Below are 115,324 nucleotides of genomic sequence, written 5' to 3'. Positions count from 1 at the left end.
TTATTATGTATACAGTGGTCTACCTCTATGAATGATGAATGCCTACAGGACAGAAGAGGGCACCAGATCGCATTACAGATGGTTGTGAGCCACCATGTGAATGCTTGGAATTGAACTCAGGACCTCTGGAAGAGCAGTCAGTGTTCTTAACCTCTGAGCCATCTCTCCAGACCCCCATATCTTTAATTTTTTGATTTTTTTCATTACGTTTATTTACTTATTTATTTAGTGTGGTGCTTCTCCAGCAAGTCAGAGGACAACTTGTAGGAGTTAGTTCTTTTCTTCCACCCGGCGGGTTTCTGGACTCGAACTCAGATAATCAGACTTAGCGGCAAGCTCTCTTTCTCACTTAGTCATTCCGACAGTTCAACATATGGATTCAACTTAGAGGTGACAACAAACACCCACACATTTACCCAAAGCCTGGCAAAGGAAGCACAGTGAACAGCTGAACATGTGGAATGTGCTTATCGAAGTTATTATTCATAATTCGTGTCCTTTTAGTTGACAAAGAACCCTCCTGGCCCTCCAAGCCACCTAGTCCTTCAGGGAGCCCACCCAGCTTGCACTGCCTCCTTTTCCGGCAGCCCTCCATCTGCCAGACTGGAGGATTCCCTGGCTTGATGTAGGGCCGTGGTGGAGTTCCCTAGCTCTAGGGTGCCAGGGCACTGTGCCAGGAGTGCAGACGCTCAAGCTGGCACGGGCCCCACACTCAGGGAGAGCAGATGGCGTCTGGGAGTGCGCTTGGCTCAGCCCAAGCTTCTGGCAGGGAGACCCACGGGAGGGGTAATGCCAGGAGCAGGGGCAGAATGGTGTTCACCAGAGGGGATTTACTAGTACCTCTCTCTTGTTCTAGCTGTTGTTTGCACCATGTAAGAACTGCCACCGTGTTCTGCTTGTGTGCTGCTCCTGACTGCACTCATTAGCATCAGCTCAGCCCTGGGGGCTAGGATTTGTTCTCTTTTGCTATGGCAGGGCCTCGGGCCTGAAACAGTGCTTGGCACAAAGGAAGTCTTACTTTGAGGCTCATAGGATGAGGGTATGAATTCCAACCAGTCTCAGTTTTTCATCAGATCACTGAGCTCAGGAACACCCCATCCTCCGCTTACCGTCCAGAGATGAATTCCAGTCAAGTTAGAACCATGACTACCATCCTCCTTGTAGAGTCTACCGGGCCCACCTCTTCCCAAAAACGAGGAAATGCCCTGGGTCTCATATCTTATTTTTGTGATAGGCCTAAAATGTGAAGTGTGTGTGTTTTGATAGAGAATCTAGGAACTCCTGCATACTAATAGGCAACTGTGTCCTAGCCATATCCTCAGTCCCTCACTGGGGGATCCTAGGCAGGGTTTCCATCACTGAGCTAGGCCCCAGCCCCTCATTGGGGGATCCTAGGCAGGGATTCTACCACTGAGCCAACCCCAGCCCCTCACTGGGGGATTCTAGGCAGGGTCTCTACCACTGAGCCACACCCCAGCCCCTCACTGGGGGATTCTAGGCAGGGGCTCTACCACTGAACCACACCCCGGCCCCTCACTGGGGGATTCTAGGCAGGGTCTCTACCACTGAGCCACACCCCAGCCCCTCACTGGGGGATTCTAGGCAGGGGCTCTACCACTGAACCACACCCCGGCCCCTCACTGGGGGATTCTAGGGGGCAGGGGCTCTACCACTGAACCACACCCCGGCCCCTCACTGGGGGATTCTAGGGGGCAGGGGCTCTACCACTGAACCACAACCCAGCCCCTCACTGTGTATTATGGTCCTTAACATGATGTGCAAAAAAAAAAATGCAAGCTAGGCGGTGGTGGCGCATGCCTTTAATCCCAGCACTTGCGAGGCAGAGGCAGGCAGATCTCTGTGAGTTCTAGACCGACCAGCCTGGTCTACAGAGTGAGTTTCGGGATAGCCAGGGCTATATAGACAGACCCTGTCTCAATACATACATTTGAACATAAACATACATATACAAAAATATGTGTATATATTTTTATTTTATTTTAAGTTTATTGAGACAGGGTTTCACTGTAGCTTTGGAGCCTGTCCTGGCACTAGCTCTTGTAGACCAGGCTGGCCTCGAACTCACAGAGATCCGCCTGCCTCTGCCTCCTGAGTGCTGGGATTAAAGGCGTGCGCCACCACCACCCGGCTATATTTTTATTTTATGTGTATGTGTCTGAGTGTAAGTTACAGAGGCCAGGACAGGGTGCTGTGCCAGTTCTCCTGGATCTGAATTACAGGTATAAGTCACTGGACATGGGTGCTGGGAACTGAACTCAGGTCATCTGGAAGAGCAGCAAGGACTCTTAACTGAGCCCTCTTTCAGTTTGCTTCCTGGTTCCTATGCATCTTTGTCCTGCATAGAATGTTTCCATTCTGAGGAAACAGTTATACAACTATCCACAGTCCCCAGGACCACCACACCTTGTTGTTTTTTTTTTCATATTAGGTATATTCAAGTTTGTGAAATTCATCAAGATGTTCATCTATTACTTGTATGCTTTTCTGCACAGAACGTTTAGAAAACGTTCCTTTTGAAAAGGGTAACTGAAATTTATTTTCAAGATGAGTCCCAGAGTGAAAAAAAGCAAGGTGTGAAACCATGTTGCAGTTGCCATGGAAAACAACATGACTGTTTCTCTAAAATGCTAAAACAGGATTTATAGTTCTGAAATCCCGCTTCCAGGGAAACGGCCAGAAGGACCCAAAGGAAGGTTCCAAAGAGGCTGCATGTCCAAAGCGGTAGCCAAAAGACTGGGGCCACATCAATGTTATCCATCTGAATAAAATGCAGTGTCTAGTCACCATGATGCCCTGTGGCATTCTGAAGGAGGGAAATTCTGACACTAGCTTTACAATATGGGTAACACTATGTGACAGTATTACTGAATGAATGAAATAAGTCAACACAAGAAATACTGTACGGCTAAACTGGAGAGATGGCTCAGTTGCTAAGAGCACATACAGACAGTTCTTGCATAGGACTCAAGTTCAGTTCTCAGCACCCATATTGGGTGCTCACTACTGCCTGTAACTCCATCGCCAGGAAACCAGATGCCCTCTGCCAGCCTTGGCAGGCACCTTTACAAATTTAAAAAAAAAAGCAAGCAAGCAAACAAACAAAAAAGGTGGTATTAGTATTGGCAGCACATACCCTGAAAACTGGAAAGGAAAAACTGTGCATAGCTTCTGAGGGACAGACAGACTTGGAAGCTGTTGGTTTCTGGAACTTCTGGTCTCTACATATGCAACATACACCTGAACATACACAAACACACACACAAAGTTGTTCTTGTCTAGTGGTTTTTGTTTTTTCCTTTTTAAAGAGGATCTGGACTGGAACTCACTCGATAGCCCAGACTGGCTTTGAACTTGCAGCAATCTTCCTGTCTCAGTCTCTCAAGTGCCATCATTCTCATTATAAAATGTTTTCAATTTTAAACTTTGTATCCTAGTGAAAAAAAATAAGAAAAAACCGACGGAGCATTTTTTGCAAAGGGGTTTCTTCCTTTCTTTTTGTAGGATTTATTTTTATTATTTGTGTATGCCACATATGTGGTGGTCCTCAGAGAAACCAGAAGAGGGCCGCCCTCTCGCTGGAGTCGGAGTTACAGAATACCAGGACCCGAATTCCTCAGCAAGCACTCTTCGAACCATCTCTCCTGTCCCGTCTTCCTCCTTTATCCTTACCCCACCCTCTTAGTTCAAAACCTGCTGTTAAAAATGAACTTAGCAGTAGCTCTGGGAAAGAAGTTGAACTTAGTTCTTGAGAATACTGGGGGTGCCCTGAAAACGGAAAAGAAAACTTACTTCTCAGTTTCTCTAGTATCAGAACACGGAGATCCTTTTATTGCCTCCAGTTATAACGCAGAGAGGGGCCAATGTTGGGAGTCCTAAATTTAGGTGCCCATTAGGTGCTGGCTGGCTCCATTCTGACTTATGGTCCTGAACAGGAAAAGTCTTTTATTGTTGTTGTTTTTGTTTTTTTGAGACAGGGTCTCTCTGTCCTGGCTGTCCTGGAACTCTCTTTATAGACCGGGCTAGCCTCCAACTCACAGAGATCTACCAGCCTCTGCCTCCAGAGTGCTGGGATTAAAGGCTTGCGACCCCACCGCCTTTTTTTTTTAAAGAAAGCAAACAGTTTATGATACGACGAAGATATGGGGAGGAAACAGTTGGCGCTTAAACTTCCTCAACTGCTATCTAGAAGAAATTGCCTAGCCACAACCGCAACTGGTCGCGGGAGCGAGGGTCGCGGGAGCGAGCGAGACCTACGCAGTTTTCCCAAAACGAACCGAGAAAAGGTGTCCATCACAACTACGCCCGCCCCCAGAGGGCAGCTATAGCGCCAATCATCAGACGCAGGGCGGGCACCAAGGGGAGGAGCCTGCTGTTGCCCCAGCAACAGCGGGGCACCCGAGGAGAGCGCAGCTGCGGAGGTATCCACCACAGATTATCCTCCTCCCAGAAGGACCCGGGCGAGGCGCGAGACTAGCCTCGACGGCGCCCGCAAAGAGAAGGAGAACAGACCTGTGAACTACCATCCCCGTGGTAGCTTTCGCTCCTCACAGTCAAGTACGCGAAGGTAGGAATAACGCATGCGCCGCTCCTAGCGGTGGGACTAAAGTGGCGCTGCACCCGAGACGCATGCGCCTTTTGAAGCTGGGCTCCTCTGCCGCGAAGAGGCGGGGCCTTGCGCGTGTGGGAGGGGCCACACATATGGGGGCGGGGCTTCCTAGGGTCTGAGACTTGGCTTATTTGTGCAGACTCCCCGCACCTCTGAGTGTCTTCCCCGTTTTTCTTGGGCTTTTCAGGGAAGGTGGCTTGTGCCGGTGGTGAAGACCGACCGCATTGTCAGTGGGTTGATGGAATTAGCTTAGAATCACAGTACCGCTCTTTCCTTCGTTTTTCCAGCTGTCCAATGTAAATAATAATACACTTAGCTCACAGGGTTGTGACTGAATTTTTCCCCTCCTAGAACCATGGCTGAAGTGCACGTGATCGGACAGATCATAGGGGCCACCGGTTTCTCTGAAAACACCCTCTTCTGCAAGTGGGGCATCCACACAGGTACCTTCCCAGGCTTGGTTCATCTCCTAACCAATACCCGGTACCCTCCCCCAGCCTAAGTCTCTGTCTTCTTTCCTCTACCCTCCAATGAACTCCTGACTCAGTCCATACTGTCTGCTTTTTTTTTTTATCCTTTTCTCTCGGGGTTATACCACCCTCTGAAAGCCCCATGATTGGGGGCTGTGAGATAAAACACACGCACTCACTTCCAGTCCTCAGGCCAGTAGACAGGCTGGGTGTGATGATGCACATCTGTAATTCCAGTACCCAGGAAGCCTTACATTCCAAGTAATGGGGCCAGCCTGGGCTATGTGACAAGAGACCCTGCCTCGAAGAACAGAGCACAGAATAATTATGAGATCACTGTAAATGCTAGGAAGAAAGAACCTGAGTGATGTAATAGGGGCTGATTTGGGATAGTGGGGTCAGGGATCAGAGAAACAGCATTTAAATTGGGCCCAGGATAAAGAAGGCCAGGAATAGGGCCATCCAGTAGCAGGCCTTTCCAGGCAGAACAACCCCTGCCAAGGCCCTGAGGCAAGCGAGCAGGAATGGGACCAGTGAGGCTAGAGGGTGGTGAGAGAGAGGAAGGTGAGTTCAGTGAGATGATGGGAGCCATGGCATCCCTGGGGCTTCGTTGGTGATGCTGAGGAATCTGAAAGCTGAGGTGGGGTGGATGGGATTAAGGATCCCAGAGAGCTGATGATATGAACCATTTTCCTAGCAACTGGCATTTAGCGCTCAGTGTGTGGACACTATTCTTTTTCCTATTCCTCACTGGAGTTGAGATGTGCTCTTGGATGGTGCCTAGCCTCTTCTTAGTCTTTGAACTAGGCCTCTAAATGTGGGGTGTGACTAGTAAGGAAATGATGTTGGGAATCTCATCACTTTGGGGGACATAGGCAAGAGGATCAGAAGAAGTTCAAGGTCATTCTCAGCTACATAGGAAATTTGAGATTAGTCTTAGCTATATGAGACCTTGTCTCAAAAAAGGAAGCACTCGATGCTTTGACTTACAGCTCATCAGTAGGACATGCGCCTAGTATGTACAAGGCTCTGGGTTGCATCCCCAGTGGCATACATAAAGATTAATAAGTGAATGATACTTAAAAAATCAATACTCCATACTTGCTATGAGTCTTCTAAAATTATGAAATTGTATTATTTGTCACTTATTTTGTAGATAGGGAATTTTTTTTCAAAGACAAGGTTTACTCTATCAGTCCTGGCTGTCCTAGAATTTGCTCTATAGGCCAGGCTGGCCTCGAACTCACAGAGATCCGCCTGCCTCTGCCTCCCGAGTGCTGGGATTAAAGGCGTGCACCACCACCGCCCGGCCCAGGCTCAGGTGGTCACAGAGATCCACCTGCCTCTGTCTCCCAAGTGCTGCGATTAAAGGCGTGTGCTACCACTGCTCAGTGAAATAGTATCAGGATTTATTCTCTTTCACACACTCTCCATCTTCCTCCAGTTTTCCTTTAGAGATTGGGACCCACACTTTAGCCTGTGCTGACCTCAAACCCCCAAGTGCCAAGATTGCAAGTGTGTACTTCTGGTGCCTAGATCTGAATCCAGATATTTGGCTCTAGAGTTCACACTGTGTAACTCCCACCCCCAGGGAAAGACACTCTTGTAGCCACAGTGGGGTTCCCTTTCTGCAGGCTGCTACTCACTGCCAACCCTATCTGTCATGGTTCTCATTACAGGGGCTGCGTGGAAGCTCTTGTCAGGTGTACGGGAGGGCCAAACACAGGTAGACACACCTCAGATAGGGGATATGGCCTACTGGTCCCACCCCATCGACCTGCACTTTGCCACCAAAGGTCTCCAAGGTAGGTATAGGATGAGAGGAGTGGGGCCGGTCAAACTTGGAGGAGCTGTGCTCAGAACACCATGGTTGTCCCTGCTCCCCATACTTTGCGAATCCCTTTCCTCTCACAGCTTCCTCTAGAGAGGTAAATCTGAGGCCTGACCTGAGCTCTAGAAAATCCAAGGCCCATGGAAGGTGACAGAGGTTGGAGCAGAGGAGATATCAGGAAGTGGGAGGTCAAGTGGGAGGGGGGCTGCCTTCCAGTAAAGGGCAATGAGGAGGCTGGAAGGGGTAAAGAGAGCTGGATGAGGAGAGGGGTGGGAAGTGGGCCAGTTGCCTTTGCTCACAAAAGCAGAGGCCCCACTCAAAGGGGAAGTGAGTGTGCGAGGGAGGAGGGGATCACATGGACACAGCTTTTCTCGGTAAAACACGCAGATGCTGGGAAATGGTCTGGGCCGTTCAGCTATCAGGGCTGTTTGTTGACTGAGCCTGTGCCTGTCCAGCTTGAGGAGGGACTCCCCAATCAAGACAGGACTCCAAGTAGAAGATAGACCAGTTTTCAGATGGGGCTAGCACGGAGGCCATAGGGAACCCAGAAGTCTCTGGGTGGTTACATGACCTGCTAGGACAGAGAACCTTTGGAGCTTTGCTATACAGGGCCAAGAAGAGCTAACTGGACCCAAGGACAAAAACAGAAGAGGCATCAACAAGGCAGAGAGCTGGGGTGCATAGAAGGCCCTGGGTGATGAGCAAGCCAGGCACTGGATGGCTCTGGGGGAGGGGGCAAGGGGCAGGGAGCCGCTGTGTGGGAGCAGAATGCAGGGCCCTGGTTGCCAAGGCACTGAGACCATCTCTTGAGGGCTCTGGGGACCTGATTTTGCTTGTGCACAATATCACTGGCTTCTGGCTGGGGGACATATTAGAGGGTGAGGTGGAGAAATAAACCTTCATCTCTTCAGGCCTGGCCTTAAGCTGGCTTCCCCCTTGATTTCTTTCTTCTTATTCCCCCATTCTGCCCACCACCAAATCCTATTGGTTCTAACATCCCACTTGAAATGTACCCCAACCTCCATTCCTCACCCCCTTCCTCCATCTTCTCCTAGCTGGACCCTTCTTTCAGGCTTTATTCACTGAGCTCCCAGACCCAGGCCTAGGGTTTGCACCCCACATGCAGCTACCAGGGGCATGTGAGGACCTAAGTCTGACCGTTGCCTTTGTGTGTATAGAACCTTCTAGCAGTTCTCCTTTTACTGAGGATAAAAGCGGGTGTCTTCCCTGCCATCACATGACCCTGTGTAACCTGGCTGTTGCCTCTTTCTTCCCACTCCCCCCCCTCCATTCTAGCTGCACTGGTCCCAGCAGGCTAACTCCTGCTTGAGGACTTCTGCATTGGCTGGGATCTCCCATCCCCTAGGTGCCTAGATGGCCTGCTCCCTTTAAGCATTTGTGTACGTATTGCCTCCTGGTTGATTTGTCTGTTTTTCAGATAGAGCCTCTGAACATAGTCCAGGCTAGCCTGGAACCTCAGCATCCCAAGTGTGCACAAAAAGGTCACCCTTCCAGTTAAAGCCTTCCTTCCTGTATAGCCCTGGTTATCCTAGAACTCATTATGCAGACCAGGCTAGCCTTAAACTTTCAGGAATCCTTTTGCCTCTACCTCCCAAGTGCTTCATGACAGCCATACACCGTGGTGCTCAGCCCCAAATGTCACCTTCATAGCAAAGCTTCCTTTACTCTCCCCCCACTTCCCCAAACTCCATCTCCACCCCTCCCTCCCTGGCGTTATTTTCCTCCATAGCAGTTATCACCATCTGACATACCCTGTAATTTTCTTATTTACTATGTTGGTTGTCTAGAATGTCAGCTGCACGGGGCAGGAATTTTTGTCTGCTGTGTTCATCGCCATGTCCCCAGCTTCTAGAATAGGACCCAACAGGAAGAGCCCAGGGTAGAGGGGGAGATGGGCTCACTCCAAGAGCTCTGACTAGTTCAGCTGTGCTTTGAGGATACTAGAAACCTAATGAAGGGGAGAGGTGGGTTGCTCTGGGGAAGAACAAAGCAGGTCCATGAGGACAGAGGGGGCTGGGAGTGCAGTGGGCTCTGTCACAGGGAGACAGAGGAGACCACAAAGCCAAGTCAGCAGAGGCTTTTCACGCTCAAGAGGTTGGACTTTGTACTGTGGCACAGGGTAGCCATGGAAGGGTTTGGAACAGGATGGTAATGTGAATTTATATAGATCCCTGTGGTGTATGAGGCATGGATGGGAGATGGGAACCCAGAGAGGAAATTTAGGCAATAATCAAAGGCAAAAGGACTGGGCCAAGGTCTCTAGTGGTTTCAGGGAGATGGGAACCCAGGAGCATGTGGCTGCCTCCCTTCATCTTTCCTTTATCTAACTGCACTTGTCCTGCAGGTTGGCCTCGACTCCATCTCCAGGTGTGGTCCCAGGACAGCTTTGGCCGCTGCCAGCTTGCTGGCTATGGCTTTTGCCACGTGCCTAGTAGCCCTGGCACCCACCAGCTGGATTGCCCCACATGGAGGCCCCTGGGCAGTTGGCAAGAACAGCTGGCACGTGCCTTCGTGGGTGGTGGGCCACAGCTGCTGCACGCAGACACCATCTACAGTGGGGCTGACCGCTATCGTCTGCACACAGCCGCAGGTGGCACGGTGCATCTTGGTATTGGCCTGCTGTTGCGCCATTTTGATCGCTATGGTGTGGAGTGTTGAGGGACTTCATCGCTACTATAGTCACCATCATCTACAGCCCTGGGAACTCTTGAGCACAAGATGGCACAGCCGTCAAGAACATGGACTCTGGAGACTGTCAGTCTTGACCTTACCCAAGTCATGGCCCCGCTATCCTACCTAGGACTACAAGGTCCTGCTCCATCGGACTGTCCGGTAGTAAGACTGTGGGTTACAGGGACTTGAGAACTGGCTGTTGGGCTTATGAGAGGCACTTAATAAAAGCTCTCGGTTTTCATGTGTATGGTGCCTCCTTTTCCCACTGCATCTCTCAGATGTCCAACGTCTTCTTACCTCATCCTCCTTGGTACCTTTCTCGGTAGACCCAAAGTCTGTCCAGCCTTTCAGTCTCTACATACTAGGTCCCCACCTCTAATATCTCCTCTGGGACCCTATTTTCTCACGAAGTCCCCATTTTTCTCATTGACCCTTCATCAACCCCCAAAGCCACGGGGCGCTTTCGTAGAGCTCAGCCGCCAGGAGGCAGCACCCTGGAGGTGGGGCGGGGCCGGGGTGCCCGCCTCCTCCCGCAGGGCTGAAGGGACCCCCCTCGGAGCCCGCCCACGCTAGATGAAGACGGTGCCCCCCCCATGCTCTCCTCCTGGGGCTGCCCCCGCCCCGCGCGCGCTTCCTGGGTGGGGCCGGGGCGGCTTCAAAACCCCCCGCCGCCCCAGCCGGTCCCCGCCGCCGCCGCCCTTCGTGCCCCAGGCCGTCCCCCTCCTCCTCCCGCCGCGGATCCTCCAGACAGCGAGGCCCCCGGCCGGGGCAGGGGGGACGCCCCTTCGGGGCACCCCCGGCTCTGAGCCGTCCGCGAAGCCACCTCCGCCCGAGCCGGCAAAAGAGCAGGCGAGGAGCCGTCCGAGGCCCCAGAATCTGAGTCTAGCCGCCGCCGCCACCGCGGGGAGGAGGGGGAGGAGGAGGGGGAGGAGGGACGAGCTGGTTGGGAGAAGAGGAAAAAAGTTTTGAGACTTTTCCGCTGCTACTGCGAGCCGGAGACGCGGGGACCGCTTGGCGCTGCGCTGTCCTACAGAGGCAGAACCTAGGAACTCCAGACCGCCCTGCTCACCGTCGTGGACGTTTGCTCGCTACTCGTCGTTCCTCAGACGCCCCTATCCCGGACCAGCCCTCGAGAGCCGCAAGCCCCGCCTCCCGCGAAGACTTCACCCCAAAACCGGGGCGCACCCCTTGCACGCCGCCCTCCCCCCCAGCCTGCCTCCTGAGTCCCCCGCATCCCAGGACCCTCTCTCCCCAAGGAGGCTGATCTCCCTCAGATCTGCTGGCAGTAGCTCCCCTATTTAAGAACACTCACTTTTTGGTCCCAGAGAGAGCGTTCATCTCTTTTTTTTTCCCCCGGTGGCATACTGAGACACCCTGTGTCAGAGCCTCACCGTGACTCCTGCTGCTTTCTCCCTCAACCTCAAATTACTCAGGACTCTCTGCTACCTTTACTTGGGAGACCCCCCCCCCAAACCCTGAAGGGGCGGGGCCTCCGCATCCCACCTTTGCCCGGGGTTCGCGCTCTTCGCATTGCCGCGGGGCGCCGCCTCTCCCATGCCGCCCTCGGGGCTGCGGCTACTGCCGCTTCTCCTCCCGCTCCCGTGGCTTCTAGTGCTGACGCCCGGGAGGCCAGCCGCGGGACTCTCCACCTGCAAGACCATCGACATGGAGCTGGTGAAGCGGAAGCGCATCGAAGCCATCCGTGGTCAGATCCTGTCCAAACTACGGCTCGCCAGTCCCCCGAGCCAGGGGGAGGTGCCGCCCGGCCCGCTGCCCGAGGCCGTGCTTGCTTTGTACAACAGCACCCGCGACCGGGTAGCTGGCGAGAGCGCCGACCCGGAGCCGGAGCCCGAGGCAGACTACTACGCCAAAGAGGTCACCCGCGTGCTAATGGTGGATCGCGCCAACCGTGAGCTCGGAGGGGGCCAGGGAGCCGGGAGGGAGCCCGCAGGGGGCGCCGGAGTGCAGGGGTCACTGGGAGGAAATTACCGGTAGAGGAAATTGGCTGGAGGAAGGGGACTCCTGGGGGCTCCGGGAACGAATGCATGGGTACCCCAAAGAGGATTGCGCTTAGTCTCTACCCCAGGTGCCTGGTCTCGGAGAGGAAGGGACAGTAAGCGAAAGTGGACCTCTTCTAGAGGGGAGCAAGATCGTGGGGACAGTCTTTTTTAGAAGGAACATTTGGCAGATTTTGTTGTTTTAAGTTTCTTCTTACAGTGCTTAAAAACGCAGGGCTCATTGGGTTCCCTTTTCAGAAAGGTAGAGCCCGGCTCAGGAGAATGGAAGGCGCCCAACATTTGGGAAAGGAGAGGCAGCGTGAACAGCTGACGCTAGATCGGGTCACTAGATGGAGAGAAGAGATTCAAGGACAAAAACTAGGGGATGAGGACCCTACAATTGCCAGATAAACTCTCAAATAGACTCATCTCCAGAAGGGGCCACGCGCACGCTGGATAGGGGGAATTCGTGGAGTCACCGTGGGGTTCCAAGTGATAAGTTAACTAAAAAAGGGAAGCGAAGTTGTTGAGAGGAATCTAAAGGGAGAGGAGCAGAGAGGGTGCGGAAAATGAGCCCGGAGGTGTCACGGGTGTTTTGCTTAGGGACGTAAAAGAGCGCGCCAGCGGGCAGGCGGAGCCCAGTAGAGGAAGCGAGCGAGTCCCCAAGAAATCTAGAATACCGGGTCATTGGAAAAGAGTTATAAAAGAGGGGAAACTGGCGTGGGAAGATGGCCCCGCGAGGTGGGCGGGCGGGTGGAGCAGGGACACCATGCCATCCAGGCGTGAGTGGTGAGCGCCCCTCGCCTGGGCGTGGAAGGGAGTGGCTGAGCCCTAGGAGTCGAGCCCTAGGGGAGCGGCTAAAAGTTGGGGGAGAGCCTGTCTACAAAACCCAAAAGAGAAAACCGAGTCAGTCAGGGTGAGAAAGCTCCACGTGGGTGCCACGCGTGTGGGGAGGAGCCTGCGCTTCCTGAGAGAGTAAGAGGACCCCATAGAGCTGAATCTTGGTCGGCTGTACCCCCAGAGTCCCAGTTCCTCTTGGGGAGGCTGGGGAAAACCCAGCGTCCGGCCTCCTAGCCCTCCTCCCTTCCCTTTCCTTCCCGTGCCCGGGAGGGGGGAGGCGGGGGATCGCGCGCGGAGCACGGAGCCTAGGGCGAGATGAGGCAGGTCCCGATCCCGCCCTCCGCCCTCTGTAGGCTGTTAGTCTCCCGCTCTCCTCACCCCAGCAGTGGGCGGGGATACTCACGGCCCCGCCCTGTCGGCACCCACGCGGGACCCAGGCACCTTGCATGACCCTGCAGCTTTAGGGGGCAGTAGTCCCTCCGGGTTGCACATTGCTGTACCCAGTTGTGGCTCCAGCCTAATGACACCCTTCTCTGACCACTACTTAATGTGACCCTTTAAGTGGAGAAGTCCTCTCTCTCCTGAGTCTGTCCGTATTTCTTCTCATAGGCATATAGCTCTTCGGGCGTTTGCCTCCCCATTTCTCTCCCACGTAACCTACTCATCTCTATGTCAGTCCACCTCCCTCTGTGACACCCATAGTCCTTCCTGCCCCCCCTCCCCTATCTGTTTCCCCCAGCTAAGATGCTACCCTTCCTTTGAGGTTTGCTGAGTAACAGCTGAACCAAGAATTGGGCCACAAGGAAGAGGTGTCTTCTGCACTTAATAGCTGTCTGGGACGTCAACCCATCCTCGCTGCAGGAAGCCAAATGCAGTTGCCCTAGTTGATGCAGGAATTCAGGATCTTACCCCCTCGCGCCCCCAACCCAAACATCCTCTAGCCTAGGACGCCCTCTGGTGAATGGGGCTCCCATCATTCGGTCATTCTTACCTAGAAATGCCCTTCACTGCGAACTGTGCAGGAACTGGGCTAAAGCAGGAAGTAACTTTTGACCGATGATACATGGATAATAGTAACATCACACTGGCCAAAAAGTAACAAGAGTTTAGGGATTCAGATCACAGTCGGCCAGGCATAGTGGTCCATGACTGTAATCCCAGCACAAGGGAGGTGATTATTTCAAGATCATCCTTGGAGCCTGGCGGTGGTGGTGAGAGGCAGGCAGATTTATGTGAGTTCGTGGCCAGCCTGGTCTACAAGAGCTAGTTCCAGGATAGGCACCAAAGCTACAGAGAAACCCTGTCTTGAAAAAAGAAAAAGTTCTTAGATACATAATGACTTTGAGGATAGCCTAAGCTATGAGATCCTGTCTTCAGAAACAAAGTAAACAAAAAATCAATCCCTGGAGCCAGGTGGTTTGCATCTTGCCATGTTGTGAAGTATCAATGTCTTTGTCTTTGTAAAGTGCTTTAAGTGATATCCTTACCATTTGCTGTATTTCCCTCACCCCTTTAGAAAAAAAAAAACAACAGAAAATATGGTCTCAGTAAATACTTCCTCAAAATACTCCTGCCTCAGCTTCCTCCGTGCTGGTTGCAGACTTGCACAGGCTAACATCCATGTTATTGATGTGTGTGTCAGATCTTTAGCTTTTGTCTCACATCTGTCTCATCTGCTCCTGTAATCCTGGAACTGGATGGTGTTTTACAGTTAAAGAGGAATTTGATCACCACAGGTTACACAGTGCTTCAGTTAGGACCGTCTGGGTTTGGGCGTCAGAACTTAATGGTACCACTGTTCCTCCAAAGACTAAGGGGACACTGGCCCAGCGCTAGGGCACGTCCCTAGGGCCCACCACAAAGGGGCTGGAGGTGTGGTTCAGCAGCTGAGCTGGTAACCTAGAACCTGCCAGGGGAGGAGCTGTGGGTGTGGCTCAGTGCAGGAGCACCTGAGGCCAGCAGCTGAGAAGTGGCGGGGAGACTCTCTGATCCCCCAAACTATACCTGTGTCCCTTACACCACAACTTGGTTTTGTTTGGTTTGAGACATTAGCTCTCCTGCAGCCTGGGTGGGCCAGCCTTGGCAGCTGTATGCTTGAAGGGAACTTGACAGGTGATGTTCATGGAACGGGCGGGACTTAGCAGAGAGGAAGCAAACCCAGACAAGGAGAAACCCTTCCCCACCCCAGGTCAGCCAGCTAAAATGATCAGTGGGGGCGGGAAGGGTGGCTCAGCGGAGAAGAGCATTGGTTGCTCTTCCAGAGGGTTGCCAGAACCCACATGGCAGCTCACAGCCAGTGAGCTTCAGTTCTAGGGGATTTTACATCCTCTTCCGGCCTCCACAGGCACCAAGCATGCACATTGTACACAGACACACACACACACACACACAGCCAAAACACCCAGGTACACAGCATACAATGAAAAGTTGAAAATTAAAGTTATCAGGTGGACCGCCGACCTGGGACTCTCCGAGTCAGGGTTCATGGCTCAGAAGCCCTGTTCCTCCCATCCTTGTCATGCACCTGATGTCTTCTCCTTCTTCTCATCTAGCAATCTATGAAAAAACCAAAGACATCCCACACAGTGTATATATGTTCTTCAATACGTCAGACATTCGTGAAGCAGTGCCTGAACCCCCACTGCTGTCCCGGGCAGAGCTGCGTCTGCAGAGATTGAAGTCAAGAGTGGAACAACACGTGGAACTCTACCAGGTGAGGCTTCGAGCCTGAGAGGTGGGGCACAGGCCATCAGTGTAGAGGACAGAGGACAGAATGTTGAATCCTAGGGTATTTTTAAAAAACTCTTAGACTGCATGCTATTAGCTGAATTTTGGGGACTGAACTCCAAAAATGCAGAAAGAGCCAGGAGATTGATATCTGTGCTTGTATGTCTAGGATCCATCAGTGAGGGGTTGGGGTGTGGCTCAGTGGTAGAGCCCCTGCCTAGAATCCCCCAGTGAGGGGCTGAGGTATGGCTCAGTGGTAGAGCCCCTGCCTAGAATCCCCCAGTGAGGGATTGGGGTGTGGCTCAGTGGTAGACTGATTGCTTATCATGACTAAAGAAAACATTAGGCTCCACCCTCAGCACAGAAAAAAAAAATGAAGAGTGAGGAAGGAAAGGAAAAAGGAAGGAAAGGAAGTTGGAGTCTTTAGAAGCACACATTTGGAATCCCAGCTCTTGGAAGATGGAGGCAGGAGATCAGGAGTCCGAGGCTGGGCTGGACTACATGAGACCCTATCTCAAGGGAAAAGTTTAGTTAAGTGAAAAGTAATTTCACTTAACTAAACTTGAAGTCGAAGGGCTGGAGAGATGGCTCAGCAGCTGGGAGCACCTAATGCTTTTGCAGAGGATTCTGGCTCAGTTCGCGGCACCCATGCGGTGACTCAAAAGCATTAACTCCAGTTCTCGGAGTCACACGCAAGGTATGCATACACACAAGGAGACAAAACCCTTATAACACATAAAATAAAAAAAATTGAAAACTTTAAGCTGAGGGGCTGGGGTGTAAGTTGAATGGTAGAGTGTCTGCACAGCAAGCGGGAAGCCCCGGCTCAATCCCCAGCACTACGTAAATCAAGTGAGATGCTGCACAGCTGCTGTCCCAGCACAGGGGAGATGGAAATGAGATCAAAAATTCAGGTCTAGGGACTGGAGAGATGGCTCAGCAGTTAGGAGCACTGACTGCTCTTCTAGGGAACTTGGGTTCAATTCCCAGCACCTACATGACCACTCTCAACCATCTGTAACTCTAAGATCTGACACCCTCACACCAGTGAGGCGAAACACCAGTGCAGCTAAAGATATATGTAGTCATACCTGGTGTCCCAGCTTCTAGGGACACAGAGGCAGGAGGATGTCCTGAACCCAAGCATTCAAGTTCAGACCAAGAAATTAAGTGTTTCAAATGCTCTTCTGGTCTCTTAGGAGTCGCTATTCCGGAGACAGGGTTTCTCTGTGTAGCCCTGGCTGTCCTGGAACTCATTCTGTAGACTAGGCTGGCCTTGAACTCAGAGCTCTGCCTGCCTCCGCTTCCCAAGTGCTGGGATTAAGGGCGCGTGCCACCACTGTCAGGCCAAAAGTAATATTTTTAAGCCTGGTTGTGGTGGTGCACACCTTTTATCTCAGCACACAGGAGGATCTCTGTTGAGTTCAAGGCCAGCCTGGTCTACAGTAGTTAACTCTAGAACAGCTAGGGCTACACAGAGAGACCAGGTCTTTAAAAGAAAAAAAAAATCCACTATTGGGAAGACCATTTTGGACATACACACAATAGTAATTATAGTAAAGTAATAAATAAACACATTAATGAGAAAATTACTGCTCTCAGAGGCAGTGTGCAAACTGCCGAACCATCTTGCATTGTGGGCCATCCCAGCTGCCATGGCTGAGCATTCTAATCACCATGAAAGAAACTGAGGCCCAGAAAGGGAAAGACATGCCAATGATGAGGTGCCTCATGGTGCCTTGACCACAGCTTGGACTGTTGTCTTTTCCCCACCTGCTTTCTGCTCTTGGGGGCTATTATGAGTGTGGAACCTGCAGGGCCCATAGTGTGATGTGACCAAAGCCAGTGTCTGGGGATTGTCTAGAAGCCACCTCATGGGGACAGGCAGGATAGGGTTACTATCAGGGTCTCTGAGGGCATGGTGACACCTACCCATTCCTCTTTCTTTGTTTCCATTCAGAAATACAGCAACAATTCCTGGCGTTACCTTAGTAACCGACTGCTGCCCCCCACCGATACATCCGAGTGGTTGTCTTTTGACGTTACCACAGTCGTCCGACAGTGGCTGAACCAAGGAGGTGAGGTTGCTTGTCTGTGCCCACCTTCGGCAGGGTCACCCATTGTTTGTCTTGGCATCACCGAGCCTAACATCCGTCACCACCACACACACCTGATACTGATGTCACAAAGTACCCTAGTTAAAAAGTACCCCACAGTTCTCACCACTCGCTCGAAGAATCGGTGATTGGTTGTGATGACCTAGACTCTGCCAGTGAAGCTAGGGACACAGCAGCTACCCAAACAGCTCACCCGAACTCCTGGTCCTTTGGGTAGTTGAAGAAGAAACGATTTCAGCTAAGTGGTGGTGACTCGGGAGAGAGCTGGAGATGAGCACTCAGGAGGTGTCCTGACTGTCTGTGTTCAAGGAGGGCTTCCAGGAGGAGAGGGCATGTGAGGTAATGTCCGTGAGATGAGCAGAAACAGTCAGGAAATGGAGATACAAGAGTAGCCTGTACCAAGGCTCTTTGGCCAGGAGAGCCTGACATGTCGATCTGTCCAGGAGGGAATCGTCTTGTCCCGTCTATCCAGAGTACTTTCATCTGTCTTCCTCTCTCATCTTTAGATCCAATCAGTGCCACAGGTTTCTGTTGTGAGTGATCTGTGCTGGACGCTGTAGGGGGCATAGTCATAACCTGGGTCCTGTCATCACAAGGCCCACAGGGTCCTGGTCTGTGATGAGGAAGGCCAGAGCAGAGCCCTCCACAGAGGGGGCAGGACTGAGATGAGGGAAGCTCAGATTCAGAGAAACCCAAGGAAGTTTAGGACCTGGTAGGGCTTCCTGGATGAGAGTGCCTGTGGGGAGACTCATGGGATGTGTCCTTTAGCCAGATGCATGATGGGATTGAGCAGGCTGGCACCAGGAAGGGCTTTGAAACCGGTTGGACCGAAGTTGAGAAGTATGTCTTCTCTCTCCATTGATGCTGAGTCTGAAGCATCCAGCAGGGCCCAGTACATAGTAGGAGCTTAGTATCATTTACGCATCCTCTCAAGAAATGTCTCCCACAGCCGGGCTGTGGTGGCACACACCTTTAATCCCAGCGTGGGAGGCAGAGGGAGGCAGGATCTCTGAGCTCAAGGCCAGTGTACAGAGTGCATTCCAGGATAGCCAGGGCTACACAGAAAAGAAACGTCTCCCCCGGGCCAGTGAGGTGGCTCAGCAGGTAAAGGTGTCTTCTGCCAAGCTTAATGGTCTCAGTTCCATCCCCAGGACCCTACAAGCTGACCTCTGACCTCCATGCACACCCTGGCACATGCATACCCTCCACAATAAATAAATAAAATGGGGAAAAAATGGCCAAATGAGCAATTTAGTACCAAAAAACAACAACCAAAACAAAACAAAAAACCCTACCAGTGCAGGGTTGGAAAGCAGGCAGCTTAGGTTTACACTGTGCCTTTGCCTGTGGCCCCCTGTGTGGTCTTGGCCAGGTCACTTCCTTTTTGTGTGCCTTCCTTTCTGGCCTGTAAGAGTGAGGTGTTTGAAGATTCAAGGGCCTTCCGCAGAGTTTAGATTAGGACCCGGCACCTGCGTTAAATGTGAACTCTTCTGCTTTACCAAAACTGCTCCTGACCCTGGGTCACAGTGGATGTTTATGACTGAGGATCAGGTTTCGCAGAGCACAAAGAGAACGGACCCACAACAACATGCATGATGGTACACAGCCTACTAAACCCTGCACTTGGGAGCCGGAGTCAGGAGGATCCGGAGTAGAGTTCAAGGTCATTCTTAGCCATATAGTGAGTTTGAGAATTTGAGGCCAGCCTGGGCTACAAAAGAGAAAGAGGGCCAGGGAGATGGTTCAGTGGGCAAGAGTTTTCACTTGCCAAGCATGAGAGCCTGAGTTCGAATCCTCCGCACCCATGTGAAACCAGGCATAGCATATGTTCGTAACCCCAGCACTGTTGGGGGTGGAGTGTAGGTGTGGAGACAGGCAGACACAGAACTCTGGCCAGCTAGCCTAGCCAAAGGAGCAGGCCCAAGTTCAGAGATCTGCCTCAAAGCGGTAAAGGAGGGAGCGGTTGAGGAGGCCACCAAACATCCAGCTGTGGTCTCTGCACGTACCACACACACAAACATGCCACATGTTATCATTTTCTATCTCCAAATATGTGTGCTGTGTGTATCACACACACACACACTTTTTTTTCTTTTTAAATGAAAGAAATGAAGGCAGGGGATGGGTCCCTCCCTTGAGCATGTTGTTCTACTGAACAATGAAAGGCAGAAATAGTCAAGCAGAAATGTCAGAGCCTCTGCCTGCCAAGGAGAAAGTGGAGGGATGGCAGTGTGAGAGGGATGTGTCTCTTTTGGAGCCTCTGCTAGGAATTGGCGTTTGAGCTGAGCCCTGAATAGGGTGAGAAGGGGCCAGCCACTCAAAGACTAGGAGCCAGAGTGAAGTATGTGGGGTGACAACAGGAAGGAGCCCCTGGAGTTGGCAGCTTCCTGCCGGTCGGCCTCCTCCCTCAAGCTGGGTGAGTCATAACCTCAGATTCCTTCCCTCTCCCACAGACGTAATACAGGGCTTTCGCTTCAGCGCCCACTGCTCTTGTGACAGCAAAGATAACGTACTCCACGTGGAAATCAACGGTGAGCCCGATGCCTGGTGTAGTCTGTGCGAGTGTGCCTGTTGAAATCATGTATCCTTGCTCACCCACGCATCCCTCTGAGTGTGTATGTCTTTCACCCCAACATCCAAACCTAAACAGGGATCAGTCCCAAACGTCGTGGTGACCTGGGCTCTATTCAAGACATGAACCGACCCTTCCTGCTCCTCATGGCCACCCCACTGGAGAGGGCCCAACACCTACACAGCTCGAGGCACCGCAGAGCCCTGGATACCAACTACTGCTTCAGGTGAACTTCTCTGCCTTCCACTGAGGCTGTGCAGGACTGGGGCTTGGCTGTAGTCTGTGGGACTGGTATGCCACCATTGATGCCTGGCTGGTGCTCTTAGCCTGAAGGGCTTGGGGACGAATTCCTGGTTCTATAGGCAGCTGAGAGTCCTAGCATATGGTGTATTTTCCTACTGGACTGGCAGGATGAGAGAATTCAGGAAGGCTGGCACAAGAGTTAGAAGTCTGTGTTGGAAGGTTGTCTTGTTGGATTTTAAGTTCTAGCTAGGTAGATTTCTGTCCTGTTGAGATTCTAATGAAAGAAGATTTATTGTGAGCAGTTGAGTGTTGACCTCAGGCAAGCAGGAGTGTTGGGATCCTAGCTTTTGGGTTCCCAATCAAAAGTGGTCTGCTTCAGGTTCCCGTGCTCCTGCAGACTGTAGTCTTTGGTATTGGCCACTGCCGAGTGGAATGGTGGGATCTCGTATGGGGATGTTAGCGCCAAGGTTGGAAGTAGGGAAAGCCAGGATGGGAGTCTCCTGAGGGTCAGCACCCTTGATCTTGCCTGAAGAAGTTGGGAGGTTGGACTTTCTGAGATATAGGCTTAGGTGTTGGTGTGTTGGAATACGACATTGAAATACAGGACTCAGGAGACAAGATCTTCAAGAGTTGGAAAGAGGGGCTTCTGGAGTGCCCAGATTACTCTCAGGATGGCAAGCTGTTCCCCCTTTCTTTTTTCTTTTTCATTTTTTTGTTTTTGTTTTTCGAGACTCGGTTTTCTCTGAAACTTTGGTGCCTGTCCTGGAACTAGCTCTGTAGTTCAGGCTAGCCTCGAACTCACAGAGATCCACCTGCCTCTGCCACCCGAGTGCTGGGATTAAAGGCGTGCACCACTACCACCCAGCTGGCAAGCTCTTTTTATTGGTTGTTTTTAAGTTATATTGTATGTGTATGAGTGAGTGTGTGTGTAGGGGCATCCGTGTCACATGACACTTGTGTGAGGGTCAGAGGACCATCTTTGGAACTCAGTTCTCTCCTTCCACCATGTGTCCTCGAGGTAGAACTGAGGTGGTGGGGATCGGCAGCAAGCGCCTCTACCCACCCAGCCATCTTGGAGCCGTCCTTTGCTCTGTTCTGTTAGAGGCAGGGCTTCGCTGTGTGTTCCAGGCCGGCCTCGGATTCACGTCTTTATCCCAGGCAGGCTTGAATTCTCTGGCTTGGAATTACAGGTGTGTACAGCCACCTGGTTCCAGAACGATGGACCCACACGAAACTTCAATGCTGCAGATGTGAGGAAGTTGAAATGCTTGCTCCTTGAAGGTTGAAATCCAGGGTGGGAGTGTTGAGAGCAATGAGCTGACCTGGCCGTTCCCTGCTTGAGATTGCATGGTTGTGTTCCATGTCAGCCCTCGGCATCTTCAACACCTACTGCCATCAGCCTTCACATAGGAGCAGATAGAAGTTCTGACAGATTAATAATAATCTTGACAATTAATTAACAGGTAGCTCTGTGAGCTCTGTTCCCACACACTAGAGAGCAAACCTAGGAAATCATGAAAATCTCTCTCTGTCCCTCCCTCCCTCCCTCCTTCCCTCCCTCCCTCCCTCCCTCCCTCCCTCTCTCTGCTCATATATATGTATATATTTATACATATATAGATAAATATATATACAAATACATATATACATTTGTTCTGCCTATGCCCGATGTCTATGTGGACCCTGGAAAACTCAAGTTTTCATGCACAGCAACCCCTTTCTTCACCCAGCCCTGTCCCCCGCTGTGACAACCCATTGTGTGCGAAAGAACACAGTGCCATTTAGGAAGGTTTGCCAGATAGAACAACCATGATCTGATGGGTACTATAGCTGCCACTACCATGTTTCTCTGAAACAGAGGGCAGATGGACATGAAGCTGTACCACAGGTATGCACCCAGCAGAACACAGGTGGTGGAAACCTTGTCAGTCTCTTCAGCAAACACAGTACAAAGAATGGGGGGATACATCGTCAATAGCACTGGAAGAGAGAAGGAGAGGTAGAGAGAGGAGGGGGGAGAAAAAGAAAGGGAAAAGAGACGTACTGTATGGGACCTTTTGGGAACTGTGAACTTTGAGTAGTATTTGATTTTTAATAAGTTCCTTTTAAATTCTTATCTAGAATTTTATTGTTGTTGCTGCTTTTGTGTTTCTGAGGAGGGAACTCAGCACCTTATACATGATAGGGAAGTACTCTGCCACTGAGCCATGCCCCCAGCACCTCACTGGGGGATTCTAGGCAGGGGCTCTACCTGTGAGCCATACCCCAGCCCCTCACTGGGGGATTCTAGGCAGGGGCTCTACCACTGAACCACACCCCAGCCCCTCACTGGGGGATTCTAGGCAGGGGCTCTACCACTGAGCCACACCCCAGCCCCTCACTGGGGGATTCTAGGCAGAGCTAGAGCCACTGAGCATATTGATTTGTACTTTTGACTCCGGTTAACATTTTAAAATATTCTACAAAAGCCAAATAAACAAATGAAAAGAATACAGGGGCAGAATGGAAGTAGGTACAATGAAATTAGCCGTAAGTTGGCTACTATTGACACAATTGTGAGGATGGGAACTGTTAAGAATCCATAATCCAACTGGGCAGTGGTGGCACATGCCTTTAATCTCAGTATTTGGGAGGCAGAGGCAAGTAGATCTCTGTGAGTTCGAGGCCAGCCTGGTCTACAGAGTGAGTTCCTGGACAACTAGGGCTACGCAGAGAAACCCTGACTCGAAAAAACAAGAAAAAAAATCCATGATTCAGAAGTTCAAAATCTAGCTAGCTGGCCATGGTGGACACAACTGTAACAATAGCACTGGGGAAGTAGAGGCAGCAAAGTGGGGTCCCAGACATTGGTAGTGATCTAGTGTGTTTGGGGCAGCCTGGACTACGTTAGATCCTGCATCGAAAAGGGCAGGGCATCTGGAGAGCTTGAGGACCCACATTCATCTCTCAGCATCCACATGGTGACTCATAACGACCCCTAACTTCAGTCCCAGGGCATTTAATTCCTTCTTCTGGCCTCTGTGGGCACTGTACATATGGGGTGCACACACATTTGTGCAGGAAAACACTCATATGTATAAAAATGTTCTTACAGAGCCAGGTTTGGGGCCACACATCTCTAATCCCACACTCAGCAGGCAGAGATAGGGTCTTCATTTGAGTTTGAGGCCAGCCTGGTCTACATGGAAAATGTCAGGATGCCATGTGGAGAGCCTGTCTCATAAAATATGAGTAATAATAACATTAAAATAAATGGGGGTTGCAGGAGGAGGGTACTTAACTTCAATAAAGTCTGTGTAAATATCCCATATCCCAAAACGTTGTCCAATCTGAAAGGCTTCTTCTGGTCGAGTGTTCAGTTCACACTGTAACAGTCTGCAGACTGGTGAGGGATTGAGCAGCGCCTAGGACTGCCCTCCAGGAAGTCCCGGTGTGTCATGGTCACCAGGAGAGCTGTTGTCCTTCAGCCCAGCACCCGTGCTTCAGCACAGGGACCTCAGTGTTTAGTGTTGCTGTGGATTCTGTAGCTCTTGTCCTGGGGTTCGCTCGTGGTCACCTCCCTTTTAGCCACATTGACCTGTGTGTCTCTTCCCGGAATTTGTCCCTGTGCTTTATTTTTCATTGTTTGAAATAAGGTCTCCCTATGCAGCCCTGGCTGGCTGGAAACTTCCTGCATGGACCAGGCTGGCTTCAGACAGTCAGAGATCCTTGCATTTCTGCTGCTCACTACTGGGATTATGGTTGTGCACAGCCATGCCTGCCCAGGGTACATGTTCTTTTTTAGTAGGCCAAATTTTAGTGGATTTTGTTTGTTTTGTTTTCTGAGACAGGGTTTCTCTGTGTAGTCTTGGCTGTCCTTGAACTCGCTTTGTAGACCAAGTTGGCCTCGAACTCACAGAGATCTGCCTGCCTCTACCTCGTGAGTGCTGGAATTGTACACTGTCACTGCCTGGGCAAATTTTTAGTTTTTATTTACTTTATTTTTGTGACTTTATTTTACATGCATGGATGTTTTGTCTGCATGGATGTACGTTCACTGCAAGTATTCATGGTGCCCCCAGGGGCCAGAAGAGGGCGCTGCATCCTCTGGAGCTGGAGTTACAGATGGTTGTGAGCCTCCAAGTGGGAGCTGGTAATTGAACCCAGGTCCTCTGTAATAACAGTCACTGCGCTTAACCATTGAGCCATCTCCCAGTCCCTTTCCCACATTTTAGAATTAATTTTCAGGTGTCATGAAGCCTGCATTTTCCTTCTTGGAGTTATTTTATTCTGATTCTAAAAACAGTCACCAGCTCTTGCTGGGAATTTGGAAAATCCAGAAAGCCATCGCACTCCTGAGCATAAAATCCCACTGTCCGCATTTTAATACATGATCTGCTAGCAGTTTTATTTGTGATGAAATTTAAATTATACTATACCTGTATCTTTACATGATACATGCCAATACACAGATGCTAAAGTGTTCTTGCTGGTCAGCCTGGGCTACATGAAGTCTGAGCCAACCTAGGCTACATGATATGATCTTGTTTTAACTATCCTCCCTCTTTTGGGGATCATGCAGAGTGATGTGGTAATTGCCTGTAATCCAAGAATTTGGGAGGTTAAGGCAGGATTATAAGGAGTTCAAGGCTAGCCTGGTGTACATCACAAAACCCAGTCTGAAGAATGAAAGACTGCCCAGCACTCAGGAGACAAGAGACAGGTGGGTCTCTGGAGTTTGAGGCCAGCTCGGTATACATAGTGAGTTCCAGGACAGCCATAGAAAGTCTCTCTTTCAAAAAATAGTAGTAATATTTATTAGCCAACTTATGTACCCAGCATTTGCTTAACATCCATAGTTTAAGAGACACTTTCCCAGCCAGGTGGTGGTGGCACACACCATCCTGGTCTGCAGAACTAGTACTAGACAACCAAGGCTACACAGAAGAAACTTCGTCTCAGGAAAAAAAAGAAAGAGAGAGAAAGACAGTTTCCTATGATGAGAGGCAGACAGACAATCATTGTTAATAACAATGCTGAAAAAAATCTGGGAAGGAAAACAAGTCTGGTGGAGAGGCCAGGTTAGAAGCCAGGCCAGAAAGAGTGAATATCATAAGCCAAGTGCGGAGGCATGCACTTGTGATCCCAGCACTTGAGAGGCAAAGGCACGAGGATCAGGAGTTCAGGGTCAGCTTTGGCTACAAAGGGACTTGTAGTCCAGTCTTGACTACGTGAAAACCTGTCTCAGAAAAGACAAACAAAAGAAATACTGGAAATCCTGGTGGTGGTGGTGCAGACCTTTAATCCCCAGCACTCAGGAGCCAGAGGCAGGGCTTTCTAAGTTTGAGGCCGGCCTGGTCTACTGTGTGAGTTTCAGGATAGCAAGGGCTATCCAGAGAAACCCTATCTTAGAAGAGAGAGGGGGGGGAGGGAGTGGGGGAGGGAGGGAGAGAGGGAGAGAGGGAGGGAGGAGAAGGAGGAAGAGGAGGAGGAGAGGAGAGATATCAATAATTTGGGACTATTTAATTTTCCTATTCTGATTAAGATTGTTTTATGGTGGAAATTTCAGATGTAGACAGAAGCAGCAGAGGTAACATAATCTTCCAGCTTCCAACATTATCTTGATTTTTGACCCACTTCAAATCTGGACAGTTTGGGGCTGGAGAGATTGCTCAGCAGTTAAGAGCACTGGCTCTTCTTCCAGAGGACCTGGGTTCAGTTCTTGGCACCCCACACAGTCACTTACAAGGATAACATCTATATCTCCAGTTCCAGGGAACCTGGTGCCCTCTTCTGGCCTCCTTGAGAATTATACACACATGATTCACATAAACTTACATAGGCACACACATACACTAATAAAAATGAATACATAAATCTTTAAAATACAGAAAAAGTTGGATGTGGTGGCACACATGCCTTTAATCCCACCACTTGGGAGGCAGAAGCAGATGCATCCCTGAATTTGAGGCCATGCTGGTCTTCAGAGCGAATCTGGTGACAGCCAGGGCTACGCAGAGAAACCCAACTCAAAACAAACAACACCAAAGACCATACAGAAATTCATATTTTCTTGTAATAGTCATAGCATTAAATCCCCAGGATTGAATTGAACAATTGTTTCGATGGACACTCTGGATGGCGGTGAGCAAGGCCCATCAAAGAGGGCTGTATTGATTTGTGTAATTGATACTCACTGAACATCCGTTGCATGCCAGGCACTATTTCAGGATTTAAGTCTCCCTGGTGATTGACAGTTGAGCTGCGGTGGAAAAAACACGTCATTATATATTGGTTTATTTGTTTGTTTTTAGGCAGGGTCTCGCCCTATGGCTGTAGCTGGCCTAGGACTTCCAGAGATTCCCTCCTGCCTCTATGGTAGGATTAAAGGCACGCACCACCATACATGGGTTTATTTTCACGTTTTATTATTTCATTTTATGTGAGTGCACACAAGTACCATGGTGTACCTGAGGAGGGCAGAGGACCACTTTATGGAACCTATTCTCTCCTTCCATGTTCATGTGGGTTTGGGGAATCGCGCTCAGTTCATCAGGTTTTCAAGGCAGTCTTCTCTTACCTGCATCCTGTCAACACTGAGCCAAACTTAAATGAAGCAGAGGGGGAAGGCAGAGTGGGCATATCTGCAAAGCTAGGCAGACAGCATGTGCCAAGGCCCTGAGGTGGGACCGACTGTGTTTTGACTTTTTGAGACACAGTCTCACATAGCTGACGCTAACCTCAAATTTGCTATGTATCCAAAGAGGACCTTGGACTTTTCATCATCCTGCCTTGCCTCTCAAGTGCTGGGATTATAAGTGTGTGTTCCCACGCTGGCTAGGCCTGTGATTGGGAACTAGAGAGGAAGCCTGTGTGGCTGATGACGTGGGTGAGAGGAGACTGAGGGAAGCCAGTTCTGGCGCACCTGTGACTCATGGTGATAACTTGGGCCTTTGCTATAAATGGGATAGAGCCACGTCTGGGATAGAAGAGTGATGTGACAAGCTGTGGCGAGTGAAGGCCTCCAAAGGCAGCGGTCATCCGGCGTCACGGCCTCACAGAGTAGTGGTTCGGTAAACATTGGTTGTACAAATAGGACATGTCAGCACACGTGGGGCCCTGGGATTACACTTCTGTGCTCCGTGTGTGGATGTGACGTGATTTATGACGTCCTCCCATGTGCGTGCTCTTGGGGTTTCTTAGTGCCTGTTGTGAGCCCTGCGATATTTATTAAAGTTGGGAAGGGCTTCCGCAGCAGCCTGGATGGTTGCTCTCTGTGTTGCTGTCATCACCGGGATCCTGGGGAGGCTGAGCTGAGGGCAGCCTAGGGTGCAGCACATGGACAGGCTGGAGAGGCAGCGTGACTCTCCCTGCTCCTCCTCCTCCTCCTCCTCCTCCACCTCCTCCTCCTCCTCCTCCTCCTCCTCCTCCTCCTCCTCCTCCTCCTCCTCTTCTTCTTCTTCTTCTTCTTCTTCTTCTTCTTCTTCTTTTTTCTTTTTCTTTTTTGGTTTTTTGAGACAGAGTTTCTCGGTAGCTTTGGAGCCTGTCTTGGAACTAGCTCTTGTAGACCAGGTTGGCCTCGAACTCAGAGATCCGCCTGCCTCTGCCTACTGAGTACTGGGATTAAAGGCGTGCGCCACCACCGCCCAGCCTGTCCCTGCTCTTGACTTGCATTCCTCCTGCCCACAGCTCCACCGAGAAGAACTGCTGTGTGCGACAGCTGTACATTGACTTTCGGAAGGACCTGGGCTGGAAGTGGATCCATGAGCCCAAGGGCTACCATGCCAACTTCTGTCTGGGGCCCTGTCCCTACATTTGGAGCCTGGACACACAGTACAGCAAGGTGGGTCTGGCTCATGATACAGGATGGAGCAAAGGCTGGAGTGGCAGGGAGAGAAAGAGATTGGACCAGTGTGGGTCAGCAGAATAGGGTGAAAGAGAAACAAGACAGAAATAGGGAGAGGCAGGGATGGGGACCGATGACAGATAAGAGAGACAAAGAGATGAAGCAATGGGAAGAGAAAAATGGGAGAGACAGATAGAAATAGACAGATTGGGAAAGATAGGGAGACAGATGGAAGTTGGGGAGAGACACAGATGGGGAGACTCAGAGATAAGAGACACAGAAATGTAGAGATACTAATGGGGAGAATCTGTGGACCCTGATCATGACCCTGACCCGCCCGCAGGTTCTTGCCCTCTACAACCAACACAATCCGGGTGCTTCGGCGTCACCGTGCTGTGTGCCACAGGCGCTGGAGCCGCTGCCCATCGTGTACTACGTGGGTCGCAAGCCCAAGGTGGAGCAGCTGTCCAACATGATTGTGCGCTCCTGCAAGTGCAGCTGAGGTCCCGCCCCGCCACGCCCCGCCCCTCCCGGCAGGCCCGGCCCCGCTCCCCGCCCCGCCCGCAGCGCTCGGGGCCGTATTTAAGGACACCTGCACCCCTGCTAAGCCCACCATTAATGGGGGTGTCCATTAAAGGTGAGAGAGGACTGGTAGTCTCCGTGTCGTTGGGCATCCGATTGCGTTTCCCTCCTTACTGAGGCTCCTGCGCATCATCCCACCACCCTGTGCCGCTGCCTCCAATTCTTAACGAAAACCCCAGGGTTCCAAGTGGGCAATGCCGGCGCCCAGAGGGAAACTATTAAACTAGACTCTGGGATCGAGTTCGGTTGGCGCTGTTCACAGTGTCTTATACCTCGGACCATTCGCGGAGACAATCCCGGAGAACCTGAGTTCCTGCAGTTGCCTGGGATAAGGGTGAAGAAGTGTTAAAAACGCTGGTTCGATGGGTTGTGGTGGTCCACATGACGAGTCCCAGAACTCCGGAGGCAGAGGCAGGGGAATCTTTGAGTTTGAGACTAGCCAGGGCTCTATGGTGAGATCCTGTCTCTAGTGGCAAACTACTGGTTCAAAGTGGGGCGTGTGGTACCTGAAATGCCAGCACCAGGAAGGCAGGAGGACCTGGGTTCTCAGACTACATCTCAACAAAATTCAGAGGGGGTGGTGACTATGTGGCAGTGTGCAAAGACACTTTTGGGGGAGAGACAGCTCCCAGGAGGAAGTGGTATTTGAGACTTGAAGGAATTTAGGGGAGACAAGGGGGTACATTCTTGGAAGACCAGAAGTGACAACTACTTTGGGGTGTGCCACCAAGTGAGGAAAGAGACCATTGGTGACCAGAGGAGAACAAGGGAAAGGTGTTAGGTGCTGAGTTAGACGCGAGCCAGCGGGTGACAGTTCTACACCTCAGGTGTGTGGCTGTCCTCCCTGGTTCACAGGAGGCTTCCCATGGCCTAAGGGAGCAGGGGTTGGCAGACTTTGGCCCAAAGCCCACCTCAGCCTACAGCCTGTTTCTGTAAGTAAGTTCTGCTGGCCCACAGCCACACTCGCTCCTTCCTCCACAAACTGTCTGCAGCCATGTAGACGCCTCTGTATCATAGCCCAGTGTACACAGGGCCAAAAATACCACCTGGTTCCTCAGAAAAAGTTTTCTGGGATGGGTGTGGTGATACATGCCTGTAGATTTGGCAGGAGGCAGAGGCAGGAGGATCACTGCAAGTTCAAAGCCAACCAGAGTGAGATCATATGGAGAGTCTTGACTCAATATTTCCCATTCTTTCCAAAAGCTTGTCTTTTTTGGTGGGGACTGTTTGCTTTTTACAGATCGAAGTCCCAACCTGCAGGAGCCCTTATGTTTTTAAAGCCATAGAGCTAGTGAGTGGCAGAGCTGGGATTTGAACCCATGGTCTGCACATGTACCTGAGACTGCTTTCTTGATCATACCAAGAATAAAGGACCCCAAAAGAACTTGGGGGACATGGAAGCGTGAGCATTACCAGATGATCTAAGATACTGAATTCAGGGGCTCAGTTTCTGGTAAGTCATTAAGAGAAAACTTGAGGGGGGAGGCATGTGGTGTGAGCATAACCTTGGGAAAATTATCTAGGCAAGAAATAGCCGTGGCTTGCGCCCTGTGCTGTCTCGTCCCTTCCTGTCTGCTGCGGTGACCTTGTGAGCTCTCCATGCTTCCTCTCTCCCCATCTACTCTCCTCCTTTCACTGCCTCTACCCTCTGCCTTTCTCAGGCCCCCAGGACTCCTGGGCTTGCTTTTCACTCAGGGAATGTCAGGAGGGGGTGGATGGAGGGCAGAGCCTTTGCTCTGAAGCTGACAGTCCTGAGACTGGGTAAGTCGGCCCTAGGCCTCCTGGCCTCTGCCCATTCCGGGTATGAGAGCCTCAAGGACCAGGTTGGACTTGGTTTGGTGGCAGGACAGCAGGGCGAGCTCACTCTGCAAGGACATTTACCATCGCCACTAGTTCACACCACTGAGGCCTGGCCCCAGGAGGGGGAGACATAAGCAAGGACACACATTGTTGGCGCTGGAGCCCCTCAACCACTAAACACTCCCACCACCTCCAGCAGAAGCCAAAATAGGAACGGTGTCCCACAACCACACCAAACATTCACCTCTCAGGACTGGTGACACCTGGCCGTGGTCATAGACCACACATGCATAGACTGTAAACAGCCCAGCCCTGGAGCCTCACAGGGACATGGCCTAAGGAGAGAGTTTGAAAGAAAAGGCCATCACAGGGCCATGGTTCCACCACATGCCAGACAGATTCACAGAGTCACATGCACCAGACACACACCACAGCATCAGAGCCCTTTTGGGAAACAACCCCTCCCCCCCAGCAGTTACACAAACATCCTCCACGGGGTCATGGTCATTGCGTGACCCATCACAAACCCACTCATACCACACACACTGAGGTTTTTATACACGTCACAACTCCGACCAGACTACCAACAGGTCACAGCTACCGTCTGGCACCCTTCACACACACCCACTTGCCCGGGGAGTCCCAAGTGGCCTCACAGACTCAGACACAGTCACACCCAGGATCCCAGACGTAGCAGCTCCCACGCACCCGGACACACCCCCAGGCTTCCCAAGCCATTACACCAGCCCTTCACCCTGGAGCCTGCCTGCTGGCTGTGCCCCATGCCCTGCCCAACTGCCTGTTGCTCCTAGGCAGGCCTGGCTGCTGGCAGTCATGGGGGAGGGTAATTTGCAGACTCAGCACCTTTGCTGGCCCTTGCACTGCCCTGATGCCCTGGCACTTGGGCTCAACGGGTTGCCTGACCCAGCAGAGCTGGGACTACCCAGAACATGTATCTCAAGCAGGATAGGGCACAGGGTCACCGGGTAGTCCCGCCCCTTAGGCAGCTGGGGCTTGGGGGAAGCTGTGGAGGGAGCCTGGGTTCCGGCTGGATCCCCAGTTTCCTGTCCAGCTTCTAGAGCAGGAAGCAGCCAAGGAGGCCTGCACAGGCCTTCCTGCTCCCTCCTAGACCTACTGGGTCTGGATGAACGGGGGAGGGGAAGGGAGACAGGAACAGATTCCCCTTGAAGCCTAGTACCCAGGCATACGCTGTACCAATGTGTTTGTTTCTGGTGTGTCCTTATAAGTCTTCTGAGTGTGGACACACGTGCTCCCTTCCCTCCCCCCTTTGTCTGTCTGTCTGTCTGGACAGCATGGCATTGTCAGTTTGGGGTGTGTATCGCCAGCGTGTGTTCTGCTCGGCGTTTGTGGCTAGGGCCACATTTCTGCTGAGTGTCTGCTGCTGGACAAGCTGGGGTACTTTCTGTGGGTTCTCTGCTGGCACTGTTTGCAGGTGAGAGGGCATACCAGTGGGTTGCCTATCTGGAACGAGTTTCGAGTTTGATCCCCCCGCCCCAAGCAGCTTCCCAGTTCTCTGGGTGTAAATTTTTGCAGTTAGTGTCAGTTCTACTTGGAATCAGGGTGTTTTTTGCATGTTTGTGGGTCTGTGAGGATTTTTTGGAAAGGTGTTGTGTGTTTTGTTACATGCGCTGTTTCTGATGATGTACATGTATGCTCGTCACCAGTGTGTGTGCCTTGTGGGAGGGTGATTTGGGGGTTACAACTGTGTGTGTGTGTTAGTTATATATATGGGGGGGCATAAGTATATGTGAGTGCTGCTTCTGGTGGCGGTCCGAGGTGTCAGAGTCCCCTGACAGGTTAATAGTGAGCTTTACCCGACACGGGTGCTGAGGACAGAACCCAGGTTCTCTTGGAAGAACTGTAACCGCTCCTAACTGCTGAGCCGTCTGTCCGGCCCATGGCTGAGAACAGAACCCAGGTCCTCTGGAAGAACTGTGAGCCATCTCTCTGGCCCACGGTGAGTGCAGAAGTTCAGGCTTGAGGTGTGCTGGGAAATCTCTGTAGCCTCAGGGTCACGTGTAGCCTGGGCTGGCTTTGAACTTGAACTCCTAGTTCTCTGTAGAAGGCTGGCAGTGCGGGTTTTATACAGATTTGAGGATGAAGCCCCAGGCAAGCACTGTACCAAGTCACACTCCCAGCCCGGAGGGCAGCATTTTGTGATTAGAGTGTTTTGTTCATAGTCCAACACATATTTCAGTTTGTACTCGCTGAGTCTCAGACACACTGTGGCACTTGGTGTCTGTGTGAGCGGTCATAGTGGGCTCTGAGGCCTGCATGTCCGTTTTAGACTGGCATCAGCGAGGGTGCGTGTCAGCGTGCAGGCAGGGTCAGCATCAGGCTGGTGACTTCAATATGTGAGTTGTATGGGTCACTTTTGAGAGTGTTCGGGGGTGTCAACACTAGGATTGGCGGGTGTGTGTGGGCTAAACTGTGCTGGTGTTTGCAAAGGAGGGAACTTCCTATCTTGTGAGGCCATTGGCTGTTGTGTCACCAGTGCTTGTTGGTCTTTGTGCTGAGTGGAGCCTGTCTGCGGTGTCCCCTTGCTGGCGGGTGCCACGCTGGCTCGGGGCTGGCTGTGGCAGCGGGCAGGGCAGGGCAGGGGCTGTGGTGGGCACTGGCCTTACGCCCAGCCTCGATATAAATATCCCCAGGCTGCCCGCTGCTGTTTACTCGGCCCGGAGCCCTGGGGGCGGCCCCAACAGGTCCTGGAGGGGGGCGGGGTGACCCGGCTACAGCACAGACATTTCCTTCTGCTCAGACAGGCAGGCAGCCTTGCTGGCCTCTCATGGGTGGGGACAAGGTGGTGACCCCTTGTTTTAGGTTCCTAGGGGCCACCAGTGGAGCTCTGACCTGGATTTCCCAGGGTCTGGGAGACAGATGGGGTTAGGGTATGGACCAGGAGACAGCAGGGAGAGGAACAGGAAAAAGTGAGGGTGAAGGCCGGTGGGGGACAAGGGGGTAGTAAAAGAGCTAAGAGCCTGGTGAACAACAAGGGATAGAGAAGTGTGTTTGAGGGACCAAGGGCAGAAGCCCAGGATAAGCAGGAGAGGATGGGAGACATGGGAGTGCAGATGGGAGAGGAAGGAAATGGGGACAGTGTGGGTCAGACAGGGACCTTTCCAGAAAAGAGCTAAGGTTGGGGAGCAGGAGGCAGAGAGGTGTCAGTAGACAAGGGTACCGGGCAATGGCCATCTGAGCCCAGGCCAGGGCAGGACAGACAGGAGACATGGAGGTGGGGGCCGGATACCCACAGAGGGGCTCTCCCCTCCCTGACTCAGCCTCTCCGCCCACCCCATCCCCAGGAACCAGATCAGAGGCTGAGGCGCCAGCCACCAAGGGGGGGGGTTGGGGGGGCTGCTCAAGCAGGGTGTGCCTTTGCTGTCTGCCCCCTCCTCTGTCTCCACCTTTCTTCCTGTCTCCTCATCTAATCCCTGTCCTTGTGGCCAGCTCCACCTCTCATTTGCAGACTCAACCATCTGACTAAGCCCAGATCCTGACTCAATGGCTGTGTGGCTCAGCTCTCTTTAAAGTTACATAACAAACTGATGGATGGCGGCCTTTCTGTCTTCAATCAATTTAATAATCAGACAGAACACTGATCAACTGGGAAAAGACTTAAGCTAACCCAGCTCCCCAGAGAGCACTCTTTGCTCCCGCTGGGGGGACAAGGGCCACGGCACTTGCATCTTCCATGGGCTCTCCCAGATTGTCTTCTGCCCCCTCTGTTGTCCGGCCCACACACACGCTGGCAGGAGTGGCTGTAGGAGTGTGTTCTAGTCTTGGTTCTGCCTGGGAGGCCAGGTGATCTCAACAGCCTTTCTGGGCTGTTTTGTCGTTTGTGACAAGTGGCAGTTGACAGTCTGGGTCACGTTGTCAAGAGGTGTCACCACTGCCTCAGGCAGCCTGGCCCAGGTGGAACTGCTGAGGTCTTTTCCATATTTCAAGCTTTCATGCCAACACCGTCTGTCCCCAGTAGCTCTCTGGGTGAGTTTAGTTGACCCAGGGGTCAGGACTTTAGCTCGACAAAGCAGTTTTGAGGGTCCTGCAGGTATAGCCAAATAGAATGCCACAACTGTCTCAGAGTAGCTTGCCTCTTCAGGCTCAGACACGCTAGCCCCCATCCTCAGAAGGGACAGTAGCAGGTCCCTTCTATCTGCTGGGGCAGCAGGATCGGGTGTGGGGCATGGGAAGGTAGGACGTCTGGGTTCCCACAGGCCATGGCTGAGTCACAGGCAGCCATCTGGCCCTCATTAGTCGGAGGCAGCAGGGGGCTCTGTGGGGCGGGCCCTGTGGCCTGCTGGGGGCAGGGACACTAGGGCAGGCTATGTGTGTGTGTGTGTGTGAGAGAGAGAGAGAGACAGAGAGAGAGAGAGAGACAGAGAGAGAGAGAGAGAGAGAGAGATGACTCAGGACACATGATAACAGCCTATGCGTACTTGGAGAGTGTAAACAGGAGAGGGGGAGGGAGGTGGAAGAAGTGAAGAAAAGGAAAATTGTGGCTGGGAAGGGGGGCTGGTAGGGGACTGCCCCCTTCTTCAAGTGCCTCCTACACTCAAGCTGGCCCTGTGGTTCCCAGCCAAGGTCCAAAGGGAGCAGCAGAGCCTGGTGCCCTCTGGGTTCCCCTGACTCCCACCCAGAGGGAAGTCTCACTGGGTACCCAGGATTCTGCTGCCCATAGCTGCCAGGCCTGGGGGTGGGGACATAGAGGAGCAGAGCCATAAAGGCTGAGACAGGGATAGACAGCAAGGCAGAGGCCTGTAGACACAGAAGGGACGAGAAGGCCGGCCTAAAGACTGAGATACAGGAGAGAGGGGACCAGTGTAGAACACAGGCACAGAGAAATGGAAAAGCCCAGATCTGGGCGCAGCCTGATCTAAACACTAGAATCCATGGGACAGCTGCCACAATTGTTCATGGCTCTGTGTGAGCATAGCACCCAGAACACAAAGAAAGGCAGAAGGGTGGATGCACAGATGTTGGAGACCTAAGAAGCTAAAAGAGGGGAATAAGAACAAGACTGGTAGGCCAGTGCATGCACAGCGTGTGGGAGGCGGAGGCAGGAGGATAGAGTTTCAGGCCAGCCAGGGCTACAAAGCAATTAACAGGCTAGCTAGCTACACAGCGAGACCCCATCTCAAAGAGAAAGGACAGAGAGGTAGGGCCAAGGAGAGAGGGGCAATGACTTCCCAGGAGAAAAATGGGAACCCCATAAACAGAAGTGGAGGCATTGTCTGAGGTGTGCCAGGCCTGGGGGCCTGCCCTGATGGCCCCTGAGTCACTAAGCCAGCCTGTAATCAGCTGCCTGTAGGGGGGATGGGCGAGGTGTGTCACTGGCTGGAAGGGTGGGAGACATCAGTCCCCATCCAGCTCTTGGCTGGGCACATCCTCGGGCTCCTCTTCATCAAAGTATCGCTCCTCTTCATCGCGTGCCACGATGTCCAGGTTGTCAAAGTCAGGGTTGTCATCCACCGTGCTGCAGAAAAGGAGGCTGTCAGTGGTCATGGGGCCCAGGTCAGGGGAGCTGACCCCCTGGGGATGCTGGGCCTTTTGGAATTCAAAAGACATGTTTCCCAATCAGTCTACATAAAATCACTGGCTTTGAGTGTTGGAAAGATTACTCAGGGGTTAAGAGCCCTGCCTGCTCTTCCAGAGGTCCTGGGTTCAATTTCCAGCAACCACATGGTGGCTCACAACCATCTGTAATAAGATCTGGCATGCAAGCAGAACACTGTATATAACCAAAACTCTGGCTACTCTGTAGACTGGAAGATGTGAGAACACCAGGGCCTGCAGGGGGGCAATGTAGCACTCCGACTGTCCCCATGTGGATCTGAGTCACCGAGGTGTCACTCATCCAAGATGTACCCTCAGCAATCTCAAGTCTACCCTGGCACCGGTGTCCTTTTGTCCCTCACCTTCACTCTTGGCAGATCTGCTCAGATGCCTCACTAAGGCTCTGACAACACACTGCCCCCTCCCCTTCCAAGCTCCACCACTAATGAAGTCTCCCGTCAATAGAAGGGGGCCTCTTTCAGGCCGAGAATCCTTGGCTGCACTTACCCCTCGCTTTAACTCTGAATTCTGGACATAGAAGGCATACAGAGGCATAAATTGATGGTGGGACACATCTGGGTCTCTGCTGCCCTACAGCAGCCCTCCTGAAAGCACAGGGTTAGGTCCCCACTCCTGACATCCTTGGGGTTACCTAGTGTTACCAGGGCTGGCTCACAGGTGCCCTGCTTAGCAATGGATGAATCCACTGGTTCCAGATCTGTGGGATCCCAGCATGGCCTCTGGAGCAGTGGTAATCAGGCTCCCTGTTCCACTGATGCTGTTCATGGACACAGGTCACATGTCACTTGGGCTGGATGTGAATAAGTAGGATCCTGAGCTGCCAGGCCCATGATGGGATCATAAGGGAGAGACTGGCTCAGATGACAGCCATTTATCATTTACCTTTCTTTTCTTTCTTCTTGAGACAAAGTCTTATCACATCGCCCTGGCTGGAGCTCAGAGACCCAACACCTCTGCCTCCCACCTGCTGGGATGGGATGGGTGTGCACTACTGGCCTCATCTCAGTGCTTTGTCGGTGTACCTCTCTACCTATGGATGAAGGGACTAGGGCTCTGAGAGAGAGAGAGAGAGAGAGAGAGAGAGAGAGAGAGAGAGAGAGAGAGAGAGAGAGAGAGACAAGGCTAGCCCGAGACCCTAGCCATCAACTCTTGTTTATCTGACACCTCTGAGTGACTGACATCACTAGGACTCATGGTGGGGAGCTACTCCAGAGCCCTCTAGTCCCACTAAGGGAGGGCCTGTGAGGACAGACAGGGACCTGCTTGTGGCCCAGGGCCATGGGTGCTGGGCTGGGAATGGGAGGCACCTGTAGTCAAAGCCCCCATCTTTGCCATCCAGGAATCGCTGGTGCATGCGGCTGGTGAACTCCTCTCTCAGGATCAGCCTCTCCTCTGAGTCGGGCACCCAGGACTCCGAGTCCTTGTCTGATCTCTGGTCTGTAGAGATACCCAAGACAGTGACCTGAAGGCATCTGACAAGCTACCGTCCTATGTCCAGCCCCATGCCTGCCCTCCTGGGGTGTACAGTGGATAAAATGGATATGCAGTGGTCAGGAGGAAATGGCAGGGCAGAGGGTGAGGCCAGACATCGTGTCTATTCTCACAGATTAGGGCCCAGCCAGGTACCACAACATGGGGAACAGGCCTGGGGCAGGGTGCCCTGTTGTTGGCCCTCACCTTCCTCATCACTGTCCTCTTCCTCCTCAAAGCAAGCATCCTCCTCTTCTTGCTGCCGGAGCAGCTTCTGCTGCAGCTCTCGTTCCTGGTAGGACTGGAAGAGCAGGTCAGAGAGTGGGTAGGCAGGCATGCTGGGGGAGCCGGTCCTGGGGACCTGGGGGGCCGGTGTGCGGGCACTGAGCTCTTCTTGCGTGAGGTACTGTCCTATGTACTGCTCATACAGCAGCGGGGCCCGGAACCGCATCTGCTCATCGCTGAAGTACTCGCCTCCTGTGCACAAGAGGCGGGGTTAGGGGTGAGCACACATGTCCAGGCATGTGCTTAGATGTTTACATTTGTATGCGATCAAGGTACATGATAAAGTCACTCGCAGGTGACTGAGATCCAGAGGGGCCTGACTGAGCATGTTTATGTACCCAGGCCTGAGCCACTCTAGACCAGGCTGGCACCAAACTCAGAGATCCTCCTGCCTCTGCCTCCTGAGTGTTGGGGCTGAACCGCTACACCAGGCTCTTCTCCCTTCATGCTTTTCACCTGTGTTTTGTTCAAGGTGGCCGTGTATACCCAAGGCCATATGGATATCCCTCCTTGGTTTCCAACAGTGCTTTTTGTGCACAGTGTGACAATGGGAACTCCCAGTCCTTAAGGACACCTGATTACCACAGTGCTCTGTATGGTGTCCTCAGTCACAGCCATCTAAGATGCCAACTTCTGCCAACACTTGAAAGGCTGAGGCAGGAGGAATTTGGGTTCAAAGACAGCCTGGGTGAGTGAGACTTCTGTCAAACAAATGTGACCCTGTCATCTACTGAATTCTGGCCCTATCCGCTCATCTTTCTCTCCCTTACTTCATTGTGGGTCTGTGTCTCCGTTCTCTTTGTCTCAAAACTTAACTCCATGGATTTCTTGGGGTTCCTACACTTGGGCCTTGTCTTGCTCACTCAGCCTCAGTCTCCCTTTCCTCCCCACCTCTGTCCCCCCCATCCACCATCCCCCAACACCTTGGATGAGCTTTCGCAGGGCAGCATAACGTCGGTTACGCAGGCGGGTGCGCAGGGTTCGGGGTCGGGCAGTGCCTTGCCGGGCCACCTCGGCACAGTAGAAGTCAGCACGGTGGTCCCCACGCAGGTGGCTGAAGCAGACCAGGTGCTCTTCCCGGAGGCCGGTGCGGAAGCGCTCCAGGAACACCAGTGGCTTCTCGTGATAGAGCTGGCTCAGGATGGCCACCTTCTCGCGCTCTGTCAGGTCAGGCTCACCCTGCTGTTGGCTGCACACAGGCAGGTGGCTGGTGGCAATGGCCCGCAGCATGGCACTCACGGCCGGACTCTCAGCCTGGGAGGTGTCACCATCGGGGACTCCTGGTATACTCTCTTTTACCTCCTTGTTCTGGGGTGCAGATGGAACAGGAGCCTGGCTCAGCTCCCCCCAGTGCACACATCTGGGCTCCACACAGTCTGCAAGTCAAGGGGCATCTTTAGTTAAAGGCTAAGAGGGCATCGGGAAGGGATTAGGTAGGAAGTGGTTGGGTGTTGGCACACAGAGTTCGTACTCATCGAGCGCCCCTGGCATCCTGGGGAATGTTAGGCCCTGGACAGAGCATGGTAAGAGGTCCCATCGTGATGAGGCACAGTCAATGCTCTAATTAATTAACAAAAACATGGAGTATGTAGAAAAGCCAAAACATACAAGCCTGGCACAGTAGCACACCTTTAGTCCAGCACCTTTAATCTCAGAGGGAAGTGGAGCTCTGTGAGTTCAAGGCCAGCTAGGACTATACAGAGAGACTGCACCTCAAAAATGAAAACAAACCAACAATAAAAATCCAAAACATCACTGATGGTGACGAGAGAACCCCAAGAAGACAGGAGGAATGTGGGGGTGGCTCAACATTCAATGGAGGGTAACAAAGCTTGCCAGGAAGTGACATTTGGAGAGACGGCTCAGCTGTTAAAGAGGAGCACTGGCTGCTCTTCCAGACAACCAGGCTCAGTTCCCACCACCCACATGGCGGCTCACAACTGTAACTCCAGTGCTAGAGGATGCGACATCTTCTGGCCTCCTCGGCAAGATATGCTTGTGGTGCGCAGACATGAATGTGGACAAAATAACCAACACAGACGAGATGAAACTAAGCAAGTTTTTTTTTATCTGAGTAAAAACCTGAAGTGCTGCAGGGCGGTGGTGGCACACGCCTTTAATCCTAGCACTCGGGAGGCAGAGGCAGGTGGATCTCTGTGAGTTCGAGACCAGCCTGGTCTACAAGAGCTAGTTCCAGGACAGGCTCCAAAACCACAGAGAAACCCTGTCTTGAAAAACCAAAAAAAAAAAAAAAAAACAAAAAAAAAACAAAACAACAACAACAACAACAAAAAACCCTGAAGCGCTGAGAGACTGACCTCTGTACTTTTTGGGATAAAAACTTTTCAGTAGGGAGCAGCAGCACAGGCCCTGAGGCCGACCTACTGAGCTGCTGGTTGCCTGGGCCATCACATTAGGTTACAGCCACTGACTTGGTCGATGACTGGTAGTTTGAATAGGAACGGCCCCCATAGCTCCTACACTTGAATGCTGGGCCATTAGGGAGGGGCAGATTGTAAGGACTTGAAGGGTCAGGAGGTGTGGTCTTTGTTGGTGGAAGTGTGTTACTGGGGTAGACTTTGAGGTTCCAAAAGCCAGTGCCAAGCCCAGAGTTTCTCAGTCAACGGATGAAGATGTGGCCCTAAGCTACTGTGCCAGCACCTGCCGGCATCCCACCATGATGATAATGGACCAAATCTCTGAAACTGTGAGGCCCAATTAAATGCTTTCCTTTCTAAGAGTTGCTGTAGTCATGGTGTCTATTTTGTTTTTTATTGCTGTGAACAGACACCATGACCACAGCAACTGCTATAAAGAAAACATTTAATTGAGGTGGCTCACTTACATCCACTATCATCATGGTGGGGAGCAGCGCAGCGTGATGTGATGCTGGAGCCAACAGTGCTGCATCTTACAGGCAACAGGAAGTCGACTGATTGTCACACTGAGCGAAGCTTGAGCAAAAGACCTCACAGCCCACCCCCACAGTGACACACTTCCTCCAACAAGGCCACACTCCTAATAAACCACCAGTTTCTCTTCACAGCAACAGAACAGTGACAGGACAGTGACCTACATCCTTATTCACGTCCCCTTAGGTATCCCCACATCCCCTAACCGTTCATTCCCAAGTAAAGCCCTGAACCAGTATGGAGGACCCCTATAGTGCCCCCCTCCTTGCAGGGGGCGGGGCAGCCAGTCTGATATGGGAGGTCCTGATCAAAGACGATCTAGGCAAAGAACAGGAAAGACAGGCACCGGGCAAAGCCAGTGGAAGCAGGAAGGAACTTCAGCAAGTACTAGAAAAGTAAAGATGAGAGAATTACATGCCATTTTTAGATAACTGACTGGGATGGGGGGGGGCAGATTCAGACTGTAAAGTACTGTGGATTTCAGCCATTGAAGCAAGAGAGGCTGGGGCCGTGCAGTTCAAGACAAGCCATGGGACTGCAGGGCTGGGAGGGTTAGGGGTAGGTCCAAGGTTCTAGCCTAGGGGACAAACTCCTCCCAGGGACCGAGGCAGGAAGCAGACATTTGAGAGGCTGTATCTAGGAGAATGCTGGGACATAGGCCTCCCGGACCCCAGAGAGGTACAGTGCCAGAGACACAGCTGTACACATATACAGAGCCAGGCAGAGAGAAGCGACACATGGGTGAGGGGAGTGTGTGCAGACAATCCACTGGACATATGGGCAGAGGGCATGCCTGTAAAAGCTAAAAACTAGGTCTTCCAAAGACAGACACATCTTAACTGCTGAAACTTTTAACGTGTGTGGGTCTCACAGACATAATTATATTAAGGCTCTAAAAAACTGAGACATTAGCTGGGCAGTGGTGGTGCACGCCTTTAATCCCAGCACTTGGGAAGCAGAGGCAGGTGGATCTCTGTGAGTTTGAGGCCAGCCTGATCTACAAGAGCTAGTTTCAGGACAGCCTCCAAAGCTACAAAGAGAAACCCTGTTTCAGAAAATAATAAAACCCACAGAAAGCAAAAACAAACAAACAGAAAACCTGAGAGATTATTCTGAGTTAAATATCCTAAATGCAAGAGACTGAGGGAGGTGTGGAAAGATGGCTCAGTGGTTAAGGGCACCGGCTGCTCTTCCAGGGGACCCAGGTTTGATTCCCAGCATCCACAAAGCAGCTCATAATCATGTGTAACTCCAGTTCCAGGGGATCTGACACCGTCTTGGCCTCTGTGGGTACTATGCACAGACATGCATATAGGCCAAACCCCATACACATAAAATAATAATAAAAACAAGAAAGACAGAGGAAGATCAGACACACATAGGTGCTATGACGGTGGAGGCAGACATCAGAGTGCTATGGGCACAAGCCAGCAAGTGCCGGTGCCATCTCTAACTGGAAGAGACGAGGAACAGCCTAGAGCCTGTGAGGGAGCCAGGCCTTGTAGCCTGATTATTTCTGTCTGGTAATACTAAGTCTAGATTTCATTTCTGCTCACTTTAAACACCCATTTTTGGGTCATTCAGTACAGCAGTTGTGAGAAATAACACAAAGGGCTAAGAAGGAGCAGCCTGAGAAGCAGGGAGGAGCCAGAGCATGCTATCTCATAAAGCAAACTTGCCAGGATGGAGGGGTACTGACTCCTGTGAACAGTCCAGATGCTGGACTGGGTGGCACTCACCTGTAGCCCACTAGGGAGGCTGAAAGAGAACAATTCATGAGTTTGAGACCAGGCTGGACTACATGGTGGGTTCTAGGTAAGCCTGGGTTACAAAGCAAAACCCCATCTCAAATAAACAAACTAAAGGCAAATTGCTATAGAAAAAGGAATAGCAATGAAAATGTAACAAAACAACAAAACCCAAAGAACTAGATGGAGTAGCCATGTTTAACTGCACATGTGAGGATGCCATTGGGGATCCTAATTGAACAGGTACAGAGTAAAGGATAGGCTATACTGGGTGATGGGTAAAGAAAATGATGAGCAGTGTGTATTACTCTGGAGAAGGCAGGTATTTGGGAGGCTGTTGTGGAACATTATTTGAAGATGTGCTGCATTCATTCATGCTATGGAATATTTGTTTAATGATGCAAAGATGTATTGCATTCTTTTTTTTTAAGATTTACTTATTTATGCTGGGGGGTGGTGGCTCCCCATCTTTAATCCCAGCACTCGGGAGGCAGAGGCAGGCGGATCTCTGTGAGTTCGAAGCCAGCCTGGTCTACAAGAGCTAGTTCCAGGTCAGGAACCAAAAAAAAGCTGCGGAGAAACCCTGTCTCGAAAATCCAGAAAAGAAAGAAAAAAAGAAAAGAAAAGAGCATTTTAAAGACAGGTGTGGTAGCGCCGAGCTGTAACCCTAGCACTATGGAGGCTGAGACAGGAGGAAGGCAAGTTGCTATAGAAAAAGACTGACACGCACACTCAGGCAGTACTTGTGGGAATTCTGCAGAGCAGTAAAAGGCATTGCAGGCGCGAGGGAGAAAAGACTTGAGGAGGCAGGACGGACTGCAGACTTTGGGGACAAGGGAGTTAGAATGCAATGGGCGCTGTGGGTCTTACATAAGTCAGTTTGCATGGGACAAGAGAAGAGCTAGCTTGGGGCACTAAAAGCTCAGGCTGGCACAGGAAAGAGGTATCTTAAGAAAGGTTGGCCTTCCTCCTGAATATTAACCTTCATCAGGCGATGAAAGGAGACAGAGACAGAGACCCACATTGGAGCACCGGACTGAAATCTCAAGGTCCAAATCAGGAGCAGAAGGAGACGAAGCACAAGCAAGGAACTCAGGACCGCGAGGGGTGCACCCACACACTGAGATGTTCTATCGGGAACTCACCAAGGCCAGCTGGCCTGGATCTGAAAAAGCATGGGATAAATTTGGACTAGCTGAACATAGCGGACAATGAGGAAGAACGGGAACTCAAGAACAATCGCAGTGGGTTTTTGATCCTACTGCACGTACTGGCTTTGTGGGAGCCTAGGCAGTTTGGATGCTCACCTTAAGAGACCTGGATAGAGGTGGGCGGTCCTTGGGGGCTTCCCACAGGTCAGGGAACCCTGATTGCTCTTCAAGCAGAAGAGGGAGGGGGACTTGATCGGGAGAGGGGGAGGGAAATGGGAGGCGGTGGCGGGGAGGAGGCAGAAATCCTTAATAAATAAATAAATTAAAAAAAAAAGAAAGGTTGGCCTGAGACTAGAAGAATTTGCAGTGAAGAAGTTTATATTTGCTTGAGGCTTTGGCATGGGAAGAAATGGGTTAGCTTGGGACACTGAAAGGGATTCTAAGAAAATGGAGGGAACTGTCCACCTGCCACAAGGCAATAATCTGACCAAGTGCTGAAAATGCCGGGAGGCTGAGGTTACACTTCCTAGACAGTCTACCGGAACCGTTTCCAGGTCACACCGCAAGAGCCCCCTCCCGACGCCTGTGCCTGGTCAGTGCCTCACCAACATCGGACTTCTCCGTCACCGCCCCGGCTGCCACGGCCTCCATCCCAAGTCTCCGACTCATTAACCGCCGCAGCGGGGTCAGGAAGCCAGCACGGACCTTAAGCAGTCGTAGCCATTTCCGGCTATGGAAGCGTCACGGACCCGACTGCTTAAAACTGTACCCAGGCACTAAAGTTCCGGGTCAAAGGTGGCCCGCCTCTCTGCGCATGCGTGGCCCCATCCCCCAGCAACCAGGTATGAAAAGGGCGCTAGGCCGAATGAATCTTCAGCGTTCGCAAATTTGAAAACCATCGGGTACTGTATGTCATTTGATCGCTGCCGTAACTCCAGGCCCTCACGTAGTTAATGTTTACAATGGTTGTTGCGTGAGCACCCTCCAGGACCTGGAGACTCGACTATGCTTTTTAATTTAAAAATAATGCATGCATATGTGATCAAAGGACAATTTATGGGAGTAGGTTCCGGGGACAGAACTCAGTCAAGACTGCCAGCAAGCTTTTTGTTTACATTTCGAGACAAGGTTTCTCTGTGTAGACCCAGTCTGCCTCCTGAGTGCTGGAATTAAAGGCGTACAGCACCACCCTGCTACCCAGCAAGCATCTTTGACCGCTGAGCCATCTCACCCACCTCCGTGGTTTGACTCCCTTCTGTCATTACATTCTGTCTGTGGCTGGCTGGCATGTGATGAAGTCAGGGAAAGGACCTTTGTGTTTCTAAATAAGGAGGAAACCTGCAGGTGTGAGGGCTGTGGGACGGGGAGGGACCTGCCCACCACAGGGTAGGTGGGAGGCGTGTAGGTAGAGATACAGACCCCAGATAAGAGCTGAAGGGATAAAAAAGTTAAGAAGTATTTGGGGCAGTTTGGCTGGCATGGGTAGTACTAGATGTTGGAATGGCTTACTATGGTCAGGGCATACAATACTCAGAAGGCAGAGGCCGGGAAATCACTTAAGGTTTGAGCCAGCCTGATCATTAGTGAGTTCCAGGCCTCCCAGGGCTACACAGCAAGACCTTGTCTCAAGAAAATAAGAGGGTGAAGTGAGGCCATGGTCCTCAGTGCCAGGTCAGGCAGGGCTTCCTAGCTCTAACAAACGGTTGGAGCCTATAGGGTTTGAGGAGGGGAACCAAGGAAAGGAACTGGTGAGCACTGTGAGGAAGCTGGTGATTAATTCACAAACAGTGGAAGAGGAAGAACTAGATTGCATCCCCTAGCGTGGTGACTACTCAGCTGCATTATCAGTAGTGGTCAGCAGAGGGCACTGCTGCTCAGCACTCGCCTGCCAGGAGCAGGACTTGTCAGACTAGAGACAGTAGGACCCACCCCTCCTTGCCTTCTCTGAGACCAAGCTGACAAGTGCCTTTTAAGCACAGACATGGTCCCTCCTCAGACCCTCCAACTTCTCAGCCTCCCTCCTGATGTTTGGTCCTGCTGGTGCACTGTGAACAATATGCATTAGCCCTCACTTTTGGAGACAGGGTCTAAGCTGTCCAGGGAATTAATTTACATAACTGCAAACCTCAAGGGAACTGGGATGCATGCCTGTAGCTCTTCTGGTAAGTTGTGCCCCTTCACAAGGTTCCCCAGTTCCTCTAAGGGAGCAGGGCTGAGTTGCGTACACCATGTCGATGTGAATCACACAGCCTGCACAGGAAGCTAGGAAGCTGCACAATGAAGCAGGTGGGCTAGAGTCATGTTGCATTTTCTTCTCCAGAGAGCCCTCTTTCCATTACTCCAGGGTCTCTCTCTCTCTCTCTCTCTCTCTCTCTCTCTCTCTCTCTCTCTCTCTCTCTCTCTCTCTCTCTCTCTCTCAACCCTTGGGACTGTCACTAGTTACAAATATGTATCCCCTAGAGGGGGAACCTCAAGAACACGGACTAGAACCATCTCTGCATCTCTGCTGTTGCTCAAGGTCCCTAGCGCTATCCAGCAGGCAGTCAATGCTTATATGGGAGGCAGTACAAGCCCCAAGAGCAGCACCCTGGCCAGGCTCAAGGGATGTGGGTGGGCAACAAACCTAGGGATGGCTCCAAACCAGACTGGTCTCTTCCCTACAGGTCCCACCTGTCTGTCCCCTGTCCAAAGAACATGTGGGTGGCGAGGTAGAGAACCATTTTGTTTAAATGAATGAGTGAAGCGCTCCCCTTTGAAAGCCTCCCATCCCAATTAAAGGCCAACTGCAGCCAACACGTCAGGATGTCAACCCTGCTTCCTTCCTGATAGGAGGTGCCATGTCATTTATTGAATAAGGTAAAACAAAACAGGGTAAAACATTTCTTAATAAGTGCAGTTTGTTAAAATCCGATTAAAACATATGGGTAAAGAAGGTGAGAATAATCAAAGGGACCACTGTAAAACTTTGGAGGTCTGGCACCTGGAAGAGCAATGGAGGAGGTGGTGGAGGAACTTTAGGGTTAAAGGGAAGCAGGCCCCACCCCCACCTTCCCTTCACCCTCTCACCCACTTAAGCCCACCAGAAACTACCAAGACTCCTGGAGTAAAAGGTTTCAAGTTCAATAGTCACACTCTCTCCAAATACAAAAAGCAGTTACAATCCAACAGAACAGACACTTGTGTGCAAAGTTATGGGGAACTGAGACATCATACAAAAAGTTAGGTAAAGGCGATTTTGTTGTTTGTTTTGAGGGCGTGGCTCTTCCTCGGTTACCTGAACTCAGCAAAGAAATAGTTATTTGATGAAGTATCAATGGCTGACCCACAGTAAAAACAGACAAATTCTAAAAATTAAAAAAAAAGCATAATTACCAAAAAATATGTCACTGCTTCCTTCCTCTACATTTTGCTTCTTAAACTTTTTTTTTTATTAAAGTTTTTGAATTTTTTTTTTTAAATCCTGAAAAGTAGACATTAAAACAGCTCCTGGAAGAATTTACAACCAACTGCATGAGTCTGGGAAGCCAAGGGGCTAAAGCAGGGTGGGGAGGGGTAGATGGGCGGGGTCTCCCCAAGTCACTGCGGCCTCGCTGGGTAATCAAAGGAGAGGCTTCTGTAGTCAAAAAGGCAGGGAGAGAAGGTAGAGGGGACAAAGATAAAAGAAAAAAATCACTGTTCCTGTTTGAAGGGAGAGGCCCTCTGGAAGATGTGGGCTAGAGGGAGGCAAGCCCTGGGATAACTCTGTCCCCAGCACCACAGGACTCAGAGGGGTGGAGGGGCCAAGGCAGGCGCTAGTAGAAGCAGCTGGCATGGGCCTCTGGAGGCTCCAGCACCTGCTACTGTGTGCTTGTGCCCCCCTGTGTGCTGCCCGAGTATCCTCCATAGTCATAGTTCCCGTAGTACGGCGGCCACTGGCTCTGGTTCTGATAGTACTGGCTCCACTGCTGGGCATACTGGGGAGAGAGCAAGAATACCAGGTTATCTCCCCACCACTCCAGACTGTCCCTTCGCTCCTCTCATGGCCCACCCTCCACACATGAGCCCTTTGACAGAAAGCAAAGTGCTTTGGAAATAAGTGTTGAGCTGATGTCACATAAACAATCAGGGAATGCAGGCGTGGTCTCCTGGCTTATTGGCTGTCTTTAGCAGATGTGGTGGCCCCAGCATCAACTTGGATTAGCATTTGGCACCCCTGGCTATGGTGCCAAAGCCGGACACAGCTGAGCCAGGTCAGCTTCCTGCACAAGGGGCCAGTGGCTACACACCAGTTACTAGCCAGCAAAGACCAGTTTACCAAAGGTCCTTGAACACTAGCTTGAGGCAAAGCAGCTATCCATATTTCAGGAATAGGCAGAAAATCATGTCAGAATACACATCCAAGAGTGCTCCCAGAAGCCTCACTGGGAGGCCCATCTTGTACTTACCTGCTGATACTGGTTATAGCTGGGCTGAGGGTAGGTCTGGGCAGTGGGGGGTGGTGGTGGGGTGTAGGGGGCAGGATTGTAGGGGCCATAGCTCCCATAGTTGTAGGCAGGTGGTGGCGGAGGCGGAGGCGGTGGGGCTGTGTAGCCCTGGGTGTAGCCTCCTTGGTTGTAGGGTGGCTGGCTGTAACTAGGCTGAGTAGAGAAAGAGACAAAAGTTCCATGAGAGACAGCACACACAGGTACCAAGGCAGCTTCCCTGACAGAGGCAACTGTGCTAATGGTCTGGGAAGCAGCAGATCCTAGACCTGAGCTCTGAGACCCAAGGGCAGCAAGACATGTGGCCCTCTAAACCTGCTTCAGTCTACGGAAACATCTCAGCACAGCCACTGTGCGCTGGCCTGTCGGAGACCTTCAACAAGCTTGTGTGCACAAAGTGCTAGGCGCTCAGTGCTGAATCACTGGACTCCATGAGGTTTTCTGGGAAGAGCAGTAGTGACAAGTTATCAAGAGTGGGGCAGTTTGAATGTAATTTTACCCAATAATCTCACAGCAAGTGGCACTATTGAGAGGTGTGACTTGCTAGCAGTAGGTATAGTCTTGTTGGTGGAAGTGTGTCACTGTGGGGGAGGGCTTTAAGGTTTCCTATGCTCAGGATACCAGCCCAGTATGACAGTCTAGTTCCTCTTGCCTGCAAGATATAGCACCCTCATCTTCTCCAGCACCACGTCTGCCTGCACACTGCCATGTTCCCCACCAAGATGATAATGGACTGAATCTTTTAAACAGTAAGCTGCCACTTCAATTAAATGTTTCCTTATAAGAGTTGCTGTGAGCCAGGCAGTGGTGGCGCATGCCTTTAATCCCAGCACTCGGGAGGCAGAGGCAGGTGGATCTCTGTGAGTTCGAGGCCAGCCTGGTCTATAAGAGCTAGTTCCAGGACAGGAACCAAAAGCTATGAAGAAACCCTGTCTCGAAAAATCAAAAAAAAAAAAAAAAAAAAAAAGTTGCTGTGGTCATGGTGTCTTTTCACAGCAACAGAATCCCTAAGACGAAGAACTTCTCATGTACAGGATGGATGGATCATTAACTCATTCAGTCTCCTTAGCAATTCTGGCATCCTTTCCATTAGCTCTATCATACAGAGTTGGCTCAGTGGTTAAGAACAGCGGGTGTTCTTGTCAATGACCCAGGTTTGGTTTCCAGTACCCACACAGTGACTCACAACTACCTGTAACTCAGGTTTCAAGGAACCAAACATTCTTTTCTATCCTCCATATACACAGCACACTTGCGGTGTACATATATGTATGTACACACACACACAAGCAAACACTCAGGTATATACAACTAACTTAAATAATAGTTAATTGTTTTTGTTTTCTGAGACAAGGTTTCTCTATATAACAGTTCTGGCTGTCCTGGAACTTACTCTGTAGACCAGGTAGGCCTCAAACTGAGTGCTGGGATTAAAGGCATGTGCCACCGCTGCCTGGCATAATAAATCTTAAAAAGTAAATCTCAGTGAGGTTGTTGGGCCAAGGTTAATTTAAAATGACTAGCCCAGGTATGCCCAGTCCTAGAGCTTCAATTCACAGGACCTTCTTAAGTGAGTTCTAGTCATGTTTCTGGTCCTTTATGGGGAACACAAAGACCAGAGGGGTCAAGTATCTGTCCAAGAGCACAAAGCCAGGCTCATGGGAGGCTAGGCTTTGAATTTAGTCTTGCCAAACTCTTAGGAATGGCTAGATGGCATCTAGGAAGCAATCACTTATCTCCTGGCAGCTGCTACCAGCTACTCCCTGGCATGTAAAATGTCCTCATGAAATGGCTGTGAAATAAAAGAGACTGCTCTGGTTCACAAAAGAACCCAAACACCTGCTTTCTAAGAACTGGAACAGGACCTGGAACTGCTCAGGGACAAGGTTCTCAACCATCTTGGGCTCCTGGCCTCCCATGATAGACAAGAGGTGACTTCACTGAGTGTTTTCTTACAGACCCAGTGAGGCCTGTGACATGACCTTGCTCATGGGAGCCAATGCTTGCAGCTACCTCCTGCGCTGGTGTGTGTGTATGCGTGTATGCGTGCATGTGCCATGTCTAGTGAGTAGCTGCAAAAAAGGGGGGGGGGGCAGGCTGCAGGGGAGTGTAGACCTGTGGCAGGCCTGCCCCATATCTACACAAGTGATGTGTACAAATACACACACATAACCTCACCTGTGGAGGGCTGTAGCTGCTCACTGTGGGGGTGCTGGTATTGGCACTAGAGCCAGGGATGTTGCTGTTTTTGTTGTAGCTGCTGGCCCCTGGGGGGTTCCGAGCAGGGCTGTAGCTGGGTGGTGGTGGCGGCTGCTGTGGTGGTGGTTGTGGTGGCGGCGGCTGCTGTGGTGGTGGCTGTTGCTGGGGAGCCCGGTTATAGCTGCCTCGGTTGTTGGAGTTGTTGTTATCCCGGTTGTTATTACCCCAGCGGTTTTGGTTGTAGCCACCGCCTCCGCTGCGGTTGAAACCTGCATTGAAAAATCACCTGTAAGGGCTGGAGAGCTGGCTGCGTGGATAAGAGCACTGACTTCTTCGAGAGGACCCAATTCCCAGCACCCATACATCAGCTCACAGCTGTCTTTAACTCCAAAATCTGATATCCTCACACAGACATACATGTGGGCAAAACGCTAATGTACATAAAATGCATTTTTTTAAAAAGGAAGAAAAACTCACATGTAATAAGAGGCCTCAGCATGGCTATGCCCAAGGTTGAGCTCAATAAAGCAAGCAAATATAGGTGACCCATTTGAGCTTGCCCCAGGCCTTGGCACACTTCTTGTCCTTGCCCTGGCACAACACCTAGAGTCATCTGCAGACAGGTCTCTATCTTGCACTGGACTGTAGCTGACAAGGCAGATTATTTTGGGTGTGTCCAACTCTAACACAGCTGTTCAGCAAACTGGAAAGGATGTTTAGGAAGGATGCCACACAAGCCAGATGTAGTCCTAATAGAAGTCCTCAACAGGTTGGGCCAAGTGGCCTCTCCTGAACCTTTGTACAACTGTTTTTTTTTTTTTGGCCTGAACCCACAAACACACAAAAAAACAGGCTTAGTAGGGCCTTCCTGAGGTACTCCCTTGTATACATGAAGGTTAACTTGGGGCCTGAAGTAGGGTCTAGGACATGCTTGCTTTGTTTGTGTGTCTGTTTCAAAGACACATTTTATTTTATGTGTATGTGCCATATGTGGCTGGTACATACAGAGGTCAGAAGAGGGGAATGGGTACCTGGAGCTGGAGTTATAGGCAGTTGTGAGCAGCTCAATGCAGTTGCTGAGAAGCACACTTGAGCCCCCTGGAAACTGCTGGGCCATCTCTGCAGTCCCATGTTTATTAACTTAGGATCACACTTTATATCAGACACCACACTACTTATTCTTTATCTGTTTTTAAACCAAAAGTCAGTCCTAATATTTGTCCTTTGTCAGATCTAGAGATGGAACCCAAGATCCCCCAGAGGAAGATATGACAGACAGGGAAGACCAACAAAGAGATAGCACTGTTGTGTGCAAATGGGCCAAGGGCTTCAGAAGCAGTGTGGTTGGGAGGCTGGGCAGTGGAAAGGTTCCTGAGGTTATAGAATACTGACTCTTGACAGCCCTCCCCCACAGCCTGGCCTTGGGACGAAAGGCTGATGGAAGTAAATGGCTCACCTCCTCGGTAGTTGCCTCCTCCACCACCACCTCCACCGCCACCTCCTCCCCGGTTCTGAAAGCCTCCTCGGTTGCCTCCAGGGGGACCTCGGTTGTCGTAACGCTGGAAGCCTCCGCCACCCCCACGGCCTCGGAAGCCACCACCTCTGTTGTCAAAGCGCTTTTCTGGGGGTGGGCCGGCCTTGCGCCCTTCCTCATTGTACTGCCTCACCAGCTTGTCTGCTTCCTCTCGCTGGAGCTCGATAAATAGAACCTCATCCAGAAAGTCCCCAACATCGGGCAAAGTGAAGTTGGCTAGGAGGAAGTAAACGGGGAGCAGGTCAGCACCTTCTGACACCTGGCCCTCCTCACCCTCTGCTAGAGCAGGAAGGCTGAAGGAATGCAGTAGTCAACAGATGGGTTACGATGAGACCCCCCAATTGTTTGGTGTGAACACTGGCAGGGGATAACCTAGACTCTTTCTCTCTCCCTTTACCAGAGAGGACTTTGGGTTTCTCCAGTCTCACCTAAGGGAGCCAAGGTGGCAAGTGCAGCCACATCCCTTCTCCCACTGTGGAGCAAACTGGTGGTTGCCAGAGGCGGGAGATGGTGCAGGCCTTTTGGCTTGGGCTCTACATATATTTTCCCTCATGACAGCCATCCCCATCTATCCGGAAAGCTCTTCCCCAGACTGAGACTAGGAGCCTATTCCCTCATATGTGGGTGGTGGGAGAGACAAAACAGAAACAAAGAGACCACAGAGGGAATTGTCAGGAGCTGGGGGGTAGCTGTGGTGGTGCCCATAAAGAGGCCCTTCTCTTGAGATGTCAGGAGCCACTTGTTTCCTACCTTTCATTTCTAAGACCGCATGATCTGGGACATCTTTCCCTTCTTCGTCAGTTCTCTTTATTGTGCGGTCTTTTAGGTCCTCATCAGTTGGACAGATTACAATAGCTTTCCGCTGGAAGCCTTCAAATGGTCTCATTTTCCGTCTCTGGGCTGACCCATAAACGTTTGTCTAAGGGTAGGTAAGAGGTGACAAATGGGATCTTCAGAGCCATCTCTGCTGTAGGGCAGTGCCGAGAAAGGTGTGCTAGGGACCTTCCCAGCTGAGACTCAGGAAACAGACCCATGTCCCAAATGAACTGACTTAGAAAACACAAAGAGGTTGACTCCTAATAGTGGGGCTTTCCTTGTTGATACTACTTGTTACCAGCACTGCAGGTCACAAATTCTTCCCGTTCTCAAAGGATTATGGGCTTGCGGTAAAATATTCACCATACAAGGTACACAGCTTAAGGGAAAAACCTCTCCAACCACTCAACATCGGTCATGCTTCCCAGAGATAACACTGGATTTCGAATATACACTTGCAGAACTACTTTTATTTGCTTAATATGAACAGGCATTCCACTGCGCACATTCTTCTGAACTCATAATCCTCCTGCCTCAGCCTGCGTGCCAAGATTATACTACAGTTTGAAACTTTTGTTGTTGTTGTTGTTGTTTGGTTTTGTGAGACAAAGTCTAGCATGTAGGCCTGGCTGTCCTGGAACTCATTATGTAGACCAGGCCAGCCTTGAACTCACAAGAGATCTGCCTGTCTTTGCCTCCCAAGTGCTAGGATTAAAGGTGTGCACCACCATGCCGTCCAGTGTTTTTTTCCTTTAAACAGTTCATCAATGCAAAGAACATAACCCACCAGTCTTTCTGACACTGTGTAAACTGTTCCTCTCAACACCTTAAATCTTCTCCTCTGGTCCTCTCAACCATTGGTCTTACCCACAAGTCTACCCAAGAAGACCAACAGAGTGACAGTCTGTGCTTTTCCAAGGTGCAGCTGGCTCCTGGGAGCAGCAATAACAACATCCAGTGACCAACACCTGCCATGTGCCAGTCAATCCCTCTGCCAGGCTGGGAAACATGAACAGAGAGCAGGACAAAGTCTGAGTGGCAGCTATCAGGCAGAAAAAGCCTCAAAGAGAGGTATGACTTGGCAGAGCCTGGCCCTTTGTCAGACCTTCAGCCTGCTACTCTGTAAAATCATTGGCTGTGGATTTACTCCATTTCTGGCAAACAGTATGAAAGCCTCACGCTCACTATTGTGAAGATAGAAAAAGTTTATGTCAACAGATATGCGCCACCACTGATAACAGTCATCATTGGGTGGGGTGCTGTGGATATTTATACCATGATGCTGACTTGAAACAACCCAGACCAAAGGGCAAGGGTAAGCTGTAGTGGTCTCCCAAGTAGAAAAACAGTGAGGCAGACATAAAGAGCACAGGCTTTGGAGAAGCTGCGTGACAAAATCTTAGCTGTGTCATTTAGAATTTGTGAGTCTGTAGACAAGTCCCTTAATTAGCCTGAGCTTCAGACTGCATCTGAGAGATGAGGATCACATGGCCCTCCTGCTGGCTCTGCAAAGGATTCTGTGGCATGTGGCAGGGAAGGAAGTCAGCGCACAGGATGGATCTCAACTCAATGCCAATGGCCCAACAGTGATCAGAGAGGCTTCCCAATGCAAACACCTGGATAAACTCAACCCGAGGAAGAGACGGTACACAGGATCTTTTTTCAGGATGGCAGAGGTTAGGGTGCCATGACAGAGTAGTGGCAGATCCAAGCTGTGGGTGCAGCTGCTCCGGTTCTAAACCAATGAGCTCCCTGGACCAACCTACCTGCCAGGCTGAACAATCTTCCCTACTCCCAGAACTTCCTGAAAGCACAGTGATGGATGGAAGGCAGACACCTACATACTGTAGCCTTGAGTCAGAAATGATTTCAAGACACAGGTTATAGTTACAGGGGTAAAGGTAGGTCCTTGCTATTGTACTCCTTTTCAGTACCTACAATAAATGTGAAACATTTGGCTTCTTTCAGCAAAACTATTAAGTTTCCTCCTGACTCAAAAGCCAAAATGGGTGGTGGGCATCAGGGCCAATGTGGCCCAGAATATTTGCTGGTGCCCACAAGTTATCCTGCTCTCATTCCTGTGACCTGGGAAGGCAAAGAAAAACATATTCTGGAGGTCCGTGATGGCACACTTGCCCTGTCAAAGTTCCAAAGGGACAAAAGAAGTAACAAAAGAAGTAACGCTGACGAAAGAGCCAATCTCTGTAGCTTATAATATAGAAGATAAGGGCAGAGTAGACTGCACCCACAAGTGGCTGACCTTTGTCTGGGATGAGGTGTGACTCTAAGGCATCTCCTTGGGCACTCAAGTACTGAGGATCCTGTTCTGGACTAGGTCTAAGAGCCTATCTCTCCTGCTGCTTCCTGGGCTTTGGGAAGGGAAGAGGAGCCACGCAAAGCTCAGCTTTCCTGGAGGAAAGGGATGAAGTTCTGGTGGCTGTTACCAAAGCAAACAATGAGGTCAGAGCCCTGCACTCTCTGGTCTCTGGGGGGCTCTGTGGTGTTGCTAGGAGACAAGAATAACAGCAAAGTCAGCTTTTCCAGACCGAGATCCACTACCCAGCTCCTGCTCCTCCAGTTCCACAATGCTGGAGGATGTCAGCTAACTCCAAAAGAGCAGCCAGAGCAGACTAACTAACCTCGGCAAATGGGCAGAAGGGAGATGGGGTTCTGAGACAGGGTGCCTGGTTAGTTCTGATGTGGGACAGACTGAGGGCCTCAGGACACAGCAGATATAGCTGGTGACTTCTACTGATATTCTGAGATCTTTCAAAGGCCGACTGTCTGATCTGTCTGCTCTTTGTCATAGCCAACAGGGCCAGTCTGGCAACAGCAGAAGCATGGCTGGGTTCCAGAGGATTACGTTTGGCAAAGAAAGCTTGTTTTGGGTTGAATGAGGTGAATCCCAGTGGACGGAAGTGTACACACATAGGAAGAGGACTGATGTAATTGCCAGGAATGGAGCAGGCTTGAGGCTCTAGGGACAGTGGGGGTGGAGGAAAGAAACTTCCCTTCAGTGCCTGCTAACAAGCCACAGTTTACTTTGGGGCTCCACTCTAGCCCTAGGTTTGTGTCAAGAAAAAAATGTACCTGCCAACAGGGACAAGAGCAGGCCTAGAACCACAAGTTCTTTGTTGTATTTTGGATCAGGGTCTCACAACGTGGTCTTGGCTGGCTGCCTATCTCCTGAGGGTTGGGACTATAGTATGTATCATCATGCTCAGCTAGAACCACAGTGTCAGTGGGAGACTAAGACAGAAACGTGGTTGTATCCAGTCCTGACTGGCCACTGCCCATCCTGGCCTAAGCCCTGACATAGTCCTGGGAGGATCCCATAGACTGTAGCCCCCAAGTCCAAATGGGTAAAACAACTTCGTTATCACTTAGAACACACAGTTCCTGCTATCCTCTGATAGCCTAGGGACAGGTTAGAAACCTCATTCTAGTGGATTTCCATCTAGAACAGCGCCACCTGAAGCCACAAGACTTCCCTGCTCCTCCTGGGGCTTTCAGTAGCCAGGCATTTTTAGTCATATTCCTTACCCCCACACCCCTGCACATATGACCACACTGAACTGAGGACGAGGCTTCGCTCTTTCATTCTCTTTACACAGGCTGACCTTCTTGCAGGTTTTTTCTAGGTCCACTACAGACCCAACTACCCAGCATCCTGCTACTTGGGAAGTTAAGTTACCAATACAAAATCTTGCCCAAGTTTAGGGCAGGCTCCTTCCCTTTATGAGACTTTGTTTCTCCTCAAGTTTACCTCTATTTTTTTCCCCCAAGACACGGTTTCTTTGGGCAGACTTGGCCTGAATTCGCTCTGTAAACCAAGATGGTCTCAAACTTACAGAGATCTGCATGCCAGTCTCCTAGGTGCTAGGATTAATACCTCTATTTTTGAAGTTCTAGATGTTTCTCTCTGATACCTACATAATTTGAAGAAGCTGCTGAGATCATTATGGGATGAGAGCTGTGTCTATCAAATACATTTCTAGTGCAGAGGTTGGGGCCTGGCAAAGGTAGAATCTTGGCCATTCAGTCTCACCAGGCTTATAGAGGTTTGAGTTCTCTTCCAAAAATGAACACGTCTGAAGCTGGCACATATAATAGGTACTCAAGAGTTAAATGCAGGGAGTATGACTTAGGCCAAGAATCTGGGAATACAGGGACTCAGCATGCAGTGCTAGTTTCTTTAAGACAGCTATGCATTATCAATGTAATCCTCACAGCCACAGCTAATGATGTGGGCAAAGCTGACATCTCTTCTAAACCTTAGCATACAGTCATACAACATTCCCTTTTACATAATCTCAATTTTCTAGAACACACTTTTAGAGTTTAGGCTAAAACAGGAAAAAACCCACTGGCTTTAAATCCCTTTCTTGGCCTCACTGACCTAGAGCTTCAGCCCCTGGATCCAGCTTTGGGTTAACTAGAGAACTGTGTTCTTTACTTTGGAAGGTAGGAGCTTTGCTTTATGGTTGGCCTGGATCATATGGCCTGATCGGCATTCCTTCTGCAAGGTCAGCAGGCTGAAAACCATAGGCAACCTGGCGCAGCCCTAGGTCTGACTCCAGCTCCAAACAAGCCAGCACCAGGTTAGAAGGCTGAATACTCAGCTCTACTTGGTACCTGGCTGAACTACAGGACAGAAATGGCATACAGTGTGGTGAGTGTGCAAATCTGACCAGAGAAATGAGAAAAAGATAGACAGACAAGGAATTCTTTCTGGGGACCCTAAAAGAGGACCCTTAGGGTATTAACACCACTGTGTGGCCTCTCAGAACAATAAGTCCAGTTGGGCACAGACAGACTAAAAATCCCAAAATACTTTAACAAGGAGAAAAGGGCAAAGTGAGTTGGGGAGGGATGAAGATACAGTTTGATTGGAGAACACTTGCCCAGCATTTGTAAGGTCCTAGATTATATTCCCAGTGCAAAGAAGAGGCACTTTAGCTAGAGTACACAGTGGGCCTTACAGGGTGACCTCCTTGCTTATTTTTAGGTTCCCTTTTCTCTGTGCAGCCCTGGCTGTCCTTGAACTCACGGAGATCTGCCTGCTTCCCAAGTATTGGGATTAAAAGTGTACATTTAAAGGTTAAGAAAGCATGAATGTAAGGTTTAACTATAGATCCAGAGAAAAGCAAATAAACACTTCTGCTGCTACCCCATGGAGCCTACATGACAAATGTCAAGCACAATGTTGCACAGGCAACAAACATATGAAACTCACTAGATAGGGATTTGAAGCTATTTAAGGCTACTTGTTCTTTTGACAATGCTAAAACCATGCATGTTTTTAACCCAAGTCAAAAGTGACCAAACCCCACCCTTAACTGAAATGTAGATAAAATACAATGAGTTAAATATGTGCTCCCCACTTATAAAAACATGCCCAGCAGCTAGACCACCCCTACTCTGCAGAGCACGTAGTTGCTGAGCTAGGTGCTGTGGAGGTGTGGCACCATTAGGCTCTCCATTTTACAAACTACAACGCCAAGATTCACAGAAGGTTGGCGGCTCACAAATGCAGAGCTAACAAATAACACAGTTGGGGTTCAAGTCCAGCCTATGAGGCTTAAAAAAATCTTTGCCTCTTGAGGAAATGGCTGGAGAAATGGCTCAGTGCTTAAGATCACTGTCTGCTTTTCCAGAAGACCTGGGTTGACTCCCAGCACCCACATGACAGCTCACAATTGTCTGTAATTCCAGTTCCAGGGGTCTGATACCTCTTCTGGCCTGTGTGGAACCAGGCATGCATGTAGCATATTAAAACACATGCAGGCAAAACACCTACATACATTAACAACAACAACAAATGCCACTTTCATTTGACTATGTGACTCTTGTCTAAGAATGAATCAGTTAGCCAGTAGGTCTGGGTTGTGGTACCAAACCCCACCAGACAGGGCTTAGAAAGCAATGTGAAGGGTCTATAGCTATTCTCACGTATGGTGTAACCCTGGCCAGCACAGCTGCTAGAGAACATTATGAAGAAAGGAAAAAAGGGCTGGAGGGGAATTCCCATGCAGTGAGTAGGCTCCTTCCCTCCCAAGCACTGCTGGTCACAAGTACCTGATCTAGGATGTAGTTGCGTTTCTTTCGGGCAGCAATCTGAATGAGACGGTTGAGGCACTGAGTGGCCTGCTGGATCAGGACATCCCAGCGGCCAGCATAGTTTCGCTGCCGACGTAGACCCATCACCTGTGGGCAAGAGGTAATGAAAGGCAAGTGAGCCGAGGTACTGGACAGCTCCCAAAAGCTGGGAGGTGAGTAAAGTGATCCACAGGTCATCCTTACCCGCATCTTATCCATGATGGCATTGGTACCTAGAATGTTGTACTTCTTAGAGGGGTTGGAGGCTGCATGTTTGATGGCCCATGTGGTCTTTCCGGCAGCAGGCAGGCCCACCATCATCAGAATCTACAAGAATAGGACAGGGAAGGGTGCTGTGAAACAGCAGCAGCATGTAGCATGGTGACATAGTGCACCCTGGCTTGATGGTGCCCATGATGATGATTCTGACCTCCTGGTAGCCTCTGGAAAATGGAAGCAATAGCATCTATCTCAGTGCTGCTGTTGGGAGTCAAAGACAAGGCTTGTCAGCTTCTGAGTCTAGGGTCTGGGATAGGTAAGAACTATGTCACATCCCACCAACAGAGGTTATAGAATGATGACTTTTCCCAGACTCCGGCAGGAGAAAACCGTGACCCTGAACTATGGATAGCTATAAGAAAATTGTACAATCTCAAGAGTTTGAAAATGGGAACTGAGTTGTGCCCACAGGTCATGGATTCCATTTAATCATCATCTTTTGAATTCAACAAACACTACATGTAACCTAAATGCAGGATAAGGGTAATTAATGAGTCTTCTCTGGGACAACTAGAATGTTTATAGTCAGGTGTGGTGGTACACACCTATAGTCCCAGCTACCAGGGAGGCTGAAGAAGGAAGATGACAGAGTCCAGGAGTTTTTAGATCAACCTGGGCAACACAGCAAGACTGTCAGAAAAAAGATGCATAAAGGGAGATTTTCATGCAATGGGACATAGATCATAAAGTATGTAAAAGGACAGCAAATTGCCTGTCACGAGATCTGTTATAAATTAAGAATATCAAAAACAGGATAAACACCAAAATCTTCAGATAAATTTATTTGTTAGCGGTATAATTACGGGAAATTTTAAGATTTCTATACATTTCTTAATATTTTAAAACAAATAAAAATTGTTTATGATAAATATGTATCTTTTTTTTTTCTTAATGTGCATTGGTGTTTTGCCTGCATGTAGGTGTTAGGTACCCTGGAACTGGAGTTGCAGGCAGCTGTGAGCTGCCATGTGGGTGGTGGGAATTGAACTCGGGTCCTCTGGAAAAATAGTCAGTGCTCCTAACTGCTGAGCCATCTCTCTAGTCCCAAGATATATATCTCTTAAGAAAATAAAAAAATCACAACTACATCATCTGGGAGGCTGGAGGAGGATGGCTACAGAGACCCTAGCTCATAAAAAATAAACAAAAAGGAACAAAGGTCATTGGTCCAGCTACTTGAGCCACTTGTGGTGTTTGTAACCCAGAGAGGGCAGGTGGAATTGCTCAGCCCTCTCTGAGAAGACTAGTAACAGAGTATGCTCCTACACCATTCTGCTATGAGGACGCCTCTTTTCCCAGATTCAAGTCTCGCTGAAGAGTAGTGAAGTCACTTCCCTTTGGACCTCACTCTTGAAACTGCTTTGCAACTCCAATCTCAACCCTAAGGAGCGAGGACAAAGAAGCCACAGGACCAAGTTTATTCAAATATCTGTCCCTTTCAGCACATATAAGCTACTCAGTGTCTCTCCTCTGCCCTGGGCAGCTCTTCTGGCCCTACTTACCTCACACTCTGCTTTGCTCTTTGGTCCAATGGTGCCCCGGATCCGCTCACTGAGGGGAAGATGCTGGATGAAAGTGAACCCCGGGAGAATGGAGCAGTAGGGCTCTGCCCTCTGCCCAAAGTTAAACTCCACAGCACAGTTCTTCACCAGGACATGAGGGTAGAGGGCCTGACCCCCTAATGCTTCTTTCTGGATTCGGAAGGCAATGCCCATCCACTTGCCATTCTTAGTAAAAGAAAGCTCCACGTCATTTCCACATTCAAAGTCCTAGGAGAGAAAGCCAAGGGTAAACCAGTGTGATGGTAGACATCTGTAACCCCAGTATCTAGTAGGCTGAGGCAGGAGGAGCATGAATTTTAGACCAGTCTAGGCTACCTGAGGTCTTGTCTTAAGAACAAAACCACAAACAAATGCTAGGATATTAACTGTAAACTCTTAGTTGAAGGTACTGGGGCTCACAAGTGGGAGAGTCAACACAGGGAGTAAAACAACCATTTTTCTGGACCCCAGCACATTCTTCTTTGGTATACACACACACATTAGGCAGTACCAGGCAAAGTTCAGAGACACTTTCTGTCTCCTAACCAAAGATCTTGAAGCTGGTAACATATCTGAGTCTTATGCTTAGGCTAAGATAAAGATGAAGAAAAAGGTTATCTTGCCTTGTCCCCTAATCTGACAGGGCAGTCTATACAGATAGAGATAAGAGAAGCCAGAGCAGGCATTTTAACAGCTCAGTCCAGCTCTAAAGATGAATCCTCTCCTTCGTTTAATACACATTCCTAGAGTTCACACACTCTTCCTGGTACATGAATGTGCTGATCCGGATCCCATGGAATTCAGGGGCCAATGGAGAATCAAAGAAAAGACTCAGTATTGTAATTCAAGAAAACCACTCACGGGTTTCTTGGAGGGAACTTAAGTCTTGATCAATAGACAGAAACAAGCCATGAGTACAAACCTCATAGTAAAAGAATACAGACCTGTTGCTGGGACACATAAAAGGCAAGAGAAAAGTAATCTCAGACATGCAGGGAAGGACTGATTCATTCAACTGTCTACTGAGTTGCTGAAGCTCAGTGGATCCTGTTTTGTGGCCTTAAGCTAATTACTTTATCTTGTTTCTCTAAGGGGAAAAGGGATATCTGTGGTATTTAACACACAGAGTCATCCTAAGAATATGGTAAGCTAGTGCATTTAAAGCACAAAGGCATTGTGGGTGTGAGGGGCTGGGGATGGAATTGTGGGGGAGGAGTCGTCCTTAGGATGTGAAAGGCTTTCCAAGTTACCTCTAGAGGTCAGAACCACTGCTGGTGGTGGAGCAGAGCACTGACTTGCTTTAAGTATAGCGGCCCAGCCAAAGCTGCTCCAGAAAGGTCACTGACGCTACGGAGAGGAGGTTACAGTTAAGCTTCAAAACTCAGGATGAGACAGCAGACTGAAGCCAAGTATAAGTTCTAGTTTCTAACAAAATGGTACAAGATGTAGTATTCTTTCTGAGATTAGGAGACCACCTTAAGTTCCCCTTCAAGGACCAGTGAAGTATCCTTTTTCTGAGGAGTTTCCCAGTTTTCTATCAGCATCCCCCAAGTCTGCTAATTCCTTACACACCACAGGTTATGACCATGACGGGCAGACAGGCCAACACAAGCCTAAGGGAATCTTGCCCGCAGTAGTCTGCTGTATCTTCTACAGAGACAGATGGTCCCAGTCACCTTTGCTCTAGCACGCAAATGAATAATTTGAGTGTCGCCTACCTAGGGCATCACCTTTATGAGAAGAACTACCACAGTGCAAAGAAACCAGTACCCACAGCTAACAGGTCTACCCACATAGCCACCTGTCCAAGGCAGGGTTATGAAAAGTACCTGCTGACATACCTCTGTTCTGCACTCTACTCTTGAAATATACCATCTGCTCATTCTTCACTTGAAAATTCACTGCTTTGTTCTTTCTCTCTGTCAAGAGATCTGATACAAACATGTTCCCTCTGTTTCCCAGATCCTGATTTTTATACTCCCTTTCAACACCCTGTTATGAACCCTCATAAAAGTTATGACATCTTCTAATAAAAGGGAATTGTATGTGGAACCTTTCCTTAAACAGAATTGGATCTTACAAAAAAAAAGTTTAAATACAGGGTTAAGTATGAATGTTAAGGGAGAGAAAGATGCTCAAGGAAAGAATGGGTGTGAACTTTTTAAGAGACGGCTCCTTGCTGGTACAGTGGCTTACATCTACAATCCCTGTAATTGGGAAGTAGAGGGAGGAACAGGAATTCAAGTGAGCTTGAGATCATGTCTCAAAAACCAGACTAGATTTGGTGGTGCAAGCCTTTAATCTCAGCTCTTGGAAGGCAGAGGGTAGTGGATTTCTGTGAGTTTGAGGCCAACCTGATCTTCAGTGAGTTCCAGACTAGCCAGGGCTACATACAAAGTGTGACCCTGTCCCGAAAAAAGTATTCACGGCTGCTCTTGCAGAAGAAGACATGGGCAACTTGGGTTTAGTTCTCTGTACTTACATGACAGCTACAAACTGACTTTAGCTCCACTTCAAGAGGATCTGATGCCCTCTTCTGGCCTCCATAGGCACCGCATGTAAATGGTGCACAGTTATACATACAGGCAAAACATCCATATATACAAAATAAAATAAATCTGGGCCCAGAAAGATGGCTCAGTGGTTAAGAGCACTTGCTATTCTTGCAAAGAACAGGTTCAACTCCCAGCACCCAGGCAGCAGCTTACAAACACCTGTGACTCTAGTTCCAGGTTACCATCTTCCAGCCTCCAGGGATACTAGGCACATACACAGTATGTAAAACACTCATATACACAAAATTAAAAACAAAACAAAACTCTCCTGAAAATTTTAAACTAGGTAGAGAAACGGTCTGGCCAACATAGGATAAAAGCCTGAAGTTCTGTACTGTCACTTGCCCGCAGAACATAATACTGATACAAGGGTCTGAAAAACATGATCACAAACAGATACTAATGCCTTCAACTTCTTCAAAGTGCAGTCCTAGTGGTAGCTGGCCGTCAATATTTGAGATTACGGAACTAATCAGTTGGTAAGTAAAGTGCTTACCAAGCACGAAGACCAAGTTTGGATACCCAGGCCCCAGGTGGAAAGCAAGTGTGGTGGCATGCACCTGTAATCTCTAAGAGTGGGAAGGAAACAGGAGGCTGGCCTAGAGTTTGCCAGCCAGCTAGCCTGGCCAAAATGATGAACTCCAGGTTCAATGAAACTGACCCTGTCTCAAAAAAGTAAATAAGAGTGCCAGGTTTGGTGTCATATGCTTTTAATTCCAGGACCAGAGAGTCAAAGGCAGGGAAATCTCTTAGTTTGAGGCCAACCTGGACTACACAGTGAAATCCTGTTTTAAAATGCATATATGCATATTCCTACCCTCCACTACACACAACTTATAACCAGAAGTTAACTTAGGAAGAAACACTACATATATAGTCCATAATAATGCACAGATGTGGACTGGAGAGATGGCTCAGAGGTTAAGAGCACTGGCTGCTCTTCCAGAGGTCATGAGTTCAATTCCCAGAAACCACATGGTGGCTCACAATCATCTGTAATGAGATCTGGTGCCCTCTTCTGGTGTGCAGAAATATATGTAGCCAGAACACTGCATACATAAATAAATCTTAAAAGAAGAAAAGAATGCACAGATATATGTGAAAGCTGCTCCATGTGGGAAGAGTGAATTGTATAGGGACCCTGGCAAGTGGCAAAACGGTACCTACAAAAGCGGCACCTACCATAGCTGATAAACTGGAAGGAGAAAGCTACATCAAGTATAATGGTGAGACTACAGACATGACAAAAAGAACCCAATCAAAACCCCAAGAGGGCCTTCTGGTTCCCATAGTCCTAAAAAAGATCTTAAGGAATACAGTTAAGCAAGGGATAGAATAAACACGCTACCGTTTATGTTAAAGAAGCAAAACAAGTGTCCTTTTTCTTGTATTCAGATTCACCCTAGAACAGGTGGCTCCTGGTGCAGCTGGAATAAATGAAACAATGGGTGGGGACATTACCTATATACTCGCCGGGCAGTGGTGGCGCACGCCTTTAATCCCAGCAGCAGGCAGAGGCAGGTGGATCTCTGTGAGTTTGAGGTCAGCCTGGTCTACAAGAGATAGTTCCAGGACAGGCTCCAAAGCTACACAAGAGCTACATACTCTTAAACAAGTCCTTGTTTCTCTCTTTAAATCACACAAATTAACTTTAAAAATGGTTTTTAGTTAGCTCTGTATCACTTGTATGGCCACTGGAAAATTATAGGGACAGACATACTATTAATTGGAAAAACTATATTCAAGACTATAGATTATAACCATCATTAATTTTCATCTAAAAAAAGTATTTTATTAGAAAAGCATGGTATGGTGGTTGGATGCTTTTAATCCCAGCACTGGGATGGAGAGGCAGGTGAATCTAAAAATGCAAGGCTACCCTAGACCATATAGCAAGTTCCAGGCCAGAGAGTTAGATCCTACCTTAAAAATATAAAACAAAGGTCATAATTGAGTTCCAGGAAAGCCCGTCTCTCTCTCACACACACAAAGATCACACAATACATAGGAAGACTGGGAATCTGTTTCAAACTTAAGGAATCAAGACAGGGCAACAGAAAGCAACACATTCTGGTCAGCTCCTAAATCAAAAATACTCAATTGTACTAAACCAAGCCAATGGGACAACTTACATAATTTAAATGTGGGCTGATGGTAGCTACACCTGCCATCACTGATATACAGTAGTATAACAATCTCATATCTGGGAAATACTGTTAAGATGGTAGACTTAAATATATATGAAATATTTAGGATAGGATATATATAGTCTATTCTCAAATGGGTCAAATATAAAAGCAAAAACACACACGGTGAAAGTGGTAAAAGGCCCTGAAAATTCTTTATTCTTATCTTTCTAAAATTTTTGTTTTGTTTTGGGAGTGATGGTGTCCTTTTGTGTTTTTACTTATTTTTATTCTGATGTTGGTACATGCCTTTAATTCCAACACTTAGGAGGCAGAGACAGGCAGATCTTTGAGTTCACGGCCAGTCTGATCTATAGTACGAATTCCAGGACAGAGCTATAAAGAGAAACTCCATCTTGAAAAAAACAAAATCAAAAATTTTATTGATTTTTTTTTTGAGTCTCGTAGTCCAGGCTAGTCTAAACTTACTATAGAGCTGAGTATGACCTTGAACTTAGGGTCCTCCTATCTCTTCTGAGAGCTAGGATAATAGACATCACTGCACCCAGTTTCATGCAATAAAGAAGACTGAACCCAGGGCTCTACATACCCAACAAGCACTCTATCAACTGAGCAGCTTCCCCAACGCCTCTAAGTTTGAAATAATTTTCCAAGCTAACAGAGAGAGAAAGAGAGAGAGAGAGAGAGAGAGAGAGAGAGAGAGAGAGAGAGAGAGAGAGAGAGAGGAACTTTCTTTTAAAAGGAGTTATGTGAACAAATAAGGGCAAAAGATAAGATCCCAGGGACATATTCTCTGGGCAGTCCCTTCCTCTGGGACCTCATGACACAGTTCATAAGACTGCTTGTGATTATCGATGCTGACTATATGGAAGGGTGCTACTGAGCATTTACTATGTGCCTCCTATTAGTCTAAGTGGTTGTAATGGGTTAAAACTCAACACAAAAGAGGTAAGTACAAAGATTCTTATTTGGAGGAGACTCAAAGGGAAGTTGTCCAGCGCTGTGAGCCTTAGAGCAACAGCTGAACTCAGCAAGTCTGGGTGCAGAGCCAAAAGCTATCACCCAATCAGTGACTGCTGGTCTCCACTCTCCAGAACTAATGCAGCAGCACACACACCCTCCACCTTATGCTTCTGCTCTGCCAGAGGACAGGGCAAAATAGGAAGTCAGCTCAACTAAGATTAGTTCAAAAAACAATTTGGAAGATCAAGTGATGCCAATGGGGGCCCAACACTAATACAATGCCTTTGAAAGCAGACTGGCTATTTCCCAACAGAAGGAAGAAATTCTCAAGTTTGATTAAAAAATGTCACTGTGGTAACCATAGACAGAGGGAGTTGTGTACACTTGGAAGTCCTCAAATCTTCGTGGTACCATAATCAGCTCTGCATAAAGACGAGAAGGGAAAAGATGGCAGAATCTCACACAAGTCAGCAATCCCTACTCTGGAGGAGACAATATCAAACCACCAGAGACAATAACATATGGAGAGAGTGGCTGGATAAGCATAGACAATGATACAGGTACCCTGAAAAAGTCTACATCAGGCACCTGGCCCTACCAATTCCCACAGGCTGCCAGCACTCACCGCAAAGCAGCCAATCACATCGTTCTCTGCAAATTTGTCTCCGTAGTTTTCAAAGCGGCTATTGGTAGACTTCTTCCCTGTGCCTCCATAACCATAGGAAAAAGGCTCTTCACCTGAAGGAAGGCACAGGCAGGTTAAATCTCTGATGGACACAACACCTTTACAGCTGCCACAGTCATTGTCTTTACTATTTTGAGACAGTCTCACAGTGTAGCCCTGGCTGTCCTGGAACTCATGCTGTAGACAAGGTTGGCCTCAAACTCACAAAAGTCCACTTGCCTCTACCTCCCAAGTACTGGGATCAAGGGTGTATGACACCATGTCACTGCCGCCACTTCAAAATGAAGACAAACTAAGATGACTGTTTCCTCCTGGCTAGCTGGTACTTAGTTTACGACTGCACCTATGATTTTGTATGTTTTGTTGAGACTGGATAACAAGTAGCCGCCCAGCTTGCCTCAAATTCATTATGGAGCCAGGTCTATCCTCAAACTCTGATCCTTTTTGCCTCGACACCAAAAGCCGGGATCCCAAGTGTGTGCCACCACTCCTTCATTTAAAAAATAATTTTATCTTTAAGTACATTGGTGTTTTATCTGCATGTGTATCTGTGTGAGGATGTCGGATCTTAAGAGTTACAGAAAGTTGTGAGCTGCCATGTGGGTGCTGGGAATTTAACCTGGGTTCTCTGGAAGAGCTTCTTAACCATTGAGCCATCCCTCCAGCCCCTCTTTTAGACTTTTAAACATTATTTTTATGTGTGTGTGCACGCGTCAACCTGTTTGAATTTATGTGACCATGCAGGTCCAGGTGCCTTGAGGTGCTCTTACAGGTGGTTGTGAGCTGCCTGATATAGGGGGCTGGGAACCAAACTTAGCTACTCTGTAAGAGCAACAAGCAACCCCCCCCCCCCCCGGGCTTCTCTCTGTAGCCCTGGCTGTCCTGGAACTTGCTCTGTAGACCAGGCTGACCTCAAACTCAGAGATCTGCCTGCTTCTGTCTCCCGAGTGCTGGGATTAAAGGCATACTCCACTACTACCCAGTTTGCACTTTTTTCTTTAAAAGAATAATTCTTTAAAAAAAAAAAAGTTTTTTTGGACGTGGGAGTGGGAGTTCAAGACAGGGTTTCTCTGTGTAGCCCTGGCCATCCTGGAACTTGCTCTGTAGACCGGGCTGGCCTCGAACTCAGAGATTCGTCTCTGCCTCCCAGGTACTAGGACTGAAGGCATGTGCCTCTGCCTGGCTCAGATTTACTCATTTGAATGTGGACTGTTTTCCCTGCGTGTATGTCTATGTGAGGGTGTCAGGTCCCCTGAATGAGAGCTACAGACAATGTGAGCTGCCACGTGGATGCTGGGAATTGAATCTTGGTCCTCTGAAAGAGCAATCGGTGATCTTAACTGCTAAGCGGCTTACCTCTCCAGTCCCTCAACCTAAGAGTCTTAAAGAATGCTGCCACATATAAAAGCAAAAAGAGTAGCTATTATTATTGTGTGTGAATGAGCATGTAGAGAGGTCAGATGACCTTGCAGAGTCAGTTCTCTTCTTCCATTTTTACAAGGGTTCTACGTACCAAGTGCTCTTTACTGGCCGAGCCATCTCTCCAGTCCTTACAGGCCTTTTAACCTGATGTATCTTTCTGTGTGTGTAGTGCTGAGGATTAACCTAACATATCTACTTTTAAGAATTTGGCTTAAGTTGTCAAGTAATTACAAGAATAGGAATCCAAGCAAAAAGATGCAATTAATTTAAATGAGCAACAAAAGAAAACTTGTTAAATAAATACAATAGGGCCGGGATGTAGCTCAGCGGTAGGGTTTTTGTGAGGTCTTGGGCTTGACTCCCAGCACCCATTACAGAAAAGAAAAAGAGAGAGAGAGAGAGAGAGAGAGAGAGAGAGAGAGAGAGAGAGAGAGAGAGAGAGAGAGAGAAGAAAGACAGTCCTACTCTGGACAGAAAATCCATAAAGAACTTAACAGGGTTTAGGAATTTATTTCAGTATGGTGCGAGGGCAGAAATGGTTTAAAATAAAGGGGAACAGTTCTCTGCAGAGAACTTTGGACCCTCTTCTAAAAGAAGTGAAAGAATTAACTCTGAAAGAATTGTTCTGTGGCAGGTCCTCAAGTCAGGCAGTGAGTGACACAGTAGCATCAGTTGCACCTGTCTCCAGGTATTCTGAGTCCGCTAATGGGAAGAGCAGCTTAGGAGCCCCGAGAATCCAGAGGAAGGGTGATCACTCTATACCGAGCACTGCCTGGCTGACTTCTTACCTAGCTGAGTGCTGCAAGAGTCCAAGGACCAGCCAATACGGACAACGTGGGGGTCGGGCTCTGTAGATGGAAGGTGCTTCACGGAGATCTCCTCATTGATCTGAGGACAGAACATAACAAGGCTCAGGATTAATTCTCTCAAAGCTGCTGGATTATGAGGCAATGTAGGAGGTAAGTGTATCAGGCAATAAAACAGTGATGGTGCTTCATGCCAGTATCTCAGCACTCAGGAGGCAGAGGCTGGAGAACAGCCATAAATTCAAGGCCAGCTTGAGTTACACAGTGAGGGTGAGGCCAGCATGGGGCAGTGAGACCCTGCCTAGATAGTTATAGGTAGATAAGTAGATAGACAAACAGACAGACAAAAAGATAGAGAAGTTAAAAAAAAAAATGAAAAGACTTGATTATCGGAAGAGGAACTCAAGCAGCTCCCAACAGTCTATTATGATGGCAGGGACTCTAAGGCACCATGGAGAGTGTTTCCAAACACTCCACCCCTCCTCTTCAGTCTTAATACTTGCTGCAGAGGAAATAAACTTTCACTGGAAAAGGCGCTTGCCCAGCATGTATGAGGCTGGATCCCCAGCATTATAAAAACAAGACAGTACGTGCACACACTTTGTAACCATGCACTCTAGATCATCCCTAGGTACTAGGTGCCAAGGACCGTAGTGTGGGTGTGCAAGGATACCAAGGGTAACACTGTTTTATAAAAGCCAGGAAGAAAAACATCAATAAGGAACCAGGTACATTATGGTACAGCGAAGTCCCAAAACCAATTAAAAAGATGAGGCAGAGCTAAGGTAAGAGTATGAAAAAATCCAAGACACACTAGCAAGTAACAGAAGCAGGGAAAGAAAAGCACACTTAACATCCATGTTGCCCTGCCCTCCCTCTAAACTCCCTTTAAAGGGAAAGGATAGAATGGGAGCACAGGAGAATATCTGCTTTTTAATTCCATACTCTGTGCTACCCAATTACATCATGATGGCTCCCTCTCTATCTACCACAACTGGTCTGTAGCCTTAGAAAGATACTACATTTCACTGACTTTCAGACATTCTCCCTATCTACCTGTGAAGGAACAGTTCATCTTTCAACCACAGAAGAAAGTCATGTAGCTTGACAATATTTAAGTGGCCCATTAAATACTGTGTCTTCAATTGACTGTGTGTCAGTCAGTAGAATAGCCCTGTCTCAGCTGCACTCTAGACTGGGGTGTGAGAGTACTTATTCATGGTAACACTGTAAGATTAACGTTATAATTCACACGAAGAGATCAGCACTGATACTATCTATGTGTGAAGGGCTCTACAGATACTATCGTAAGTTGGTTTGGACATACAAAGAATACACAAGAATTTTTCCCCAATGCTGAGGGTGGAAGTCACTTCCTTGTGTGTGCACTTCCCGAGCATTACACCACCTTCCCTAGACTGTTAACATCTACGTGACCTCGGGGAGGCACACAGAAAAGACACACTATCTACGGTTACAAGTTTTATCAAGGTAGCTGGTGATAGGCTATTCCAAACGACAGATCTGCTTTCTGTCTTTCCCACTCACCTTCATTTCAAAACACACACGCCCCCTTCTGACCCCATAGCTGGCACGGGCTCCTGACCACAGGTATGCAAAGCCCTCGATCGTCAGCGGATAGCCACTACTCCGGTCTCGGGCTACTTTGAAGTGCAGGTCGCAGTTATCTGTGGAGGAAAACCCCAGGAAATTGGCTGATGTTTGGGGTTCCGAATAGGCTTCAGGAAGTCCCTCAGAAACAGTAGTAATACCTTTGAAGGGAATGTATCATGACCCTGGGAGAGGGTCTACAATCTTACAGATTCAAACTGAGATTTCAGGATATTGAGGGTTACCCCCAGCACCACATACATTAACCACCTCCCAGTGCCGACTGTTTAAGAGCAGTTTTCTCTTGCCAGCTGTGGTGTGAGTTTCTGACCTGAACCACACCTGCCATCCAGGAATACAGCAGGCAGACATCTACTGTCTCATGCAAACTGCTGACTCTGTAAGAACCCATCACAACTTCAGGGAAGCCTTTCCTGTGGGTGCTCTCATTTCTGGGCAGGCTGAAACACTACTGTCAATACATAAACACCGGCTGTCCTGATAAGGTACACTGTTCTTAAGGTGAGTAGACTTCTGGGTGTGTGTAAAAACATTCACTGGCTCTACCACTTAGACTGACTTTGGTGGCCCAGGCCCTCCATAATCTTTTCTCAGAGTGGTCAGATGTGCAGTCAAGGTGAAAGCCACTTATACACTGGAGAATAAAGAACAAGGCCAGTGTCTCAAAAGTCTAAGTGGCATTGGTTTCATTAGGAACGTGAGCAGCTGATGGAAACTGGCAAGCCAGTTGTCAAAGAGTTACGTTTCCCTAGTAGCACTCCGGTTTCCCTGATTAGAGACAACCCCCTTCTGCACACAGGGTGGTACAGGGTTTTCATATTCCTTTTTAGACCTTATCTCAAGAGTCTCACTGGACATCCTGAGGTAGGAAGGGAGCATCACTCCTCTTTGTAAAGCAGTAGGGAGAAGTAGAAGAGCTTGCCTAGGACCTGACAGAAACATTTAGGAGTAGGCCCAACTCCACACTAGCGCCCTGGCTCTGGAGCTGTGCTAGAAAGGGATGATGGAGATCAGGGCATGGCCTTGCAACACAGACTGGAAGAAGGTAGAGTCAGATGGGCTCTTTCAGGACTCACATGTGTCAATGGCAACAAGGGTGTCATCAAAGTCGTCTTCATCCTCTTCAGCAGGGGGCTGAGGAGAACGGCCCCTGTGTTGGAAAGAGGGTAAGTTATGCAATAGTTGGAGGAACAGGAATAAAATTTTTGCTGAGATTTACAAGTAGCTCACAACTGTTTCTGGATCACCACTTCTTCCCAGGGGAGTACCAAATACTTGCCGAGGGTAGTGAGTATTAATTCCCAGCCTAAGAAAAAGACAAATGGGCTGGGCAGTGGTGGCACAAGCCTTTAATTCTAGCACTCAGGAGGCAGAGGCAGGTGGAATTCTGGAAGTTTGAGGCCAGCCCGGTCTACAAAGTTCCAGGGTAGCCAGAGTCGTTACACAGAGAAACCCTATCTTAACAAAAACAAAACAAAGACAAATGGACTGCTCTGTAAAGGTCATCAGAATCATTCACTGATTCTTTTCAGATCTTTCTCTCACGCCCTAAGATTCTAACCCATACTTTCTGCACGTTTGTTGCAAACTGCTGCCCTTACTGAATATTGCAGAGAGGAGGCCACAGTATTCAAGCTGGGATCATAAGGGCAAAGAAAGGGAAAGGCCTGGACATAGTACAGTAATTGCCATGTACCCATATAACAGGCTTGTTAAAATCCTGCATTTGAAAGGATATGATATGCTCCATTTTTTCCTGCCTCTCACTCATTTAAAGTATCCTTAATTATGAACAAGGCATCTTTCTATAACAACAACAACAACAAAAAGGTGTTTTGTTAACACCTTGGTGATCTCCGCTGGGACACTCTTCACAGCAGTAGCTCTTCTAGGGAAGCGCCACCCAGCCCTGCTGGTCCAAGTCAGCAACTCTATTTACTCACTTATTAAAGACAGGCTCTCTGGCTGGGCCGTGGTGGTGCATGGCTTTAATCCCAGCACTTATGAGGCAGAGGCAGGCAGATCTCTGTGACTTTGAGGTCAGCCTGGTCTATAGAGCAAGTTCCAGGACAGGATCCAAAGTTACCCAGAGAAACCCTTTTTTTGAAAAACAAACAAAAAAGTACAGGGTCTCTCAACGTAGCCCTGGAACTCACAGAAATCCACCTGCCTTCCAAATGCTGGAATTACAGTCATTGCACCACTATGTCAGGCTCATGGCAACTTAAGTCTATACCTTCCCCAACAACTCCAAATTAGAGCTAATGTCCGTCCTCTGCTCTTCATCAGTATGTAGCTCCTGACCCTGGTTATGAGGAAGGAAGAAGAAATTCGCATGATATAGGCTCTTTGTCCTAATTTCAGTTACCATCCAGGAGATCCATTCCATTTCTTCTCTTCTGCCATGATGGGGGTGGAACCCAGAGCCTAATAAGTGCTAGGTAAGAGCTCTACTACTGAGCTACACCTAGCCCCACCCCTTCTCTTAAATAGAGTAATGAAGTGGACTTCCCCAGATAGGAAATAAAATGTGACTAGACAAGTAGTTATTCTAGATTCCATGATTGGAAAAGGCTTCTGACAGGAGTCAAAAGGAGGGAAGTAGGGAAGGGTAGAACAGGACCTGGAGGAAAAGGAAGGGGAGGGCTTGTCCTAAAGGAAAATGGCCAGAGAAAAAGCCACGCCTTCTTGTGAGCTCCCAAAACTCACATCTCTGGCTGCTCACCTTGAGTTTGCACTTTACTTGTAACAGTCCATCCCCAGCCCTATATGGGAGAGCAGAAGGCAGGCCCACTGTCCAAAGAGCTTCTATATTCTCAGTGTCTAGTCCCCAAGAGGCATCTCATGAATGCTGACTGGATGAGGGGTGGGCAGGAGGGGTTGTGCTGGGAAGTAAGGTCAGGGAAACAGCTTTCAAATTAAGGGATCCAGAGCCAGACACTAAGTCATGAATGGAGGCTGTGGGGCAAGAACATCTTTGTGAGTTTGAGGCAAGCCTGGAAGACAGTAAGTTTCAGGCCAGTCATAATGAGAACTTGTCTTAAAAAGAAAGGAAAAAGGCAAAGAACAAAAGGACACTGCAAAGCTACAGAAGCAGTAAGGGGAAGGGCTGAAGAGGCAGAATGGCATCTTAAAGGTAAAAATCTAAAGTCTCTGGAATTTGCTCTGCAGGTAATAAGCAGGGAGGAGCGGAAGGAAGGATCAAAGCTTAGGTAAATTCAATCTGGCAGCCAGTGAGGGAAGGAATACCAGGGAAGAGAGAACTCTACTCAGCCCCACTCAGTGAGTGGAAACCGACAACAAAAGTGCCTGTGTCTCATGTACCCACCTTCGGTCCTCCCGGTGCTCGAAGTACCCACGGCCCCGATTCTCTTCAAAAGGCCTCTTTCGACTCTGGAACTGTTGTCTGTCTTGTTTGAGCTGTGAGGTGTCAGGAGGGAGGAAGCCAGGTGGTGCTTCCTGCTTCATTTCTGTCTTCAGTTCTACTGTCAGGATGAATCAGGATGGTCAAGACACCCGGCAAACCCTAGGATTCTATGTCTCCAATCCCCTTTACTCCAGATGATGCTGGCAGGTTTGTGACTACAATGAAGGGCTGAGCTCCAGAGGCCTCCTGAATGATCCAAGGAGGCCAGGATGACTTGGAAGGGTGACAGTCTGCTAGCCAGGTAACACTCAGGCCTCAAAACAGGCAGGCCTTCAACACTAAAAAGGACAAGACTCCTCAAATGACCCAAAGGTAGAACGACAGCTTTTGGCTAATGTTCTGAAGGTTCAGGAATGCTGACTTAAAAGTTAATACCTTGGCCTACGTCAAGACGGAATGAGCCCTAAGAGACTGCGAAGATCCTGTAAACTCCTAGAGAGCTGTGTGTCTCATTCTCACAGAGCTTCTTTCTGACAAAGGCACGGGAGAAGGAACTCAGCAGAGTACTATGGGTCTACAGCAAACTCTATTGCCTCAGTCACTTCCTACCTCAGACAAGTGGGAGGGTCAGCCATTCAGTTCGTCTTGAAGCCTCATTAAATCACACTAAACAAGATGTCAAAGAGTATAACATCTGGAAACTAAGAAAGCTCCAGTCTCAGACAGATCCCATGAATTGATGGCTAACAAAAAACAAGCTATGGATTCATGGGACCTTCCTCTTTGAGAGGGTCCTGAGAAGACACCATCTCCACCTGCTGCTGGTGCAATTCACTCGCATCCTTTCATCCAATGACTGTTCGAGTCACTCCCTAGCTTTGGCACAGGCACCCAATATCTGAGTCAATGTCCCTGGTTCTCCAGGACAGAGATTGGGTTTAGTTTTTCCATGGCTTAAGCACAGACAAGACTCAGAGACCACTGGTGTTTGTTAACAGCCCAGAAAAATCATCTCCTTGGGCCAAATGACCCACAAGTCTCACAGAGCCTGTGGTGGTTTGAATGGGAATGGTCCCCACAGTCGTGTGTTTGAATGCTTGATCCAGAGGAAGTGGCCCTATTATGGGGAGTAGGTATGGCCTTGTTGGAGTGTGTCACTGTGGGGCAGGTTTTGAAGTCTCAGATGCTCAAACCCAGATTCAGTGGCTCAGTTGTTTTTTTTTCCTGAGGCCTGTCTATCTGGATGCAGAACTCTCAGCTCCTTCTCTAGCACCATGTTTACCTGCACATCACCATGTCCCACCATGACAATAATGGACCTCTGAACCATAAGCCAGCCCAATTAAACGTTTTCCTTTGTAAGAGTTGTCATGTCTCTTTACAGCAATAGAAACCCTGAGACAGAGCCTGACACAAATCTACAGTTTAACCTACATTCTTTAATGTCCCTAGCAGCCCCCCACCCACAAGTACCCAAGTAAAAGGGGATTTTACTTAGTGGGTGGATGAAACAGAATGGAATTAGACAGGATCAACTAGATTCACTAGAAAAGACACTGGGGCTGGCTGTGGTGATTTACATGGGTAAATCTCGGCATTTGGGAAACTCAAGCAAGAAGATTCCTGAGGTCCAGACCAGCTGGGCTTTACAGTAAGACCCTGCCTCAAAACAAACAAACTTTTCTTTTAAAATACTGCAACACCAGGAGTGGAGTGGCCACAGTTCTTGTTCTGCCATTTCAACAGCAGGACATTTTTTTTTCTAAATAGTCAAGACTTTCACAACAGAAACATACCTCATGTACCAAGAACGTTGGTCTGAGCTAGTTTCTGGGGTTTTAGCATCAGTTTTGCCATTAGACCAGTCAGCTCCTCGCATAAAGGGAGAAGAAGCTAGGAGATCCTATCTGTCTCCCTGCTGATTATGAAAAAGACTGTTCTGCAATAACACAGGTTTTAGAAGTGCAGAGTTTAAATACACAATACGAGGCTTATTTCAATACTAGACTTCTCAGAGCCTTTAATGAACACAATAAATCTGCACGAGGTGGGACAGCTATGCTGCATTTTTCTATATAGCTGTGTCTGGCTAAGGAACCCCTTTCCAATGAGTAGTCTCCTGGAGCGGTGTTCTTCAGAACACAGGGACCACCACACTGAATTCAGAACACCGTTTCTGGCTCCCACATTGCAAGGCTCTAGGGCTCAAGCAGCAGCCCCCAGGTCTAACCCTTCCAGGGTGCTGGCACAACACCGGAAAAGACACCAGGAAACCAGACTTGAGTTTTTCAAAACCAAACAGAAATGGAGGCAGAAGGACCCAGAGTACAAAGTTAGTCCTAGCTCCTTTTCCAGTTTATGGCTAGCTTGAACACCTAGTAAGGATATTATCTCAAAAATAAACCAAAACAAGAATAAAACCTTCAACCCCAAACAGAACAAAACCAAAATCCCAATCCAAATAAAACCTTTCAGAGGGACAAAGGCCAGAAGAATTGCCCAAGAGAAAGATGGCAAGGTCTTACTTGATTCTATTTCCACTAGGAAAGAAAGTATGGGGACGTCCTACCTGGGCGATAGGCCTGCTGCTGCGGCTCCATGTCTAATGGTCTCCTGTCATAGCCTGACTCGTTTTCCTGCTTGATGATCGGCGTCTCGTAGAATTGGTTCTGCCTGGTAATATTGTCCATTACATCTTAAAATTAAAAAAGAAAAAGTAGTTAGGTGAATACATTTGGAAAGACTCTTGTAACTAAGACAGCACCCTTACTTGGGCGAGTCAGACTGCCAAAAGACAAAGAATAACATTTTCAGGCGAAAACCTATACAGATAGGGGTTCTCCAAACGCCTATGGTATATGTCTTCTTTGTCTCAAAAGTCTACATACAGATCTGCAACTGTGCTCTATAGAAACCGAATACATTAAGCCAGCTGAGGAAGAAGTTCTTCGGTTAAAATGAGATGGCAGAGTAAGAGTGCAGCTGGATTTCTCTAAGTTTAGCCCCCAAGATGGGAGCCATTCTAAGACATGGCAGGCACCTCACTGAGCAGTTAACATCGGTCTCTACTTTAAGGTGGATCACTCAGGTTTACTTCAGGGCCCAACCTTCAAAACTTAGGGGACAAACCAGCCCTCTGACCAATCCCATCCGTGGCTTGAGCACTCCTGCCTGCCTCTGCCTTTGGCTGTACTTATGATAAAATGGAGGGCCTTGTACATGTACCCCCAGCACAGCCAACAAGATGTCCCCAAATAGCTGGAGTTAAAAGTGCTTAGGAAAAGTGCTCTGTGGGTCCAGGTGAGGAAGAGGGGTAAGAACAGCAATAGTAGCTACTTAAGGAATGCAAGCTGTACACCGGACCCTGCGATACAGGTGAACTTGCCCCACTGAAACGAAACATCCAGTTTAGGGAGACAGACACACATTGACAGACACTTATACTACATAATTATATATTGGCAGTATATGAAGCACCAAGAGCTGAGAAGGGAATCCAGTCTAAGGCTCAGTGATGAAAACAGAGAGCACTCTTGGGGAAGGATAGGATCTCCTGTGAAAAAAACTCTTACAAGCAGGACTACAGCAGAAACAAAGAAGAGAGAACTTGATAGACTTAAGACGGGCAACATACAGCTCTCTGTCCCTGGGGTAAGTGTGCTGACGGGTGCCTCCAGAGCCCTGCTAGAAGCTGTGCCAGGAGCAGGAAGGCAGAACCACAGGGAGGATAGACTATGCTGCCACTTGTTAACTGATTGAACTCTTCCTCAGAGGACAAATACATCTGGGCACAAACCAGGAGCAGTCCAAAGGGAGGAAAGTCACAGTGTCTATTCACCAAGGATGAAGAAGTGCTGGAGAGGGACCTGAGGAGGGCTTAGAGAATTTTACTGTAGACGTGTGTTGTGCGCACAACACAACAGGGGACAGAGTAGCTCCTTAATTGGAATACAAGGCCTCCAAACCATTCTGCTTCCTCCAGAGCATCAGGGTAGTGTTTTCCCCAGAAAGCCCATGTTCTCTCCTCTGGTAGGCTGGCCTAGGGAGGATATGATGGCGAAATCCTTCTCCACTCTCTACAACATCCCCCTGAAAACAGGTAACCCTGGTGTGAAGTCCCTCAGACACGCGATCTCATGGCTGACAACTCTGGGCGGAGACTCTCATCATTCCCGTTTTACAAAGAGGCTCAGAGAGGAAATGATTTGTTTAACTTCACAGTCTGAATGAGTCCACAGGCTGGGCTCCGAAGCATCAGCTCCCTTTCCCAAGACCCTTCTGGTAGCAGTGTTAGGGCTGTACCCTTGCTGCTCCTTCATAAGCCATTCTTGCCAGGGTTTCTCAGCTCCAGACATATTCACAGGCATGCCTCCCTCCTTCCCAGGGAACTGACCGTTTGCCAGCACATGGGTAATCCCTAGACCACTCTACACCCAGGGTGCCCCCTCCACAGGATCCCATGTTTCATGAACAAGTGAGTACCAGATGCCAATCCCAAGTTACTTTTGAGGCCTCATTTTTTTCTCTCAATATTTAGTCAAGTTCTACAGTACCTTCATCTCAGATAAACACTCTAAGCCTTGGATGCCAGTGTCCAGTTCCAGGTTCCCTCTCACACCGGGGTCTCCTCTGCTGCTTTAATCCTAGTTCTCAGAGTTACACTTCCTGGCTGATCAAGTTCCCCCCAGACTCCCTGAGCACACAAGTCACTGTTTCTGGGGACTTGGGAGCCCTCTCTTGGAAAGGAATATTCCCTCAGCTTCAATGAGGCCCCCAGCCTAATCAACAGGTTTCCTTTCTTCTTCAAATCCTCCATGCTTCCCTCCCCCACATGTGCTAGCTGCATACTCCCTGTCGGACACAAAGGTCCTATGCCCAACACACAGTTCATCCACTTGCTACCAGCTTATTCTCTCCAAGTCATTATTTGTGTTTGGAAAACCATTCATAGCTAACAGCGCAAGGCAATTCAGCAGGAGCCATGGGGTGTTGTCTTAAGAGCCTTCCTAATTCTAGACCCCCTAGGTCTTTTGTCCATTAAAATAAACTGCTTTTCCTTGCCACCAAAGTTCTTGAGCCACCTCTAGAAGCCAACTAGATGGCCCGGATCTCCCAGTACCATATATCCAAGCTGTGCCTGAAACGCAGGAGTTGTGGGGGCTCGGAGAGGTGGGGGCGGAACCAATCTTCTGCTGGTTTTTCACTATCCCCTAAAAGCTCACCTGCCAAACAGAAGCGCCTGACCCATCTCCCCAGCCTCGGACACCCGCAGCTCCAAAGCACCAATCCACCCCCCCCCCCCCGCACTAAGCAGATCTCCCGTATCCCATCCGACCGCAAAATCCGAGAACCGGTCTCAAAATTCTCCAAGCCCTGCACCCTAAATTCTTCTCCCTACCTGGAAATCCGCCTTTTGAGATCCTGCCCAAACGGTGAGGCCTGGCACAGCCACTGTCAGCTCAAATCACCATTTTCCAAGACCCTCCCCGAGACACCCCTTGCCCTAAAGCTTCTAGTTCTTCCGATCCCCCCCCCCCAAAAAAGAAAACCAGTTTCCGGTCTCCCAATCCCAGGATGTGGAGTCCTCCCCACCCGTTCGTTCACACACCTTAGTAGCCTTAGGAAAAAAGGGACAAAAAAAATCTACCGCCCCTACCCGCAGGGTTTTCCCTGCACCGAAGGCCAAGATCCGCCCTCAGGCTGCCCTGGGGCCCTGCCGCAGATCCCGTGCAGCGGCGGTAGGTGGTGAGATCCCAGGCTCCCCAGACCATCTCCCCGATCTCGGCGAAACCGAGTTCCCGCGTCCCCACAGCCCGTCCTCGGCCCGGACTCCAGGCTCCCGACCCCCCGCCCCGCGCACTCTCACAATGTCCGTCCGGCCCCGAGTAGCCGCCGGGCTCCGGGTGCGGCTGCAGCCCGGGCGGCGGTGGCTGCGCTGTCCCCTCCAGCTCGGAGCCCCCCTCGGTCTCGACCTCCTCGTTGGTGTGCTCTGGTAAGCCCGGTTCGTCGTCAGCCTCGATCTCCCGCTCTTCTTCAGGCTCCTCGGCCTCCAACGCCGCCAGCAGCCGCTCTGCAAGCTCGGCCTTGAGGCCTCGAGTGTCCAGACCGCGGCGCTGCAGCTCCTCGCGAAGTTCGTTCACCTTCAGACGGCGCACATCCATGGCCCGGGCCCCCGGGGCGGCCCCCGAGCCCGGCCCGGCCTCCCAGGGCTCTGTCCCCCCTAAACCTCGCCTGTCAAGAGGCGAAGGGGGAAAGGGGGGGGCCACTCCAATGGCGGCGGCGGCTCAAAATGGCCGTCGTCACCTCCTCCCCCTGGCCCGTACCCGTACGATGTAACACGGGTGTCAATTGGTCAGCGCGTCGGGCAACGGGCGCGGGCCCGGAGACTAGGCCAATCACAGTGTGGGTTTCAACAGAACGGCAATAAGAGGGTTCAGGGGCTGCCGGAGAGGAAGCGTTAGCCTACGTCGAAGTCGCGGCTAAAGCGGAGGGCGGGAAAAGGCAAGAGGCGGGGCAAGCACTGATTGGGTAACGTCCGCGCGCTGGCCCCAGTACGGTCAAATGGAGGGAAGGGAGTAACGCTGTGGAGCAATGAGCGAGGAGATCTCAGGATGCTCGCCCAGTCTCCCGCAGCCGCCTTTCGCTCACACGCTCTGTAAAACACATTCTGACTGGTCTAGATCTCCCGCCCCTCGCGGAGCCCAAGCGGGCAAAATCACTACAACCAATCAAATGCGGTGAGAAGAGGCCGGCCAGCCCTCGTCTTTCCTGTCGCCATTCGGAAGCCGGAAGGAGAGCCAGTCGCGGAGGGCCCGCCCCTTGCCGTTAGGGCGGTTTCAAAACAACCTCTCCGCCAATCGCAGCTCCGGTTACATTTCCCCACAGCCGTAGCTTGAGCGCTTTAGGAAAAGCTAACTAGATTGGCCATTCTTGAGAGGCTTGGCTTGCGAAGTTCTCCGTAATACAGGGCTGTTTAGTACGGAACAGCGATTAAGAGGATGAGGATATGTTACTCATCGTCTGCTAGAAACCCAGTTGCTTTTTATGAGAAACAAAAAAATGAGTTCTGGAGAGCGCTGAAGGGTAGAAAGCGGGGGTTAGGCGAAGAGCGGGAGAAAAGTTGCGTGGTAAATCGCACCCCTCCCTTCCCTTCGATAGTACATCTCTCTGTGGTTGCATGGACAGGCCGCTCTGCTTACGACCATAGAGCCTTCCCACTCTGGACACGGCTGCCGAAGTTCGCGGCTCTCTATCTCGAATTCTCTAACTGCTCACTCCGTCTTGCTGTTTGGTGTCCATACTAACCACATCGAACACGAGGATCCGTAATTATGCCTCGGTACACCTGTCGCCCTGGCTCAGAAGACGCACAATGCAAAACGTCCACTATTAACCAATCCCTGCCTTACATTCAACAAAAGCCACAATCACTCTCTACTCAGATAAAGGCAAGCATCGCACAATAAACGAATAGGCGTGACAGGTCAAAGCATCAATTCGGGATAAGACGTCGAACAGCAGTGTTAGGTGTGGCACAAGCATGCAGCATTGCACGACAAAGCTCCGTGGACAGTTCACGCTACAAACTTACACCACAGCAACCTAGACACATAGCACCCACTCAGCAGCGGGACAGACACTCACGTGGGCCCGGAGGTTCCAGTCCAGACACCCCGCCCCTCGCCCACGTCCGACTTCCTCTCTCCTCCCAGCTACCACAATAATTTGTTCAAAAAAAAAAAAAAGGCAACTTTGTGGCCCGGATTGAACTGTACCCAGTTCTTAGGAGCCACCACCGGGGGGCGGTCGGGCGCCGCCTAGGATTTTTATATTGGTGAGTCCACCACACCCAGGAACAAGTGAAGACCTTAGTGGACTGGCCTCGGTGGGGAGTTCTTTTGTGCACCCATGGATTAAAGTATTCTGATCCATTTCTCCTTGTCAATCGGAATGCTTGGGTGTGTGTGAATCGGTTGTGCTAATACTCCACAGGTCTGGGTACGTTGGTCTTCTTTATTGAGGCAGGGTCTCACATAGCCCAGACTGACCTGGATCTCTCTGTGTAATCAGGAATGAGTTTGAACCCTTGAGCTTCCTGCTTACACCTCACTCGTGCTGGGATTACAGGCACACATCTGATTCTCGAATGTGTGTAATGCCATTCTGTGTCTTGGTTACTAACGATTTTTTTCCTCTTGCTGGTGAGTACCAGCCTGTTGATGTTTGCAGATTTGCGAGTGTGGGTCTGTGTGTTTCTGTTACTGTGGCTGAAGAGCGGTGTGTTTGTATTCTTGACTAGGTGACCAGTGCATGTTTAGTAATTCCCATCTGTTACTTTGGTGTGTGTGTGTATAAGACCCACAATCTCTTTGTGTTTCCATATATACTTCTATATGCGTGCATACATATGTATATACATACGATTTCTAATATATGTATATTGAGTGTGTGTGCACATGTGCACACGCTTGCCCACACATTCCTCACAGCTTTCTGAGAGCCTGCCTTTCCTCAGTCGTACATATTTGTCTATGTGCATGGTTCATGTCTACCATCCAAAATGAAGAAAACATTCCCAGGTCCATCAAGCGATTCTTATCCCTTTCCTTCTCTTTGAGGTAGAGCTCCTCTATGATAGCCTACAAGCAGTCCTCCATCCTCAGGCCTGCGCTTCCACTGCACACAGCAGCCCTTCTTTCTACAATGAGGAAATAGAATTTCCAGGGAAAGGGGCCATAGCACAGCTGAATGGAGACAGGAGACAGAACAGTGATTGACAAAAGTTTTATGTGATCTGAGCCTCTCTGGAAGTGCCAGAGTCCACACTTTAGACAGGGATGAGGGACTGGCTCAAGGAGGCAACATGGCCCAAAAGGAGGGGGATGGTCCATTCCTTAGAGGAAAGACATTCCCAATGCATTGCACAGGCTTAAGGTGGGTACACCCCACATGAGGAGAGGAGGGTGCATAGGTGGCTAAGGAGGGAAAAGGCTTAGAGAGAAGAATGCCGCAAGGTTCCAACCTTGGCATCGTACCTAATATTCTAGACCTGTGAACCTTAAACCCTCAGAACACTGAATTCCTAAATTACTGTGCTTAGATCCTTAATATTTTTAGAAATATGTATCCTTGAACCTTTAATTAAGTGCTAGAAAGGCAGACGGCAACACAGAACCAAGAGGTGCCCAGCATTAGAAATGGTTAGGACTTTGGTGTCTAGTTAGTCACAATTAACTGTGAGCCTCTTGGGACCCAGAGTCTTGGACCCACAGCATCTTATAGTGCCTGAGATCAAGAGCAGGCCAACATCAGAGCTTTAGAGTTTACTGACTGTAATCTTGGAGCATATGATGTGAAATCTTGGACCACATTCTAGATTATCATCACATACCTTAGAAACTCAGCTGGACTCTTAAAGCTTTTGGATTTCAGATTCTAGAGTCTTATTCCCTTGAGGTGTGGGATCTTATATAAAAGAACCTATAATCAAAATGCCTCAGAAGCTGTAATTGATCATCACTGGAATCTTAGAAATTAAGAAAATAAAAGTTTGAAACATTCTGATCTGGAGTATTACAACATGAAGAGCTGTTAAATTTGAGAACAGTATGCTTTAGAACCTTCATGCCTAGAACCTTTAGAATTTTAAAATCTAGAAGCTTCCACTCCTAGGATCTCGGGCTCCAGAAAAATAAAGTCTAGAACCACAAAGTTTTAGATCCAGGACTCTCAGAGTCGGGCAACTGAAAAACCATGAGGGCATGATGTTTTAGAACCAGAAAAATCTAGAGTCACAGAATCTCAGAACCTTTGAACAGTGGGCCACGTTTACAACAAATAGCACTTGAGACCTAGAAACCAGCATCTTGGTTCCTTAGACCCAAGGACTTAAATCATCTTTGGGACCTAGAACCTTGAAATCTAGTCTCTAACCTTAGAATGCTGGGACTTAAGATCTTCCAAGACTGCAACCCAACCCTTCTTTCTATGGATGGGATGTCTATGGCACAGAAAGCAGGACACACCTTTCTGTGCAGAATTTGAGAAGGGATGGAAGGTCATGCTGCAGTTGGGGAGAAGGCCTGGAGTGGCAAAGTGGGGGTAGGTTCCCCCAGTGGCAGTGCCTAGCTTGGCTCTTGAGAGGGCGTCCCAGGTGGAAGATTGTCTCAGGCCCCATCCTCCTGCCCTGGGGGTGCTGGGAAGCCTCTGTCAGTAGACACAGTAGGTCCTGGAGCTGTAGAAGGACAGAGGACATAGCGCCCAGCAGCATGGACTTCAGCTGCAGTGAGACAGCTACAGGAATCCTTCGGGTCAGGGTGGGTTGAGGGCTCAGCTCCTCCAGCAGCACCACGGGGTTCAAGGTGGCTTCCACCCTCATCCATGTTGACATAGAGGATTTCATCAGGCTCCTGAGCAGGGGGCAGAGCCTTCAACGTGTTCTCCAGATCTTCCCGAAGCTCTGTAAAACTTGGCCGGTCCCGTGGGTTCAGCTCCCAGCACCGGGACATCAGGACATACCTACAATGGTAAAGCAAATGGCCAACTGAGTAGGGACTCCGAAGGGGAGCAGTCTAGTTCAGGGTAAGCTTTAGGACCCTCGGGTGACTGGGGACTACAGACAACCTCAGCAACTTAGACATATCTACAGGGAGTTGAAAATTTCCAAGTTTCCGGAGTGGGCCAGGAGATGTTGAAACTGGGAAAAACCTTAGGAAACTCTCTGGATCTCAGGTGTTTTTAGTGAGGATTTGAGAGCAGACTGTCCCAGAATGGCCGCCCAGAACAGACTCTCATATAAGGCCTGGCTCTGCCATTTACCAAGCACATCGTGGGTGGATGAAACCTAGTGGAGACGGGGATGGATTAGAAGTCTTTTAGACTGATCTACCTATGTCCTCACATTCTTTGACACCCCACCATTCAAAAGCTTGAGACTAAGGCCCCTCCCCTTGAGTGTAGGGATTTGCTACTGGCTCAGAAGAAGAGATGGCACACGTTTGACTTCTAACAGCAAGTCATAAAAGGCGTTGTGGCTACTACCCCTTGTACATTCTCTTGTACATTGGATTGTTGTGCGAGGAAGCGCAAGTGACCTTATGAAGGTCCCCATGGGTAAGGAACAGGCTTTTTGCCCCAGTCATGTGAGGTGCTGTCTTGAAAATGGCTTTCTTGCTTCCGGGTTTCACACGTAGCCACCTTGATAACCTTGTTACAGATCTGCAGAACCACCCTTCTAAGCTGTTTTCAGACTCTGATCTTCAGATATTATGAAATAAACGTTTTCTGGTTTTAAACTATGTGATTTTGAAGTGTGGCACTTTATACAGCAGCAAATGATATGCTCCACCCCTGCCCCCCCTCGTAGACTTGAATTTTCTCATCTGCAAAACTCGGATAGCAACGTCTATCTACTTCTTTTGACTGTGGAAAGGATCCAAGGAGTCAATACAAGCAAAGCATTGCCTTCCAGTAAATTCTGTAAAAGACTAGTGATTAATCTCATCCTCTTTGGGTCTAAGAGTGCCAAAAGGAAGCCTAGAGAGTCTGAATTTCATGCTGCCTCCTCCTGACCCAAGCTACATAGTCTCTTTAACCTCAAAGCACTGGCTATATGTCACACCCTCCTCTGCACGCTGAGACGCCGCAAAGATTGATAAGCTATCCCAAAGGATCCTGCCAGCAGCTCAGAGATCTGAGAGTCTGGAGAAGGGACCCCAGGCAGTGAGGCACATGAGAGGTGAGGGACCATGGGAGGTTGGTATCCCAAAGCCAGGGCTGCCCAGGAAGGTTGATGCAGTTGTTTAAGAATACCTGGCTGAGGCAGAAAGGGGTTGACCCAGCCTGCATTCCACACAACAGGCAGAGCTGGAAAAGGCACCTTTACCGAACTTGCACCCCACTGCCTGACTAGGAGTGGCACAGTGGCTTAGGGCATCGGTGAGAGGCAAATGGGTTTCTCAATATTCTAAGGGATTCCATGCTCATTTCGCCAGTCCTGGAGATGTTGAGTGTTCTGTGTGGGTAACTAAGGGCTGGAGTAAATTCTGAGGTGGAGATGGGAAGTCCCAAAGGTCCTTACAGGCCATCCAGGCAGTCCACTGGCTGTTTCAGGCGATTTCCTTGGCGTAGGTAGTCGTAAATCTCACTGTTCTCCACTCCTGGATAGGGGGTTTGGCCTCGTGTGGCGATTTCCCACATTGTCACGCCAAAGGACCACTGTCAGAGTAGGGAAGGGTGTGAGAGGGTCTTTCCTACACAAAAACACCTTCAACACATAAGTTCAGGCATGCACTCAACACTTACATGGGCATTTGTTGACAACAGTATCTATGGATGTATCACAAGTATGCACCGAAAAATTTTGGCACAGGTACACACACACACACACACACACACACACACGCACACACACGACTGACTTAGCAGGATGTAGAGATATACACATCCACGCACACATTCACATGTCACCCTTCATGTCCACGTTGCAAACACTGTATGGCACACTTGGTCACCACTGCTTCCTATCCTAAACTGCCCACCCTGCCACTATGCAGAGATGAACCTGCACATCTCTATATATTCTAGCCATGCACACATACTTTTCCTACATTCCCCAAACATGTCCAGGCCCCACAGACAGGTCCTGTGAGCCCTGGAGTTTCTCAGGTATGGTCACCCATTCCATGCCCTGCATGATCACCCACTCCTGGCTGGGGCATACCTACCACATCACTCTTGCTGGTGTAGACTCGATCTGCCAGACTTTCAATGGCAATCCACTTGACTGGCATCTTGGCGATGCGCCCTTGGCGGTAGTAGTCCCCGTTGTATATCTTCTTGGAGAGCCCGAAGTCTGCTACACACACGGACATGTTCTCATTCAGCCTGTTCAGATTCGGGGAAGCAATAAGGTCATCATGGGTCATGACTACCAGGAAGCCTGCTGGGTCTCAGATATGCCTTCACCTCTCACCAGACCCCACTGTCCTGATGGGGGTTGGGAGTCTGACTCCTGAGCACTCACCCTAGTCCCAAGGGGAAGTGCTTGCTTTACTTCTTCCTGCCAGGCTGAGTCTGGACAAAAGGGGCTTCTAGAAGATTTTTCAGCTTGAGTTTTTTAAATCAGTCTCGAGATCCTTTCAAACCTTGTGCTATGCAATGAGCTGCCCCTGCCTCCCTTCTCTTCACACTCTACATCCAAACCGTCCTTCAAGACATCAGTTTAGCCTGGTGTGGTGATGCACGCTTTTAATTCCAGCATCCAGGAGGCAGAGGCAGGGGATCTCGATGAGTTTAAGGCCAGCCTGGTCTACATTTCAGGGTTCAAGACAACTAAGGTTCTATCAAAACAAATAAACAACAGTAGAAACCGCAGTTTAGGACCTCCTTGCTGGCCTTTTACCATTTGGATGTGACGTGTCACCCTGAAAAGGGGGATGATGATGTGCTAAGGGCTTGGTCCCCAGCTGGTGGTGCTCCGGAGAGCTGCCCAGTGGGATGCTTGCTATCCATTCACTGGTTGGTTCACAGCTGAGTGGCTATCATGAGACAGTATCTAGTTGGAGGCAGTAGATTAGTAGTACCTCTGATGGGGCTCTGTGTCTCTCTGGTTTCCAGCTCCCTCAAGGTTAGCAGTTCCGCTTTACTACGCTGCCTGTTAACGATCCCACACCTCCCAACGGGTCATCCCAGGTGACTGTGGCCTGGAATCCCGAAAAGCCTGAACTGGAATCCACCTTTCCTCTTTCACTTGGTTATCTGTTTTGTTTTTGTCACAGCCACGAAAAGTTGATTACCACACCTGTCTGGGGCTCCAACCTTCAAGGGCTCCAGTCCCTCTTTCTTCCTGGGGAAGGGGAAAGAAGCTCTTCCAGCACACTTGCCACTCACATGCAGTTCCTGGCAGCCAGGTCTCGGTGTATGAATCTCTTGGTACTCAGGTACTCCATTCCACTGGCAATGTCGGCCATGAACTTCACCAGCATCTGAGTGGGCAGAAACTGAGGGGTGGGGAGGGGGTGGTAAGGCCGAGAGAAGGAGCGGTCTCACTCCTTAGCCCTCCTTCCCTCCTTGTGTGAGCCTAGCTGCATCTGCTGTGGTTCTCCATGGCTTTGAGAACATCAGCTTTTCCTGTAGCTTTTCCATAGATATAGGATCCTAGCAAATCTACCTCTCTCTGACTTGGTGGGTTATTGTTCTAGCCTTTGACATACACACCAGCGGGGGGGGGGGGAGGGGGCTGGGTGGATGAGGGTGGGGGGGGTCTTCCTGGTCTTCAGACCCTGGGCCCTGTTAAGTGGTAGGTTGGGATTGCTTCCTTCCTGGATCTCCCAATATCCCTCAGCCAGCAATTCCTTCAGTGTCACCCTTCAGTCAGGCCTTCCCTCCGCCCAAACTAATTCCCAGGCCTCCTTATCATTCTTTCTTCTGCATTTCCTCCGAGCACTTAATGCTCTCGCTTATTTCTGTTAACTTATTTATTGCTTTGTCTACCCCTGCAGTGCGGGATCTCGAGAGCGAGTCCACTGTGGCCTTCCTTCTCAGTAGCTGGTAGGCGGCCAGGGAATATGCATGGGCTGGAAGAAGGAAAGCCCCTCACCACTGGCTGGTCCCCGAGCCGGGAATACAGGAGGAAACTGTGTAGGTCTCCATGTTTCATGAAAGGCAAGATGACCACAGGTTCTGGGAAACCTTCTCGGTCAGAACCCTGGAAACAGACACCTGAGCCCCCCAGAGCAAGATCCGTCATTCCGGCTATCCAGAAAAAGGGGACCCAACCCCTCTCCCAGACAAACTCAGCCTTCCCCTTTCCCACCCCCTCAAATCTAATCTCCACATTGTTTGGGAGGTGGGTAGTAGGGACTCCAGCTTCAGAGAAGCCCTTTCCCAAGGATGTTTCCGGAGCCCTCCTGGGGACCTCAGCTATTTCTGGGAACAGGTCAGAGGTCACATTCCAAGTTGAGGGAGCAGAAGAAGGGGAGCTGGCTGATCCTGAAGGAGAGGGGGTGGGGGGCCTGGAAGTTTGATCTTTCCAGTACAGAATAGAGTGGTCTGTGCTCTGGGTGGCCCCAAGGGAACACACCCCTCCCTCACCAATGAGCCTCATGACGTTGGGGTGGTCGAATTCCTTCATGCAGACAGCTTCACTCAGAAAATCCTCCAGCTCTGATCTTGTGCAGATGGCAACTTAGGAGAGAAAGGGAGGTGAGCGACAAGGGAGAAAGAGGATGTCTCCTTCCCTCCTGATCCAGCATCATCACCCTCATCTTCATCATGTGTTATACTGAATCTTAAGATGCCAGGCTCACTGTCTTACCTGTGTTAAATGATTTTGTCTTCAATAGGTATGAGCTTATTATCCTCATAGTGTGAGCTTATTTGCTTATTTACGGGGTACCTAGGGAGGAGCCCAGGGTCTTGCAAAGGCAAGGCAATTCCCCTAGAGGGACAGTCTAGGCAAGGACTCTATTGGTGAGCCATGTTCTTAGTCCTTCCATGGCAAATTCTAACCAAACATTATTCTACTACTGAGCCATACCCTAGACCTTCACTGGGGGATTCTAGGCAGGGGCTCTACCACTGAGTCACACCCCAGCCCCTCACTGGAGGATTCTAGGCAGGGGCTCTACCACTGAGCCATATCCCAGCCCCTAACTGGGGGATTCTAGGCAGGGGCTCTACCACTGGGCCACACCCCAGCCCCTCACTGGGGGATTCTAGGCAGGGGCTCTACCACTGAGTCACCTGGTTTTCTTATTTTCAAACAAGGTGTCAAATGTTGGGGATATGGGTTTAGGCCACCTTTTTAGCCAATTTTAAAGACAAGGAAGGAGGCCCATGAGGTCTCTAACTCCCTCATGGAAACACTTGATTCTGTGTATTCTCAACTTCTTGCTGGCCATGGCTCTGGCAACAGTACCCTCCCTCTGCCCTTCAGCCTAGAGGTGGAAGAGACTTCCTGTTGTTGCTAATCTGTTTGTTTTGATGCCTGGGTTAGTATGTCTATCTGACCTCCATTTAACATGATAGCAGTGTCCCTGCATTCACTTCCTTCTATTCAAGGGCCTGGCATGGGCTCCATTTTCTAGCTGACGCTTTCCCAGGGTATAGGGAAAAGGCTCGCGTTAGGGACTGGGCCCTGCATGTGCACACACATGTTCACATACTCACTTTTCATTGTCTTCACAGCAACCTTGAGGATGGAGTCATCCTGGTTGAGCTGGCCCTCCATCACAGCACCAAACTCTCCTGTGGCAGAAGAAGGAAGACACTGACCTCAGCAGGACCCATGGGGACAGTGTTTCCTCCAGTTGGCTGAGAACTGGGGAGAGAGGAATCTCAGGGTTCTGGTGGGCCGGGTGTGTGTGTGTGTGTGTGTGTGTGTGTGACTCACCTTCACCCAGGGTCTTCCCCAAGGCCACCTTGTGCCGATCCACCATGACATCTCGTAGTTTCTCCTTCAGTTCTTCACTGATGCCCAGGCTGTTCACTGAAAAGAGTGGACAGCGCAGCATGGCAGGGTTGATGTCCAGGCCAGTATGTGCCCAGAGGGACCCATTGTTGGGTCACCGAACTACTTCTGCATTGCTTCAAATTTAGCTCCTGTCCCGAGCAGTCAATCTATCCCAGCTCGTGCGGCCTCTAAATCTGCCCTGTAGCAGCAGCCACAAGGTGAAAACCTGGCCACAATCTTGCTCCAGTGAGCACCCTAGTTGGTCCGTAGCCTCTGTACCAACTGTTAAACACAGTCACCAGAACAAAGAAACGCCAAGCGTTTGGAGAAGACGGAAAGTCTAGGGGGCTGGAGAGATGGCTCTGTGGTTAAGAGTGCTGACTGCTCTTCCAGAGGACCCAGGTTCAATTCCTACCACCCACATGGCAGTTAACAGCTGTCGGTAACTCCAAGATCTGACACCCTCAGATAGACATACATGCAGAAAAAACATCAATGCCAATAAAATAAAAATAAATAAATTATTAAAAAAAAACATGGGAAGTCTAGTAAGCTAATCACCCAGACTTGATAATTACACAGGCTACACAATTATCTAACTATTCCCCTGTATTCCAGAAACTGCACCCCATAAATATTATAATTATGTGATTACAAAATAAGTAAGATCAGGTATGATATAATATTCTTCTTGTCCTCTTCAGGGAGGAAAAACAGGCAAATTGCTGCGAGCTTGAGGCTAGACTGGGCTACATAAGGGGCCAGTCTCAAAAACACACATTTTTAACACTCAGAAAGCAGAGGCAGGCATATCTCTGTGAGTTTAAGGCCAGCGTGGCCTACATAATGAGTTTGAGGCCAGTAGGGGTTATATACTGAGATCCTGTCTCAAACAATAAACCACTACCAACAACAAAACAAAACAGTATCCATAATCTTCATATAAGAATATTATTAGGGTCGGGTGCTGGGTGATGGTGGCACACACCTTTAATCCCAGAACTTGGAAGGCAGAGACAGGTGGATCTCAGTGAGTTTGAGGCCAGCCTGGTATACAGTGCTAGTACCAGGATAGCCTCCAGAAAAACCCTGTCTCAAGGAAAAACAAACAAACAAACAACAACAATAAAATATTATTGGGTAGTGCAGAAGACACTGCATTCAGTTCATTTTTAAAAAGGTCTTAATATGCAGTTCAACCTACCTAGCTATGCTCTCAGCCCCTCACTGGGGGATTCTAGGCAGGGACTCTACCACTGAGCCACACCCCAGCCCCTCACTGGGGGATTCTAGGCAGGGGCTCTACCACTGAGCCACACCCCAGCCCCTCACTGGGGGATTCTAGGCAGGGGCTCTACCACTGAGCCACTCCCCCAGCCCCTCACTAGGGGATTCTAGGCAAAGGCTCTACCACTGAGCATTGAGCTACATCTCCAGGCCTCGTATATATATATATATATATATATATATATATATATATATATATATATATATACATATGTGTGTGTGTGTGTGTGTGTGTATACATATGTATACATATATATATACATATAGTACACAATATATGCCTGCAGGCCAGAAGAGGGCACCAGACCTCATTATAGATGGTTGTGAGCCACCGTGTGGTTGCTGGGAATTGAACTCAGGACCTCTGGAATAGCAAGCAATGCTCTTAACCATTGAGTCATCTCTCCAGCCCCCCTCCAGACCTGTTTTTACTTTTTCTTTTGAGACAGTCTTCACTAAGTTACATGGGCTAGGCTTGAACTCAACCTAGCCCAGGCAAGCCTTAAGCTCTTAATGTTCCGACTTTAGCCTCCCACTATCTGCAACCATGTCCTGTTTAAGGTAATAGTTTATTTTAGTTTTGATTTTTGTTTATGTATATGTATGCATGGGTGTTTTGTCTGCAAGTGTATCTGTGCACCATGTGTATACAGTACCCATGGAGGCCAGAAGAGGGCATTAGATACCCTGGCACAGGAGATCTTGCTGTTTGTGAGCAACCATGTGGTGGCCTGGAATCGAATCCAGGATCTCTGGAAGGACAGCCAACGCTCTTAACTACTGAGTTATCTCTCCAGCCCCTGACAATAGCTTTTTAAAAACACAATAACACACAAGCATATGTTTCTTTGTCTACAGGTTGTTGATGATATTATTATAGATCAGGGAGCCTCAGGGAAACTCCCTTGAAAGTTTATGAAGAATGAGGGTGCAAAAGAAGAAGCAGGATCTTGGTGACGATGCTACTGTGAAAATCACTTTGACCTCATGGATGTCCAGCCCAGGTCTCAGGAACCTCTCGGGACCAGGCTCATGCTGCGAGAACTGAGGCTGTGTATTACCCCATCGAATCACTGTGGCCTTCCTACTGCTGTCGCCTCTCTTCGTAAATAAATGTCTTTCCCAGACCTTCCCAACATCCCCCGGGACCCTGGCAGTCTGTGTGCTAGATCTAGACTTAGCTCTGGGTTTCAGTTTCCCCACTTGGAAAGCTGAGGCACTTTCATGAGTGGTGCCTCCGAAGGGCCTCCTTAGCTGGGACCTTCTGTGAGTCCATGATTTACAGGGACTTTGGTTCTAAGACCTCGTGATTTTCAAAACTATAAGAGGCTCAGTGCTGAGCATATTGTTTTTCAGACCAAGACTAAGTCTATCAATTCTATGGATTTTTTTCTAACGTTCTGTAGTTCCAAGAGGCCATTTCAGGGTGTGGTGGTTAGGAGTACTGACTTCAAGTCGTATATGATGGCATATGCATGTAATCCCAGAATACGGGAAGCTGAGGCAGGAGGATGGCAAGTTCAAGGCTAGCCTGAGCTACATGCTGAGACACTGCCTCAAAAAGTCAATAGTATACATCACTGTGCTACCCTGCTTGCCGAGGAGATGCAAGGCCCTGAGTTACAGCTCCAGGAAAGAGGGATAGGGAGGGGAGGAGTAAAAGAGGGAGGGAAGGAAGAAAGAAAGGAGAGAGGGAGGAGGAGGAGAGAGATCCTGGGAAAGAGGGATAGGGAGGGGGAAGGAGTAAAAGATAGAGGGAGAGAAAAAAGAAGAGAGGGAGGAGGAGAGAGAGAGAGATCCCAGGAAAGAGGGATAGGGAGTGGGGAGGAGCAAAAGATGGAGGGAGGGAAGAAAGGAGGGAGGAAGAGAGGAGGAGGAGGAAAGAGAGAAAGCGTCGGAAGAAGTTGGGGGCAGTAGGATCAGAACTTTATAAGGATCTTGGCTACATAGAAAGTTTAAGGGCAGCCTGAGATCCCATCAAAAATAAACAAAACCAAACAGAAACGACGTCAGAAGGAAACGGGATGGGTTTAAATCTCACTTGAACACATTTAAACAAACTGTGGGACACTGAGCAAATTGCTTAGCTACTCTATGCTACCGCTCCCTCATTTTTGAGGTGAGGGTGAGAACAGGCACCCATGCCTTTGGGTTTCGAGGATCAAATGAGGTGAAGCGTATAGAAGTGTGGAGGTGGGGGTGGGGGAATACTGTGCCACTGTCATTGTCTTCATCATCCACGTCAAGATCATCTATCATCACCACCTTCATTATCACCATCACCATGAGACACTTCCCCAAGAACTTGTGGCTCTTAGAGTTTGGTCTTCCTAAGATTTACTGTGTCGACCAGGCAGTGATGATGCACGCACTCGGAAGGGAGAGGCAGGCGGATCTTGAGTTTGAGGCCAGCCTGGTCTATAGGAATGAGCTCCAGGACAGGCTCCAAAGTTACACAGAGAAACCCTGTCTCAAAAAACCAGAAAAAAATATTTACTATGTCTGAGAACCACTGATCCTAGCATAGTGACCCATGTCCCAGTGCTCAGGAGGTGGGGACAGGAAGGTTACAAGTTTGTGGCTAGCTTTAGTTACAGAGTGAGACTGATTTGGAAGAAGAGGAGGAGGGGGAGGAGGAGGAGGAGGAAGAAGAGGGGAGAAGGAAGAGGAAGAAAGGGAGAGAGAATGAATGAAAAGGAAAAGAGTCAGGTGTCTCAGCTCATGTCTACAATCCCAGCACTTGGAAGATGGAGGCAAAAACAGTTGAAGTCTAGCCTGGGCTTCTTCTCAAAACAAACAAAACCAAAAATACATAAATGTCAACCTGGCAGAATCTTGAATTTTTTAGGCCACAAGCCTCTGGGCATGCATTGGAGGGAGTTTCTGAATTAGGAGTTGAGGTAGGAAGGACCCACCTTAAACGTGGGCTGCACCATTCCTTGGGATGGGTGGACTGAATAACAGGGAGAAATCAAACTGAGCACGAAGGCTTCATCTGTCTGTGCTTCCTGACTGCAGACAGAAATTGACCAGCTTTCTAATGCTTCAGCTGCCCGAGTCATACCCTCAAACTCTGAGCCAAAATTAACCCTTTCTTCTATAAGCTGTTTTTGTCACAGGGGTGAGAACACACAACACCCTGCCGTCTACTGTTCTAAAGTTGTGTGTGGTTCAGGCTTCACTATCCCTGAGGTTCTAATATCCTTGTGTTCTAAAGACCTTCAGAAACGTCTGTCTCATGCATCTACAGAATCTCAGACCACCTACAGAGACCCGATGTGGGATTCCCCTCTGTATGTTGTGAATATGTTTTGTTGCCATTGGTTAATAAAGAAGCTGCTTTTGGCCAATGACTTAACAGAATATAGCCAGGCTGGAAGACATATAGAGAAAAAGTAGGTGGAGTCAAGGGGATGCCAAGTAGCCACCGCCAAAGGAGACAGATGCCCGGGAACTTTACCGGTAAACCACAAAGCTTGTGGTAATACACACATTAATAGAAATGGGCTAATTTAAGATGTAAGAGCTAGGGCTGGAGAGATGGCTCAGTGGTTAAGGGCATTGCCTACTCTTCCAAAGGTCTTGAGTTCAATTCCCGGCAACCACATGGTGGCTCAAAACTTGGTGCCCTCTTCTAACCTGCAGGCATACATGAAGACAGAATATTGTGTACATAATAAGTAAATAAATAAATATTTTTTAAAAATATGTAAGAGCTAGCTAGAAAGACGCTTAAGTTATTGGGCATGCAGTGATCTAATTAATGCCGTTTTCTGTGTAATTATTTTGGGTCTGGATGGCCGGGAATGAACAAGCAGCCTCTGCCAACAGAAACCCAACTCTCTCTCTCTCTCTCTCTCTCTCTCTCTCTCTCTCTCTCTCTCTCTCTCTCTCCCGTATTTAAGCGACTGAGTGACCCGTGCATGGAAGGAGACATGGAGTTCACTTACAGGTGGCTTCGGTGGTCCGGCGACTGTAGGACTTTCGGACACGATACCTGACTACCAGTTCACCTCTTTCCATTGTTGGCTCGAACACCTCCCTAGAGGGAGAAGGGGAGAGATGAACAGAATGACGACGTGGAAGCCTTCCAGTGGGGACAACAGCAAGCACCAGTGCACTCCCAAGCTGAGCTTCTCTCCTCTAGTGCTTACTGAACACATCTGGACCAGCACCATCCATCCTTTCCTAAGGTATCCTCATCCTCATTCAGATCCTTCACACACACAGACGTACACACACTCCTCCTTGGTCTTCCATGACTCCAGCCTCTCCATCCCCATCCACAGAGCCTCTCCCACGGAGTTCTAACTCACCCATAGCGGGTCTCCTTCTTCCTCCGATGGACAAGGAACAGGGCCAAGATGAGGACGCAGGCAGCGGCCACAACTGCTCCCAGCAACACATACCACCAGGGCCACGAGAAGGCGGGAGGTGGGGGTTCACTCACTGTCAGGGGGTATGGGGGGACAGATCATGGCTAAGGTTCCTGGATCCAGTTCCCTGGGGCCCCGAGAGGGAGTGACATGGAAGGGAGGCTGGAGTGTGAAATCAGTGGAAAGGAAAGATCAGATGTGCACACCATGGGTATGAGTGTGCATGCAGATGTGTATATATACAGTGGGTATGAGTGTGCAGATGTGTATATATACAGTGGGTATGAGTGTGCAGATGTGTATATATACAGTGGGTATGAGTGTGCAGATGTGTATATATACAGTGGGTATGAGTGTGCAGATGTGTATATATACAGTGGGTATGAGTGTGCAGATGTGTATATATACAGTGGGTATGAGTGTGCAGATGTGTATATATACAGTGGGTATGAGTGTGCAGATGTGTATATATACAGTGGGTATGAGTGTGCAGATGTGTATATATACAGTGGGTATGAGTGTGTAGATGTGTATATATGCAGTGGGTATGACTGCAGATATGCATATAAAGGGTATGAGTTTTGATACAGGCTAGCTTCAAATTTAGTTGTAGCCAAGGATGACCTTTAAGCTCTGATCCGCCTGCTTCCATCTCCTGAGCACTGGCATTACAGGCATATATCACCATGCCTTGTTTATGCAGTGCTGAGTATGGGTCCCAGGGCCTCGTGCATGCTAGGCAAGTACTTAACCAACTGAGCTACGGTCCCGCCTCTTTTCTTTTTCCTTTTAGGTTTGTTGTAGCTCAGGATGGCTTGAACTCCTAATCCGTCTCCCTCCATAGCCTAAGTGCTGGGATTGCAAGCGTGCACCGTCATGACAGGCTGTCAGCAATGATCTCTAAGAATGTGATTCAGCATGAGAAGAGCGTGGTGAACATGCAAAGTGTGTGAACTGGCAAATGAGGAGAATAGGAAGAGCACAGGGAAAGGATGGGCGTACAACAGAGCATGGGAGGATTTGAGTGTGGTCGTGTGTGTGTGTGTGTGTGTGTGTGTGTGTGTGTGTGTAGGAGGAGGACAGAGGGAGGAGACAGAGAGAAAGGTAACAGGACTACTAAGGGTGAGGGCATTTGGGATAAGGTGGGTAAAATTCCTGGAAAAGAAGCTATAGTCTATGGGACAGCTGTGGACTGTCCATTTTTCAGTGGCTGCAATTATGTCGTGTGCAGTTGTGGATGTAAGGCACACACAGAGTATTCGCATAGACACTGAACATAACTGGGCATGGTGGTGCCTGCCTTTAAGAGTTTCAGGCCAGCCTAGTCTACATATAAAGTTCCAGACTAGTCAGGGGCTACATAGTGAGACCCTGACTCAAAACAGAAGTCGAGAGCACAATGGACATGTGTGAGGAACGAAGGGTTGTAACAGGCTCGAGAGGAGGGCGAGTGAGGGGGAAGTATGAGCGGATCTGCGAAGAGCATTTAAAGAAAGTGAGTTGCGTTCTGAGTGGAGGCACAACAGTGCCCGAAGGGTCCAATGGAAGTAGGTAGAATGTTTGAGAATTGCTGAAGAAATATTTGAAAGAGAACCTCTCTCCTTCTTTCTCCTCCCTCCTTCTCTTTTCTTCCATTCTTCCCTCCTCCTTCCCTCCCTCCCTTCCTTCCATTGCTCTGTCTATTCATCCCTCATACCTTCCACCCACCCATTTATCCATTGGCCTGTCCATATATGCATTCATCTATATGTATACCAACTCACACTCCATATGCCCATCCAACATGCATCCGTTTATCCTGTCCGTCAACTCACTACTTGAGATCTGCCTCTGCATCCTAAGTGCTGGGATCTGTGCTCCGCTACCCTTCAGTCTTTTCCCCCACACACATACATCTATCTATCTTTGTGTCTATCAACCCCGTCTCTGCATACCCATCCATTCATGCATGCATCAAACCATTCGGTGTATATTAATTCACCCCTCACATACCCATGTGTCCCTGAATCTATCCACTCAACCCATTCACTGGGTCATTCTAGACACCTCCATCCAGGACCACAGATATCAAAGAAGTGGAGGATTAGAGCAACATGCTTGGGAGGCATGAAGGGAGTGTGGAAAGTACGTATGACCCTCACTGCATGTTGAAGGGAGGGAAAGAGAGGGGATGCAAAAGCCCTTACCCAGATGGTGGAGTGGCTGTCCTTGCCCTGTGAGGAGAAAGGACAGAGGGGGGATGTGCTCAGAGAAGGCAAAACTGGCATGACACAGTGAACGGTTTGACGGAGGCTCTGTGTTGGACTCAGGGTGGGAACAGACTCTAAGTTGGGGGGAGCATCCAGAGGCGTGGGGAGCAAATCAAGGGTGCCAGAAAGAGGCAATCCCAAGGGCAGCTGGAAGGGACCTGGGCATGGCTGTGAAGTTACCTGGGCGCCAGGGCTCCAGGGGCACAGGAAGGCTCCAGGGCCCATCCCCAGCAGAAGTATAGGCTGCCACAGACACAGTCAGGTTAGCCACAGGCCTGTCCTCCCGAAGTTTCAGGGTCACCTCTCGCTTTAGTCCTATGTCCATAAGTACCTAGGAAGTCCAGAGGTGACATCAGGAAGATTGTTTAGGTCCAGAACTCCTAAGACTACAGCCTCAACTCTTCCTCATCCTTAGCCCCTCATCTCCACCCCGTCTCCATATCTCTAGCCCTGTGCATTCTGGAATGCCAACTGCATAGAGCAGGGACTCCACCTCATTCCTAGCCACATCTTTAGCTCCAAACAGCATTTGGCACCAGGCACAGCTCAGGTTTTGTTGAAGAAACAAAATCTCATTTTTTTCACTTCCATCCAACCTCTTCTAACTTTCCACCCCCTCTCTCCACCTTGGGGTATACCTAGCCCAGATAAAACATTTGTATAAATTAAAGAAGTACCCCTTCCATAAGATGCTGTAAAGCTTACAATACCAAGCCCAAGAAGGTGCTTTTACAGTGCTCACAAAAAGACACTCCTTAGCTCCTGTCTTGTGGACCCATTTAGGATCCTCGGCATTGCCTTAGTAGGCATGGTGCAATGTATAGTACCCGACTTGCACAGCTGCCTGTGTCTACTTTGTCACCTCTTCCCCAGTTCCCTCTTCCCACAACCATTCCACCCTAACCCAGCCAGCAGCACCCACCTCGGGGGTGTCCTGGCCTCGATATGCCAACCGGTACCCTAACAGGGTTCCCTGCAGGGGCACCCTTGGCTCCTGCCAACGCACGAGGGCCTGGCTCCCATTCCGCATGGCGCTAACGTTCTCAGGGGGGCCCAAGGGCACTGGAGGACAGGGAAGAGGGAAGATGGTACCCCCACCTCTTCCTGACCCCCTCCCCTGTTCCCAAGAAGTGGGGCAGGTTGCAAAGAGCACACGCGTGGGCAATTTTTGCAGGCCTTCCATGAGCGGAAGTTCAGGGAGAGATCTGGGGAGAGGCCAGCAGGCAGGGGTCAGGGGCTGGACAAGGAGACTAAGGCCATGTGGGGTAACGGGGTGAGAGAAGAAGCTTGCACAAAGCAAAGCACAATGGCATCTTCCTCCCAAGACCTTCTTACCTCCTTCTGTGGTCTCCACAGGAAGCCAATGGGTCCAGGGCGAGGGGCCCTGGCTGCTGGTGCAGGATACCCGGATGTGATATGGGGTATGAGGAAGGAGCTTTTCCAGCCGAAGCTGGTGAGGGGGCACAGATACTTGCAATGTGAGAGGTTCTTCTGGAGGATCTGGCTCTCCCAGCCAGACGCCCACCCCATCGTCTGACAGTACAGCCTGAGGATCGGGAAGACATGAGGACCAGAGAACAGTCTCACCACTCTTGATTGTGGTTCCAGTGAGACTATATAACTTTGTTATAGTATCTATATAGTAGATATGTGGGTGTGTGTCTCTCTCTATGTGTGCATCTGAGTATGCAGTTGTCTCCGAGTGTGTACACACCTCTTTGCATTCGCATGCATGTATATTGTAACTTCCCAACAGGACAGCATGGACAGACATTCAGATTTGCAAAGAAGCCATATGGTCTCACCATCCATGTCTTGCCATTTGCAAAAGCCACCTCTGGCAAGACTCCCTTTGCCCTTTCCGAGCCTCAACTTCCTCATTTAGAGGACCAGAGCTACCTTGAAAGAAAGGTACAAGCTGAAGGAGTGGTTCAGGGTAGAGCACTTGTCCAGTGCACACACTGGGTCCCCAGTGTCACACAGACAAACACCCATAAACAAAGCCCCAAAGCAACAACAAAAAGACCAGACCAAACAAACACATAAACAAAAAGATTAACTGTCGTTGTGGAACTGGTGTGGGTGACACACCCCCATAATCCCAGCTCTCAGTGAGGCGGAAGTCTCACCAATTCAAGGACAGCCTTGTCTCAGAAAAAAAAAAAAATCTTATCTTGAAAAAAAATGAATCAGGGCCAGGCAGTGGTATGCCTTTAATCCCAGCACTAGGGAAGCAGAGGCAGGGAGATCTTGTGAGTTCAGGGGCAGCCTGGTCTATAAAACGAGTTCCAGGACAGTTAGAACTATACAGAAAAATCTTTTCTTGAAAAACAAAAAGAAAAACAAAAAGCCAGTCTCCAGATCTTTCTCCTTATTGAGTGACAAGGGGACTTGTCATATGTCAAACGTTGTAGATTAGTTTGTCTATACAGAATAATCTCACTTTGCTCTCTCCCTGACTTCTTTTTTTCTGAACTAGTGTCACTATGTATCCCTGGCTGGTGTGGAACTTGCTACATAGACCAATCTGGCTTCAAACTCAAGCCATCCACCTGCCTCTTACTCTCCAGAGACAGAGACAAAAGGCATATTCCACTATGCCTGGTGGTGTTGTTGTTGTTACAATTATTTATTTGTGAGTGTGAGTATGTGCATTGCAGGACAAATTCTGTGAGTCAGTTCTTTCCTACTACACTTGGGTCCTGGGAATTGATTTCCTTTACCTGCTGAGCCATCTTGCTGGCCCCCACATTGTTTTTTGAGACAGGGTCTCTCAATAGGATGTGGAACTCACTGATCTGCCATCTCCATCTGCCCAGTACTGGTATCACAAGTGTGTTCCACTACGCTCTTCTCTTTGGTGTTGGTTTGAGGGATCAAACTCACGTCCTCAAGGTTGCATGCTAAGCACTGTGCTGACTGAGACATACCCCAACCCCCCTTTCTTGACGTGACTGGAGACAAACCCAAAGGTCTCATACATGTCACGCAAATATTTAACCACTAAACTATACCTCAGCCCCGCAAAATATTTTTCAAGTGCCTACTATGTGCTAAGACCTTGTTAAGCCTCCTGTTCGTGAGTAAGGACACCCAATTCCTCTTCTCCACTTATAGGCTCAATTCTTTTTCACCTTCCAATTTTATAGATGGTGAGGTTGAGGCCCAGAATTTCAGTAGCTTTCCCAAAGTGACACAGTCCCCAGAGGGAGGGTGACACTGGTATTACAAGATCTGAGGAGGAGGCAGGCCAATGGTGGGAAGCAGGAGGGGACAGGCCTGCTCTCTGACCTACAGTGACAGACGGGAAGAGGAACCTCTGCCAGGACAAAGGGGAGATGGGTGCAGACAGTGGGCTCAAACCCACTCCTACTTCTCTTTTCCCTGGGACAGCCATGACCCTCCCTCAGGAACTGTCCAGCCTGAGCCTGTGGCAGCAGGAAGTGAGACCTGGAGAGGGAGGAACACACACTTCTGCTTTTCTTGGGCACTGCCTGGATGTGGGTAGGAGTGCAGCTGTGGCCTGACCGACACTGGAGGTCTTTCAAGTTGGAGAAACTTCAGGATTGAATCTCAGTTTTGGTCTTCTAGCTAGGGGGTGGCCATTTTCCTTCCTGAATCTCTCAGTTCTATACCTTGAAAGAGAACGCCTCTCTGTGGTAAATTCTAGGCAGGGGCTCTACCACTGAGCCACACTTCCAGCCCCTTGGGATTCTAGGCAGGGGCTCTACCACTGAGCCATGCCCCCAGCCCCTCACTGGGGGATTCTAGGCAAGGGCTCTCCCACTGAGCCATACTTTCAACTTTTAACATCTTTTATTTTGAGATAGTCTTGCTATGTTGCCCAGGATAGCTCTAAACTCTTCATCTCTTGCTCTCAAATGCTGGCATAAGAGGCCTGTACCATTATAACTGGGCTGTTATATATTCCATCAAACAGCCTCATCAGTCTGACTTATATACTAGGCAACACTGGGGTGACCATGTGACTAACAGTATTGTCCTCAGAGAGCCCAAATGCCAGAGGGGGACAGACCTGCTACAGACAGTGACACCCTAGAGTGGTCAGGGCGAAGACAGCAAGTATATAGTGCTGTGGATGGAACAGCCACAAGTCCTGCTGGCTCAGAGCTCCCCATCTGGCCAAAGTTAATATCATCAGTTAATAGTCCATAATACATCTCCAGACACTGCTTTAAGTTGGCTACTTGCCTTCATTTACTGAATTCTCATTCCTATCCCATAACTATTACCCTCATGCCCATCTTAGAGATGGGAGAACTGAGGTCCACAATGGTAATGGGATTTTCTCAAGTCCACACAGCCCACAGGTAAGGTGGGGATTAAAACCCAGGACACTTGAATTAACTGGTGTCCTTGTTCTCTCCCAACACTGGTGTGGCAGGGCTGGTTTTCCGTGGGCACGGATGGAAGCGATCAGTGTCAGAGGGTCTCACCTGCAGGTTGCAGTGGGTAAGAGGGTAGATGCCACTCAGGCCAGGGGTCCAAGCTATTTCTAGCTCCGTGGGATGTCTTGAAACCACGTGGAGATGGCGAGGTCTCTGGGGGAGCACTGTGGACAGATGAGGGAAAGGCTGACTCTTGGAAACCGTCCCCCAAAGCTGGCCACATTCCCTCCATCTTCTCTGACCTCTCGTCCAGCCTCCCCAAAGCCTCTTGCTGTCACCTGTGATAGTGGCTGTGCGGGAGGTGGTGACGCCCTTGGCATTGTGGGCTTCACAGGAGAAAGAAGACGTCTTGTTCAGGCCTGGGGAAGAATATGAGAAAGCAGTCTAGTGTCACGTGGGGGAAGGAGAGACCCCAGGCTATGCTGAGCTTCCACACCTTGCTTGGCCTGGCCAGGTCAGTCCAGCCCACCTACTCCGCATGGAACGGAAGTGCAGGGGAAAGAGAACAACATGTTAGGAACACGGATTCCTTTCCCAGACACCAGTCTTATGCCTCACTACCTGAATGCAGGAACACACATGGCCCATGCAGGCTCACATAGTTACACTGTCATACCCAGACAGTGGTCCACACAGCCACATACACACATATACGGGTACACACAGAAACACGCATGCTTACATACATATACGCAGACACACACACACACTCAACTCACACAGACTCATTAAGACACATGAAGCGCTCACATCTGCCGAGCCAGACAGTACACGCCTGTCATTTCAGATAATTAGCAAGCTGAGGCAGGGGGATCTCAAATTCAAGCCTGCCTGGCAGTGTGAGTACAGGACTCAGTCTCAAAATTAGACGATAAACACAGATTGAAAGGGGCTGGAAAGGTGGCTCAGTGGTTAAGAGCACTGACTGCTCTTGCAGAGGACCTGGGTTCAGTTCCCAGCACACACATGGCAGCTCATGACTGCCTATAATGCCAGTTCCAGGGGATCCAATGCCCTCTCTGACCTCCATTATCACAGCTTGCATGTGGTCCACACACCTACACTCAGGCACATACACATACATATAAAAGAAATAAATAGCGGAACGAAAGCAAGATTCTGGATGTGGCTCAGTGGTGGAGTACTTTCCCACGGAGTGGAAGGCCCTGGGTTCAGTCACCATCACTGCAGAGAAAGGGAACCGGGCCCTTGCACACGTGTACCAACATATCAACACATACTCACACAGGCCCACACAGATTTCCAGAGAGACACAAACAATGAACACACACTTAAGGACGGACGTGTGTGGTGTGTACAAGTGTTTGCTCACTGATGAATTTGTCTCCGACACCTGCTTTCTCTTCAGTCTGCTACTGACACTCTGGCCTTCTGGTGTTTCTGTTTCTCTCTCTGTCTCTCTCTCTCTGTGTGTGTGTGTGTGTGTGTGTGTGTGTGTGTGTGTCTTACACACACATGCGAACACACACACAAACACATGCATGCACACACAGTCTTCCCATGGGTACCTATCTGACTTCTTCCTCCTTCCTTTAGGCTTTCTTCTCGGATGACACACCTGAGCTAGTTACCCTGTCCCTGACTAGTCCGTGTAGAATTGAAACCTGCCTCTATATCTGCCCTCTCCCCTGCTTTGCTGTTCCCACCTCCTCATTGCCAGCATGCTTCACAGGATACCCAAGAACCATATTGCTAGGGACTCTCCCTCAACAGACTGTCCACTCTAGGAGAACAGGGATCATCTGTTTAAGGAACCCTATGGTGGTAGCATGGCCTGGCACACAGTGGATGCTCCAAAAATGTCTGTTGAATGAGTGAGTGAATTTTTATTTTTTTATTTTTGTTTTGTTTTTTGCAATCCCACAAGGTTTATTGACAGGAACCAGTGCACTGGGGCCGGTGAGTGAATTTTTAAAAAGATTTAGTAGTGTGTGTGTGTGTCTACCACACGTGTTCAGGTGACCTCAAAGGCCAGAAGGGGGCATGGGATTCCTAGGAGCTAGAAGTACAGGAGGTTGTGAGTTGGCCCTTGTAGGTGCTGGGAACTGAACTCGGGTCCTCTGCAAGGACAGCAGATTCTCTTATTGGCTTAGCCATCTCTCCAGCTCAACTGCATCTTTCTGATTAAGTCCAGGGCTTCGTGCATGTTAATTCAATGCTCTACTTATGAGCTACACTCCAGGTCCTCTCTGATGAATCTAGATAGATGCCCACTGCTAAACTACAACCCCAGGCTTCCTTTTGCTTTTTCTTTGAATTTCCCAGACTGGCTTGAGCAGACCCTGTAGCTCAGAAGGGTTTTGAACATGTAATTCTCTTGTCTCAGCATCTGGAGTAGCTAGGATTATAGGCAGGCAAAACTAAGCCTGAGAAGCAAATGAACTCGTGTGTGTGCATCTGTGTCTGGGTGTGCAAGGCAGAAAGGGGAGATTGTATAATGTAACAGGCATGCAAGCCAGTTAATATGTTTTGAATAAACGTCTTTGTTTTTCTGGGAGAGATTTGTGGGCTAAGAAACTTATCTGAGTCCCTCCCTCATTTTTGTCTCTGTTTGTGTACCCACCCCTTCTGTGTGTACACCTGTGTCACCACCATGCACACACACACACACAAAAGTACAAATACAAACACCAAGACACAAGCATGCAAACACACAGATATGCATTGCCCATTTGTGCAAGGTCCCTGATATACGCATGTGAGTGTAAAAGATGAGTGAAGGCCCTAGTATTGGGCCTGCAATTCTGAGCGTGGTGGATGCGGATGTGCGTGCGTTTGCCCATCTGTGTTTCATGGCTCGTGTAAGTCTGGGGACATCGTGTACTTGTGTGATTCTGGCATCTGCATTTGTGCGAGTGTGGCGTTCCCTCCACCTGGTATTTTGGAGAGTGGCCTCGGTAGTCAGACACAAAGTTTCCTTTGCTCGGTCAGCAGAGGGAGTGGAACTGGGGAAAATCTGTCTCGAAGGCCGGAAGGGGGTGGGCAAGGAAGCGCCCTAGCCGAGGCTCCCCGGGAGGACTGCGTTCCCGCCAAGGTCAGGTGCCCGCGCCACAGCCCCCGCGGCCTGAGAAGGGATGCGTGGCCCAGTAAGGGCGGCTGGAGGTTGCCAGCGCTGGATCGCATCCAGCCACCTGGCACGTGGGGACCACTACGCGGGAGCTGGCGCCACAGGCCAGCCGGAGCAGCCCTGGGGCAAAGCGGGGCGGGAGGGGGGGTTCTGGAGCTCGGTTCTGTTCCAACCGCAGCATTCCTGCCCCCGCCTGAGTCACGGGGCGCCCCCCACCCTCCACTTCCGGCCTGTCCTGGGGGCACAGCCTGGGATTCCCCATTCTCATGTCCCAGAGGCTGCATCTCAAATAAGGACTCTAGGATGAACCAAGGGGTCTGGGACCCCTCTCTCCTCCTGCACTCCATTGCTCCACAAGAGCCTGTGGACTCCAGATGTATTTTCCAGATGTACTGCCCCGCCCCCACCCCATCCGCTCACCCCCACCCTTGGCTTTTCCAGGGGAATGAGAGATGGAGAAAGAAGAGGACACGCCCTGACTCAGATTGAGAGGGACAGAGGCATACACACACGCACAAACTGACAAAATTCCTTCACAAAGCACCCTCCCCTCCCCCCACAGTGAATCACTCTTAAATACACAGGGGCCGTTATTAGCACAAATGTAAACACAGGAATGCAGCTCTGGCTAAGCTATACACCATCCACAGGGCGGATGCTGTCCCAAACACAGTGACATAAATGCCCTGGGACTTACTGGTAAACACATGGGGGCTGACGATGAGGCTAGCTTCCCCCCCCCCCCCACACACACATAAGCCAATCAATGTGGGGAGGAACACATAAATACACAATCCAACCTGCACACATCCACTGTAAACACCTGGCCAAGTAATATACATAGACGTTCATATTGACAAACAAATCTCAGCAGACTACGCACTGAGCACCAAACACATGTCAACACTGACAAGGACAAACAAATACTAGAAACTAGGAAGCAATAAAAGTTAATGTTAACCCCACCACCACCACATCATACCCCCAAGAGACGGGGTGGAGAATGCCAAGCCTTTATCCCTGCCAAAACACAGACGCAGGCGGATGGGAAAACACAAGTATTGCGTAGCCACAACGGCCGTCCGTGGACGGCCCTCCGTGGAGACCGCAAGATGGGGATGTTGCCACATATGTATGGGTTGGCGCAGATGCATGGGCGACAGGTGAGTGCCTGGGGTTCAGTCACCAAGAATCAGGGGTAGTTAGTACAGGGAGACCCCAGAGAGAGCAGAAGCCTGTTATAATATTCTGCTGCGAATCTCAGCCTATTTGTTGCTCTCTCTTTTGTACATACTAAGACACAGAATTCATGTTGACAGTGCAGGGGATTACAGGCACACGCTGCCATGCCCAATGTGACCTCACGCCAGGACAGTGACCCACAGGTGCACTCCCGTGAGCCAATGTGTTGCCTTAATACACAAAAGTGCTCAAGCTAACCATATGGTGTCAACAGCTCTGGCCTCCACAGTGTCAACAGCCGTGGACACAGAACACAGAGGGAAAACCAGTAGCCGGTATTGATATTTAGTGACACCCACAAGAACACTCAGAGAGCCACAGAAGCTGGTCCCCAGTAAGATATACCCTCCTACAAGGCAGTCGGTGCTGATGGATACGCTGATTCAGGCGGGCACGGCTACATGTGTAGATGTCCCCCTTCCCCAGCAAATGTGTTCTGAGTTCCTCACCTCTCTGCAGGTGCTTCTGATCTGGTCATAACGCGCTGTTATTCACACGAGACCCTCTCACACTTGTGTGTCCCATTGCTCCCTCCCCCTCTTCTTGTCCAGCCAGGCTGACTCAGGCTCCATTCCTATTCCTACCAGACCACTCAAGCCACAGGCCTGAGTCACCCCTCTGGGGGCCAGCACACTCATCACACTTCCTTGCACACTCAGGACTCCCAGAATGCTAAGAATGTGAGCCCTTCCCTCCACACCGAAAGACCCCTTCTCACCTCCCGAGGGGCAGAAGGTGAGGTTTTTAGGAAGCTGTTACTCTTTGGGTATGGCTACCTCCCGTGATGAGCTACCCCGATGTGTAGTTCATCTTCTTCTATAAGGGGACACTCTATGCGCAAGGTCCCCTAGCCATGTCTCTGATGACTGTGTGTTCCTAAGCAAAGTGCCCCATCTGTATACTACAGAAAGGGAGGATCATTCTGAAATAGAGGTCCCAACATTCAGATCACACTATCAGTGTCTCTCCATGCTGGGTCACTTTGGTGGCCTCTTCTCTTTTGAGACAAGGTCTTCTGTAGCCCAGGCTAGCTTAAAACTCAGAATGTAGCCAGAGCTAGCTTTGAACTTGATATATAGTTGAAGGTGGTCTGGACCTTCAGGTACTGCTGCCTCCGCCACCCAAGTGCTAATGTTACAGGCATACACCACAAGTATGGAGTGCTTTGAATGGACTCAGGCAAGGGCTTCGTGCATGCTAGGCAAGCATCCCACCGACTGATCAGCACCTCTGTCCTTTGTTTTTCCTTATCGACAGGGACTCACACTGTAACCCAGGCTGCCTAGAATGCACTGTGTCATCTAGACAGACCCCAGACTGCTGAAAAGCCTTCTGCCTCAGCTTCCCAAGTTCTGGGATTATAGGTATGAGCCTTCGTCTTCTCTAACTTTCCTTCTCTGTGGCTCACTTTCTCCACCTCGTTCTACTTTGGGCTCTGTGTTCCCAGGAAACCCCAGCTGAGCAGAGACCTCCTCCCATTGGTTGAGGTCCAGGGGACACTTCAGGCAGGAGGTGGGCAGGTCGAAGGAGGAAGTGGATGGAGGAGGTTGTTGGTTAGTTCTGATGCCCTGCTTGGGTTAAGGGCTAACAAAGGAGCAGTAGGCCTACACACTTGGGCCACTGAACAGCTTAGAGGAAATTTGGGACAAAGAATGCTATTCAGAGAGAGAGAAGCTGGGGTGAACAGAAACATACACAGAGAAACAGTGAGAAAATGTTTGAGAAACAGAGGAATGGAGAACAGACAGATGAAAAAGTCACAGAGAGGAAAATAAGACAGAGAGGGACAAGTGGACAGCCGCAGTGATTGATGGGCCCAGCGTCTACTCTTAGACTCACCTGGAGCTTGCAGCCTGTGCTGAGAGCTGTGGCCTATGACGGGGACCAGGGGAACAGCATCTTGAAGCCAGAATAGGTTCACGGGTTCAGGCGGTCCCTGGGCTTGGCAGCTTAGGTTGAAGGGGGTGTTGGCTGGCACAGCTTTATCCTCAGGCTCCTCCAGAAAGTATGGGAGACCTGGGCAGTTGATGGTAGAAACTGAGTTCCCCTGAACTTCTCAGGGACCGGATTGTCATTAGGATATTGGAAGTGCTAAACACTAGACCTACCCTGCAGGGTCTTTGACTTTTCCCTTATTCTGATTCCTTTATGCTTCTGTACCTAGGACCATGCTTCCAATGTCTGCCTGACCACCTTGGGCAATATCCAGGGCAGGGCATGTGAGAGTCTCACCTCTTCTGTTTTTTTTCCCTTCCTCCTCCTCCCCTTCCTTCTCCCCCACCACCTCTCTGTGGTTTTTTTTTCTTTGTTGTTGTTATTTGTTTTTTTTTTTTTTAGTGACAGGGTTTCTCTACACAGCCCTTGCTGTCTTGTAATTCACTCTGTAGACCAGGTTGGCCTTGAAATCACAGAGATCCTCCTCCCTCTGACTTCTCAGTGCTGGAATTAAAGGTGTACACCACCATGCCTGTCTCTTCTCTTTTTGAGACGGGGTCTTGCTATATACCACAGCTTGGCCTCAAACTGCAGATCCTCCTGCCTCAGCCTCCTGAAGGTGGTGCTTTATGTGTGTATCACCATGCCTGGGTTTCCTTCTATCATTTTACTAATGAAGAAATTATGTCCTTGGCATGATGGGAGCATTAAGTCACATGTCTCTGACCCCTAGCATATCCTGCTGCAAGTGTATCTCCTCTCCCAGGACATCCAATATCTCCCCAAATGCCTTTCCCTCTGGGACATAGGATTTCCCTTAGACCTGTTCCCAACATAATTTATGCCCCCCCAGCCTCCTCAACCCCCACGATTCCCTACATCTCTAGGCTTTATGCCCTGATGGAAAAACTCTGAGTTCTCTATTACCCACCATGCTATCAGAAGCTCTGACTCGAGAACTCACCTTCCAGCCCTACATAGCCCGGCTGAGACATGAAGGTCCGTCCTCCCAGGTGCACCACACACTGGTACTTTCCTGCATCTTCAAGCTGCAGGGATGAGATTCTGGAAGGGAAGAGAAGGGACAGAGAGGTTCAGGGTTAGGACTCGATACCGGGAGGGTCAGCAGAACTGAAAGAGAGGGTCTGGACAAGAAACCCATAGAGGACTGAAATAGGCACTATTTTTAACTCATTTTTACAGAAGAGGAAAACGAAACCCAGAGATCATATCACAAGCTCAGGGCCACATGGCCAGTAAGCTGTCAAGCAGAGGTTCCCGGTCCAGGTAGAGTGGCTGCCCAGTGGCTGTGTGTACGGAGACTGCTGGTCAGGGACAGGTGCCACACCTGAGCTGACTGACGACTTTCCATTCATCTTGCCAGTCTTCCCCCAGGGGCACCTGGGTCTGGGTGTTATCAGCCAGCTCTAAGATCTGTTCGTCTCGAAGCCACATGACCTCGGGGGGCTCCCCCTGAACCTGGAGCTCACATCGAAGGGTTCCTGTGAGTCCTCTGGCACCGGTGATATTCCCTGGGTTCCCCACAAACGGGCTGTCAGCCTCGGTCTGTGTGTCTGTCGGGGAGATGGTAAGGAGTGTGTTTAGGAACCCCAGAGTCCATTGCTCCTCTCTTCTACTCCTTCTGTCTGCCCACCACTGCCAGGACCCTACATAGTTGTAGAATGATCTCAGGGGAGGGGTGGGAGTAGAGGTATTGGGGGAGGATGGGAGTCTTCCCAGGGGACTGAGGTCCGGCTTCCATCCCATGTCCAGTCTGCTGGGAGGAAGGCCTGGGATCTGGCAGCCTCCCACGCCCTGGACTGCCTGGCAAGGCCGGTCCCTGCCATTCCGGTCTCCAGGGACTTCACAGTCTGAACTGGGAGATAGAGGGAAAGAAAACGGAGCAGAGAAGTGAAGGGAAGGGGGGAGGGAGAAAGGGAGGGAGGGAGGGAGAGAGAGAGAGAGAGAGAGAGAGAGAGAGAGAGAGAGAGAGAGAGAGAGAGAGAGAGCACTCCAGCAGGGCAAGTACAAGTGGTGGAGGGGGGACGGCAGTGACAAGGGGGCCCCAGGACTCCCAAGCCCCCCTTCTCCAGCCTGTCTCTATCTTTGTTAGGGAAAGATCCTTTCCTACCATCTGTCCCCCACCACCCCAGTTCTGTCACTCTCCTCAGGACCCAGATTCATCAGTCCCCAGCCCTCTCTTAGCTTCTTCCATCTGTCTTTCTGCCCGTCCATCTTCTGGTCCTGACCCTCCCAGTTTCTGTTTCTTATCCTTCTGTTCCTCTCTCAGTTGCTTTTCTTACCCCTCCACTCTGCTACGAGTCTGTTTCTTTCTGTCCCCGTTCCCCCCCCCATCTCCCACAAGTCGGCTCTCTGTCGTCCTAAGGAAACTCCCTAAACCAGCCCAGCACCCCAAACACCTGCCAGCCAGCCCCCACCCGCTCACTCCCCCTGCCCTGTGTCCCATCAGCGGGTGTCACTCCTCAGTGAGTCCCCATCACTTACCCTTAGGAGCCGCGTACCCCCAGCACCACAGCGCCAAGCACCAGGCCAGCGGGACCCTGCCCATCCTCAGGACACCACTACTGCAATCGATGCCAAACTTTCTTCCGAAGTTGATGGGCACCACTCTCGGGAAGGGGGCAGGGCCGGGTTGTCCCCGGCCCTCCCCCCAGCTCTAGGCTCCAGGGATTTGGCACTGCCCGCCTGGCACAGCGGGAGCCCCTCGGCTGGCTCAACTCCTCCGCAGCTAGCTGCCTTCCCGGCTACCCTGCCTCATTCTCTCCCTCCCAGACTTCTTTCCCCGCCCCTGGCTCCCCCTCCGCCTCCGCCCACTAGGGCCCCAGCCCAGGGGCCATTGGGACTCGGAGGGGTTAACTAAAAGAGAAGAGTACTGGGTCGGCCTCGTCTTAAAGGGGCCTTGGCGCCTTGGAGAGGGGCTGGGGAGGTGGAAGACTTTTGTGGTTGACGGTGGCTGAGGGCCGATCCTGGACTAGTGAGTTAGGAGAATGGGCGCTGTCCCCCTGGACTCTCACAGGGTCTGGTAAACATTCCTGCAGAATTTCCACTCCTCTCAGTCCAAGACGCCCCCCCTTTCGGGCCTCCACCCTCAGCCCAGCCTCCCAGGCCTCCCTTCACTCCCCTCACACTCACAGCAGCTTAAACAAGGACATACACATTCTCTCTCTCTCTCTCTCTCTCTCTCTCTCTCTCTCTCTCTCTCTCTCTCTCTCTCTCTCTTTCGGCATTGACACAGAAGCTGGGACAGGTAGAGACACGCAATGGCATGCTGCCTGCCTACATATGCCGTCACATGAGCTGGGTCAGGCATTTGCATGCTGGAGAAGTCCGACAAATGGAGGGGTCACTGCGGGATGGGCGGACCCTGGGTGGGGGCACGCATCTAAGGAGACATCAACCCTCTCAGCCACCGAAGCCCACTTGAACACAGAAACAGGAATCCAGAGGTGGCTGCAGACTGGAGTGGGAATTCTAGCTCTGTCCCAGCCATGCGACTATGGGTAGTGGGCAAACGCCCATCTTCCCGAGTCTCAGTGTGTCTACCTGTAAGATGGGAATGAGGACAGCCCCTGCTAACGTAGCAGGCCAGTGCGAAAATGATCTAGGTCAAAGTGCAGTGCAGTTTCTTGCACGTGGGTAGCCCAGCTGACAAGGTGCCCAGGATTTTTGGCATCCCATTGTCTTTCTCTGCACTTGCGCTGTTTGCTCCTTCCTCCTAGGGGGAACCTTGCATCCAGCCCTTGCAGATCTGGGGCCAGTTCTCTGGCTCCCATGCAATGTCTACTGTGTCTCTAGGTGTTTGCCGTAGAGGGTGTGTTCAGAAAGCCTCTAACATCTAACTCTCTTCTCCGTTAACCAGGTTGCTGCTTGATTGGACATATTTATATACATACATACAGACAGGCAGACATGATTTATTTATTCCTATTTTATATATATTGGTGTTTTGCCTGCATGTATGTTTGTGTGAGGGTGTCAGATCTTGGAGTTACAGACAGTCCTTAGCCACCATGTGGGTGCTGGGAAATGAACTCAAATCCTCTGGAAGAGCAGTCAGTGTTCTTAACCACTGAGCCATCTCTCCAGGAACTGTTTTTGATGACCTCAGAATGCTGTGTTACCTCCTGGTATCTCTCCTTATTGACCTTTCTCTACATCCGCTACTTTCTCCTCCTTCTGCTCTCCCTCCCTGCAATCCATCTCTTGCTTAGGATCTAGAAGGATGTTTCGGAGACAGACCCCACCCCTTAACCATGGCTAGCCCTGTCTGACCTCTAGCCATGATTCTCCAGTGCCCTGAGGATGAACTCCAAGCTCCCCGACTGCCCACTCAGGGTCCTAACCCTAACCATCGTTCTATTTCTGTCTCACTTTAGTGACTGGCCAGCCTCGGACCCACCCACCTGTCTGGACTTGGGGTCCTAGAAACACTGGACGTGGGTTATATGGAGTTGGCATTCTAAGGTTCCATGAAGAACTCAGTTTACAAGCCTCTCTTCTACTTGGCTCCCTTTCCACAATGTCACCCTCGTCTCGTCCTCTGCCACCTGGATCCCAGCTGTGGTTTCCTCCTTGGGTGGCCTAAGTCTATGAGTCCTTACACTACGTTTCCCACTTAGCAGTCACAGGCTGTTTCCTAACCCCACATCTGACCCTTTACCTCTCCCATCCCCTCTTCTCCCCCCCCCCAGTCACATCCCCACTTGCTGCTTTACAAAGACCCCTCCTACCCACCGGACCCTGTCCTCCGCTCCCTGGTCAGCTTTCCTCTTCCCACCCCTGACCTTCACTTCACAGGCCTTGGAGCATCCTTCTGTAGCATGTTGCCCTGAGTCTCTACAATCCCGTCTGTCTTCTCCCCTCCCTACTGTTCCAACCCCACCCCACTCTAGCTCCACTCTCACAATACGCTGTTCACGATCAGCGCCTTTCTTTTTCCTCTTTTGAGATGGTCTCCCTATGTTGCCAAGGCTGGTCTCAAATGCCCGGTCCCCCTCACTTCAGCCTCCAGCGTATTGGGTTGATAGGCGTGTGCCGCCACGCCCAGTTCGCCCTGTGTTTTCTTTGGCAGCATTTCCCGTGGATTGTCACTATGGGTTCCTTGGATGATTCTCTGTTTTGTCTCTTCTCTCTGACTTGTGGGCTCTGGGAGGACAGGTTGGGGATAGCTTGGATGTCACTGTAACCCACGGAAAAGGCATGCCACACAGCATTGCTAATAAAGATGGCATCTCTAGGGTTCAGAAGTCCATCCCAGGGCTGGGGATATGGCTCAGTGGGGAAGTGCTTGCTTCACTGGGGAGGGAGCTGACTCGTTGCGTGGCAAGCACTATGCACAAGCCTGGTATGGTGGTGATTGCCCGTAACCCTAGTGGGGATGCATATGGGTGCATCCCTGGGGCTCACTGGTGAGCCATTCTAGCTGAAACTGTGATCCTTAGGTTTCATGAGAGACCCTACTTCAAAGAATAAGGTGGAGGGGCTGAGGAGGTGACTCAGCAGTTGAGAGCACTGATCACATTCTGGAGGGCTTGTGGGTTCAGTTCCCAGCACACACTACCATCTGGTCCAGAGGGATCTGGCGCCCTCTGCTGGCCTCTGCAGGTACCAGGCACGCACTTGGCGTACAGCCCTACAAGCAGACAAAACACATACAACAACCCTTAGCAAAAATTAAATAAATAAAATAAGGTGGAGAAAGAGGAAGATGTTTGATCTCTACCTCTGACCTCACACACACGCAGGGGGGCACGTGTATCCTGTGAATATGGAGGCAGGCCCACATACACATACATGTGTACACATCACACACACACCCCACACAATTTTTTTTATGTCAGTGGGAATTCATGTCTAATTTAAACCTGTGAAACCACTCGCTGAAGGGCCTGACAGGCTATGGCAGGAAAAGAAGCTGACAAATTCAAGGCTAGCCTTTGCTACATAGGGAGACCAGCTCACAAAAGCAAACAGGTGTGGTGTACTATTGTGGTGTCCACCCACAATCTACAGCACCTGGGAAGCAGAGGCAGAAGGATCAGGAGTTCAAGGTCATCCTCAGCTACGTTGAAAGTTTGGGGCTTGCCTTGGCTATACAAACCCTGTTTCAACAACAAACGACAACAAAGTATTTGTGCCTCGGATGTGGCTTTAATTTGCCTTCAACTGAGTTTTAGAAGATGAAGATAGGTGCCAGAGAGTTGGCCAAGCAGTTAGGATCACTTGTTGCTCTTGCAGAAGACCCAGGTTCAGCACCCACATGGCGGCTGACAA

At 49.7% G+C, this 115,324-nt stretch overlaps 5 protein-coding genes across 9 annotated transcripts; 2 read left to right on the top strand and 3 right to left on the bottom strand.

Moving 5' to 3' along the window:
* Positions 1-4,383: 4,383 nt before the first annotated feature.
* B9d2 (B9 domain containing 2) lies at positions 4,384-9,867 on the top strand. Its single transcript, XM_075988124.1, has 4 exons — positions 4,384-4,585; positions 4,979-5,070; positions 6,777-6,902; positions 9,294-9,867. Exons 2-4 carry the CDS (start codon positions 4,983-4,985, stop codon positions 9,605-9,607), a joined length of 528 nt encoding a protein of 175 aa, XP_075844239.1. The 5' UTR covers positions 4,384-4,585; positions 4,979-4,982; the 3' UTR covers positions 9,608-9,867.
* A 424-nt stretch (positions 9,868-10,291) lies between these two features.
* Tgfb1 (transforming growth factor beta 1) lies at positions 10,292-28,597 on the top strand. The gene is made up of 7 exons (XM_075988113.1): positions 10,292-11,531; positions 15,012-15,172; positions 17,147-17,264; positions 19,757-19,834; positions 19,954-20,101; positions 27,787-27,940; positions 28,287-28,597. Exons 1-7 carry the CDS (start codon positions 11,177-11,179, stop codon positions 28,443-28,445), a joined length of 1,173 nt encoding a protein of 390 aa, XP_075844228.1. The 5' UTR covers positions 10,292-11,176; the 3' UTR covers positions 28,446-28,597.
* Positions 28,598-33,907: 5,310 nt separating this feature from the next.
* On the bottom strand, positions 33,908-44,260 carry Ccdc97 (coiled-coil domain containing 97). Its single transcript, XM_075988102.1, has 5 exons — positions 44,092-44,260; positions 38,599-39,051; positions 37,598-37,867; positions 37,228-37,357; positions 33,908-35,819 (listed from the first exon to the last, which is right to left on the bottom strand). Exons 1-5 carry the CDS (start codon positions 44,153-44,155, stop codon positions 35,699-35,701), a joined length of 1,038 nt encoding a protein of 345 aa, XP_075844217.1. The 5' UTR covers positions 44,156-44,260; the 3' UTR covers positions 33,908-35,698.
* Positions 44,261-46,590: 2,330 nt separating this feature from the next.
* On the bottom strand, positions 46,591-80,286 carry Hnrnpul1 (heterogeneous nuclear ribonucleoprotein U like 1). 4 transcript variants are annotated; one of them, XM_075988060.1, is made up of 15 exons: positions 79,858-80,286; positions 76,561-76,686; positions 73,953-74,109; positions 71,701-71,774; positions 70,541-70,680; positions 68,975-69,074; positions 66,705-66,817; positions 60,376-60,642; positions 58,799-58,921; positions 58,574-58,702; positions 52,430-52,598; positions 51,602-51,895; positions 50,125-50,414; positions 47,911-48,102; positions 46,591-47,439 (listed from the first exon to the last, which is right to left on the bottom strand). In XM_075988060.1, exons 1-15 carry the CDS (start codon positions 80,150-80,152, stop codon positions 47,323-47,325), a joined length of 2,586 nt encoding a protein of 861 aa, XP_075844175.1. In that variant the 5' UTR covers positions 80,153-80,286; the 3' UTR covers positions 46,591-47,322. The 4 variants fall into 4 exon arrangements, with proteins under 4 accessions (XP_075844175.1, XP_075844185.1, XP_075844202.1 ...); XM_075988070.1 differs by having other exon boundaries at positions 73,953-74,106; XM_075988087.1 differs by having other exon boundaries at positions 73,953-74,106; positions 79,964-80,234.
* A 2,473-nt stretch (positions 80,287-82,759) lies between these two features.
* Positions 82,760-112,101, bottom strand: Axl (AXL receptor tyrosine kinase). Of its 2 annotated transcripts, XM_075988039.1 has the most exons (20): positions 111,536-112,101; positions 110,379-110,604; positions 109,995-110,095; positions 108,935-109,111; positions 103,044-103,124; positions 102,814-102,929; positions 99,692-99,902; positions 99,279-99,418; positions 98,537-98,687; positions 98,294-98,320; positions 96,048-96,180; positions 95,682-95,773; positions 90,385-90,480; positions 90,162-90,239; positions 89,085-89,177; positions 88,591-88,712; positions 87,882-87,991; positions 86,717-86,876; positions 86,071-86,207; positions 82,760-84,509 (listed from the first exon to the last, which is right to left on the bottom strand). In XM_075988039.1, the coding sequence occupies exons 1-20, from the start codon at positions 111,597-111,599 to the stop codon at positions 84,158-84,160; spliced, it is 2,667 nt and encodes an 888-aa protein (XP_075844154.1). In that variant the 5' UTR covers positions 111,600-112,101; the 3' UTR covers positions 82,760-84,157. The 2 variants fall into 2 exon arrangements, with proteins under 2 accessions (XP_075844154.1, XP_075844162.1); XM_075988047.1 differs by lacking the exon at positions 98,294-98,320 and having other exon boundaries at positions 111,536-111,797.
* Between the last annotated feature and the right edge of the window lie 3,223 nt (positions 112,102-115,324).

Source organism: Microtus pennsylvanicus, chromosome 1 (genome assembly GCF_037038515.1).
Source record: "Microtus pennsylvanicus isolate mMicPen1 chromosome 1, mMicPen1.hap1, whole genome shotgun sequence".
Lineage (NCBI taxonomy): Eukaryota > Metazoa > Chordata > Mammalia > Rodentia > Cricetidae > Microtus > Microtus pennsylvanicus.
This window is presented reverse-complemented; position numbering and strand designations above follow the sequence as displayed.

Bases quoted from the DNA above. Each gene is read 5' to 3' on its own strand.
- Hnrnpul1 (XM_075988060.1), bottom strand. From the start codon at position 80,152: ATGGATGTGCGCCGTCTGAAGGTGAACGAACTTCGCGAGGAGCTGCAG. The intron at 74,110-76,560 runs GTAGGACGTCCC...TCATCCTGACAG, and splicing joins GCAGCAGGCCTATCGCCCAG to TAGAACTGAAGACAGAAATG. The intron at 60,643-66,704 runs GTGAGTGCTGGC...TTTCTCTCCTAG, and splicing joins ATGTGATTGGCTGCTTTGCG to GACTTTGAATGTGGAAATGA.
- Axl (XM_075988039.1), bottom strand. From the start codon at position 111,599: ATGGGCAGGGTCCCGCTGGCCTGGTGCTTGGCGCTGTGGTGCTGGGGG. The intron at 109,112-109,994 runs GTGAGTTCTCGA...TCAACTGCCCAG, and splicing joins GGGCTATGTAGGGCTGGAAG to GTCTCCCATACTTTCTGGAG. The intron at 87,992-88,590 runs GTGAGGGGCTTT...CCCACCCCTCAG, and splicing joins GGCTCGGGGACCAGCCAGTG to TTTCTGCCCACTCAGATGCT.
- Tgfb1 (XM_075988113.1), top strand. From the start codon at position 11,177: ATGCCGCCCTCGGGGCTGCGGCTACTGCCGCTTCTCCTCCCGCTCCCG. The intron at 11,532-15,011 runs GTGAGCTCGGAG...CTTCTCATCTAG, and splicing joins AATGGTGGATCGCGCCAACC to CAATCTATGAAAAAACCAAA. The intron at 19,835-19,953 runs GTGAGCCCGATG...AAACCTAAACAG, and splicing joins ACTCCACGTGGAAATCAACG to GGATCAGTCCCAAACGTCGT.
- B9d2 (XM_075988124.1), top strand. From the start codon at position 4,983: ATGGCTGAAGTGCACGTGATCGGACAGATCATAGGGGCCACCGGTTTC. The intron at 5,071-6,776 runs GTACCTTCCCAG...TTCTCATTACAG, and splicing joins CAAGTGGGGCATCCACACAG to GGGCTGCGTGGAAGCTCTTG. The intron at 6,903-9,293 runs GTAGGTATAGGA...CTTGTCCTGCAG, and splicing joins TGCCACCAAAGGTCTCCAAG to GTTGGCCTCGACTCCATCTC.
- Ccdc97 (XM_075988102.1), bottom strand. From the start codon at position 44,155: ATGAGTCGGAGACTTGGGATGGAGGCCGTGGCAGCCGGGGCGGTGACG. The intron at 39,052-44,091 runs GTGAGGCACTGA...CTTGACTTGCAG, and splicing joins GACGGAGAAGTCCGATGTTG to ACTGTGTGGAGCCCAGATGT. The intron at 37,868-38,598 runs GTGTTGGGGGAT...TCTTGTGCACAG, and splicing joins CCTGCGAAAGCTCATCCAAG to GAGGCGAGTACTTCAGCGAT.